Raw genomic sequence first — 144179 nt, 5'->3', positions numbered from 1 at the left:
GGTGGAAAATGCCATTGGTGTTGAGAAAGAGAAAAAGCCGTCCATTTCTTCTTACAAGCAGGCATTGGAAGTGGTGAGAAATGGAGGGATCCCAGGCTGGGGACAGATCATAGGCATTGTGGTAAAGGCGGATATGTTTGGGATTGGTTATCATCCAGGTCAAGACTCGTCTGAGCAGAACAGAGGACGTCGTCCGTCGTTCACCTTTGTCAGTGCCGGAATGCTAGATTCAGATCACGCCTATACAGTGGGTAAAGAAACTGACAGTGACTGGGAGATTGATCAATGGATAAAATCGTGTGTACCAGGAAGCTGGAAGGCCTAAACAAGATCATCACTGACACTCGTCCGGAAGAGTAATATTTCTTGTTTTCAGTTTATATGCATGAAAGCCATACGTGTTGCCCGACACGTAATGGTTCATTGAAAGGGCCACCTCATGTTTAAATTTGCATTTCTGCATCATTAATAAATGGATGTTTTTCAGTCAAAAAGCGGTGTTCCCTGTTTTTCATTTATTTTTGCAGTTTAAAAACAAATAAAAAATGGCAATGTTTATTTTTCATTTTTTTCTCTTTTTGATTTGTCTCGTTCCGAATTCAAAAATAATTCTCCGGATCTCATTGATAACAATTTGGTTACCCCTCATATGACTTCGACAATCCGAGCAATCATGCCGAAGAAGAATGCGAAGAAGATTGTGATCTGCTGGAATTAGCCAGGGTGTTGAAACAAGAGGAGAAGGTGATTCGGCCGCATGATGAGCGGATTGAGGTTGTTATTACAAGCACCGAGGTCAGAAAGGAAGTGAAAATTAGAGCCGCTTCAGAGGCGAGTCGAGAGCAAAATGGTAGCCCTGTTGGCAGAGCATGTGGACATCTTCGCCTAGACATGTCAGAATATGTCAGGGTCGGAAACAATGTCGTTGTGCACAAGCTACCGTGGAAAGGAGACTGTCCTCTAGAGAAGCAAAACGCCAGTGCCTGTATCAGAGAGCCATGGTGACTTTGTTTCATGATATGATTCATCATGAAGTTGAATGCTATGCTATGACATGATAGTAAAGTCCCAAGCAGAAGTGGGGCATCTGGCTGACCGGGGCAGGTCGCTTGACCAGTTGAGATAATTCAAACTGAGGTTGAATTCTAATAAGTGCACTATCAGAGTGCGGTCCGGTAAGATGTTGGGGTTCATTGTAAAGGAGGAATCGAGGTTCATCCTGCTTTTTAAAAAAAAAAAAAAAAAAAAAAAAAATGCCTGAATCGAGAAAAAGTAAAGAAAGAGGTTCGTGGTTTCTTAGAAAGATTGAACTACCCGTCATGGTTCACATCTCATCTAACAGCCACGTGTGAACCCATGTTCAAGATGTTGAAAAAAAGATCAAACGGTCAGGTGAAATAATGATTGCCAAGGGGCATTGAAAAATAAAAGAATAAGTGCAGGAACCTCCGATTCTGTTGCCTCCCATGAAAGGAACAATTGTTAATCTGTACTTGACGGCCCTCGAGGGGTCTACGAGGTGTATTGGGTCAGCATGACAGGTCTTGTCGAAAAGAGCATGCAATTTACCTTAGCAAAAAGTTTACCGACTGTGAAACAATACATTCACTGTTCGAGAAAACTTGCTGTACTTTGGCATAGGCTGCTCGCCGATTGAGACTGTATATGCTGATTCATACCACTTTGTGGATTCCCAAGATGGATCCGATCAAGTATGGGTTTGAGAATCTAGCATCGACCGGACAAGTTGTGAAAGAACAAAAGAATGTTGACTGATTTGTGATACTCTCAGAAAGCAATCAAAGGGTGTATTGTCTGATTACATCGCTCCGCAACCCGTGAAGGATTATCAACCGATGAAGTTTGAGTTCCCTGATGAGGACATCTCGAGGTGCTCTAATCGAAAGATTGAGAGTAACCGATCCCGGAGGAGGGGTCTGACCCTGAATCCGAACGGATTCTGATGTCTGATGGGGATGTTAAGGTATGAGCTTTTGTTGCCCGGATAACTTTTGAATGCACCGACGGTGTGATTGTGCAGAAAATGGTGGTAACCTACAGAGACTGGCATGAGATGTTGCCGTTTGCATTGCATGGGTATCGAACGTCGGTACGCACATCTACTGGGGCAACTCCTTTCTCATTGGTATATGGAATGGAGGCTGTGTTACCCGTTGAGGTTCAGATTCCCTCGTTAAGAGTCCTGATGGACGTGAAGTTGCAAGAGGCTGAATGGGTAAGGACCCGGTATGAAGAGTTGAGCCTAATTGAAGAAAAGAGGCTAGCAGCCATCTGTCATGGGCAGTTGTATCAGCAGAGGATGAAGCGTGCTTTTGACAAGAAGGTGCGACCTCGGGTATATCACGTAGGTGATATGGTGCTGATAAGGATCCTTCCTCCTCAAAACGATCGTAGGGGCAAATGGACACCGAATTATGAAGGTCCATTCGTGGTCAAGAAGGTTTTCTCTGGTGGAGCCTTGTTGTTAACAACCATGGATGGCGAGGATTTTCCATCCCCTGTGAATGCGGACGCAGTTAAAAAATACTTCGTATAATTGACCCGCTGGACGAAAAGAACAAAATAGTCCAGGCAAAAATGGGCATCCCGGCGAACCAAAAACAGAAAGAAAGGTTCGGGCAAAAATTAGGGATAAAATGAAAAATGTACACCCGGCAAGTCGAAAACCTGGAATGGCGACTTGGGCAAAAAAGGGTATCCCGGTGGACTGAAAACCCGAAAGGGCGGTCCAGGCAAAAGAGGGATTGAAACGAACAACTACGTCTAGCATGATCGTTTGCGCTTTGGTTAAAGCATCCTGAACAATACCCGGTGGGGATCAGTCAGAAACGTCTTGTTCAGAAGGCAGAAAGCGTGGAGAGTCTGAGGACATATGGGGTGTAACCGAGTTGGAACTCGATGAGATCACGAGTTCACATTGCCATTAGGATAGATTTTTCCTTTTGTGCAGTTACCTCTTTTCAGGAATTGCTTCCTTTGTATTGCTCGTTTGAGCCACACTTTTTCCAATCAATAAAATGCATGTTCAGTCAAATAATTTTGGTTTTTGTTTTTCATTACCGCTTTGATTGCAAAAACATCCGATATTTTTGATAAAGAATCTTGCATTTTAAGACATACAGGTCCCTTCCAATGCATGTTTATAAGATTGAAAGCTTGAAATCTTATTCGGAAGGTTGAGTGACCCAAGTGTTGAAATCTTGACACGCCTGGGGCACGGTTTTATCTGACGATCTGTTTTGCAGGGACTGTTAGATATTGTCACTCATTTGCAGGTTGTGATGTGGAAGCTTTGTAACAAATCCCCAGAGAGTTCGCTCAGAAACGAATGAATGGGTAGAGAAGCAGTGAGAGACGTCGAGATGTCCGACGACCCTTGAAATTAACCAAGAAGACTCTTCAAAGTCGGAAAATTGAGATTTCTATATAATTCCCAGGAGTACGCTTTCCGTCGATCGCGGCGCGACTTGGGAATACAAGATGATGGAGCAGAAAAGGTCCAGACGAGTCTGGGAATTCTCAAAAGTGGAAGGCCGATACGAGATTGGGAGGTAGATACCATGGTTCGACGAGTCGACGGGTGTCCTGTACCAACTTTTCTCATTTCCCAGCTAGGTCCCCAAGCAGAATTAGAGGGCCAAATCCCCAGCAGATCCGAAGTCTATGGATCCCAGCCGAGTCGAGATGGTTATCCCCGGCAGGTAAACGGTGTCTCTTCAGCGGTCAGGTCTGAAGGTTGTTATTTCCTCGAGTGGAGCGAGTTTCAATGAAATATATCTCCAGCAGTGTTCATCCTACCAGTGGATTGGACAAGTTCCCGTGGCGGACGGATTTTTGCATCTCCAGCTGAGGATTCTACCTATGGATTGCATGGGTTGTCCCCAGCGGAGTAGTATTCGTTTCCCTAGCAGGGTCAGGATGGTCATCCCCAGCGGGTGTCAAATTGATGCTTTCCCCAGTTGCCAGACCTGGAGGTTGCTGTTTTCCCAGCAGAGTATCTGTGAGCATTTTCCCCAGTAAAGTCGTCAGGTATCTGTGAGGGTTTCCCGAAGCAGAGTAGGGATCAATATCCTCAGCAAGTCAAAGACTGGTGTGTCCCCACAGAGCGTCGGTGGTGTTTATCCCCAGCAGGTTCTCGAGTGGATTTGGTGCAAAGGAGGTTCTTCCCCAGCAAGAGTTACCTTTTCCCAGCAGCAGTGCTATTCCCCAGCAGGGTGGAATCGGAGTATTGACGAGTTCCTCAGCAGAGTGTCTCGTGCTCCTCAGGAGAGTCCCTCGAGGGGGATACCTTTTTATGCATTCATCATGTAAATAAGCATAGCATATTGCATAAAAAAATAATAATAAATCGCGTAGCATTTCCATAATTATGGAGCATTACGCAGAAAAAGATCATGCATCATTGTTGCAAGCATAGAGCTAGTCTCAAGCCGTGGTTACCGTTTGAGAGGTGGTTGTGCCAGAAAGTGAAGGTGTTACTCTGAGGAGTTTAGCATCAAGACGTCAGATCAGTGATGTTCTCCAGTAGTGCGATACTAGAGGAAATGTTTCCGTCGGACAGAGATGGAAATAAAATCAGAGGACGTTACGCGATCAGCGCGATTCGAGCCGTGGTTACCGCTTGAGGATTGGTTTTGCCGGACAATGAAGACGATACTCCGAGGAGTTCAGCATTGTGAGTTTGGAACAACAGTATTTCCCAGTCATCAGTAAGTGTCTGGTCGAGCTTTCTTTGGTGTCAGTAAACATCATCATTCGATGTCCAGTAAACGTCGAGTTATTTCCCAGTCATTGTTTAATGTCTGGTCGGTCATTGTTTGATGTCCTGTCAACATCATTGTTTGATGTCCTGTCAACATCATTGTTTGATGTCCTGTCAACATCCTTGTTTGATGTCCTGTCAACATCATTGTTTGATGTCCTGTCAACATCCTTGTTTGATATCCTGTCAACATCATTGTTTGATGTTCTGTCAACATCCTTGTTTGATGTCCTGTCAACATCATTGTTCGATGTCCTGTCAACATCATTGTTCGATGTCCTGTAAACATCATTGTTCGATGTCCTGTCAACATCATTGTTCGATGTCCAGTAAACGTCGAGTTTTCTCCCAGTCATCAGTCAGTGTCTGGTTGAAAGTGTTACTCTGAGGAGTGTGGTACCATGACGTCAGATCAGCAGTGTTCCCCAGTAGTGCGATATTGGAGGAAATGTTTCCGTCGGACAGAGATGGAAATGATATCAGAAGACGTTACGCGATCAGCGCGATTCCGGGGTTTAAATGGAGAAAAGGAGATGTTGCGACATTTTCTGGAGATCGGGGTTCAATCAGAGAGGAGTATATGCTGAGGCATTTTCTGGGGTTCAAATGGAGATAGAGTTGAAGATTATATCCAGGATGAGGTCCTTGGGATTATCTTCTGTTCATGTGTCACCTTAGACTTTGGCGGATGCCAGTGGAGGTCGTTACGGGTGTCTTCGGAAGAAGAGATGCACATGTTACCTTCCTTTTGTGAAGGTGTACCCTCTGATATGTCGCCCTCAGAGTGGTGTTTGGTGTTATTTTCGGCGTTGCCAGCGGAATTATCACGAGAGATTGGAGAACGGGGTTCAAATGGAGAAAAGGAAATGTGGAGACATTTTCTGGAGATGGGGTTCAAATGGAGAAAGGGAGATGTTGCGGCATTTTCTGGAGAACGGGGTTCATATTGGCGATCGCGGGTTATCGTCAGGCGACTGGGGTCCAAATCGGAGAATGGGGTCCATTTATTTTGGCAAACAGGAGAATGGGGTTCAAATGCAGAGATCCGAGGGTCGTTTGCGCAGAGAAAATTTCGGGGTTCAAGAAAAAGAAAAAAAAAGCAGAGAAAAATTTCGGGGTTCAAGAAAAAGGAAAAAAAGAAGAGAGAATAATGATCCCGAGCGGATGTGTGGTGATCAGGCCATGGTTATCCCTGCGTTACCATTTATTTTGGTATCCAGGTCGACGTTTTTCAAGTTGGTTTCTTCGCCGATGCTGACGGGCGTTGTTAATTATTATCCCATCAGAGTGCAAATTGTTCGTCTGTTCTTGGTATTCAATCACTCTTCATCCTGATCATCCGAAAGCCGAGGCTATTCGTATCGACAGGTTCACAGTGGATTGAATAGGGGCAGCTGTAACACCTCAAAATTTGCCCTCCTTTCTTGGGACTAGCATTATCATTGTACATATCATTTTAGGTCATTAGGCATTTCATATTGTATATCATGTGGTTACATTGTGCAAGCTATCCTCCCAAGTTTTGATCAGAGGATGAAGAAGTCAAAAGTGCAAGCCTAGGGTTTACTGACTGATCATTGGCCATCTGAGGATTGGGCTGTGAATTAGGGTTTTGTGATTCTCAATGGATAGTGGTCTTCATCTTGATTGCAATGATACATCATCATCATCATGGTTGGTTATCATCAAGTGTTGAAGCAGGATTTCTTGAGATTAGGGTTTTGACCACTGGTCAACCCTAATCAGTTGCATTGGGCCAATCAGGGATGGATCAGGAGATGGGGTCTATGATGGATATGGGGTTCATTCTTTGGTTATTTTGAGCTTATTGAGGCTAGGGTTTCACCCTTGAGCCATTTCAGTTGAAGATTGGGGCTCAGATTGATCTATGCTATGCCAAATTCATCTATTAGATGAAAAAGTCAATTGTGGTCAACTGTACATGATTTGATGGATTTGGAGGTGGAAATGAGTTGGATACACTTCATTCATGTTGGAACAAGTGTTATTTGACATCTCAAAGCTTAAAAATGAAGAAAATCAAGTCAGGACAAAAACTGCCAAAAATAGAAAGTGACTTGTAATGGAAGTTTCCAAAAATGGAAAGTTTTTGACCTCAAAGCCACGTGTCCAAGGAAGCTTCAAATGAAAAATTGTTCAACATGAAAGTTGTAGATCTTGTTCTCACCTTTCCAAAAAGTCCAAGAACTTGAAAATCCCATGTATGGTTGGAAAATTAGGGCTCAGTGAATTTCAGAAATGACCCATAATCAGGAGGCCATAATTTCCACATGGTTTGTCCAAATTGCAAGTTCTTTATATGCACAAACTCCATTTGACATGTACTTTCATGGTGCATAATTGTATTTTCTCAAAAGTGGTCAATGCAAAAAGTCAATTTTCAACTGGACAGTTAAAATGGACCAGGGGCAAAATTGTCCAACTTGTGAAATAATTGGAATTTTTGAGTGGGGATTTTTGCAACACCTCACAAATGGCATTTGAAACTTGTTGGAATCATCATTACATGCCTAGGCCTTGTGGTTTGGAATTTGACTTGTAAAATGAAATTGCAAAATTGGACACATAACCATTCACATGTGATTTTTCAAAATACACATCCAATGAGAGTGGAACAAGTTGCAACAGCTCACACATGTCATTTAGAGAGTGTGTGAGCTGTCCATGAGGTGGCAATGAGCTGGCATGGGAAGTTCCAATTTTGCCCTTACTTGAAATTAACCATTTTCACTAATCATTCCATTTGGTTAATTAACATGTTTAAGCTTGGATTAAGGTGGCATATATATTCTTAATCACATTCTAATCATAACAGAAAAAACACATTTCCCAAAATCAGATCTCAAAAACTCTTCATTCTCTCAAAATTTCCAAGAACACAAAACCAAAAATTGACAAGATCTTCCTCAATTCTTGATCAATTTTCGAAGTTCTTTTTGCATTGATCTTGAATCATCTTCTACTCCATCTGTTTTGGGAGTTTGGATCAAAAGGATCTTCCATTCGTGGTTGTTCAAGTTTGCATCATTCATGGCATTTGAAGATTTCGTGTGCTAGGAGCTACTACAATTGAATATAGCTCTTCTGTTCATCTTCCTCATCGTCCTTCTTCAACTGTTTGAGGTGGAATCACGCAAAGAACATCAAGAACTCCACTGCCGTTCCAGGTAATCGAAAACTCGAGTTTCATGATTTCTCAATTGTTTATGTGTGTTTGGTAGAGTATTCATCATAGATCGTTGTGATGCTTATGGTTTTGAAAATAGTGGACTGTAGCTCGTGTTATCTTGATTGAAAGTTGGAACACCAAACCCTAATTCACTCGATTTGCAAAATTTAGGAATAATTAGGTTGAATTAGGTGGATATTTGGATTCTAGGTTAGAAGACCTTTCCAACGGATGCTCGTTTGTGGATTTTGGTGGTGATTTCGTGTTCTTGGTGTTCTATGGATTCTGGAGAAAACGCGTGAGGGAGAAGATGAAGTTCTGGAAACTTGACTTGTTTGATCCACAATTCCGTTTGAAAATTCGAATAGAGTGTTTCCCGCTCCCGCGCCTCATAATTACGGATATGCCATTAGTCATTTTAATTAATTTATATTAATTCTACAAATTGTTAAAAAATCATAAACACTTTAAAAAAAATCATAAAAAATCAATAAAAAATCAGAAAAATGTGAGAATTTTTGTGTTGACTTCCTTGTTGACTGTAGAATTTTTTTGACCTATTGGTTGAAGTTGTGCATGGTAATATTTGTGTTTGACTTAGGTTTGTTTCACATGTGCTATATTTGATACATTCTACCATTTTGATTGTGAAATGCTCATAGTATAAAAGAAATTCTTGAAAATTTTTGTGGTAATTGTAGACTGGTTGATGATGATTTACATGTACATTTTGTGAATTTTTGATTCCTGGTGATTGAGTTATGAATTTTGGAACTTAGGTGTGACAATTGGTGTCACACCTCATTATGTCAATTTGCTGGATTTATTTGAATGACCTAGGCTTGTTAGAATGATGTGAAATTTTGCATGGATGTTCATTAACATGTTAAGATGCTATGTGAATTTTTGTGGAATTTTATGTGGCATTTTCAATTTGATTGCTATTTTTCATCTCTGTTGGTCAAATGTGCAAGTTCATGTGATACATGTTGGTAGATCTTTTGTGAAATGCTCATATGGTATTGAATGATCATGAAATTTGGTAGGAATGTTATAGACACATTGTATGACATCCCTGTTTTGGTCTCATCCATTTCTTTATTGTCTTCATGGATTTATGAATTTTTGAAGTGGCTGCATGTGTTGATGTTGTGATTTGGAGCATATAATTGTGTCTGTTTTTGTTGATTTTCATTGACATGGTTCCATCTGTCCAATTAAGCTAAAATTTGACATGCTAGACCTTGAACATGTGCTGTTTAGGTATAATTTATTTGGGGATTTTTGGAACTGTTTTGATATGGAATTGAATGCAATAGTTCTGTTTGGATGTTTGGTGCTTCATTTGAACTAGTTTGAATTGTTTTGTGCATAAAATGAACATGATGAATGATATGGACATGGGATTAATTGTGTTGGCTTTTGTTTGACATTAATTTGACTTTGGTTGGATATCCCTTGCTGTTTAGGAATTTTTCTTACCTTTGGACCCTAGGCTTGGCCTAGTGGTCTAGTTTCTAACATTTGATTGATTTTTCAGGATGAAAAGGTGCAATGTGTGTGGAGAATGATCCAAGTCAATTCAATTGATGTTGTTTGATGTTTGTACACTAACATAACTTTGTTTTGTAGGTTGTGAAGTTTGGGCTTGAGCTCATAGCTTGCCTTTGTTGTGCATTAGTTTGTATAGTCTGACTGATTAATATTTGCTGTTTATTTTTGTCTGTCTGAGTACTAACTGTGTTTGACTGTTTCCAGGTACTTTTAGTTGCTCAGTTCCTTGTGAACTTTTGCTTTGCTTTGCTTAAGCAACTTGCATTGAGGTATAACTTCCTAACTTCATGTAGTCTGGAGACCCGGTCTGTTATTTGACCGGGCAAACTGTCTGAAGTCCTCCTTAAGAGGCAATGTTTGCGATTGTTTAATATTGTGCCTAAGCAGGTAAAGTCCTTAATCAAGGCAATTGGTGGAAGGTAGGGATATGCAATCTATCCCCCACTATTCAGTTGAGTCTTCTCCTTGCTCCCATTACATGGTTGTAGCATTGAGATCACAAGCCCAAGATCTTGTGCAGTGCACATTGTGTCAGAGTCTCTGAGTATAGAAGGGTTCCCCCATTCTGGACCCATGCTCATTTGTCAGAAGCTCTCCCTGGTCAGGGATAAGAGCTGTGAGGTCTGATCCTCACTTCACCCTTCATCTGCTTCACCTTAGCCTCGTAATGGCAAGGTTAAGAGCAAACATAGCTTGTACAGATGACTTGCCGAGGCAGTCGAACCTATTGATTGAGCCCCCTTGTTTGGTTATAGTGGGTGCTATGTGGATATCTGATTGACATGCTTGTTTGAGATGCTTGTTCTCATTTGATGTATGCTTATATTTTGTATGCTTGTATGCTTGCTTCTTTCCTGGATAGGAGTAGTTTGCTTATGCAAGTAGGGTAGAAAACCGAACTTAGGGCAACGATGCATGACAACACTAGGCTCGAGTCCAGCTCCCTAGTAGTGTGTCTTCCCCTGGTTTCTGGCTAGTAATTCAGTCCCTTTCGGGGGAACTACATCGCCCTGATCCTCGTTCCAGACGAGGTATGTAGGCAGGTGGTCGTGCGAGACCATTCCGGGCAATTTTTTTTCTTTTGTGTGTGTTTGTTTGTTATCTGATTGTGTGTTTGGTTCGGATGCCGACGTAAGCCCAGTGATTGGCTGTCGGGCTCCACGTTTGCCCTTTTGAGTGTGTTTTGGTTCGGATGCCGACGAAATTCCATCCAGTGGTTGTCGGGCTCCATGTTTGCCACCCTTGCTTGTTTGTATGTTTTGTGTTGTTTGGCGTGCGTAAGCCGAACTACAGTGGCTCTGATTCTTGTTCCAGACAAGATATTTAGGCATAAGGTGCGATACCTTATCGAGCTCGTTCCTCTTAACCCCACCTGCGTTCCCTGTGTGTGTGTGTGATGTCTAGCAACCTTTTCTTTTCTTAGAACGTGGATCCCGTCGAGTACGACGGACGTGAGGGGTGCTAATACCTTCCCCTTGTGTAACCGACTCCCTTACCCTTTCTCTCTGGTCGCGAGACCATTTCCTTTCCAGGTTTCTCTGAGCGTTTCCTTTCCCTATCTTGGGATAAATAACGCGCAGTGGCGGCTCTGTGTGTGTTTTGTTTTTAGCTCGCCGGTTGTTTTTTCGCAGGATGCGACACACGTGAAAATAACTCTTTTTACCAAATGGAACCTTTTTACTGATTTCTACTTTTATTCCAATAATAACAAAATAATCCAATAATAATAATCCCAATAATATTCCAATAATTATTATTCCAATAATAATAATAATTCCAATTATTTAATTAAATTAATAAATATGTTATTAACTCAATTTAAATAATTATCTTATTTTATCGGGGTGTTACAACTCTCCCCCACTAAAAGAGTTTTCGTCCTCGAAAACATACCTCAAGCGAATAACTCTGGATAAGATTCCTTCATCTGACTCTCTAGTTCCCAAGTCACATTGCCACCTGCTGGTCCTCCCCAAGCTACCTTTACCAAAGCAATCTCTTTACCCCGCAACTGCTTCAACTCTCGATCCTCAATCCTCATAGGTGATGTTTCAACAGTCAGGTTATCTCTCACCTGGACATCATCTACTTGGACCACATGCGACGGATCATGGATGTACCTCCTCAACTGAGACACATGAAAAACCTCATGCAAATTCGCAAGTGACGGCGGTAAAGCGATACGATAGGCTACCTCCCCTATCCTCTCCAAAATCTGGTAAGGACCAATAAATCGAGGTGTCAACTTCTTCGACTTCAAAGCTCGACCAACCCCAGTTATCGGAGTAACACGAAGAAACACATGATCTCCCTCTTGAAACTCAAGTGACTTCCTCCTCTTGTCGTGATAACTCTTCTGACGACTCTGAGCAATTCTCATCTTCTCCTGAATCATCTTAATCTTTTCCGTAGTCTGTTGAACAATCTCCGGTCCAACCACAGCACTCTCACCGGACTCATACCAACATAAAGGCGTCCGACATCTCCTACCATACAAAGCTTCAAATGGTGCCATACCAATGCTCGAATGAAAACTATTGTTGTAGGTAAACTCAATCAAAGGTAAGTAACAATACCAAGTACCTCCTTTTTCCAAAACACAAGCTCTCAAAAGATCCTCTAGTGACTGAATCGTCCTCTCAGCCTGACCATCAGTCTGCGGATGATATGCAGAACTCAATCTCAGCTTAGTTCCCAAAGCCTTCTGCAAACCTTCCCAGAACTTCGATGTAAATCTAGGATCTCTGTCTGAAACAATACTCGACGGAATACCATGCAAACTTACAATCTTCTCAATATACAACTCAGCTAATCTCTCTAACGGATAATCCATTCTGATCGGAATGAAATGAGCCGATTTCGTCAATCTATCAACAATCACCCAAATGGCTTCAAAATTCTTATTTGTCCTTGGTAACCCAGAAACAAAATCCATACTGATACTATCCCACTTCCACTCTGGAATAACCAACGGTTGCATTAGCCCAGACGGCTTCTGATGCTCAATCTTCGACTTCTGACAAGTCAAACAAGAATAAACAAAACTCGCAATTTCTCTTTTCATTCCCGGCCACCAAAATAACTTTTTCAAATCATGATACATCTTCGTAGCTCCAGGATGAATACTTAAGCCACTACGATGTCCTTCCTCCAGGATACTCTTCTTCAGTTCGGTAACATCCGGAATACACACCCGATTACCAAATTTCAAAACACCATTCTCATCAACTCTGAATTCACCACCTTGACCTTGATTCACTAAAGTCAACTTATCAACCAAAAGCACATCGGATTTCTGACTCTCTCTAATCTCATCCAGAATACCACTCGTTAACTTCAACATTCCCAATTTAACACTATTGTGGGTACTCTCACACCCCAAACTCAAGTCTCTAAACTGCTCAATTAAATCCAATTCCTTAACCATTAACATAGACATATGCAATGATTTCCGACTCAATGCATCAACCACTACGTTTGCTTTACCCGGATGGTAATTCAAACCAAAGTCATAATCCTTCAAAAACTCTAACCATCTCCTCTGTCTCATATTCAGCTCTTTCTGATCAAACAAATACTTTAAACTCTTATGGTCGCTGAAAACCTCAAATCTTGACCCGTACAAGTAATGTCTCCATAACTTCAGAACAAATACCACGGCTGCCAACTCTAAATCGTGCGTCGGATAGTTCCTCTCATGAACCCTCAGTTGTCTCGAAGCATAAGCTATAACCTGCTTATTCTGCATCAACACACCACCCAAACCCAACAATGAAGCATCACAGAAAACCTCAAATAGTTCTGACGGACTTGGTAATATCAAAATAGGAGTAGTAGTTAACCTTCTCTTTAACTCTTGGAAACCTTCTTCACATTTCGAGTTCCAAACAAACGCTTGCCCCTTTCTAGTCAACATCGTCAACGGTAACGCCAACTTAGAAAATCCTTCAATGAATTTCCTATAATAACCTGCAAGTCCAAGAAAACTTCTTATCTCAGAAACCGACTTCGGAGCTTCCCACTTAGATACCGCTTCTATCTTAAAAGGATCAACAGCAACACCACCTCTGGAAATCACATGTCCAAGAAAACTAACCTCTTCTAACCAAAATTCACACTTGGATAGTTTAGCAAATAACTTCTTTTCTCGTAGAACTCCTAAAACCACTCTCAAATGTTCAGCATGCTCTTCTTCAGATTTCGAATACACCAAAATGTCATCAATAAACACCACAACAAACTGATCTAGGTACGGATGGAAAATCCTATTCATATACTCCATAAATACTCCAGGCGCATTAGTCACACCAAAAGGCATTACAGAATATTCATAATGTCCATACCTTGTTCTGAAAGCAGTCTTCTGAATATCCTCAGCTTTCACACGTATCTGATGATACCCAGATCTCAAATCTATTTTGCTGAACACACTCGCACCAACCAACTGATCCATCAAATCATCAATCCTCGGCAAAGGATACCGATTCTTGATCGTCACTTTATTCAGTTGCCTGTAGTCCACACACAACCTCATAGTACCTTCTTTCTTCTTAACTAATAACACTGGTGCACCCCACGGCGACACACTCGGACGAATAAATCTCTTATCCAACAGATCTTCCAACTGACTCTTCAATTCAGTTAACTCAACAGCAGACATACGGTACGGAGCCATCGATATCGGCCTAGTACCAGGTACCAAATCAATCGAGAACTCAACTTCACGCTCTGGTGGTAATTCATTCACTTCTTCAGGAAACACATCAGGAAAATCACACACCACAGCTAGATCGCAAATCGCCAGTTTATCTTTAGCCTCCAAAGTCGCTAACAGCAGAAATAACTCTGCCCCATCTGCTACTGCCTCATTCACCTGCCTCGCTGATAGAAACAAACTCTTTCCTTCCTCAATCTCAGGAAAGATCACAGTCTTATCAAAACAGTTGATAGAAACTCGGTTAAACACCAACCAGTTCATACCCAAGATAACATCGATCTGCACTAGTGGAAGACACACTAGGTCCATCCCAAAGTCTCTACCAAAAATACTCAAAGGGCAATTTAAACAAACTGAAGTAGTAGTCACTGAACCCTTCGCAGGAGTATCAATCACCATACTTCCAAGCATCTCAGATATCTCTAATTTAAGTCTCACAGCACAATCCAAAGATATAAAGGAATGAGTCGCACCTGTGTCAATAATAGCTACAAGAGGAAAGCCATTAATATAACACGTACCTCGGATCAAACGATCGTCTGCAGAAGTCTCAGAACCCGATAAAGCAAAGACCTTGCCTCCCGACTGGTTCTCTCTCTTCGGCTTAGGACACTGTGGACTGATATGACCCACCTCTCCACAGTTGAAACAAGTCACAGTCTTCAACCGGCACTCTGCAGCCAAGTGACCACCTTTGCCACACTTAAAACACTTCTTCTCAGCACTGGTACACTCATGGAAACGATGTCCAGCCTGACCACATCTGTAACACTTAGCAGGGGCACTAGAGTCTCCCCCACTAGGCCTCTTCATCCCACTCTGTCTCTGGAAACCCTTGTCAGCTGCATACGGTTTCCCACGATCATTCTGATTCTTGCCTTTCCTATCAACCCTTTGCTGATAGCTCTCTGCTCTAGCCTTGGAATCCTGTTCAAAAATCCTGCAACAGTCAACCAAATCGGAAAACACTCTAATCCGCTGATACCCAATAGCCTGCTTAATCTCGGGACGTAACCCGTTCTCAAACTTCACACACTTTGAAAATTCCCCAGTAGCCTCGTTATAGGGAGTATAATACTTTGACAGCTCTGTGAACTTAGCAGCATACTCAGTAACAGACCTGTTACCCTGTTTCAATTCCAAGAATTCTATCTCTTTCTTTCCTCTGACATCCTCTGGAAAGTACTTCCTCAGAAATCTCTCTCTGAATACAGCCCAAGTGATCTCAGCATTCCCAGCAGATTCCAACTCAGTACGGGTAGCAACCCACCAGTCATCTGCTTCTTCTGACAGCATATGCGTACCGAACCTGACCTTCTGGTTATCGGCACACTCAGTCACTCGGAAGATCCTCTCGATCTCCTTCAACCACTTCTGAGCGCCATCTGGATCGTATGCTCCCTTGAACATTGGAGGATTGTTCTTCTGGAACTCACTCAGTTGACGAGCAGCTCCCATTCCCACAACATTCGGATTTCCTCCAAGTACTCCAGCTAGCATACCCAGAGCCTCAGCAATCGCAGCATCATCTCTACCTCTTCCAGCCATCTCTATTCTGAAACCCAACAAGCTAAAACAATAAGTACTGATAGGGTTACACAACACCTATCCCGTACAGGGGAAACAGAATAATTACGACTCGACTCGACCGACTATGCTCTGATACCACTAATGTAACACCCTTCTAAAATACCCCCAAATATTTAATTAAAATAATAAATATCTCAATCAGAGTAAATATGCAATTAAGGGTGTCACACAATATTTCACACCATTCAACAATATAACTGTCATGCTCTTTTGTTAATTCAAAACATAAGCATTTTTGCATAAAACGCAGCGGATATAAATCTCATCAATCATGTAAAACATGTAACATGTTGCATGTAAAATTATTCAATAAGGTAAAACATCACATCCCGATGTTACATCTATCAGAGCACGACCCACTAAGGAGACTACACTAGACTCCAAGCACTAGCTTCTACTCAATCACTGCTCGTTACCTGAAAAATAGTTGTAAGGGTGAGTTTCTCAATCGATGTAATAAGCATTATAAAATATCATGTAATGCTAAGTAATTTAACACATATCATCACCCTAATCAGATCACACATATTCAGCGACGGCAATATCAACTCATAATCATCATCATCATCATACTCAAACTCAACACAATCATAAAACACACGTATAATATTGGAATACATCCATTCATATTATACGTCATACATACATACATTATGCAATGAGACTCCATGCATGCGGTACCGACTATTCGTGAACATATAGTTCAACCTCACCGATCAAATCCAGATACGGCTACCAAGCTCACTAGTCCCACTCATTTGAGACCTAGTGACTCACATCACTAATTCCTCACCATGGGAATTAGCTACCACCCCAAGGGCCATGCTATGCACGCTAAATCACCTAGCATGCAAACATCAACAACAATTCACACTAACTCATCACTAATTCCTCACCATGGGAATTAGCTACCACCATAAAGGCCACAACATGCATGCTAATCACCTAGCAATGCTACATCATCAACAACAATTCAAGAATAGATATATGCTCACACTCTAAGCCATAAAACAGTCTATTCACAAATGCACACATAACTGATACATTCACAGCATCATGCATACCATCACACATCATCAGTATTTTATCACATAAGCATATCATATCATGCCAAATAACAACCACAGTATTAGCACACTCTACTAATACCTATACTACTCACAACAACGGGGAATGTTCCCTAATATATCATACATCAGCTAAATCACATTACTCGGCTGAACAGCTAAAACTGCACAACAACAACTCAGGAAAATCACAAGTCTGCCCATACGCGTACTGCCTAGTCCCATACGCGTATGGCCCATTCCTCAGCCAAATCCCATACGAGTAACACCATCTCATACGCGTATGCTACGCGTACCACTTCCCCATACGCGTACCAACAGAGACCAAACCACGTTCAAAACATCATCTTCCTCATCCATACGCGTATTGCCCAGTGCCATACGCGTACCATGCCATCTCATACGCGTATTGCCTAGTGCCATACGCGTATGACCAGAAACCAGACTTCCAGATCTGCTATGGCTTTCTCTGCTACGAGATCTATCCAATTCAACCTTCCACAGTCCAATTTTTCACAATAATCGTTCATATCATCTAACACGAATCATAACCTATTCGATCTCACAATTTCTAACACTATTGCATCCAATTCCTACGAATTTCCTTCAATTTTAATCCAGATTCGTTCATCCCAAAAGTTCACAATTTTCAGCATAATTATTCCAATCAGAGGTAAATCAATGGTTTATCACTACCCATGACATATTATCCCATAATACCCATTAATCGACGATAAACCCCCTTTACCTGAGTTAATCCGGCAAATCTCTGAGCTTCAAGCTTTTCCTTCCTTCAACCCTTGTTCTCTGGCTTTCTTTGCCCTTTTCCACTTTTCTGCCTCTTTTCCCTTTTCACGTGAAAATAACTCTTTTTACCAAATTGAACCTTTTTACTGATTTCTACTTTTATTCCAATAATAACAAAATAATCCAATAATAATAATCCCAATAATATTCCAATAATTATTATTCCAATAATAATAATAATTCCAATTATTTAATTAAATTAATAAATATGTTATTAACTCAATTTAAATAATTATCTTATTTTATCGGGGTGTTACACATGTCACGTTACTTACCACTGATAGAATGAAAAGTTGTTTAAACTATACTAAGAATAAAAAAGAGGAAAATAATGTTCTTAATGCTTAGAATCGGTTTCCAATGCTTAACTTTAAAGACCTCAAATCTTCAATTGTAAGCACATCGGTCAAATACATATTGAATTAAAAACCAATTTATTCCGTTATATTCCCTTTACATAGATTTGACCCATTCACCTTCAATTATATTAATTAATAGTCATCTTAAAAATGATTTAAAGAAAAGAAAAGGCATTATTTCATGCTCACTCAACATAGACAAAGTCCAAATACTTTCCTCTCTCAGAACCTTAACCGAAGGCTCATCTCCTCTCGTTACTTTATTCTTTCAAAACAAACAATAAAAGACCATTTCAAAAGTAAAAGGAAAGGAAAACAGAAGACTCAACGTTAAATAGCCCAAAATGAACACCATATGGTGTTCACCAACAGAAACCAACCAGATCTGAACAAAATCCCCCAAATTCGTGAGCAAACCAAATTTGAATTTTAAGCAAAAACACAAAAAAGAATCACGCCAGAAACAAACAACACAAATGAGTTTATACCAAAGTTATGAACCTAAATCTGTCATATATTTACAACCACGACATAGTTCTTACAAATCTAAAAAAAAAAAAACTCCAGATCTAGCTCAAAAATCATGGATAAAAAAACAAATCATCAAATCATACATGCAATCAGAAAATACATGGAGCTACAATGCCTTGAAAATGTTGAATAAAGGGGTGAAAGATCTCGCCGGAACTTTGCAACTCCGGCGAGACTCCGACGACTATATTTACCTCAAGTAAGTGCTTTTTCGGTTCTATGTGTGAGCTTTTCTCCTGTTTTTTCGCTTAGCTTTTGGTCTCTCCTCTTTATACTGTGTGATTGCTTTTATGTGTCTGTTAATATATGTTTGAAGTTTAGCTCAACTACTTTAGAGTTTCAGTAAGAAACTCTAAATAGTTTTTAGGACTGTGAGCTTTTGGTAAGGGTTTTGTTGAGTACATTTCAGCAGAATAACAACGCTCTCCTCCCTTTCAGTGATGGAGTGAGCTCTTATTTATAGATCAATGAGGGAAGAGAACCCAGCTGGAAATTTTGGATCAGAATGGAATCAATTTGTTAGAAGGATCCCCGATTTTGTGCAAGTGAGTGGGATTGAGGAGGGTGATCAAGAAATCATTGAGGAGCTGATGCAGATATTTTTTGTGTTTCTTGTCTTCTTCTGCACTGTGAATTTTTCTTCCTGCTTTTACTGATGTAAAACTTTATTTTAAACACGATGTTACTGTTATTGCAAGATACAAATCATGATGTGTGTAGGCCTCATGGACTTGTAATCTAATCAATGTAAATGAGAAAACTTGTAATTTGGTATGAAATGGACTTAATTATTAGCTACAGTAAAAATAAAGATCTATTGTTACATGTGATGAACTTAGTCATTTGATGGAGTGAAAGGAAAATCTATTGTTATGCTACATGTGCATTTTGATTAATATGATCTTATTATGCTAATAATTTTTTGTGCAAGCTAATGGTGACGAATTCGATTTAAATTTAATTTGATACCTCTTATTGAATTAACTATTAACCTATATAAAAATCAAAATAAAATAAATATAATTGGTTTATCAAAAATGGGCATAAGATGATAAGTGGGGTTATTTATAAAAAGGAGATGGTTTTTTTTATAAAAAAATGAAATAAATGGTTATTATTAATAAGAGAAAATTAAAATGAGAAAATGATCGTTAAAAATGAAACCAACACTAAATAATATATTTATTAATACAATAACATGATTATTTTAAAGTGAAATGATAAATCAAAATAACAAGGAAAGAGAGAAAAAAAGAGTAGCGTGGTTACTTACAACAATGAAATAATGCAGTTTAAGAGATGCAATCGAAATACAAAAAAAAAGGTCAAATCTAAGCAGATATATGATTTTCTGTAGATTGATGAAAAGATATGACTAGATGAACATGTCATACTGATGCATATAGAGATGAATTAAAAAATAAATAGGCAGAGTAAAATGAAGGTATGACAAAATTGGGGTATGACACAATATACTGAAATCAACTTGGAAGCTCATGCAAGTGTGAATGGAAATTGGACTTTGAAAATATCCAAATGGTGCTTCAACTTTCACCCATGTGCAAGTACCTCATACTTTGTTCAAATGAGATGATTTTGGACTTTTTGAAAAGGTGGGATTAAGGGGAACAACTTTCATGTTGGACATTTTTTAATTTGAAGCTTGTATCATGATGAATGTTGAGGTGGAAGTTTGGGAAATCAAACATATTAAAAAAAAATCTAAGTACCAAGCCATATGTTCACTTCTTCCACCTTAAATAACTTTTTCTATGGATTTCAAATGAGAAACGTTCCTTCATAAAAGTTGTATCTATTTCAAACCTATTCAATTTGGTCACAAATTTGTACCCATTTGGATTTGGCATGAAGGAGTTATGCATTTTAGAAGTTAAGGAAAATCACATGTTCAATGGTATTGGTCCAAAATGACCTATAATGTTTCCTCTTGGCATATGCATTTTCAAGTTGAATTTGCACTTCCTCCAAACATCAAAGTTTAATTATACATATTGAAATTGATTATGAAATTTTAATGGCTTTCATCTCATAAAAATTGAGCAAGTTATGATCTTGGGAAGTTGACCTCCAAATTAGGGGTTAAACAAAATGACCTATAATCTTTCACCATAAAAAATGACTTTCCAAGAAAAATTAGCTCTAGACCTCAACATGAAAGTTGTTTGTAATGTTATTTAGAGTAAATTTTATATTAGAATAATTTTCATATTGTAGCACCTCAAATTTGCACCTATCATCATGCATACATTTTCACATTAGGTCATGGCATATCATGATCCATTGCATAAGCATTTGCATTATCCCTCAGTTGCCTCAAGAGCAAGCAATCAAGAATTAGGTCAAACTAATCTCCTGATCAGTCAACCCAGGCAAGCAAAGGAATTTCTCATTGAACCAAGGCCTTGGGGTTTGTCCAACAAGTTCACATGGCTTGGAGGTCTATTTGAAGTATTTTGGTCAAGGATTGAAGGCTTGGAGATCATCAGTTCATACACAGACAGTCAAAAACCCTAAAAAAGTCAACTGTCAGTCAAAGCAATGGTTGGTGGTCATTCTTGTGGAATTTGGGCACCATGGTCAATAATCAAGAGTTCATACAACTTGGGACATCATTTGAAGTCAAGTTCTCAAGGAATTAGGGTTTGGAAGTCATCAGTCAATGCATAATCAGTCAGAAACCCTAAAAGTCAACTGTTGGTCAACTGTCCATTTAATCAGTGATTTGATGATTGGAATTGGTTTGTGAGAGTTCATTCATGTCCAAGTAGTCATCATATATCATGCCAAACACCATCATGGAAGAATTTGAAGCCAGATCATAAATTTCCCAAAATGGAAACTGGGCCTGTAACTGAAACCTGCCATAAATGGAAAGTCTTGATCCTCAAACTTACATCATGATACAAGCCTCAAATGAATTTTTGCCCAACATGAAAGTTGAAGATCTTGTTCTCCCATTTCCAAAAAGTCCTAGAACTCTCAATTCCCATGTGTGGTTGGCAAGTTATGATCGAATCGATTTCAGAAAATCTTGAACTTCAAAGGGCCATATCTCCCAAACCGTTTGGCCAATTTTGGTGGGGTTTTTTCCTACAAGTCACATTTGATCCCCTCTTTCCAAAAATATAAATTTCATGAGCCAAAACTTTACCAATCAAAATGGCAAATTTTGACCTTTTTCATTTAAATGCAAGTTTGACCAAGAGTTGACTTTTTGACTCAAACATTTTTTCAGCATTTGGCCAATTGGAACAGCTCATAAATATCATTTTGAGTGTGTTTGCAAAGTCAAATTATGCAGCACATGTGAATATTGCTTGGTTGCTTGAATTGTAAGAAAAGTACCATTTAACCATGCTTGCACCATACTTGTTTATGCATCCACCATACCATGATTTGTACTCTCAAAACAGAAGATTAGAAGGCCATTTTACTGTCAATTATGAATACATTCTGCAGCCAAAACCAATGGTACATATGGCCATGCTTGCTTGCTTAAAATTGGGAAGGAAAGGACCAACTAGCCATGCTTGGAGCTGCACCTAGCAGCCCTGCCACTTTTGCTGTCATGCCACAAACCAATGGCAGCCTCACACCAACTGATACAGAAAATACTCTCTCTCATTTTGGACATGCTGAGCCAACAATACAAGACAGCAGGATGTGATATTTTTTTCTTCTGTCATGTTAAAACATAACAGCAGCACAAACCACAAAAACGACTTGGCCAAGGCAAATGAGGGGAGGACAGGCTGATTCACCAAAAGACTTTGCAACAAAAGAACAAAACTAACTATTGGCATCTGGTTTTTCTGCTGTCAAGAAAAAAAACCATTAGCAGACAAAGACTTTCCATTCATTCTCAAAAAGATCTCCTTGCCATTTTACAAAACCTGTCCCAAAAAACTCAATGAGCAAAAAGCTTGGCCATGCCTAGTTTCACATCCCACTTGCATTTACCAAAACCAACAACCAACCAACACCTTCTCTAAAAAGACCTAACCTGGCTGCTTGCATCTCACAAATTCCCTGTCCAAACTCAAGAAGCAAGGGATCCTGCTATGGCCATTGGTATTTTCCTGTCATCCCAAACAGTAGAACAAGCTTCCAACCAAAACCTCACCTTGCTTGTGCATTTTTCTGCCAAAACCTTGTCCACCACAACCAACAGAGGACTTAAGCATTGTTTTTCTGTCATAACAAAACAGAAGTAGCAGCCACATAGAACCAACCACCTCACTTGCATTTGCCAAGAAAAACCTGTCAAAACTCCCATTAAACAAAACCAGTAGCAGCATAAAACACAGGACAGCAGGAGGCATTGGTCCTCTCACCCTCCCAAATCACCTTTGGCTATTTGCATTTAGAATTTTGCTTGGCCAAACTCCAAAGAACCTGTCAAACACAAACCAACTGCCAGCAGCACCTACTCCCTCATTTTTAACCTTGGCTTTGGCATGTCACTCTTTCTGTCCAAAACAAGTGGACCAAAAAACCTAACTTGCTTGCATTGCATTCCCATTTTTTCCTGTCCAAACTTCTAAAACCCCACCTTGCCATTTGCATTTGGCTGTCATCAAACAAAAGAACAAGTCATGGCAGCAGAAAAATCATGATTCCTCCTTGCCCTCACCTTGCTTCTTCTGCCATAAACAAAAGCACCTAAGCCAAAACCTTTGCCCTGCATCCCACAAGACCTGTCACAACCCTGCAGCAGCCTACACATCACTCAAGCTTCATTTTGAGGCATTGACCAAAATCATTCCCAAAACCTGCCATGAACCAACCTTGCCTTTGCCTTACCACCACAAAGCAACCTAGCAGCAAACTGGACTCCTCTTTTTCTGTCAAGACCAAGCATTAATTGTAGCCACATGTGACAGCAGAAAAAATTGGTTAACACACTGCACTGCATTCAGGCTGCCTTTGGCATTTCAAAATTTGCTGTCAAGTCCAAAGGAGCCAAACCCAGCCATGCCACTAGCAACACCAAAATAGCAGACTTCCACCCTCAATTTTCCTGCCATGAACAGCAACAACTAGCCACCTCCAATTGCGGCAAAAAGACTGGCCCTGTTATTGGCATCTCATTCACTCTATCCAAACATCAACTAAGCTTGAGGCACACCTGTTTTGAGCCCAAATCATCAAATGACAACTGTATCACCATTGCCCTGCTGATTTGGTGAGTTTTTCAAGTTCCACCATTCCTGAAACTTTTGCATACTTTAGTTAGATCACACCATGCTAATCATTTTGAAATTTGAATCACATAAAATGGTTGAGTATGCTGGGAGATTTCTTGATTTGAAAACTGATGTATGAATGTATTTGTCTTCGATTCATGATGGTTATTGTGTTTTAAGGAAAACAATGCTTGGATTATTAATGTATGTTGCATGCTGATGAGATTGCAATGCTTACTTTTTATTTTTGGACATTTTGAAAATTCGAGCTCATGGTGATGATGAATATGCTTACTGCAGTCTAGGAAACCCTGTCCAGAAGTTCCCTTGTTTGTCTTGGTTTTGTTGCTCATGATGTGTTTGCATGAAGAGTACTCTTAATTGCCCTGCTGTGTGATTGATGCAATTCTATTTTTGTTTTGATGAGGAACTTGGTTGATACACATGAATACCCTGCTGCTGTTTGAAACCTCCTGACCATTGCCCTGAGATTCATATGTTGATGTTTGTTATGTCATAGGTGCTGGTTTATTGTTTGATTGTGTGTTTATGAACCTTACACAATGCCATGTTGTTGCTGCTGTTCGTTTTGGTTGGTGCTGCATGATGAAGTTTTTGCTATGCTGTTGTGTGATGTGGTCGAATCATGTTTTGTTTGATGTGGATTGAACAATGAACATGCCCTGCTATTAAACCATGAACATTGTCCAAAAAATCTATGTGAATGATGAATGCTGCTGTTATGATGATGCTGTTTGAAAATGAATGCTGTTATGCTATCAACCATGCTGCAAATTGATGATGAAATGCCCTGCTATTAAACCTCAGGACCTTGCCTAGAAAATCCATGTGAATCATGTTTGAATGCTTTTTGATTGTTTGTTTATTTGTTGGAATTTCAATTGACAATGATTGATGAACATATGAATGCCATGCTGCTTGCTTGATGCTTGTTTTAATTGAGTTCATGATGATGAACATGGATGATGAATATGAAGATGCTGCATATACCCTGCTGTTGTGATTGCTTGGATGAACTAGTTTTGAATATTGTTGATGAACATGTGCTGCCATGCTGATTAAACCCTGCTGTTGTTTTGAACCTTATAACCATGCCTAGAAAATCCATGAAAGCTATGTGGTATGCTGGTGACTGCTTGTTGAATACCATGCTGTTATTATTTGGTCGAAATTTGTTACATGATGAGGGTGAATTCATGCTACTGCTGTTCAAACTTATGCCCTGTCCAGAATTTTCTCAAGAGTCTGTTTGGTCTGTTGTTAATGATGCATAATGATGTTGTCTAGCTACAATGATGAATGTTGCTGTTGTTTGGTTGTTGTTTGAATGATGATGATGGTTGTATGCTATTGTTTCCAAAACCATAGAACCCTGCTGTTCATGAGCTTTACATTTGAATTTCCTGCTGTCTATGTGAATGTTGTTGCTTGAATTGATGATTACATGATGTTGATTGTGTGCTGCTGTTGTTGCCAATGCCATGTGGTTGCTAAAACCCTAAGGGTTTATGTGAAAACCAAAAATTTGACTTGTTTGGCCATGCTACTGTTCCATTGGCTGGGAGCCAATAGGAACATTTCATTCCTTTCCCCAAAACGCAGTAGTTTCGATTAGTGACTGCAATATTACAAGTATGCCATCCGTTGACTCATTGTTTGACCAATTGCCATGCCATTTTGTTCATATTGCATTCAAATTTCATCCAACTTCCACGATTTATTTCTCCTTCACATTTATTCCAAAAATTGTGAAATTTTTTCCTCATATTCATGAATGTGTCCTCTATTTTATCATGATTTTTAATTAATTTTCCATTGGCTGGATTTTAATTGATAATTATTTTCCTGACATGTATGCCAAAATGATACATTGTGCCATTCCTTTTGTGAAATTGTCATATTGCATCCAATGAGCTTGAAATTTTTTGTGCTTAAACTAGACACATTCATGGTGATTTTGGTATAAAGTTTGTGGATTTATCATTTGTGGTTTGTGAGATGTGATTTTTTGAATTAGGGTGTGACAACTTGTGTCACACCATTGATGTCCAACTTCATGATTTTCATTACCATGCTTCCTTACATCCAAATGACCCCAAATTTTGCATGAACCTACTCTTGTATGTCTAGTTCACATGTGAATTTTCTTGGATTTATTTGAGCTATTTTCCTAATTGTTTGAGATTTTCTCCCCTGCCTAGTCAATAGTTGACTTTGTGTGACACATGTTCCCATTTCATTTGTGAAATTCTCATACTTTATTAGATGGACATGAAATTTGATATGTGATAACTAGACATCTCAAGCTTGGCATTGGTGTTAATCTCATTCATTTCTCATCTGTTTTCAATTTGATATGCTTTTTGAAGTTGACCCATGCTTGTTGACTTTCTTTGTGCATGCTTGAATTTGGTTTGACTTCATGATTTTCATTGACTGCCTTCCTCTCATCCAAATGGGATGAAATTTGACATGCTTACCATGCCATGAGTTAGGAATGATTATGATTTATTTGGTGATTTTTGGAAAATGTTTAGATTGCTTTTGATGCAAGTCTTGCTGTTGACTTCTATGAGCTTCTGTTTGCCATGTTTTGACCTAAATGGTTCATGAAATGATGATGATGATTGATATGAGTGTGAATCCAATTGTTTGTGTTTCCTAGTGGTTTGGACATGATTTTGGACACTTGACCCTTGCTGTCTTGATTTTCTCATTCACTCTTGACCCTAGGTGTGCCCTAGTGGTCCTGCTACTCACCTTTGAGTTTGTGATTTCAGGTTGACCATCAAATGGCCATTGAGACCAATTCTTTTGACTGAGCTTGCTTGAATATTGTGTCTAACCTCTTTGTTTTGTAGGTGGCTTGGCTCACATGCCTTAAGCCTTGTGCCTTGCACGTCCATGTGCCTCTAATGGACTGTGGGTGTCTGTTTCTGTCTGTCTTGTTTGAAGTTGCATACTAACATCTGCTTGACTGTTTCAGGTGCTTTAGTTGCTTAGTTCCTTGTGAACTTTTTGCTTTGCTTTGCTTGTATAAGCAATTTGCATTGAGGTATGTCTCTTTTACTTCATGTAGTCTGGAAGACCTGGCCTGTTACTTGGCCAGGCAGCTGTCTGAAGTCCTCCTTAAGAGGCAATGTTTGTGATTGTTTACTTTTGTCCTTGCATAGAGTCAAAGTCCTCCTAAGTGAAGAGGCAATTGGTGGAAGGTAGGGATATGCAATCTATCCCCCACTATTCAGTGTGTCATCTGCTTTGCTCACACCACTGTGTTGATGCATTGCAGATACAAACCCAAGATCTTGTGCAACTGTACAGTTGAGTCAGTTTCAAATGTGTAGAAGGGTTCCCGCTTTCTGAACCCACACATTCTTGTCTTGAGCTCTCCCAGGCCAGGGATAAGAGCTGTGAGGTCTCATCCTCACTTCATCCTTTCATCTGCTTCACCTTAGCCCCTCAATGGCAAGGTTAAGAGCACATTCACCCCATTCCAGAGGTTTGTTTGTTGAGGTTGATATGACCCCTTGACTAAAACCCAACCCTTGTTTGAGCCCCTTGTTTGTGTATAGCGTGTGCTATCTGTGCTTGTAGGATTGTTTGACTTGCTTCCTGTGCAAGATAGGATTGTTTGACTTGCTTCCTGTGCAAGATAGGATTGTTTGACTTGCTTCCTGTGCAAGGTAGGATTAGTTTAGACTTGCTTCCTGTGCAAGTTAGGTTTTGCTTGACTTGCTTCCTGTGCAAGTTAAGTGCGTGTGTGGCTTGCTCCCTGTGTGAGCCATACTTAGGATAGGTTGGCCCTTGTGCCATTTAGCTAGAAACCATAACTTAGGGTTGATTTTGCATGACAACATCTAGGCTCGAGTCGTAGTCTCCCTAGTTGTGTCTCCCTCTGTTATCTGGATAGGCTAGAACCTTCACCCCTCTGTAGGGGAACTACATCGCCCTGATCTTCATACCAGATGAAGTATGTAGGCAGGAGATTGAGCTGATCTCTCCGGGCGCCCTTTTTCTTTTTGAGTGTGTGCTTGACAGTTATAGGCTCGAGTCCCCGACTCCCTATCAACCTGTTGTGTTGTTGTGTGCTTGGAAGCTGATGTAAGACCATCGAGTGGCATTTGGGTTCCAGTGTGGGTGTGTTTTTGGTTCGGATGCCGATATAAGTCCAGTGATTGGCATTCAGGCTCCACGTTTGCCTTTGCCTGTGTTTGTTTGTGTGCGTGTCAGCCGAGCTACGAATGCTCTGATTCTTCTCTCGTCCGAGAAGATACGTATGCATAGGATGCGACATCCTAACGAGCATGTGTTGTTTCCCCAGTCCGAACTACTTCGACTCTGATGTCTATGCCTGATAGACTAAGTAGGCCCAGGATGCGATATCCTGCCGAGTCAGTTTCAGTCTGTTTTCTTGTGTCTCTTTCAGCCAGTGTGTGTGAGTATTTGAGCAGTGTTTAGCAACCATTTTCCTTTCTAGTGTGCGTGGATCCCGTAGAGTACTACGGATGCGTAGGGGTGCTAATACCTTCCCTTCGCATAACCGACTCCCGAACCCATTCTCTTTGGTCGCGAGACCATGTTCTTTCCAGGTTTACTCTGAGCGTTTCCTTTCCCTCTTTTGGGATAAATAACGCACGGTGGCGGCTCTGTTGTTCTTTCTTTTCCCGCCGGTTTTTCGCGTGATGCGACAGCTGGCGACTCTGCTGGGGATATATAGAGAAGTTGACCTGTGCTGGTCCATCTTCCCTAAGCGAGTCTCTCCTAGCGCTCTCTAGGTTAGGGTTTTGGTTGCTTTGTGCTGTGTTTATTATTGCATTCATTTGTATATATTTGCATTTACTGTTTGCATTTATTATGTGCATTGATGTTTGCATTTATTCATATTCATCTGCTGGTTGTCTGTTTCTCTCTGTTGGGGTGGGAGTTACTTGAGGTAAAAGGGCCCAATACCCAGGCTATGAGTGAAATCTAGGAAACCTAGGAATAGAGTGATTCATGGGAAGCGGGTGGTATGGCGCCACTTAGCGGAACATTGATATCACGAGCAGTTCAGACCCTGGTGGGATATTATCGGTGCATACATCGGGTGTGCACAGGATGATATTCTGCGAAAGGTTATTTATGCTGCGTTTCTCTCGACCTTGCCCTGGCCTAGATGACACCCGTGAGTGGGGGGGATTGATCATTTTAACAGGTACAGTTGGTGACTCTCGGTACTGATGGTGACTGTGAATTATGGGGCATTTATTTCTGGGACGCCAGAGTTCTGTCCATGGTTTATCAGCGGGTTCCGTTTATTTCGGATCCCCGGGCTGAGTTGAGAGTACTTGTTCAGAGGATCCGTTCGTCACCCGTTCAGTGGTTGTTCCTGTGAAGATAGTGATATAATCTCCGGTTCCGTTTATTTCGGAACCCCCCCGAGTTGGATTTATGGTGACTTGATCCCACAGATATGACTGGTTCAGAGAAGTGTTGGGCTTTCAGATGACTTGGTGGCACAAGGGCCTGCATTCATGCATTTGCATCATATCATCTCGCATTCATCTGCATTCAACTCATGTCTGTCCGTACTCAGGATCCATTATTTTTAAATTAAAAACCCCGGTTGAGAGACATCCAGATGTCAAAATGTTGTTGATGAAATTTTATCTGTCTCGATGAAACCAGAAAAAAAGAGGACTGAACATTCCTGGTACGGACAAACATTGCATGTGTGAGTCATACTAACCCATTTGCTGTTTTGTAGGTTTCAGTATTCAACCGGTACGCATAGCTCGTCTGTTCAGATAACCTGCTGGGGGTCAACAAATCCAAGCTGATGGATCTTCTCAACGCCGATACCCTTGAACTGAAAGAGATGATGAGGGAGTTGTTCAGTGTTGTGCAAGGACTTGCCTTGGGGCAGAAAGCCATGTCTGAAAGACTGGAAAGGATTGAGAAACGGTTGATAATGGAGAAAGTTCAGGAGAAGGCTCTGTCCTCCGAGGTGAACAAACCTTCTGGTACTGTAGCAGAGAAACCCTCCGACAGTGGTCCATTCAAGAAGAAAGTTGAGCCAGTTGGTGTGCCTGCAAAGAAAGAACGTAGCAAGGATCGTTATCATCCTTATGCTGCCACTATAACCACTCCTGTCAGCAATCCACCTGCTCAACAGCAACAACTGCCACCTCAGCAGAAGACACCAGGAGCTAAGAGCCAGGTGAAGAAGAAGAATGAGGATCGTCAGTTTGAGGAACCACCCGTGACTTACGCCCATCTGTTCCAAAGGTTGATGGATCTTGCTTTAGTTCGGCCGAGGATTTTGATTCCTATAGAACAGCAGCGGAGGCCTGCCAACTATGATGAGAGTGCCAAGTGCGAATTCCACTCTGGGGCACCCGGACACAACATTGAGGGCTGTAGAGCTTTTAAGCATGTCGTCCAGGACATGGTGGACTCCGAGACCATTAACTTGGCCCAGATTATGAAGGGGGATGTCAACCCTGCGCCCAGAAGGGGTCCTGTAAAAGTCAAGATGGTGAAGAAGGCCAAGAGAGGAATGGAAGTGGCTGAGAAGGGTCAGCTAAAAGGTCCAATGGCTGTGTTTCCAAAACTTCTGCTCCAGGATGGAGCCTTACCTGTTGCTGATAATACTTGTGCAACTGTCACTACAGAGGAGTGTATGTTGATAAAGGACCCGACCCAGAGGATGAAGAAGGTAGAAGTGGGTAATGCAAGACGCAAAGCATCCAGTCTGGCAGCTGAAACCGTCCAGGTAGAGAAGGCCCTTGTTGCTGAGAAAGAGAAGAAGTTGTCCATTTCTTCTTATAAACAAGCTCTGGAGGTGGTGAAGAACCAAGAAACCCAAGGCTGGGGAAGGATCATTGACATCGTGGCAAAAGCAGACATGTTTGGAGTCGGTTATCATCCGGATTTAGAGTCGTCTAGACCAGACAGAGGATGTTGTCCACTGTACGCCTTCGTCAGTGCAGGAATGTTGGATCCTGGTCATGCCCGTTCGGTGGGTGAAGATGTTGACAACGACCGCGAGCTTGAGGCGTGGATAAAGTCATGCGTACCAGGCAGCTGGAAGGCCTCCAAAAGCATCATTGTCACTCATTCTGAAGAGTAGTATTTCTGTTTTTCAATTTTTGTTTGCATGAAAGCCATACGTTTTGCCCGAAACGTAATGGTCCATTGTAAGGGCCATCTCATGTGTTTCATTATGCAACATTTTGCATCAGTAATGAATGGATGTTTTTGTAGTTAAAAGCGGTGTTCCCTGTTTTTCATTTAATTTTGCAATTTTAAAAAGAAAAAAAACAAATAAAAATGGCAACGTTTTTTTCATTCTCTTTCCTTTTGGTTCTGTTTCGTTCCGAAATGATTACTCTCCTGATCTCACCGATAACGATTTGGTTACACCTCTATATGACTTCGACAATTCGACCTATCATGCCAGAGAAAAAAGGCGAAGAAGATGGTGTTTTGTTGGAATTAGCCAGGTCATTGAAACAAGAGGAGAAGGTGATTCAACCACACGAGGAGCGATTCAAGATTGTTACTCCAAGCTCCGCCGAGGTTAGAAAGCAAAAGCTGAAGCCGACAAAGGATGAGAAAGAGAGAAGGTGTGAATAGACTATCAAGACGCGAGCAGAGCTAATCAGAAAGATGGATTCCCGGTACATCACAATGAGGTACTGGTTGATTATATGGCTCAGGTCCCAGTGTTTATCTTCATGGATGGCTTCTTGGCCAAGACCAGATTAAATTGTTGCCAGAAGATATGAAGTAAACCAGATCCATCACGCAAGGGGCACCTTCTTGTTCTAAGTTAATGTTGTCCCGTCACATGAGGCCGGTGCCACGCATCAGAGGTCTACGGTGACTTTGTTTCATGAGACGATTCATCGTGAAAGCAAATACCATGTTGATGACGATGACAAAATCCCAAGCAGAACAGGGGCATCCGGTAGACTTGGGGCAAGTTGTTCGACCGTTTAAGATAACTCATACTGTTGAGTCTGAAGCAGTGCCCTTATGGAGTGTTGTCCATCAAGCTACCAAGGATTGTTGTGGGCAAATCAGAGGAATCGAGGTCGATCCTGCTAAACAAAAAAAAAAAAAAAAAAAAAAAAAAAAAAAAAGGGGTAAGTTGTAGGAACCTCTGATTCTGATACCTCAGTAAAAGAAATAACTGTTAATCCGGTACTTGATAATCCACGAGGGGTCTGCGAGGTGCGTATTGAGTCAGCATGACTAGTCTCGTCGAAAAGAGTATGCAATTTACCTAAGCAAAAAGTTTATCGACTGTGAAACAATACACTCACTGTTCGAAAAAACTTGATGTACTTTGGCATAGGCTGCTCGCCGACTGAGACAGTATATGCTGATTCATACCATTTTGTGAATGTCCATAATGGATCTGATCAGATATGTGTTTGAGAAGCTAGTAACAATCCATGGAAGGTTATCAACCAAGGAGGTTTGAGGTCCCTGATGAGGACATCTCAAGGTACTCAAATCAAAAGATTGAGAGTGACCGATCCCGGAGGAGGGGCCTGACCCTGAATCCGAACGGATTCCGATGTCTGAGGGGGAATGAGATGAGGTGAATAAGTTAGTGCTTCCCGGATCACAGTTGGTTACACCAACAATGGTGGCTGAGCATAAAGTCTGTATCCTGGATATTGAACCTAGGGATGTGCATCTACCTGGGACAGTGTCTTCCTCACGGATGTATGAGAAACCGGAGAAGGCTAAATGGATAAAGACTCAGAATGACACGTTGAGTCCAACCGAGGGAAGGGCTGACAGTTACTTGTCATGGGGCAGTTGTACCCAGTGAACGAAGCATGTTGTTAACCAAGAAGTGTGACCTCGCGCGTACCACGTGGAAGAATTGGTTGAAAAGGATCCTTCCTCCTCAAGACGATTGTGGGGCAAATGGACAAACAGTTATGAATGTCCATTCGTGGTCAAGACGGTTTCCTCTGATAAAACCTTGTTACAGACGACCACGGATGATGACGATTTTCCATCCCTTGTGAATGCGGACGCAGTTAGAAAATACTTCGTGAAAGAAACCCGCTGGACAAAAAGAATAAAAGAGTCCAGGCAAAAAAAGGCATCCCGGCGAACCAAAAAACAGAAAGAAAAGGTTCGGGCAAAAATTAGGGATAAAAATAAAAGAAAAGAACTGTACACCCGGCAAGTTGAAAACCCGCAAGGGCGACTTGGGCAAGAAAGGGTATCCCGGTGGACTGAAACCCGAAAGGGCGGTCCAGGCAAAAGAGGGATTGAAACGAACAACTGCGTCCAGCGTGATCATTTGTGCTCATGATGACTTGGATAATCTCCGACAGAGACCGATCGGAAGCGTCTGGTTCAGAAGACAGAAGGTGCGGAAAGTCCTGAGGACATATGAGGTGTAACCGAGTTGGAACCCGATGAGATCGCATTTTCACGTTGCCACTAGGATAGATTTTTCTTTTATGTGCAATCACCTCTTTCCAGGGTTTGCTTCCTGTGTGTTGCTCAAATTGTGAGCCATCTTTTATTCCAGTCAAATAAAGCGTGTGTTCGGTCAAATAAATTTTGTTTTTTGTGTCATTACTGTTTTGGTTACGAAAACATCTATTCATTTTGATAAGAATATTTGCCTTTTGAAACATAGAGGTCCCTTCTGATGCATGCTTGTGAGATTGAAATCTGGAAATCTTACCTGGAAGTCTGAGTGACCTAAGTGTTGAAATATCAGAACACCTGGGGCATACCTGGGGCACGTTTTTATCTAACGATCTCTTGTGCAGGTGATGTTAGACATCTTCATTCACTTGCCAGTTGTAACATGAACCCTTTTGACAAAGAGATCCCCTCAGAGTCCAACCAGGGGCAAGGGATAGATGAACCGTGAAAAGACGGTGAAGGATTACGATGACGATCCTGGAAAGTTAATCAAGAAGACTCTTCAAAGTCTGATGATTGGAAAGTATGTATGAATCCCAAGAGTTCAGCCTCCGTGAAGTACGAACGAGTTGGGAATACAAGATGATGAAGCAGAAAAGTCCAGAAGAGTCTGGGAGATCTTAAAAGTGGAAAGTCAACACTATGGGTGGATGATGAGTCGACCGACATCCCCGTCCAACAAGCTGTATCTCCCCAGAGGATTGAGAGTGTAATCTCCCTGGTAGATTCAAGATCGTTGTCTCCTCAGCAAGCCTGAAGGTTATCACGTCCCCAGCCCAAGCCAGTGTTGAAGCTATCAGAGTTATTTCCCCTGCAGAGATACCTATGGACAGTACCTCCTTTCCCAAACAGATCTAAGGATTGCTTCTCCCCAGCAGTCCTGTGATTGCAGATTTCCCCAGTTGAGAATCCCCGCTGAGCGCCTGGCAGTTATTTTCCCCGGGAGCACCCCAGTGGAGTTTATCAGTAGACTGTTGGTGTGTTCCCCAACAATTGGTTTTGTGATGCTATTATCTCCAGTATGGCCGTAAGTGCTTATCCCAAGCAGGTTTGTGGGAATTCATCTCCAGTATGACATGACGTGTCATCATCCTCAACAGAGTTGTTACTCTCACCACTATGGTTTTTCTCTCCAGCAGAATGGTGTGGTTTTTTCCTCAGCAAGTTCCCCGAGTGGAGCGGGTCCCATGAAATACATCTCCAGCAGTGATTCTCCTACATATGGATTGGTTGGGTCGTCCCTAATGGAATAGCATTTATTTCTCCAGCAGAGTTCATCCTACCAGTGGATTGGACGGGTTTCTGTAGTAGACTGATATCTGTATCCTCAGCGGAGTTTACCTTTTCCCAGCAGCAGTGCTATTCTTCAACATGAGTGTGAAGTTGCTTTACCATTCCTCAAGCAGAGCTCCCCGCAGAATATTTCCCCAAGAGGAGTCTCCCCACGGAGTCAGAGTATCTGATCATTTTGGCTCCCTGGCCAGGGTTCATTTGCATTTTGCATGTAGTAATCATTGCATCTTCAAAAATCGCGTAGCATTTCCATTCCTAAATGGGGCATTACGCCATAGAAAAAATTCAAACATATGCATTCATGTGTTCGAAACCCCATCAAACCGTATTCCCTGCAGAGACGGATTTTTGTTCAACCTGTACAACGCATTGGCTACAGTTACTCCAGTCAACATTTGGTGTTTATAATCCCCACAGAGGTTTATTTCCTCACCTGTTGGTGACAGAAAGTTTGTTTCTCCCTAGTGAGGTCCCCTGCAAGTGTTCAGCCTAGCCCTGTCATCTTGAGAATGTCAGTATACCCTGTCAGCACCCGTGTCTGGTATTCTTTGGTGTCGGTAAATACCATCCTTCGGTGATTTCCAGTCATGCGTAAGTGTCTGGTCTTCTTTGGTGTCGGTAAACACCATCTTTCGGTGATTTCCAGTCATGCGTAAGTGTCTGGTCTTCTTTTGATGTCGGTAAACATCCTCTTTCGATGTTCATAACGTCGCTATCCCTTCCCTAGTGAAGATTACTCCTCTCCGTTGGTTTCGATAAACGTCGAGTTTTTCCTAGTTATCCGATGATGTCTAGTTGTACCCCTCTCCATGCAGAGTTACCTCTCCGTTGGTTTCGATAAACGACGAGTTTTTCCCAGTCGTCCGTTGACGTCTGGTTGTGTTTCTCTCATTCCCATTCATCTGTAAATGTCTGGTCGATCTTTTTGGTGTCTGTAAACATCATCTTTCGATGTCTGTAAACGTCGAGTATTCCCATTCATCTGTAAATGTCTGGTCGATCTTTTTGGTGTCTGTAAACATCATCCTTCGATGTCTGTAAACGTCGAGTCTTCCCACTCATCTGTAAATGTCTGGTCGATCCTTTTGGTGTCTGTAAACATCATCTTCCGATGTCTGTAAACGTCGAGTTTTCTCCCATTCATCCGTTGATGTCTGGTCGAGTCTCCCCAGTCATTCATTAATGTCTGGTTACCTCTCCGTTGGTTTCGATAAACGTCGAGTTTTTCCTGGTCGTCCCCAGTTGGTTACCTCTCCGTTGGTCTTGGTAAACGTTGAGTTTTTCCCATTTCGTCCGTTGACGTATGGTTGTATCCCTCCCAGTCATTCATTAATGTCTGGTTACCTCTCCGTTGGTCTTGGTAAACGTCGAGTTTTTCCTAGTTGTCCGTTGGCATCTAGTTGTGATTTCTTCCCCCCATTCATCGTCGTTGCGATGTCTGGATGTGGCTGTACCCTTTGAAAACAAAACCAAAAAAAAACAAATATATACCCAGCAATAAATCAAATCCCAGTGGACGTTTCCATTGGTGGATCCCTGTGTTGTGCAAATTCTACGGTTCTTGGTATTCAATCCCTGTTTACCCTGAAAGTCTGACAGCCGTTGCTCTCATCCATTCGGGTTCCCAGCTGATTGAATAGGGGCAGCTGTAGCACCTCAAATTTGCACCTATCATCATGCATACATTTTCACATTAGGTCATGGCATATCATGATCCATTGCATAAGCATTTGCATTATCCCTCAGTTGCCTCAAGAGCAAGCAATCAAGAATTAGGTCAAACTAATCTCCTGATCAGTCAACCCAGGCAAGCAAAGGAATTTCTCATTGAACCAAGGCCTTGGGGTTTGTCCAACAAGTTCACATGGCTTGGAGGTCTATTTGAAGTATTTTGGTCAAGGATTGAAGGCTTGGAGATCATCAGTTCATACACAGACAGTCAAAAACCCTAAAAAAGTCAACTGTCAGTCAAAGCAATGGTTGGTGGTCATTCTTGTGGAATTTGGGCACCATGGTCAATAATCAAGAGTTCATACAACTTGGGACATCATTTGAAGTCAAGTTCTCAAGGAATTAGGGTTTGGAAGTCATCAGTCAATGCATAATCAGTCAGAAACCCTAAAAGTCAACTGTTGGTCAACTGTCCATTTAATCAGTGATTTGATGATTGGAATTGGTTTGTGAGAGTTCATTCATGTCCAAGTAGTCATCATATATCATGCCAAACACCATCATGGAAGAATTTGAAGCCAGATCATAAATTTCCCAAAATGGAAACTGGGCCTGTAACTGAAACCTGCCATAAATGGAAAGTCTTGATCCTCAAACTTACATCATGATACAAGCCTCAAATGAATTTTTGCCCAACATGAAAGTTGAAGATCTTGTTCTCCCATTTCCAAAAAGTCCTAGAACTCTCAATTCCCATGTGTGGTTGGCAAGTTATGATCGAATCGATTTCAGAAAATCTTGAACTTCAAAGGGCCATATCTCCCAAACCGTTTGGCCAATTTTGGTGGGGTTTTTTCCTACAAGTCACATTTGATCCCCTCTTTCCAAAAATATAAATTTCATGAGCCAAAACTTCACCAATCAAAATGGCAAATTTTGACCTTTTTCATTTAAATGCAAGTTTGACCAAGAGTTGACTTTTTGACTCAAACATTTTTTCAGCATTTGGCCAATTGGAACAGCTCATAAATATCATTTTGAGTGTGTTTGCAAAGTCAAATTATGCAGCACATGTGAATATTGCTTGGTTGCTTGAATTGTAAGAAAAGTACCATTTAACCATGCTTGCACCATACTTGTTTATGCATCCACCATACCATGATTTGTACTCTCAAAACAGAAGATTAGAAGGCCATTTTACTGTCAATTATGAATACATTCTGCAGCCAAAACCAATGGTACATATGGCCATGCTTGCTTGCTTAAAATTGGGAAGGAAAGGACCAACTAGCCATGCTTGGAGCTGCACCTAGCAGCCCTGCCACTTTTGCTGTCATGCCACAAACCAATGGCAGCCTCACACCAACTGATACAGAAAATACTCTCTCTCATTTTGGACATGCTGAGCCAACAATACAAGACAGCAGGATGTGATATTTTTTTCTTCTGTCATGTTAAAACATAACAGCAGCACAAACCACAAAAACGACTTGGCCAAGGCAAATGAGGGGAGGACAGGCTGATTCACCAAAAGACTTTGCAACAAAAGAACAAAACTAACTATTGGCATCTGGTTTTTCTGCTGTCAAGAAAAAAAACCATTAGCAGACAAAGACTTTCCATTCATTCTCAAAAAGATCTCCTTGCCATTTTACAAAACCTGTCCCAAAAAACTCAATGAGCAAAAAGCTTGGCCATGCCTAGTTTCACATCCCACTTGCATTTACCAAAACCAACAACCAACCAACACCTTCTCTAAAAAGACCTAACCTGGCTGCTTGCATCTCACAAATTCCCTGTCCAAACTCAAGAAGCAAGGGATCCTGCTATGGCCATTGGTATTTTCCTGTCATCCCAAACAGTAGAACAAGCTTCCAACCAAAACCTCACCTTGCTTGTGCATTTTTCTGCCAAAACCTTGTCCACCACAACCAACAGAGGACTTAAGCATTGTTTTTCTGTCATAACAAAACAGAAGTAGCAGCCACATAGAACCAACCACCTCACTTGCATTTGCCAAGAAAAACCTGTCAAAACTCCCATTAAACAAAACCAGTAGCAGCATAAAACACAGGACAGCAGGAGGCATTGGTCCTCTCACCCTCCCAAATCACCTTTGGCTATTTGCATTTAGAATTTTGCTTGGCCAAACTCCAAAGAACCTGTCAAACACAAACCAACTGCCAGCAGCACCTACTCCCTCATTTTTAACCTTGGCTTTGGCATGTCACTCTTTCTGTCCAAAACAAGTGGACCAAAAAACCTAACTTGCTTGCATTGCATTCCCATTTTTTCCTGTCCAAACTTCTAAAACCCCACCTTGCCATTTGCATTTGGCTGTCATCAAACAAAAGAACAAGTCATGGCAGCAGAAAAATCATGATTCCTCCTTGCCCTCACCTTGCTTCTTCTGCCATAAACAAAAGCACCTAAGCCAAAACCTTTGCCCTGCATCCCACAAGACCTGTCACAACCCTGCAGCAGCCTACACATCACTCAAGCTTCATTTTGAGGCATTGACCAAAATCATTCCCAAAACCTGCCATGAACCAACCTTGCCTTTGCCTTACCACCACAAAGCAACCTAGCAGCAAACTGGACTCCTCTTTTTCTGTCAAGACCAAGCATTAATTGTAGCCACATGTGACAGCAGAAAAAATTGGTTAACACACTGCACTGCATTCAGGCTGCCTTTGGCATTTCAAAATTTGCTGTCAAGTCCAAAGGAGCCAAACCCAGCCATGCCACTAGCAACACCAAAATAGCAGACTTCCACCCTCAATTTTCCTGCCATGAACAGCAACAACTAGCCACCTCCAATTGCGGCAAAAAGACTGGCCCTGTTATTGGCATCTCATTCACTCTATCCAAACATCAACTAAGCTTGAGGCACACCTGTTTTGAGCCCAAATCATCAAATGACAACTGTATCACCATTGCCCTGCTGATTTGGTGAGTTTTTCAAGTTCCACCATTCCTGAAACTTTTGCATACTTTAGTTAGATCACACCATGCTAATCATTTTGAAATTTGAATCACATAAAATGGTTGAGTATGCTGGGAGATTTCTTGATTTGAAAACTGATGTATGAATGTATTTGTCTTCGATTCATGATGGTTATTGTGTTTTAAGGAAAACAATGCTTGGATTATTAATGTATGTTGCATGCTGATGAGATTGCAATGCTTACTTTTTATTTTTGGACATTTTGAAAATTCGAGCTCATGGTGATGATGAATATGCTTACTGCAGTCTAGGAAACCCTGTCCAGAAGTTCCCTTGTTTGTCTTGGTTTTGTTGCTCATGATGTGTTTGCATGAAGAGTACTCTTAATTGCCCTGCTGTGTGATTGATGCAATTCTATTTTTGTTTTGATGAGGAACTTGGTTGATACACATGAATACCCTGCTGCTGTTTGAAACCTCCTGACCATTGCCCTGAGATTCATATGTTGATGTTTGTTATGTCATAGGTGCTGGTTTATTGTTTGATTGTGTGTTTATGAACCTTACACAATGCCATGTTGTTGCTGCTGTTCGTTTTGGTTGGTGCTGCATGATGAAGTTTTTGCTATGCTGTTGTGTGATGTGGTCGAATCATGTTTTGTTTGATGTGGATTGAACAATGAACATGCCCTGCTATTAAACCATGAACATTGTCCAAAAAATCTATGTGAATGATGAATGCTGCTGTTATGATGATGCTGTTTGAAAATGAATGCTGTTATGCTATCAACCATGCTGCAAATTGATGATGAAATGCCCTGCTATTAAACCTCAGGACCTTGCCTAGAAAATCCATGTGAATCATGTTTGAATGCTTTTTGATTGTTTGTTTATTTGTTGGAATTTCAATTGACAATGATTGATGAACATATGAATGCCATGCTGCTTGCTTGATGCTTGTTTTAATTGAGTTCATGATGATGAACATGGATGATGAATATGAAGATGCTGCATATACCCTGCTGTTGTGATTGCTTGGATGAACTAGTTTTGAATATTGTTGACGAACATGTGCTGCCATGCTGATTAAACCCTGCTGTTGTTTTGAACCTTATAACCATGCCTAGAAAATCCATGAAAGCTATGTGGTATGCTGGTGACTGCTTGTTGAATACCATGCTGTTATTATTTGGTCGAAATTTGTTACATGATGAGGGTGAATTCATGCTACTGCTGTTCAAACTTATGCCCTGTCCAGAATTTTCTCAAGAGTCTGTTTGGTCTGTTGTTAATGATGCATAATGATGTTGTCTAGCTACAATGATGAATGTTGCTGTTGTTTGGTTGCTGTTTGAATGATGATGATGGTTGTATGCTATTGTTTCCAAAACCATAGAACCCTGCTGTTCATGAGCTTTACATTTGAATTTCCTGCTGTCTATGTGAATGTTGTTGCTTGAATTGATGATTACATGATGTTGATTGTGTGCTGCTGTTGTTGCCAATGCCATGTGGTTGCTAAAACCCTAAGGGTTTATGTGAAAACCAAAAATTTGACTTGTTTGGCCATGCTACTGTTCCATTGGCTGGGAGCCAATAGGAACATTTCATTCCTTTCCCCAAAACGCAGTAGTTTCGATTAGTGACTGCAATATTACAAGTATGCCATCCGTTGACTCATTGTTTGACCAATTGCCATGCCATTTTGTTCATATTGCATTCAAATTTCATCCAACTTCCACGATTTATTTCTCCTTCACATTTATTCCAAAAATTGTGAAATTTTTTCCTCATATTCATGAATGTGTCCTCTATTTTATCATGATTTTTAATTAATTTTCCATTGGCTGGATTTTAATTGATAATTATTTTCCTGACATGTATGCCAAAATGATACATTGTGCCATTCCTTTTGTGAAATTGTCATATTGCATCCAATGAGCTTGAAATTTTTTGTGCTTAAACTAGACACATTCATGGTGATTTTGGTATAAAGTTTGTGGATTTATCATTTGTGGTTTGTGAGATGTGATTTTTTGAATTAGGGTGTGACAACTTGTGTCACACCATTGATGTCCAACTTCATGATTTTCATTACCATGCTTCCTTACATCCAAATGACCCCAAATTTTGCATGAACCTACTCTTGTATGTCTAGTTCACATGTGAATTTTCTTGGATTTATTTGAGCTATTTTCCTAATTGTTTGAGATTTTCTCCCCTGCCTAGTCAATAGTTGACTTTGTGTGACACATGTTCCCATTTCATTTGTGAAATTCTCATACTTTATTAGATGGACATGAAATTTGATATGTGATAACTAGACATCTCAAGCTTGGCATTGGTGTTAATCTCATTCATTTCTCATCTGTTTTCAATTTGATATGCTTTTTGAAGTTGACCCATGCTTGTTGACTTTCTTTGTGCATGCTTGAATTTGGTTTGACTTCATGATTTTCATTGACTGCCTTCCTCTCATCCAAATGGGATGAAATTTGACATGCTTACCATGCCATGAGTTAGGAATGATTATGATTTATTTGGTGATTTTTGGAAAATGTTTAGATTGCTTTTGATGCAAGTCTTGCTGTTGACTTCTATGAGCTTCTGTTTGCCATGTTTTGACCTAAATGGTTCATGAAATGATGATGATGATTGATATGAGTGTGAATCCAATTGTTTGTGTTTCCTAGTGGTTTGGACATGATTTTGGACACTTGACCCTTGCTGTCTTGATTTTCTCATTCACTCTTGACCCTAGGTGTGCCCTAGTGGTCCTGCTACTCACCTTTGAGTTTGTGATTTCAGGTTGACCATCAAATGGCCATTGAGACCAATTCTTTTGACTGAGCTTGCTTGAATATTGTGTCTAACCTCTTTGTTTTGTAGGTGGCTTGGCTCACATGCCTTAAGCCTTGTGCCTTGCACGTCCATGTGCCTCTAATGGACTGTGGGTGTCTGTTTCTGTCTGTCTTGTTTGAAGTTGCATACTAACATCTGCTTGACTGTTTCAGGTGCTTTAGTTGCTTAGTTCCTTGTGAACTTTTTGCTTTGCTTTGCTTGTATAAGCAATTTGCATTGAGGTATGTCTCTTTTACTTCATGTAGTCTGGAAGACCTGGCCTGTTACTTGGCCAGGCAGCTGTCTGAAGTCCTCCTTAAGAGGCAATGTTTGTGATTGTTTACTTTTGTCCTTGCATAGAGTCAAAGTCCTCCTAAGTGAAGAGGCAATTGGTGGAAGGTAGGGATATGCAATCTATCCCCCACTATTCAGTGTGTCATCTGCTTTGCTCACACCACTGTGTTGATGCATTGCAGATACAAACCCAAGATCTTGTGCAACTGTACAGTTGAGTCAGTTTCAAATGTGTAGAAGGGTTCCCGCTTTCTGAACCCACACATTCTTGTCTTGAGCTCTCCCAGGCCAGGGATAAGAGCTGTGAGGTCTCATCCTCACTTCATCCTTTCATCTGCTTCACCTTAGCCCCTCAATGGCAAGGTTAAGAGCACATTCACCCCATTCCAGAGGTTTGTTTGTTGAGGTTGATATGACCCCTTGACTAAAACCCAACCCTTGTTTGAGCCCCTTGTTTGTGTATAGCGTGTGCTATCTGTGCTTGTAGGATTGTTTGACTTGCTTCCTGTGCAAGATAGGATTGTTTGACTTGCTTCCTGTGCAAGATAGGATTGTTTGACTTGCTTCCTGTGCAAGGTAGGATTAGTTTAGACTTGCTTCCTGTGCAAGTTAGGTTTTGCTTGACTTGCTTCCTGTGCAAGTTAAGTGCGTGTGTGGCTTGCTCCCTGTGTGAGCCATACTTAGGATAGGTTGGCCCTTGTGCCATTTAGCTAGAAACCATAACTTAGGGTTGATTTTGCATGACAACATCTAGGCTCGAGTCGTAGTCTCCCTAGTTGTGTCTCCCTCTGTTATCTGGATAGGCTAGAACCTTCACCCCTCTGTAGGGGAACTACATCGCCCTGATCTTCATACCAGATGAAGTATGTAGGCAGGAGATTGAGCTGATCTCTCCGGGCGCCCTTTTTCTTTTTGAGTGTGTGCTTGACAGTTATAGGCTCGAGTCCCCGACTCCCTATCAACCTGTTGTGTTGTTGTGTGCTTGGAAGCTGATGTAAGACCATCGAGTGGCATTTGGGTTCCAGTGTGGGTGTGTTTTTGGTTCGGATGCCGATATAAGTCCAGTGATTGGCATTCAGGCTCCACGTTTGCCTTTGCCTGTGTTTGTTTGTGTGCGTGTCAGCCGAGCTACGAATGCTCTGATTCTTCTCTCGTCCGAGAAGATACGTATGCATAGGATGCGACATCCTAACGAGCATGTGTTGTTTCCCCAGTCCGAACTACTTCGACTCTGATGTCTATGCCTGATAGACTAAGTAGGCCCAGGATGCGATATCCTGCCGAGTCAGTTTCAGTCTGTTTTCTTGTGTCTCTTTCAGCCAGTGTGTGTGAGTATTTGAGCAGTGTTTAGCAACCATTTTCCTTTCTAGTGTGCGTGGATCCCGTAGAGTACTACGGATGCGTAGGGGTGCTAATACCTTCCCTTCGCATAACCGACTCCCGAACCCATTCTCTTTGGTCGCGAGACCATGTTCTTTCCAGGTTTACTCTGAGCGTTTCCTTTCCCTCTTTTGGGATAAATAACGCACGGTGGCGGCTCTGTTGTTCTTTCTTTTCCCGCCGGTTTTTCGCGTGATGCGACACATATGACAAATATTGTATGAGATAGGGTCTAGGGAACACCAGTTTTGACCAGTTGACTTTCCTTGGTCAACCACCATGAACCAACTTGCTAGCCTGACATTCTCTTGACTTTTGGAACTCATGGAGGATCATATATGCATAAGATGATGTAATGTGAAGTGTACCTTAAAATATTTGATCAATTGTTGAAGAAACTTGTTGAAGAAGTCACATAAGATACCCAGATGAATTAGGGTTTCCAAGGCAAACCAACTTCAAAATCTTGATGATTTCTTGATCAAAATAACATGTGAAGAACATGGGGATCCATATATGACACTTAGAGCCAAATTAAACCAATTCTTGATTGAGCTCCTTGCATTGAGGGTCTTAAACCCTAGATATGAGCTTGATAGAGCATGGGTGAACATGCACACTACCTGCAAAAGAGTTAAACTATACAATGATATATATTTTTGTATAGTTTAACTCTTTTGTGCCTCTATTGTGGCTCTCCTGTGGCAAGTTTGACCATTATATATGTGGATGCTATAATAAAAAGACTCCTCGGACTGAAGTTAAAGGGAATATGGGCATATAAGAAAAACCTCAGGGCGATAATGGGTAAACTGTGGATAAGACCATAGGACCTTAGATGGTAGTCCAGAAAACCAGAAGAATGTGAAACCAAAAACTTGAGCTTGGAAAGGAGGTTAAAGAGAAATTTGTGGCAGGCACGACCTTGAAGCCCATAGGAAAAAAGAGTGGAATAGGATCTAGATTCATGCCCTTAGTGGAAGTTTGAGTGAGCCTTTAGAGGATAAGAAGCCAGAAGAACAAATTACCACTCAAGTAGAGGCTCCCACAAGAGAAGAAAAAGTCTTTAAGGATGCTGAGAGACAACAAACAAGTCAAAATCACGGGGATGCTGGTAAGGTTAAGAGATCAATATTAAGGGAACATAAGAAAGTAAAAAAACTCTTAATAGTGGCATCTCGAGGAATTCAAAAAGTTAACTTCAATGGAGCTTCAAGGGGTAAGAGGTTGTAGTAAATGGATAACTTATTTACATATGAGGAAGTGATTGATATTGTTATTGGTTTAAAAATAAGAGAAGACACAACATTAGTGAAAGAATAAGTTGTTAATGTTGAATGGGGGCCAAGAAATGTGCCTTATTCCAAGATAGATTAAATGCATGCAAATTATTGGACCTTGGTTCCACAAGCCATAAATTTACATGGCATTGTGGGCTACGTGTTTATGAAAGATTGGACATGGCTCTTAGTAAGGATGAGTGGAGGCTGCAATACCCTGATGCTCAAGTTAGAGTGTTGACGGGGCTTGACTATTCTAACCATCACCCTATCCTTTTTTTCTCTTAAGGATAACACTATAAGAGATATGATTAAAGCATTCAAGTTTGAGTGGGCTTGGATCCTGGAAGAGTCTTATAAAGACATGATCATATCTGCTTGTAATGATGATAAAGGTATCCTACATAATCTGAAGGGTATCAGAATTAAAGCTAAGAGTTGGAATATGCATACTGTTAAAAGTTTGCTCATAGCCAAAAACTCTATTATGTGAATACTTTAAGGTATTCAAAGAAAAGCTCATGAAGGTTGCAGTCATGATAGGATTAGGACGTTGGCACTAGGTAAAGGGTAAAAATAGCTTCTTTGCAATAAAGGTTGACTTAGCTAAAGCTTTTGACCATGTCAGCTGGAAGTTTGTGGAGAATATGCTTTTGGAGTTAGGCTTACCCCGAAAGTTGAGAGATATTCTCATGCAATCTATCACTATTGTCCAAATGCATGTTAACTGGAATGGGAATAAAGGTGGTTACTTGTACACTAATAAAGGGTTAAGACAAGGTAACCTCATCTCTCTCTATCTCTTTGTTTTGTGTATGGATAAATTATCGCATTTGATTCTGGATGCGGTGGAGAATAAACATTGGATTGGTCTGAAAGCTGGTATGTTCATGGATGATCTCTTGTTGTTCGGCCAAGCTATTGAAAGAAAAATCACTAGCATAATGGAAGTTTGGAATGTGTTTTGTGCTGCTTTAGGTCAACAAATAAGTAAGGAGAAAAATAGAATCATGTTCTCTAAAAAAACACCCATTTGTTAAGTACTAGAAGAAGAATAACTTCCATTTCAGCATTCAAAGAAGTTTAGGAACTGGGATTGTACCTTGGGGTACCTTTGACGTGTAAGAGTCTGAGGCAAAGGAATTATCAATACCTGGTGGATAAAGTCAGAACTAAGCTTAGCAACTGGAAATGTAATCAACTGTCCTTTGTTGGTCGTGTAACTCTTGCAAAATCTATCATTGGATGAGCAATATGGTGCCTAAAGAGTGATTGAAGAAGATCCAAAGGATGAAAAGAGATTTTATTTGGGGCCATATTAGTGACATTAAGAACATTCATACCATTAGATGGTAGGACATTTACAAACTAAAGAATTTTGGTGGATTGGGCTTAAGATATCTTAATCGAATGAATGAGGTATACATAACCAAGATAGGTTGGAAGCTTAAGTGTGGAGAAACGGATTTGTGGTGTCAAATATTGAAGAATAAATACAAAAGGAAATAGCTTGTTGGGAATGTGACTAAAGTTAAAAACTACGATTCGATTCAAGTCCATGGAAATATATTGCTAAAAATTGGTCTACTCTTGATAATTATACTTTATGGGAAAAGGATAAATTCTTGGGATGAATGTTGGATGGAGAAAGGCCTCAAGCTTAGAGAGGTTACACTTAACAGTTCCTCTATCCAAGATAACATTATGTTTAGTAACCTTCTCGATATCCAAGGAGATTGGAATTGGAGCTTCATTAAGTCTAAGGTTCCTACTGATATTGTTGACAAGATTCGTGCTATTGAGCATCCCCTAAGGGATAGCAACCAACAAGACATTTGCATTTGGAGTGGAACTACAAATGGAGAATTCTCTATTGCTAGTTCCTATGAGAATATTACTCAACCTATTTAGGATATCAAGTATACGAATTAGACAAAAATTTGGAAGCTGAGAGTTCCTAAAAGAATTAGGAATTTGGTGTGGCTGATGTATCATAAGGGTTTAAAATCCAATTTGTTTCTTCAAAGCTTAAGCTCAGAGACCCGTTATGTGGGGACTATCCAGGTGAAACTAAGTCCACCATTCATGTTTTGCAGGACTGCACAGTGGCTAAGGAAACCTAGCAAGGCTTACTTCATCCTAAGTTTCGAGCTATCTTCTTTAGTTTATCTCATGATGATTGGCTTGAGATTAATAAGAATCAAAATTGGGTAGGAAATGAACATATTAGAAAGCCCTTTCGACTATTGCGTGCCACAAGCTTTGGTACTGGAGAAATTAAAAGCTCCATTATCAAGACTTTGTGATGCCTCCTCTTCTGGTTTAAGACATCTATATTGATTTAGTTCACTATATACGCGTTACGGATATGCAGTAGCCTGTTGTGCACCAGACTAAGTACATAGCTCATTCTAGGTGGGTGCCTGCTGTTGAAGGTTAGATAATTGTCAATACTGATGGAGATGTTAGCAATAAGTCCATAGCTGGCTATAGAGGCATCATACGGAATGACAAAGGTGATTGGATTGGTGGTTTTGCTAGGAATGTGATCAAAGGCATTTTTATGGTCCAAATTTGTAGATTCAATAAAGTTGAGTTTCAGGTTGATAACATGGAAGTTGTTAAAGTCGTTTCTAGTTCTAAGCCCATCAAGAAACCTGGTCTGAGTATGGTTCATAAAATTCATTATCTTGTCAAGGTTTATGCATATGGGAAAATAGATGAAATTAATTGGAAATGGGATTCCAACTTTATGTCTTATATGGAGATAAAGTAGTCAACAATTTGGGTTATTTACACATTAAGTGCATTTGGTATTGTCATCTGAAATTTTCTTTTGAGCATGGACTTAGAGCTTTAAGAAATTATATAAATGTACTAAAGTATGGGTAATAGATGTTTGACAATGATGTTATTGATATCTATGTTGAGCATAATGTAGATAAACCAATTGTTGTAATATAAGATGAATTAATGGAGTATGTTCAACCCAAACCTATACATATAGATTCAGATGATGAGATGGAAGTTGAGAATGTGCATGATGAGCATATGGAAAATGTGGATGTTGGGCGGAGTGAAAATGTGTAAGCTCGACATAGTGAAAATGAGCAGGCTGAGCAAATGGGATAAATTCATGTTGAAATGTGCAAGCTCGGCATAGTGAAAATGACCAGGCTTAGCAAATGGGACATACTCATTTTTACTTTTTTCATTTACTCTTTTTTCATACACCCCATACACTCATTTTCTCTAAATACATTTCATTAATAACTCATTTTATAAATTCTCTTCATAACATTATCGGCCATTTTATCTCATCATCAATCATTTAGAGCCCCATTCTCTCCAACCTTGATCATCATCAACAAAGTATCATGTCTTCTCAATTTCCACAAAAGAAGCTCACTGACAAACAAAGAGGGAAAAGACAAGTTTCTACTTCAAATTCATATCCTCCTCCAGTTCCAAAAAGGCTATAAACAAAAGTTCAAGCAAGCAAGGATTCATCTGATGCAAGGGTTCATAAAAAGTCAAAAACATGGTACTTCTCATCAAGTCTTCAACAAGGATTCTTATTTGATCAATAAGAAAATTCACAAGTTAATTTTTGAAGAAAAGTTACAAAGGTATGTCAATAAGTTATCGAACAAACCTGTTGACTATGGGTATTTTGTTGAAAAATCTGATGAGACAAAATTAGGAGTTAAGTTTTTGGGTCCATTTGAGGGACATGGATTGTTGAATATTTTTAGTACGAATAAGAAGCATGATCCTGAGCTTGTTAAAGTATTTTAATGCAATTTCAAAATCACCGATGAAAGACTAGCGTGTCATTTTAAGGACAAGTTAATTAAGTTCTCTTTAGATGATTTTGGTACTCATTTTGGTGTATTGGCTAGAGGTGATGAAATTTGTACCACTAATTCTCCAAAATTCTCAAAGCTTGATTTTGTTACGAGGATCTCTAAGTCTGTATTTGGTGATCATTTGGATATGGAAATTTTTAATATCAGTTAGATTAAGTTTGAAATGTGTATTTTACACTAGATTATGGTTACAATGATGTACAAGAACCCTCACAATTGAGCGAAAGACGATTACTTTTACCTCTATCGGATGCGGGTGTTGTTGAGCGACACACATCACAATTAGGTCAAGTTCATTTCCCAAAGGATGGAGCACTGCAGATCTATAATGATTAGTGTTCCAACTCAATGGCTAAGTGGCAAGCCTTGGCATAAACTAGCCTATAAGAAGACATTCCTAAAAGGGCTTTATAAGCAGTCTTATAAGCTTACAAGGCATCATCGAGATGTTTGGACCAGTCCTTCTTTGAAGATTTAACTACCTTTTCCAATATTCTTTTTATCTGCTTATTAGATAACCTGGCATGCCCGCAACTTTATGGATGACAGACTATAGAAACCTTGTGTTTGACCCCATACTTTTCCATTAAATTTTCAAACATTTTGTTGCAAAAATGGGTTGCCTTAACCCTAATGATAGCCCTAGGTGTGCCATGTCTAGAAAATATGTTTTTAATTAAAAAATTGGTCATAACTTTGACATCATTGGTGGGGGTTATTATCGCCTCTATCCATTTTGATACATAGTCCACAACAACAAGGATGTAAAGATTTCCAAAGGATTGTGGAAATGTTCCCATGAAATCTATGCATCACACATCAAAAATTTAAATTTCCAAAATGTTTGTGAGTGGCATTTCTTGCCTCATAGAAATATTTTCTACCCTTTGGCACATACCGCATGCCTTGACTAATGCATCAACATCATTGAACGTAGATGGCCAGAAATAACCTGGCTGCAGCACCTTTGTAACAATTATGGTTCCTCAGAAGTATCTCCGACAACAAAGCCAAAAACTTGTTGGGTGAAAACTATGTAACGCATGAGTATACACGTTTAATAGTAGCAAATGATTAAAAATAAGAATATAATTCCCATATGGAGTATAATAACTTACTGATTTGATAATCTACCTTTTTGGGAATGGGAATGAGCAAAGATAACAATAATTCATGGTTGTCACAGGTTCAGTGTTTAGATAAACAATTATAGAATTGAGTTTTAGCGAATAAGTGAAATCACTAATGGAGTATATGTTGGGAAATGATCCATTAATATAGTTTATCTAATGTGTGTATATGATAAGATATGTCGTGTAAAATGAGGTTGGGACATGATCTTATGGTGTATTCCTATAACAATAGAACATATGCAAGAAAGCAATGGGATAAATTCCTAAGTCTCGCATTTAACTTTAATGCATGTCTGGTTTCCTTCCATATTTCTCCTATGATTGTATCTCTTTATACCTAAAGTAATTATTCTAGCAAATATGTCCATCATACTATTTTTAATCATATTTATCATGAGTTCCACTTGTTGAGGGATTCCTCGCATCAACAAGCATGTATCTTTTCCTAAGATGATAAGCCAAAGAATCATATTTATAACAATATAATGAATGATAAAATCAATCACTAACACCACATCAAATGAACAAAAGATTAATTCATATTAACTTCACATTGCTCAACATAAGATAGTTTAGCTTATGATGAGCTCAGTACATACATCAATATTGGTTCCTAGGATAAAAATTCTTAAACACATAATGAAAAAGAAATGAAAACCAAGAGTAATTGCTCTGTCTTCTTGCAATCTTCAATCAACAAGAAATGTGTTATCTCACGCCAGATATTGTTGCTTTCTACTCAAGGAAAAGATAAGAGAAGTCTTCCACACTTGATGTAGGTTACTTTCACATAATTTTCTCTCAAATGTTTCTCTCTCTGAGTCTGAACCACTTTTCATTTCCTCCAAGGGGTCCTTTTATAGACAACCTCTTCTATATTTTTATGAGGTACTAAATCATGGGATTTTTTCTATTATCCATCAACTTTGGGCCATGAGAATTAGCATATTCCCTCCATTCCTTTTATTTCATACCAGTACCAGGTGATGTACATAGTGCCTGCAGGGGACAAAGCATTCGGTGACAGACCTATTTTGCAAAGGGGATGAGTTGCGCTCTGCAACGGTTGTACTATGTTTCAGTCGTTTGTCTTGTAGCATTTTGATCTTATCCCTTTACTTGCTGGCTCAGCTTCCTGCTTTCACGCTAGTCTCCTTCCATTTTCGCCTTCCTCTTAATGTTCTCTACTTCTTTCAACATCTTCTGACCCTAAAGTCTATTGAACATGTAGTGTATTCCTGGTGTGACATAACTCATCACCAGAGTGCCTCTTGCACAAGCACACAAAAAATATAATCCACAAAATATAGCATCTACTGTGCTATCTACTAATCTAGCTAAAAACAAAAAAACTCAGCTGAATACTCAAATTAAAATCAAATAAAGCAATTCAGATTCAAATGTTAAGGGCTTAAATATCTCACAATATATGAGTTATCAGCATCAATGTTTTGTTCGGGAACTAGAAATCATGCTCTAGCTCTGCGAAGGAACTAGAAATGATGAGAGTTGGATAACTATTGATCTTCAGCAGTGGCTCCGATCTCCTTTACGGTGGGGCGGGGTAGACCTGCATGGTTAGCACTTCAACGCTCAAGTTAGTTTAAGATTCAAAATGAGTAAAGTGAAATTGGAAATTAGAGATTGTGTATCTTCTCATAGTATGTGAATCGTTATTTATATTGCGTCAAACAAAATGGGTTTGAGATGCATTGAGTCTTGGTCGATTGGGTCTTATGATAGGTCTAGAACATTTTTCAAGGGCCAATCAATACTCATTTTCTACTTCCATATATGTCTTTCAAAACTTATCTCAGGCTTAGACAATTGAAGTTGTTTCTAGAGTATACCAGGTGTAGCTTTTCTCTAATACACTATATTTGGTGTCAAAGGTGTTGGTTCTTGCAAAACACAAGATAAAGGAGGAACAAAAAATAGGACTAGAAGTAGATTTAGAATGATGATTAGGAGTAGGTTCACTCACAATAGACAACAACTTAAGTTCGGAAGTAGACTCGAAACTAGGAGTAGACTCACCTAAAATAGGAATTAACACAAGTCTTTTAGGAAAGATATGACTTAGGATCGGAAACTCCAACTCAGGTTTGGAGTCACTCATGATGCCATATGAGGTTGAGACCAATGAAGTAATACACATTTTTATGAAAGGTTACGTCTCTAGAAACAAAGTACTTACGAATAGGAGGTAACCCACAAAGACACATCTAACTGCACAATAGTTCAACTTATTACAGTGTTTCTTATGGGCATGGATAAAAGCTACATAGCCAAACACTCAAGATTCTAGACCATGCAACATAGAAATTAAAAAAATGTAAAATCATAAACTAAACAAGACTACATTACCTATAATATGAGATGACACACGATTAATTAGATAAGAAACAGTCAAAATTGTTTCAACCCAATATAATTTTGAAAGTTACATTTGGAAGAAAATAGCTCGAGCGCCTTCAAGTAAGTATTAATTTTTCTTAATAGCATTTTGTTGTGGAGTGTCAACACATGTGAATTCAGGGGTGATGCTCTATTTACTAATAATGTTGGAAAAACTATGATTAGTGCATTCTATACCATTGTGAGAATGTATTCCTTTAATACCTTTCCCAAATTACCTTTTGTATCATATTATAAAATTGAATAAATAACCGTGGTACTTCTATTTATTAGTCATCCAGAAAATTCAAGTTATTTGAGAATAATCATCAATAAAAGAAATAAATCATCTCACATTTAAAATAGAAATAAAGGCTAGTCTCAAACATCAAAATAAATAAGATCAAATGGTTCAACATTTTTAGAAAGACTCGAAGGAAAAATAGTTCAATTATGGTTGGCAAATAGACAAATATAACATTTAAAAGACTCGGTTGATTGTTTTGAAAACAAAGATTGAAAAATACACTTAATAGATGAAAAAAAAGAATGATCACAATGCTTGTGTAGAAGCCATATTAAAAAAGCAGAAAAAGACTCTAATTGAGATTAAAGTGATAAAAGACAATGTCTTCTTATCCATTTGTGCATCACATCTATCTGTCTTAACAACTCAAATAGTCTACCTCGTTCCAAGATCTTGAAAATTATTATGAGAATAAAAAAAATATAAATTACACAATTATTATCCTTTGTAAGCTTATGAATAAAGATAAGGTTGTTTGATAAAATGCGAACATGAAACACATCTTTCAATTTTAAAAATTGAAGATCAATGTCTCCACAACCATCAATCTGAGTATGAGCATCATCTACAATAATATAAGAAATATCAAAAGAAGAAATATTCTTGAAAAAATATTAAGAATCAAATATCATGTGATATGTGATGAGTGACATCATAATCAAGAATCCATACACCTTTAGATCTAATATCACCAACATTAAAAACATAAATCACAATAATTTATTTTCAATCATATTAGTTGATACATTCAATCATATTAGTTGATACATGCGAGCTCCCTTCCATTTTTTTTAATGGTAATTGTTTTAAAAAGAGTTTTAATGAACAATATTGATGTGTGAAGAATGAACAATACTTTGAGATGAACAATACCTTTAAAATGAATAGTAAGTGGGAGATGAATAATACACGTGGAATGAAGAGTGTTCAAAGTAAACAATATTCCTTAATTTCAAAGAGCATGTGATTAAGATGAAAAAAATCACAATGATGACGACTATGGCTTAATAAGCAAGAACCCCAAAATTGGGTTCTCTAATACCATGTCAGAAAAATATTTTAATTAATTTCAAATTTGTAATTTACAATACTAAAATAACCTTGCTTAAATAAAGAAAAACTAAAACCTAATGAACTTAGCCTCATACTAATAAAGGAAAATAACTATAATAATTATTATTTACCGTCTAATAGTTTACATAATTTTCTAATATTTGTTTAAAAGAAGGTTTTAAGACCTTAAAACCCCACTGTAAAAGATCGATTGTGTATCAAACTTAAATGCACACTATTCTAAAATCCTAAACCTCACCGTTTCGATCGTCACCAATTTAATCATAAAGTATTTGTAGTCATACCTCTCACCATCAGATCAGAACAGACGCGTTATAAAAATTGTTGTGCTGAAATTTGTTATCAAATTTATCGCCACCAAATAAAGATTCTACTAATTCAGATAACAACAAAGATAACTTTGATATAGAAAAAAAAGATTAAAACTGAATGTTATATCTTCTATTTAGTTCAATGAATTTATGAATAGATACCTCTATGATGAATAACATGCAACTAAAATAGTTACAAACAAATTTCAACACATCAATACTTCAACAAGAAGCTTAAAATGCCACATTTTCCCCCCAAATTAAGTTCTCATCAAATTTCACCAAACCTAATATATGTTAACTTTTCTTTATAGATACATTTATTTCAAATTCTATGACTCACTCTAAAGGACAAATATCAGTCATTTATAATTTACCTAACTTCAATCACATACTCAAACTCTATACAAGTTATACATGATTATGAAGAAACTTATATCCTCTAAATAGAGTGTGAAAGAAGTGAGGTAACAATTATTGAATTCAAATTCATGGAAACAAACGTGGGGAGGAGGTGTTTGAATTTGGGTGGGCTCCATATATATTTTTCATTTCATTCAGCAACTCAAAGCTGGAAAAGTGTACATCTATTGTCTTGGTCTTGTTTGTCCATATTGCAACTTTTTCTTTTTCTTCCTAATCATATATATAGGAAACTTCAACATGAATGAGCTTCTTGCAGAAAGTCAAAAAGACAAGACAAAAAATACAATATTATACATATGGCATGGCATGGCATGGCATGGCATGAGGGAGCATCATGGTATCATGCATATGGACACCAACAAAATGGTTTACATGAATCTAATATATATTTAACACAAGTTGCAATATATATTATTATTATGCAATCTGTTTCTTCAGATAGGAGTGTTTTGTTTTCAAAGAGTGCACTCTTAAGCATAATAAGGTGAAAAGGAACAACATAACTTCATTTCTATTCACTGCAAAATAAAGCTATACAAAGATCAATGTTGTAACTGTGATGTTTGATTGGAGAATGAGTGCATCTGAGGGAGCAGTACATGTTATTCATTTTACTGATAGGACTTTGCAAGAAGTAAACAAGGTTGATTATGCAGTAGAAAGAAGGAAATCACTTCATGCTCGTTATTATTTTGGCATTCTATTCTTCATAATGAATCTTGTTGCATGGTTTTTTCGCGATTATGGACAAAATGTTCTTCCTTGGATTCATTGTAAGTCAGTTTTCAATCTTTCCTCAATTTTAAGTCACTAGTGTTGAAGTTATATTCTTGTTAAAGTCGTGTTAGAGTCTCACATTGCTTAGGTTTCCGAACTGTTTGGATGTATAAATGTTTTTGGACAATTTGATATCGTTAATTGTTATTGATATTTATCAACCTTGTACAGATATCAAAGCTTGTGGAAATGAAGGAGATGATTGTTTTCATTCACTGGGGGTTCTTCGAGTGAGTTTAGGATGCTTTGTATCTTTCAGTTATGTCACAATCTCTTGCTAGACATGTCTTGAATGTAATCACATGCATCGTGTCAGTGTCAGATACTGAACATATTGAACATGTCTTTAATCTGATATAATTTTGTTAACAAAATCATTCTTATTCTTAAACTTATATTCTAATAATTTTATCATGAGAATGTGATCCTTAACAATGAAGTCAGATATTTTTCTTGGTCATGTTTGTGACCACAGTAAAAACAAGGAAATTATGTGAAGGTAGAAACTCATGGCATTCTAGATGGTGGGAATTGAAGGCTGTTTTATTGCTTCTATCAATGGCATTACCATTCTTCATCCCTTCACAATTTGTTCAAATATATGGTTGGTCTCTATTTTTTTCTCTAAACTTTTATCAAACATCATTGTATAAGAATCATAATACAGCTATGTTTTTGCAGGTGAAATAGCTCGTATTGGCGCAGGGTATATATTTTTCTTCTCGTTCGAATCTCATTCATCTCATCAAGTTAAAGTTGAAGATAACTAACAACTATTGATGTTTCCACAGGATTTTTCTTCTATTACAACTTGTGAGTGTGATCCATTTTATCATGTGGTGGAATAACTACTGGACCGCAGATGAAGAAACCAAAGAGAGGTTAATATTATTACTGCTGCAACAGTTATTTTCTGAAGACTTAGCTTCATATGTTTACATCTTATTTGACATGGCACAGGTGCTCCCTTGGACTTGTTATGTCAACACTGTTCTATGTCTGTGCTATATGTGGAATTGTGTATATGTATGCATCATATGCCTCAAAATCTTCATGTTCTCTCAACATATTTTTCATCACATGGACATCAATTCTTCTTGCTGTAATGATGGTTATATCATTAAACTCAAAGGTACCCTAAAATACAAAATATCCTAAAATAATGATTTAGATTAAATGTCTGATGCGGTCGAAATTGCGGTTGCAGGTTAATAGAGGCCTTTTATCCTCAGGAATTATGGCTTCTTATATTGTTTTTCTATGTTGGTGTGCAATCAGAAGGTATGGTGTCTCATTTTAAAATTTTAACTTCCTTTTAGGCCTATATTAGTTCTAATTAATAACCTTGAAACTTGGACTTCTGTTTGCTAATTTGATTCATTGTCAACTTCAAATAATAATGGAATTTCAGTGAACCTGCCACCATAAGATGTGACACAAAGAACCAAGAAACTCGAAACGGTAGCTGGATTACTATACTTGTAAGTTTCTCAATGTAACCATATGTGTTGGTGTCTGACGCCAGACAGACATATGTCTGACGCCACGCCAGACACTCCTTGTGTCAGTGTTAAAGAGCATAGTATAGATGTTTCTTTACATGAGTATGTTCTCTTCTTCACAGGGCTTCCTTATTGCTATATTTGCCATTGTTTTGGCTGCCTTTTCAACAGGCATTGATTCAAAATGCTTTCAGGTGAATCCCTCTTCTGAGTAAACCCTTAATTTAATATAAGCAACTTCATTACTGTGCCAACATCTTATAAATATTTTTCTTTTTGTCTTTGACAGTTTTCCAAAAACAAAGTTGAAAATGAAGATGACATTCCTTACAACTATGGATTTTTCCACATGGTGTTCTCCTTGGGAGCAATGTACTTTGCAATGTTGTTCATAAGTTGGGATCTGAATAACTCAGCCAGGAAGTAAGAAACTTTAATGTGAGGAATTTTTGATGTACTTGTCTTGTATAATGCATGTTTCATATGTACTAGGTGGAGCATTGATGTTGGTTGGATAAGTACATGGGTGAAGGTTCTCAATGAGTGGTTTGCAGCAACTATTTACAGTAAGAGAATAATAATTTATGCTTATATAGATATCAACATTCAACATATGTTGCAACCTTCAGTAACTAACTTTCATTGCTTTGTTTATGTTTGATTTAAACAGTATGGATGTTGATTTCACCAGTTGTGAGACAGAATAAAGTTATGGATAATGGTACAACTGCCTCAATTGATGCATGATGGACAATGGAAGAGTCATCAATATTTTTTCTTCTTTTAATTTGTTTTTGTATGCTTCAAATGCATTTAATCTTTAGTGGTTCAAAGGAAAAACTAGCTATTAATAAAATAAAATGATGATTTTTTTTTTCTTTGGCTGAAATATATTTTCAAATATAGCACTGGTTTGATAATTAACCTGCTACTTAATTGAAATAACACTCGTTGAGAATTAACCACCTAAAATCAATAAACCTCGTAGAAGAAAAAGGTTTGATAAAGATGTCAGCTTTTTAATAATCTCCAGGAATGTAGACAAAAGAGTATTTTGATCTAATTAACCTTAATAAAGGCTCAAACATAAATTATTAATAATACTAAAAATAACAATAATATAATTAATTATTTGTAACACTCTCCTTCAAACTAATATGTATCTATCATTTTCAGTTTAAACACAATTCTTTTAAAGTTATTGTTATTCAGCCCTTTTGTTAGAAGATATGCAAGGTTGTTTTGGGGACAACACATATGGAGTGAAAATAAGATTATTATCTGATTTTTTTTATTGAAATGTTTGTCAACTTCAATGTATTTGGTTTTATCATGTTGTACTGAATTATGGGTTACACTAATAGAATACTTATTATGACAATAATGTTTCATTGGCTCATCACACTTTATACTCAAGTCTTATAAAATAAATTATATCTATAGTAATTCACATATCCCTTATGTCATTGTCTTGAACTCTACTTGAGCACTACATCTTGATACTACAATTTCTCTTTTACTCTTCCAAGTCATTGTCCTAAGAAAGTATAATAATTTGTAGTTGATCTCCTATATAAAATTGACCCTGCATAGTTGTCATCGGTATATGCTTCAAGACTCACACTCTCATTTTCAAATAAAATTCCTTTACCAGGTGTTCTTTTAAATATTGTACAATTCGGAGTGTAACTTTTAAATGAATCTCCTTTGACCAATGCATGAATTGACTGACTAAGCTAACAGCAAAAGCAACATCAGGTCTAGTATGTGAGAGTTATATACTATTTTCAACTAATCTCTGATACATTTTCTTATCAACTGCAATATCTTCTTTTATGCTTCCCAACTTTACACTTGGATTAATTGGTGTATTTGCAGACTTGCATGTTGTCTTGTCAGTCTCTTGCAAAAGATCAGTTATATTTTTTTTTAGATATGAAAATTTCTTTCTTAGAGTGGGCAACTTCAATTCCCATAAAGTATTTCAATTTTTCCAAAGTCTTAATCTTAAATTTCTTGGCTAAGTGTATGTTCAACAATTGATGTCATTTCTCATCATTACCTGTGACTATAATGTCATCTAGATACACCAATAACATAGTTACTCTCCATGTTTCAGAATGTTTGATAAATAGGATATGATTTATTTGACTTTATTTGAAGCTCAAACTTATCATAACTTTAGTGAATCTTCCAAACCATGTTAGTGGCGATTGCTTTAACTCATATAAAAAATTGCTTAACTTGCACACAATGTTGGTGGCAGTATGTTCACGGAATCCAAGAGGTGCATCCGTGTAGATTTCTTCTTCAAGTACACCATGAAGGAATGTATTTTTCACATTAAATTAGTTTAAGTTCTAATTGTAATTATCTGCTAGAGATAATATCACCATAAGAATATTCATTTTTGCAGCTAGAGAAAATGTCCCTGAATAATCTGCTCTATAGGTTTGAATGAATTATTTGGCTACCAATTTTGCCTTGTACCTCTCAATAGACTCATTTTCCTTGTATTTATCAGTGAGCACATTTGCACCCTACATGTTTCTTTCCATTTGGTAAAGAATAATTCCCAAGTATTGTTCTTATTCACTGCCTTCATTTCTAAATCCATGGCTTGTTTGTTTTTTTTACTGTCAGACAATGCCTCAGATAGAGAGGTAGGTATTGTTATAGTTTTCAGATTTGTGAGGAAGGCTTTATGGGTAGGTGAAATGTGTTCAAAGGTTAGGTAGTTGGATAGAGGGTAAAGTGACTTTTTGATATAGTTTCTAGTATCTTTCCTAAGAGAAATTAGAAGATGTAAATCTTTATAGTGTGATGGTAGTGGTGGTGGATTTGAACTGGATTCTGGATTTTGTTCATGAGAAAATTCATAAATGGAATCACTAGAGGTTGAAGGGCTAACGGAATTTACCTCATGTAAAGTCGGATCAGACTCATGCATATGAGTATATTCATGAATGGTGTTTCTTCTTGTATATACTAAATTCTTCCAATATCTAACATTGGTTTCAACATTTTAATCTTTTTGAGAATCAAGTTCAATTCCAACATTGCCAATACTAGTTTCAACCTCAACTTCTAGTCTAAGAGTAAGGTCAGAAAGTAGGAGAAACTCATCTTCCTTATTTACGTTCTCTTTCTGAACATGAGATTCAACGTAATAACTTTCTTTTTCATGGAAAGTGACATCTATAGTGACAAAGAATTTATAAGATGGTGGATGATAACATTTATAACCCTTTTGGGTGGAAGAATAACCTATGAAGACATGCATTAAGGCTCTAAGATCAAGTTTCCCTCTACCATCACTATGAATATGGACAAATGATGTACACCCAAATATTATAGGTGTGAGGTTACTAGAGGTGGCCACATTAATATAGAACGGGGATAAGACTTATATAAGAGTTTTGGAGGAAAAGACGGTAATAGGCAAAGTATTTATGAGATATGATGCAATTACAACTACTTTGCCCCAATATTTCTTGGGAACTTTAATTTGAAATGTCATGGCACGTATTTGGTCTAACAAATGCCCATTTTTTCTCTCAGCAAGGTCATTTTACTGGGGTGTTTTAACACACAAAGACTCGTGGATGATACCTTTATTTTGACACAAAGAATTAAGATTATGACTAAAGTAATCATTGGCATTATCATATTGGATCATCTTATTACTCATACCAAATTGATTCTTAATCATGGAGAGAAATTGAGAAAACACACGACTAACTTCAGATTTTTGTTTAAGTAAGTAGATCCAAGTAGGCATGGCAACGGGGCGGGTCGGGGACGGTTTTTACCTCCCCCAAACCCAAACCCGAATCCCCAAACAATCCCCATTCCCCGTCCCAAATCCAAACTGGGATGGAGAATTAAAACCCAAACCCGTCTCAAACTCGTCCCAAACGGGTTCGGGTTGGGTTCGGGTATCCCCGTCCCGCCACCATCCACTTAGTGAAATCAATTTTTTTAATAGAGATATTTATTTTTTAAAAAATCAAATTACATTACAAATAAAATAAAATAAAAATATCATACATACATTTAGAATATTTTAAATAATTAAGACAAATCAAAATATTAAAACATTGGTCACTTATTTAATATTCTAAATCATCAAAAATAAATAATAATGTACATAATAAAATAAACGGGGCGGGTTCAGGGTGGGTATTAGTGTCCCCATTGCCCGACTCGTCCCCATATTTTATAATCGGGGAAAACCCATATCCAAATCCAAACATAGTCAAAAGCGGGTTTTCCCCGTCAATTTCGGGGCGGGTTCGGATGGGTACCCACGGGTATAGAATATGTTGCCATACCTAGACCCAAGTAACCCGAGTACAATCATCAATAATGGTTACAAAGCAACAGCCATCCAAAATATTTGGAATATCAGATTGACCATACACATTTGTATGAACTAAATAAAATGGAAAAGTACTCATTTTATTACTAACGAAAAAAGGTACATGTTTGTGTTTAGCAAGCTCACACACCTCATAATGAAGACTCTCAACATCTAATGTTTTAAATAAAATAGGAAATAATTGTTTAATGACTCTAAACGAATGATGACCCAGACGACAATGGTATAAGTGAGTGTAAATCTGGCATGAGCACCTCTGGTGTCTTCCAGATCCTTTAGGGCATATGCTAAGTCAACTCTTAAATATATCACCATCATCTTCAATGCTTCAGGTCTAACCATCCTGAAGTGGTCTAATAATCTTCCCTTGATCGAAAGATGTAGCAGGGATGATATATCATCCAGTGTGATGGACATATCACGATGTGGAAGATGAAAAGATGGCGTTTTAGAATGTCATCTCGCAAAAAATGTTGACAGTGTGTCATGGTTAATAGTAGTATAACCGATCATGCATAAATCTCGCAGCCTAGATAGTTGCATCACGATACTTCAAAAAAAACATCATTGTCAGAAAGTTCGAATATTATAACACATGTGTTTCAAAGAACAAATAGAAATAAAATTTTAATTTTCGTCTCATACATGCCTAGCAGCATGGTCTGCATATAGAGGTAGCAGTGATGTGTCAAAGAGACCTCCTCTAAATTCCCCATGAACGACAACATCGACAGCAAGTGCATCAACCTAGACTGGTGGAGCTTTCGGGGCAGTAGTAGGTGACACCTGCCTCTATGAAGACAAATTCGGAGACACATGAAACCTGGAAGTTGACGCATATTCATCAAATGAACTGGAATCGACTGGTGGTAGGGAGGGTCAGACTCTTTCCTTACGAGTAGATGCATGTTGGGACACTCTATGTTCCTCAATCATTCTTGGTTGTTAGTCATGTTACCTATGATTAAACTAGGCAAAGTAGGAAAAAATCAAAATCATATTATAGATATTCAAAATTAAACCAAACAATGAAGATAGACATAATACAAAAACGCACTTGTGTATTCCTTGAATATTAAATTTTGAACAAATACGAAATTGCACTTCTGTAGTTACCTGTAACTTAGAAAACACGAAAAATGAAAGAAACGCGATGAAACAAAAAAGGGACAAAATGCATTGCTCAGTTATGCTACCTAATAATGATTGTAACTACCTATATAATAGTGTGGATTACACAACCTAATGGTCTTATTTCTTAATGCATGTATAAAAAATCATATGTGAAAAAAAATTGATTGAAAATCTTACCAAATATATAGTTTATGTTGAGCACTTCGATTGAGTGGACGTTGAGAGTAGAAATTAACAAACCACTTGGATTGAATGGAGTAGAAATGAAACTTGGATTGACAAAAAAAATTGGAAGTGGGGAATGGAAGTGAGAAGAGTTTGTGTGTTTTTGTTGGAAATGAAAAATGGGAAAGGTATGGCGTAGGCGTGGCAAATGGGCATGCCCACCCCGTTTAGACCTGCCCCACAAAAGCCCGTAAAAAACAAGGCGGGGCTGGACAGTCATAATTGAGAGTGCGGGCCTAAAACCTTGGTCTGCCCCATATTAAAAGTGAGGGACGGGGTAGACCCACGGACACTACATATTTTAAACCTAAAAATACAAAATTTATGCTAATGTTTGTGCCCGCAATAAAAAGAACGGACAGGACGGGGACATTAGAAGGTAAGGGTCTAAATCTTTGGACAGTCCAGACTAAAATGCGAAAAAAACGGGCATGCCCGACGGGTTAGGCTTGTTTTGCCATCCCCGCTGACGCGTATTTAATTAAAAACTCGTTTGAAGGTATACTCCACATTTTTTTACAGAGATGCATTTATGTATTATTTTTTGTCAAAAATGAGGGTGTGACTCACTTACAAATGAATGGTGTGGAATGAAATGCGTCATAAAATACATTTGTGAATATCAATTTTAGTTTTTCACACGGATGTATAAGCACCCTAAGGGATGGAAAAGTAATGTCCAGACAAAACTTCAAATTAGAATATTTAAATTAGAGCATTCGTACAAGATTCAGTTGGAACCGGTACCTAACATGTTTCCAAAAACATGCTAATTTATTTTATATGTCTGTAATGTAATTTAACTGACAAAAATTGATATTGATAGCTTAAAAATCATCTCTGAGAATTTGACTCCTAAACTTCAAGTTTATGTATATATGTTTCTAATAATTATTATTTTACCTATAAAATAAAATATTTATATTAAAGTCTTTAGTAATTTAATTCATATTAAATAAATTAACAAACTACTAATAATAGAACATTAATCTTTAATTGTTTTTATTCTTCTGTTCAGATAATCCAATGGAAGAAAGGGAAACATATGTTTGAAATACAAAAGATAAAACATTTTGCTTTGAATGAGAGATTGTTTGAATTTTTACATCATCTATTGAATGATAGAGTAGCATTGATCATCATTCGACTCTTTTTCCTCTAACAAATAGCACCATATACAATTCAATCTAATGTAAACTGAAAAACACAACCATTCAATCAAGTTTTACATAATTCAAATCTAACTTTTGGAGGAAGTATATGTTTGCATTACATAATTCTGAAACAAGTCAGCTAGTATATTAATTTCTCAAATGTAAATAAATAATTAACAATATCCTTTATCCAAATAATTTGATGAATCAAAAGCAAACTCTGCATGGTACCTATGGAATTTCTTGTAGTTAATATATTTTTCCTATTAAATGTTATGGCTAATGTTTCTAATAACATTAATTATTGTTGTTCCTTGTGCTACCCCAAGATTAAAGAGTATGGTTTGTGAAACCAACCTCACCTTATGACTTAAGAAAGAATATTATTATCATTGTTTCTTCTTTAGTTTACTTGAGATAATAATGGTATAGTATAGTATTATAAATAGTAATTTGCACAAGTGCATAATCAAAGGGGATACATTTTACTAGCCTTTGAAAAATAAATAAATTATGCTACTTGAAACAATAAGATGAAAATTATAATTAAATAAAGCTCAAATATTTCTTTTATAATTTTCTTTGACAAATGAGACTTGAATTGAAAATCCTCAAATAGTTTAACAAAGAAAGGACAATGATAATGTGGAATAACAATATCACCCAATTGACTTGAGATTTTGGTTTAGTTGTACTTACACCACCACTCATGTTTTGACTTGTCATAACTAAAGCATTTAGAAAAAAAGAAATAAAGATAATAAAACTGATCCATGCTTCAACTACTCCAACAGACTCTTCATTCCCTCTTATATAACCCCAAAACTGATTCCATTGCACTCATCCAAACAGAGATTAATCATCTACATTTAAAAAACTTGGAAGCAAGATGGCTATGGGATTGTTAGCTATAGCTCCATTGGCATTGTTGGTAACCTTTTCTCATTTGACAATTTCTATAACAGCAGTTGACCCTATTGCAGCCACAGGGAAAGAACCCATTATTGAGCTATTCATGCATGACATTCTTGGTGGAAGTAATCCAACGGCCCGACCCGTAACCGGTTTGCTAGGTAATATATACAGTGGTCAAGTGCCCTTTGCAACTCCGATCGGATTCAACACTCCGGCAGGTGGGACTCTCATCCCTAATGCCAATGGTGCTATTCCCACCGTCAATGGCGTTACCGGTATCCCGTTAGGAACTGGTTTGGCTGGTACTTCCTTTGCACCAAACAACAACAACCAAAACAATGTTCAAATGCAGTTAGGACCTGATGGACTTGGACTAGGATTTGGTACAATCACTGTTATTGATGATATACTTACATCTCAACCTGAATTAGGTTCCCAGATAGTTGGAAAAGCACAAGGTGTGTATGTGGCAAGTTCAGCAGATGGGAGTAGACAGATGATGGTATTCACAGCTTTGTTTGAAGGAGGGGAATATGGAGATAGCTTGAACTTTTATGGTTTGTATAAAATAGGAAGCACCATGTCACGATTATCGGTAATAGGGGGCACGGGAAAGTTCAAGAATGCAAGGGGGTTTGCTGAACTGAGACCTCTTATCCCACCAGGACAGATTGCCACTGATGGTGCTGAGACATTGCTGAGGATCAGTGTCCATTTGACCTACTAGAACAGTGCTGTAAAAGATGGAAAAAGGACTGGGTGGTTTTTACTTTTCAATTACAGATGAAAATGAGATTGGTTTTGTATGTTTTCAACTTTGATCGTATAATTGTATGTGAAATCTTATTTGTAATCCCATGAATCGAACAAGTCTGACGATATCATAAATGGTGAAACATTAGCTATTATACAACACATAAACAAGAACGATAAAAGGGAAAAAGCATGATAGAACAAAATCACAAATGCATATGAAAACAAAAAACCCAAACAAATAATAATTACCAAATGTGCAAGTACTGCATGAAGATCTTCAGACTTCAACACAAGCTTGTGATATTAACATGAGATTGTAAAGTAGCTTCGTCAAGCCCATAGAGAGCATCAATCAAGTGCATTCGTAACGATGCAGGACCTTTAGCCATCTTCATTCCTAACTCGCCGGCAACACCAAACACAGCTAGTGCCGATACTGCCGCATCAAAAGCATGGCTTTTGTCAACTGCAACAAAGGCAGCAATGAGTGCAGTGACAGAACACCCCGTTGCTGTAATTTTTTGCATCATCGCCACCCCATTGTGAGCGCCAACAACTTGATAACCATCTGTGACAATGTCAGTAGCTCCTGACACTGCAACTACGGAACCACTTTTCTGAGCCAACAACTTTGCTGCTTCAACCGCATCCATTGAATCATGAGTACTATCTGCACCCTTTACAACAATAGAGCTAAATTACTGATAATAACGTGCTTATATTTCAGAGTTCAGACCATATTTCAACAAAAATGTTAGATTTTAGAAATACCTTGGAGGTGGAGGATTCATAGGAGGAAGAAAGAGCGATGATTTCAGAAGCATTTCCTCTGATAACAGTGGGTTTGAGTATAACAAGCTGGACGCAAGCATCGAATCGGAACGACGAGGCAGAAACAGCGACGGGATCAAGAACCCAAGGGATGTCCAACTGAGAGCAGAGCTTAGCGGCAGTAATCATGGCGGGAAGAGACTCGGGAGAGAGTGTACCTACGTTGATGCACAGAGCACTGACGCGCGGGGTGAAGTCGGGAATCTCTTGGATGGAATGAACCATTGCTGGAGACGCGCCGGCGGATAAGAGAGTGTTGGCCATTAGATCCATTGAAACGAAGTTGGTTATGCATTGAATTAGCGGTGATTGAGTTCGAATTTCTGAAAGTAGTTTCCATGTTCTTTTTCCCCATTCCAACCTCTTGTTGCTGTCCTCCATCAAAGCGTAACGAAAAAGGATAACACGGTGACTTTGATCTCTGGAGATTCTTCTCAATTTCCAATGACTGAAATCAGTCAAATGAATTGTTACGTTTATCTTTTATTTTTTTAAATATGATTTTCTTTTTATTATTGTCTCTATAATTCTTTATTTGGAAGAATATACTAACCATACAAAATCATAATCAATTTTTATAGTATTATTTTTTTTAAGTTAAGGAGGATTTTTGTTTTCCTAACGCGAGATCATGCGTAGAGTATAACTGACGACCATTGTTGGACCCCGGTAAAACTGACATGAGTTACATTCACCACATCTAACTAGAATATTGTTTTTACGCTCATCCCACCTTGTGGTGAACAACAAGAGGGTCACTCCGACCAACAAAGAGTCTAATGGCGAGGAAAGTGTCATAGTGGAGATGTGTGTCGCTATGGACGACCTTCGTCGCCATAACCAAACCTTGAAAGATAATGTTCTTCATATCCGGTAGTGTTAGCAAGAAGCAGGCGTGGTGAATGAATTGAGAGTGTTTGGCCATCAGCCTCTATCAGACGAGATATGGGAGGCGCTAAGGGTGGGGACATAAATAATGATGCGAGTTGAGTGTTATGCCAAGTGCAAAGGCAGAAATGTTGAGAATAAGGCTCGTGATGTAAAAGAGCACATCACTGTCGCAGTCATCTCACAGAAGAACCAATATATGTCGCTTATGAAAGACAAAGTTGTCTTCAAGTGCATGGTGTGAAGTAGAAAGCATGTGGAGAGCTTTACGCCTCTGAACACTCGCCAAGAGAAGATATGGTGTGAAGTCATTCACGTGCATAACATCCATCAACCGCCTACACCAAAGGTGAACACCATGGGACCAAAGCATAGCAGTTAGTGTAAGTTCCATAAGATCAAAGGGAGTAATACAAAAGATTGCCTATAGCTCAAGAAGGAGATACAATGTCTAATCCAGGAAAGACATTTGAAAAAATATGTTAAGCGCAATCCTATTTGAGGAGAAAGAAGATCTAGTTCTAGAGGCGAGATTCTCCCTAGAGTCCCAGATCCATCCAGGGGAAAGATACAAATGGGAACAATGGGAACGGGATTGTCCCCCATACGATCAACACCATTTCAGGAGGATTCGCTGGAGATGGAGAAACTAGTTCGACCCAAAAAAGATATGCACGCCAAGACCTGACTACCAACGGTCTTCCTGTTGGTTTCAGAGAAAACTAATTGGCCGCTCCAGGGCCAAGATTACCTTTTCTAAGGAGGATGTAGTTGAAATTCATCCACACAACTATGACCCCATGGTGATTTTTGTTCAATGTGACGAATGAGAAATCAAGAGATTTTTTATTAAACAAGGGAGTTTCGTGGACATCCTTTACTAGGATGAATTTGATAGGTTCCACCTAGATTTGGATGATCTCAAACCCTTTTAGGGATCTTTAGTAGGTTTCTCGGGTGAGTCGGTGCAGTTGAAGGCATACATAATATTGAAGACTATTTTTGGGACGAAGGAAAATGCCAAGCAGGTTAAGGTACGATATTTGTTCATTGATGTGTCTTCATCATATAATATGATCATAGGGCGACCTTCCTTTAACCAACTGGGGTCATCCTATCCACCATGTACTTACTTATGTATGAAATACCCTCTCCCAGATGATCGAGTGAGCGTTATACAGAGGTCAGGATATCGCTAGAAAATGTTATGTGGAGATCTTAAAGCTGAAGAAAGTCAGAACAGTAAGTGTGAACATCATGGACACGAAGGCAAAGCCGCTATGAGAAACTCCCGCAGAAGAAGGCCTCGTCGTTCCAGAAGAGGAGAACGTGAAAGTTGGTAAGGAAAATTCCCCACCTAGAAGAGATGACCAGAACAATGGATATATATATATATATATATATATATATATATATATATATATATATATATATATATATATATATATATATATATATATATATATGAGATTAATTGAAATACACTGTCAGTGTAAAAGGGTTTTACACCATCATTTAATTGTAGCCGTTGGATATTAAAAGAAGTTTGACTTTTATTTTAAAAATCTATAAAGTAATACAAACGGGTGATGGTGATGAACCGACGGTGTAAAACTTTTTACACTGACAGTGTATAGTAATTAATCTCTCTCTCTCTATCTATCTATCTATCTATCTATCTATCTATCTATCTATCTATCTATATATATATATATATATATATATATATATATATATATATATATATATATATATATATATATATATATATATATATATATATATATATGCGCATGCTTTAAGCGAGTTATATTCTCGATTGTTTTTATGAGCAATTATGTTTCCGTGAGTGTACTCTTTCATTTGCTATTAGGGTGGCACATGGTTTTTAATAAGACTTTCACTTGATTTATGTAACCATTTGGACTTCAAGATAGTTTTTGTGTGGAAGTTGGTGACCAAATTGTCAATGAAATTGTTGATGACATAATTAACCAAATAGAACAAGCTGAACTAAATTAAGAAATAGGGAAAACAAAAAAAAATAGTGAAAGGGTAAAAAAAGGACCCATACTAAAACCTGAAATGTGGCATTCCATTATTTCAAGGGGATTGTAAAAAAAAAAATTGTTAAGAAAACAAAAAACAAATTACACTTTTATCTAAACACTTTAAGCACATTAAGATAAAACTTTGACACACATAATTGCATGATGAGATTAAGAATCTCATCCAGTGTGTGTTTTACAACTTTTCAGAGCAAATATAACTTTAAACCAGTATGGACAACCACAATCCCACATTAAATTATAAAACATCAATCAGAATTAGCAAAACTTCAATTGTGCTAATACATTTAATAATCATACCTAACTTGCTAGATTTCTGCTAAATACACCAAACACAGAGCAATTGATTCTTATATTTCTTACATTTCCTTTTGAGTTTCTTTTCCTATTCTGTTACATTGTGTGACATGACATCATGCTAGAGAAAGATCATTCCTATATACACTGCCGAGATCGGAAAGTGCCATTTGACAACAGTTCAACAATTGCTTTCTCGAGCCGTTGAGAACCTATACCAGGTCTCAAGATACTAGCATCACCCCAAGTTAAACATGTGTTGTTCCCAGGCTCACCTAAACACCAACCACCAGGAACAACCGATCCAGGACTTCGGTCCAATACTTTTTGGTCGATGAGATCAAGCATGGGATCATCTGGATGGAATTTTTTAGCAAAGGCGGCTCCACTACGAATCATGTCATCAAAATCCGTTGAGTTCAATGGTCGAAGATCATTTTTATGACTGTCATAAATACCATATAACAAGTCCTGATTTATGACAGTTTTGTTGAACTGGCGAGAATTGCAGAGAACGGTAGGGAAATAGTTGGACAGCGATGATGGTGTGTTTGAGAAATACATCAATAGAATCCTTGGGAGGTTGTCTACACCCCAAATGCAAAACTCCATAAAATTACGACTTAAAATAGAAAAAGATGAACCTGTACAAGAAAAGAATAAGTCAGCTAAAATAACTCCTCAACAACCATCTTCAAAAAAAAAAAGATAGAATCATGCAATAACTAAATAAATATTTTCAATAAGAGCTTCTTTTGTAAGTTAAAACTAGATTCTGCATTTCAATTTTTCAGAAGTTTTCTTTAAAAGTCGACTAGCAATGCCTGATTGTGATAAGTGAATTTAAAAACCATTCCAAACTATAATTGCAAGTGAAAAGTGAATTTTTTTATCATATAATGATTAACCACTTTCTTGTTTATAGATAGTGCAAAAAAGTTGGTGTCCATTTGCCACAGAAAAACCAGAATATTTATGATAATTATCGCTGTTTTTATTAGCTGCCCAATCAACAGGAAATCTCAGGGAATTGGTTACTATACTGGAGGGAAAGACATTGTTACGAACCATGTTTTGGCCTAAGCCCGATATGGTTACATTTTGCTGATGTGGCTAGTTTGTTAAGGGGAGGGTGTTATGATAGAAGGCCAGAGGAATATTCCTATCACTAATGCACATGTGGAAAAAGGACACTTGTCACATGATCCAAATTATCAGGAACCAAGACGTGGCACAAGAGAGAGAATTCCTAACAGAAAATACAGTACAGACTGTTAAATAGTGGCAGGATTGGGAATGATAGTGTGTGGAATTTAGTGGATGAAAACCTAGTCCTTTCTCTCTCTGAATTTAGCAGCTTTTCCATGGTTGTTAGATTTTCTTGTATCTTCCTTTCCAATTGTTAATTCTAAAATTTCAGAAGATAAAAATTGTACTAGATACTTGTTTGAGAATATAGTACAATTTAGCACAAATTATTTTGTTTACCTTTTACTGTTATTTGAACCATAACAACTGGTGCTTTCATTCTCTTCCACCATGGCTGAAAACACTCGCATGAAGAGTATGGAGAATGCCATAGCAGAAATGCACAAAACCTTACAAAAATTTATGGAGGATTCAGATCGGCGTCACAATGAGTATATGCAGCAACGCCATTTGGATCATGCTCGCTTGGAAAGGGTTGAGAATCAGTTGAGTTCTCTTCATACGACGTCATCCACTGGTGGAAAGAACTCCACGCCGACACCGGCGACACAACCATTTCAGGTGCGTAATATCAAGCTTGATTTTCCAAGATTCGATGGATATGAGGTCTTAAACTGGATTTTTAAGGCGGAACAATTTTTTGATTATTATGCCACACCGGACAACCACCGCCTTACCATTGCCGCCGTGCATATGGAGAAGGATGTTGTTCCCTGGTTTCAAATGATTTCCCGAAATCAGCCGTTTCAGTCATGGAATATGTTTACGCGTGCCCTTGAGATGGAATTTGGGCCGTCACCGTATGAATCACCCAGACCGGCACTGTTCAAATTGGCCCAAACCACTACTGTAGCAGATTATTACTCTGCTTTCACGGTTTTAGCTAACAGGGCCCAAGGTCTAAGCCCAGATGCCACACTAGACTGTTTCATCAGTGGACTCAAAACGGAAATCAAACGAGACGTCATTGCTCAGACCCCCACTTCTCTATCACGTGCCTTTGCCCTTGCCAAACTCTTTGAAGACAAATACTTCATACCACCACCTAAACCACCACCGGCGACCACCCATAAACCTTATCACTATCCAACCCGAAACCCTAACCCTCGAAATGGCCCACAACCACCACTTCTGCCGTCACCCACACCAAAAGCCACCACCAACCCACCAAAATCCAACCCAGTTCGCAACATCACACGCGCCGAAATGCAATTGCGCCGCGAAAAAGGTTTATGCTATTACTGTGACGACAAGTTCTCTATCACACATAAATGCCCCGATCGCCATTATTTGCTACTTCAGATTGATGATGATGACGACCCCCCTCAGCCATCCGAACCTTTTGATTCACCCACCCCACCTCCCAGCTCTGTTGACGAGTCTGAGCATCACTTATCCATGAACGCGTTAAATGGTTCTCACGGTGCTGTTACCTTACGATTTCAGGGCCACGTGCAGGGCATTAGTATCAGTGTGTTATTGGACAGTGGCAGCTCTGACAACTTTATTCAGCCCCGCATTGCTCATTGTCTCAAACTACCCATTCAATCTGACAGAGATAATTTTTCTTATTATTGATTAGAGCAGCCTGTGCTCTTAAATAGAATACAATATATTTAGGAAAGGAAATTCCTAATAAATGCTTATCATTTCCCTCAATCAATTCTATAAGTAAGGACCAATAATTTCTATAAATACATACACAGCTAATCAAATCCTATTTATGGGATTTTAATCCTATTTAACTATAAAATATACCACTAATTAACACATGTACAGCTCGTTCTGACACTCCCCCTCAAGTTGGAGAGTGGATGTTACTCATTCCCAACTTGCCGATAATAGATTGCAATGTAGAACCACTTAATCCTTTTGTAAGAACATCTGCCAGCTGATTTCCAGTTGATACAAATGGTATACATATTGTCCCACTATCCAATTTTTCCTTGATGAAATGTCTGTCTACTTCGACATGCTTCGTTCTATCATGTTGCACTGGATTATGTGCAATGTTTATTGCTGACTTGTTGTCACAATATAGTTTCATGGGTCCATTCCATTCAATCTTTAGGTCTTGTAGAATTATTTTCAGCCATAGGAGTTCACAAATACCTAAAGCCATAGCCCGAAATTCTGCTTCTGCACTTGACCTCGCAACAACGTTTTGTTTTTTGCTCCTCCAAGTCACCAAGTTTCCTTCAAGAAAAGTACAATATCCGGATGTGGATCTTCTGTCATCTACTGATCCAGCATAATCAGCATCTGTATAGGCTTCCAAAGTAATTCCTTGACCCTTTGTAAATAGAATTCCTTTTCCAGGAGTGCCCTTCAAGTATTGCAAAATTCGGTAAACAGCTCTAAGATGATTTTCTTTGGGATTATGCATGAATTGACTCACCACTCCCACTGCATAAGCTATGTCTGGCCTAGTGTGAGATAAATAGATTAACTTTCCAACCAACTTTTGATAGGATTCTCTGTCCACAGTTGCATCTTCAACAAATTCACTAAGTCTGTGATTTTGTTCAATTGGAGTTTCTACTGGTTTGCATCCCAATTTACCAGTTTCAGATAATAAATCCAGCACATACTTCTGTTGAGAGATGAAAATACCGTGACGAGAGTGTGCCACTTCAAGGCCCAAAAAATATTTTAATCTGCCCAACTCTTTTACTTCAAACTCTTTTAGCAAACACACCTTTAGGCTATCCATTTCTGCTTGATGATTTCCTGTTACAATTATATCATCCACATAAACAATTAGTGCAGTAACTCCCCCTAAGGCTGAATGCTTAGTAAACAAAGTGTGATCTCCCTGACTTTGTTTATATCCCATATCTTTCATCACAGTGGTAAACCTGCCAAACCAGGCCCTAGGGGACTGTTTCAGTCCATAAAGGGCCTTCCTTAGCTTACAAACTTTGTCTTTCTCAAAGTTAAACCCAGGTGGGACCTCCATGTAAATTTCCTCTTCAAGGTTGCCATGTAGGAAAGCATTCTTGACATCGAATTGCTGCAAATTCCATCCATAGTTAGCTGCTAGAGATAACAAAATTCTGACAGTGCTCATTTTTGCGACAGGAGAGAAAGTCTCATGATAGTCAATCCCATATGTTTGTGTGTACCCCTTAGCTACTAGTCTTGCTTTATACCTTTCTAGTGTTCCATCGGACTTGTATTTAAGGGTGAATACCCATTTACAGCCAACAAGTTTTTTGTCATTAGGAAGCTCTACTAACTTCCAAGTTCCATTTTTCTCAAGTGCATCCATTTCAACTTTCATAGCTTCTCTCCACTCTTTGCTATCTAGTGCTTCGGTAACATTTTTTGGAATAGCGGTAGTGTTTAAATGAGCAAGAAAACTTCTATGATTGTTGGACAAATTATCATAGGATATAAAGTGAGACATTGGATACCTTGGCCTTTTTGTACATGCTCTAACATCCTTCCTTATTGCAATTGGAAGATCTCTAGCATCCATGGATATATTCTGCTCCTCTAAATCAGTCCCAACAACTTCAGTTTCAGGGGGCACAATTTGCTCCTCTAAAACAGTCTCATTGATTACAGTTTCAAGAATTGGGTCAGATTCTGGGACTTGCACAGGTTGGATAATAGGTGCTGCCCTTCTTGTGTAAACTTGTAGTGGACGAGTAGCATTAGAAGTCTGTAATGAAGTGGTTATAGGACTTGACTCGGGAGTCTTGGGCATAAAAGAAAGGTCTTTGAACAAATCATCCTTATCTTCGATGCATCCCTTCTCCCCCTGAAGATAAGGTTTGGAAAAAAAGGATTCGGTTTCGACAAAAGTGACATCAATAGACACAAAATTCTTTTTTGTTGTAGGTTGATAACACTTGTAACCTTTTTGGGTAGGCGAGTAACCAAGAAATATGCATTTAATAGCTCGGGGATCAAGTTTTCCTCGATGTGGAGAATGAACATGGACAAATGACACACACCCAAAGATCCTAGGAACTAGGTGGTTTGAAGTTTTGAAATTTGGGTAGAATTTGGAGAGGAGCTGAATGGGGCTGTTATTCTGAAGAATTTGAGAGGGTAAGCGATTAATCAAGTAGGCTGCAGTAAGAGCAGCCTCCCCCCAATATTGTTTTGGAACATTTGTGTGGAATAAAGATGCTCGGGTAACATTGAGAATATGCCCAATTTTTCTTTCAGCCATCCCATTTTGTTGTGGGGTGTGGACACATGATGATTCATGAATAATACCATGTTCAGTGAAAAAGGAAGACAATGTTTGATTAAAATAGTCTTTGGCATTGTCAGAACGAAACCGTTTAATGGTAGTCTCAAATTGGGTTTTTATCATTTGGAAAAACAATTTAAATATTTGAGTGACTTCACTTTTTTGTTTTAAGAGATACATCCATGACACTCTAGTACAATCATCAATAAAAATGACAAACCAACGGGCCCCCGATATATTTGGGATATTGGATGGCCCCCAAACATCACTATGGATTAAGGAAAAAGGAGTAGACATTCTTTTATTATTATTAGGAAAGCTGACACGTTTGTGTTTAGCAAGTTCACAATCATCACAGTGAAAATTTTCTAAGTTTATACCTTGAAACAAGGTGGGAAACATATTTTTGAGAGTGCTAAATGAAGGATGACCCAACCGGAAGTGACGCAACCAGATTTCTTTATTGAGGGAAGGAATAGATTCTGACAACAAAGACAGTGGAAGTTGACTCTTAATGCTACTTGTCTCACGCGCTTCCATAAGAAGGTAGAGCCCATTGTCCTCTCTAGCAAGTCCAATCATCTTCCCCGTTTCTTGATCCTGAAATTTGCAAAGTGTAGGAGTGAATGTTACCAAGCATTGTAAATCTGTTGTAAGTTTGTGAATAGATAACAGTTTGGCAGATAATTTGGGCACATGCAAGACATCTCTCAACATTAAATTTTGACTTAGTGGAATATCTCCCTTTCCTGCAACAGTAATAAAAGTGTCATCTGCAGTGACAATCTTTTTATTACTTGGACACGGTGTGTAAGAGATAAACTCTGTAGAGGAATGGGTCATGTGATTCGTAGCCCCAGAATCAACAATCCATGTCCCTTTTCCTGTAGATTGTAAAACACTAAGAGCATAGGGATGAGAACTACCTGATAATGCCATGGAAGAACTACCTGTGTTTGTGGGTTTGACTAAAGAGTCTAGTAGTTCCCTTAGTCTTGTAATTTCTTCTGAATTGAAATCAGCAGTAGGTTTGGAATGACTTTCCTTGACAACACTTGATTGGACCAAGTGGACATGTGCTGGTCCTCCTCGTTGAATGCCTTTGGTGTTCCAATTTCGGTTCTGATTTGGCGGTTTTCCATGAAGTTTCCAGCATCTGTCTTCGGTGTGCCTTGGCTTCTTGCAGAAGGTACACCATAGAGAATCCTTGTTATCCCCTCTTTCAATCTCCATTTTGGGAGCTCCTCCGGTTTGCCCGTTCTTCCATTGGTCAATGTTCTTCTCTCGACTTTGTGCTACTAAGGCTGAACTTTCAGTTGATTGAGGCTCCATCATCACTCCTCTTCGTGATTCTTCTGTTCGAAAGGCAGCCATGGTTTCATTTAGTGAGGGTAACTCTTTTCCGAGTACTTGAATCCTTATTGGATCAAACTCATTGTTCAGACCGGTTAAGAACTTATAGATTCTATCCTTCTCCTTATAATTTTTTAGTAAAGTAGCATCTGCAGTGCATTTTGCTTCAAAATGTTCATAGTGATCCAACTCCAACCATAGATTTTGTAGAGTTTGGGCATACTCACTAATGGACTGATCTCCTTGCTTGGTAGTTGCAATCTTCATCTTAATTTCGTAAATTTGTGCAGCATCACCAACCTTGGAATAGTTTTCTTTACAGCTGTCCCACACCTCTTTGGCAGTCTTCATGAATATGCATGCATCACTAATCTCAGGCACCATGGAATTCCATAGCCATGATATTACAACAGCATCTTCTTCATCCCATGCAGCAAATTTCCCGTCTGTAGCTTCTGGAGTATCCTTTCCAGTAAGATGATTCAATTTGCCCTTCCCCTTTAAAAAGGTTTGGACAAAATGAGACCATTTGAGGTAGTTTTTACCATTGAGACGAAGGCTAGGTTGAACATTTTTCAGCTCAACAGAGCCGGTGTTTGGGGCAGGGGTATTAACTGGTTCAGACATTCTGAATTTTGTTGGGAAAAACGGCAAGATAGACCGTAAAATAAAATCGGCAATGCAGGCCGCACAGCGGAAACAATGGCAATGCAGGCCACAATTTTTAACAGGCTCCTATGGATTTTGGAGCTCTGATGCCATGACAGAGATAATTTTTCTTATTATTGATTAGAGCAGCCTGTGCTCTTAAATAGAATACAATATATTTAGGAAAGGAAATTCCTAATAAATGCTTATCATTTCCCTCAATCAATTCTATAAGTAAGGACCAATAATTTCTATAAATACATACACAGCTAATCAAATCCTATTTATGGGATTTTAATCCTATTTAACTATAAAATATACCACTAATTAACACATGTACAGCTCGTTCTGACACAATCCACTGAACAATTCAAAGTCATGGTGGGCAATGGCAATTCTCTGACTACTTTGGGACTCATAGCTGAGCTTCCTGTCAATATTCAAGGACATATCCTGCATATCCCAGTGTATCTCTTACCTATCACAGGAGCAGATTTGGTTCTAGGCGCCCCTTGGTTAAAGACCCTCGGTCCTCACATAGCGGACTATAATGCTTTGTCTATCAAATTTTATGTCAAAGACACTTTTGTGACTCTATTTGGTGAGAAACACAAAGGTCCAATCCCTGCTCAGTTCCACCACATCAAGAGACTTCACAATACGAAGGCAATTGAAGCTTCATTTACTCTGCAGTTCCAAGAAATACATCCTGCCACCGGTTTTGATCCAACAGGGTTACACCCTGACTTGACTGCTATTCTGCATAGTTTCCATGATGTTTTTGCTGAGCCTCAAGGTCTACCACCTGCCCGATTTCATGATCATGCTATTCCATTGGTTCAAGGCAGCAATCCGGTCAAGGTAAGGCCCTATAGATACCCTCATAGTCAAAAGTCTCAAATTGAATCCATGGTTTTGGAGATGTTGACCCAAGGCATTATCCAACCTAGCAATAGCCCTTTTTCCTCTCCTGTCCTCTTAGTTAAAAAGAAGGATGGATCTTGGAGATTTTGTACGGATTATAGGGCTTTAAACACTATTACTGTGAAAGATAGTTTTCCTATCCCTACAGTAGATGAGCTATTAGATGAATTATATGGGGCACAATACTTTTCCAAGCTGGATTTAAGGTCAGGGTATCACCAAATTTTAGTCAAGCCTGAGGATAGATTCAAAACTGCTTTTAGGACTCATCAAGGCCTTTACGAGTGGCTTGTGATGCCTTTCGGCCTGTCCAATGCACCTGCCACCTTTCAGAGCTTAATGAACCACGTCTTTCAAGCTCAGTTAAGAAAATCAGTTTTGGTCTTCTTTGACGATATACTAATCTACAGCCCTTCATGGTCTGCACACTTGAGTCACTTGGAGGAAGTGCTGCAACTCATGAGATCCCATTCCCTCTTTGCTAAAATGTCAAAATGCTGCTTTGGCTTCACTGAGGTTGACTATTTGGGCCACACCATCTCTAACAAGGGTGTTCAAATGGACAAATCTAAGATTCAAGCAGTCCTTGATTGGCTCCCTCCCACAAATCTGAAACAATTGCGTGGTTTTTTGGGTCTGTCCGGTTATTACAGAAGGTTTGTCCGCCATTATGCCACCATTGCTGCCCCATTGACTGAACTCTTAAAGAAAGATGCCTTCCAATGGACTTCTCAGGCCACAGATGCATTTCAAGCCTTGAAACATGCCATTACGGTTGCGCCTGTGTTAGCACTACCAGACTTCACCAAACCCTTCATTCTTGAAACAGATGCCTCGGGTACCGGTATTGGTGCAGTCCTCAGTCAAGACAAACACCCTATAGCTTATTTCTCCAAGAAGCTTAATCCTTTGATGCAGAAGAAATCAGCTTATGTTAGAGAACTTTATGCTGTTACTGAAGCAATGGCGAAGTTTCGTCATTATTTGTTGGGTAATCACTTCATCATTCGCACTGATCAGAAAAGTTTGAAAGCCTTAACTGATCAGACCATCCAGACTCCGGAGCAACAGAAGTGGCTGCACAAATTCTTGGGTTTCGATTTTTCCATTGAGTATAAACCCGGCAAGGATAACATTGCAGCTGATGCGTTATCTCGATCATTTTTTGCCTTATCCGGACCAATCAACCCCCTGCTACCATTAATTACAGTGGCTGTGAATGAAGATCCTCACTTTTCAACCATCAAACAACAATGTATGCAGGGCACCTGTACAGAGCCCTTCTTCCATGTGCAGCAAGGCATCTTATTTTGGAAAAATCGTGTCATGGTTCCCCCTAGACCACACTTGATTCAAGCTATCTTAGAGGAATTCCACTCGTCTATGTTGGGAGGACATGCCGGTATAGCACGCATCAAAGCTAGAATCACTTCTCAATTCACTTGGCCTTCTATGACTAAAGATATTCGACGATTTGTCTCACAATGTTTGGTGTGTCAACAAGCAAAGTCGTCTACTTCCGCTCCTGCTGGACTACTGCAGCCACTACCCATACCGGCTCAAGTGTGGGAGGATTTATCCATGGACTTTATCACTGGTCTTCCCCGTTCGAATGGGTTTACTGTCATTATGGTTGTCGTGGACAGGTTATCCAAATACAGTCATTTCGCTCCTCTGAAAGCTGACTTTACTAGTCTCAAAGTCGCTGAATCCTTCCTACATAATGTGGTGAAATTACATGGATTTCCTCGTAGCTTGGTATCGGACAGAGATAAAGTATTTACAAGTGCATTTTGGCAGCAGCTATTTAAATTGAGTGGCACAACCTTGGCTATGAGCACAGCTTACCATCCCCAGTCCGATGGTCAGACAGAGGCAGTTAACAAATGTCTGGAGCTGTATTTGCGGTGTTTCACAGGGCAAGAACCTCAGAAATGGTCCAAGTTGCTTGACTGGGCCGAATTTTGGTATAATTCTTCGTTTCAGTGCAGCATCGGCATGACACCATTCAAAGCGGTTTATGGCAGAGACCCTCCTAACTTAGTCAAGTATGATACTGCAGAATCAGCACTTATACCATTACAAACATTGCTTGTTGAAAGGGACCTCACCCTTCAACTCCTCAAAGCAAATTTACACCGTGCTCAGCAAGTCATGAAGAAGTATGCCGACGCCAAACGCAAGTTTGTGGAGTATCAATTGGGTGATATGGTATTGATCAAGTTACAACCATATAGGCAACACTCTGTAGCTTTACATCGTAATCAAAAGCTTGGTATGCGTTATTTTGGGCCTTTTCCTATCATTGAGAAAATAGGTACTGTTGCTTATAAGGTGCTGCTGCCACCGTCAGCCAAAATACATCCTGTCTTCCATGTGGTTAACTTGAAACTGTGCAAAGGAGAGCATCACACTCAATATTTTCCACTTCCACTGCTGACTTCGGAGACTGGACCCTTGTTGGTTCCGGAGGAGATCATGGACACCAGAGTGTTGCTGCAAAAAGGGCGCAAACTGTCCCAAGTCTTGGTTAAATGGGCAGGCTTACCTCACACTGAAGCAACATGGGAAAATCAAGAAGAGCTGCAAGGCAATTTTCCCAACTTTAACCTTGAGGACAAGGTTAATTTTAATGGAGGGGGTAATGTTATGATAGAAGGCCAGAGGAATATTCCTATCACTAATGCACATGTGGAAAAAGGACACTTGTCACATGATCCAAATTATCAGGAACCAAGACGTGGCACAAGAGAGAGAATTCCTAACAGAAAATACAGTACAGACTGTTAAATAGTGGCGGGATTGGGAATGATAGTGTGTGGAATTTAGTGGATGAAAACCTAGTCCTTTCTCTCTCTGAATTTAGCAGCTTTTCCATGGTTGTTAGATTTTCTTGTATCTTCCTTTCCAATTGTTAATTCTAAAATTTCAGAAGATAAAAATTGTACTAGATACTTGTTTGAGAATATAGTACAATTTAGCACAAATTATTTTGTTTACCTTTTACTGTTATTTGAACCATAACAGAGGGGCGGTTATATAAAGAGGGGGATCGCAAGAGAGAAGATATTAGGTATCTTTTCAATTAGAAGCCATAGGGTTGGGCAGAGAGAGAATCATCTTTTCTATGAGGAGCTTTGGTGTGGGATTTCAGGGGTCTCTTCTGTGATATTTCTTGCCTTCTATCAATAACACAGTTTCTGTTTCCTTCTAATTTCGGGTTCCTAACATTGATTTGACCTGCCAGATTATCGTGGAGGACCCGGCATTTGTATCTTATTTGTGTCATTCAAGATGATTGAGGAAGAAGTGTTGGAAGCAGAAAGGGATGAGAGATTTGGAACGTTAATAGGAAGAATTGAAAGATTGGAGGAATATGTCAAATTGTTAGTGGCGGAGTTTCAGCAATCTCTAATGGCAGAGATGAAGAAGCAAGGAGTGAATCAAGAAACCTAAGTGGTCTTGCTTTTGAGGATTGAACTAACAAGACCATTTCTCAGCAAATGGAACAGTCCAGAAAGATGCAGGAATAACTCGAGAGTGGAGACATCTCTACATCTGGATCTCGCAAGAAAAGAGAGGGTGAAAGGTCTGATCTGTTCGTCATGGCACGACAAGTGGAAGAACAAGTGAGTCGTGTGATGAAGGCCCCAAGTCGAGCAACAAAGATGCCACAGAAGGTGAGAGAACTCAATGTAAAAAAAGAGAGGCAGATCAAGCGTAGATGGCGCAACCTGCTGCCGCCACCTGCGCCCTGGTTCATGCGCCACCTACCATCAACTTCACCATTGGTCTCTACTCCAACGGAAAAAATTCTGTCCGAGTCTGAGCTGCCAGACATTGGCATATGTGTTGTGGCGGCAGACTGCAAGAGAGAACCATGGCGTGGGAGGCCTGGTCATGCTTCAATTCAACCGGCACCAAATACCACGGAGCGCTCATTCAATTGCAGGGTAAAATAGATGATTTGTGAGTTGGGTCACAATCTAACCCTAAAACTTACTTTTAGTCTAATTCAAAGGCTATGCCCTCTGTGGCAACAGTCTACTACATCCATATCCTTAACTACCCGAGTTCCTCTGGTGAGTCTGTCCCTTCTGCAAGTCTCACCGCCTATAACGATGCTAGCCCCTCCGGCACGGCTGTGTGCTGAGGCAGTGTAAATTCAACTGATTCAAATTCTGATTGCTCCTGTACAACCACCGGAACCGCCAGACACACTTAATCCTCTAGACCGTCAATGGACCTCATCGTGAAGCCATCCACTGTGCACATCGTTTGTTCTGCAAACCCTTCTAGTGTGCGCACTGTCCTACTTGTGATTTCATCCTACTAGCAACCATGCATATTTTTATCTCAACACCAATTCTCATGATAAATGGAGGGGGTGAATTGTATGGAAACCCAAGCAAGTGGTGTGTGCCTTCATATGGTGAGCAGCGAAGACTGTCTTCGCTGCTCACCTCTACAATTTGTGTGGTACTGTCTTTCCCGGGAAGGGCTTGCAAATTTACACGGATGTTAAGAGACATACAAGAGCTAGCTAGGGCTTATAAGGAATCTTCTTCATCGTGTCATTTACAGTCCAAGGAGGACAGATCTTCACATAACATGAATCTTTCTACTGTTGATATTGCTGCAGTCTGCAGAAGCAAGATATGCAACAGAAAATGTGGGGACAATGGGTGTTGTTGAAAGTGTGTGTACACCTCATGATATAGTTTTGGCAGATTGTTTGGGGAACAAGAAGATGAAACTAAGCCTTAGAATTCGCAAGGAACTTGGTGCAACTATGGCTGAAGGACAACATGAAGATATGATGGTTACTCGTGTTCTGAAGCAGATATTTTCCAGGTAAGCAAACTAAATTGTGGGAGAAACATGGATTAACCGTTGGAGTATGTAGGGGTCATACATGACTTCTCTTGACATGGAAGCTTTCTAGACTTCTATCATGAAGGCTGACTCGTCTATTGTTCAATGTTTTGAGGATGAAACTAAAACTTCTTATTGGCCTGTTGGCTGCTGGAAAATTCATCCCTTAATCTACAGGTTTCTTTATTTTGTATATGATAGAGGAAATATTTGGGAAACTCAAATTGAAGTTAGAAACCACAAGAGGGGCGCTACTTACTTACAACAGGGTCATTGCAAGAGTACAAGCCGAGGTTGCTTTTGAAAATAATGAAACAAGGCCAAATCTATCAGCACAGCAGGAACTTTAATTGGAATATAGATAATGATGTCTGGTACTTAAACAATGGGATATGGTTGCTATCAATAAATAACATCTTCTATAACATTTCTTGCCTTTTTCTATCAATAACACAGTTTCTGTTAACTTCTAATTTTGGGTTCCTAACAGACAAGGCCACAATTTACCATTCAAGCACAGTTGAAAATACTAAAGGACCCGGGAAATCCTTTATCATTATATAACTATCCTATCAATTCCTGCATGTGGCCAAATAGCTACAAGGAAACTGCCATTTAGTCAACTATTTAATGGCTGGCACAAATAAGCTATAGCAATCTATCTCATAGTAGTAGCAGCAACGACACCCTACAATATCTAGTTTGTTGCCCACAGTTTTAAAAGAATCTATTGAATTTTCTTAGAATATGGGGATTGGGCCTAACTGATTCCTACAAAACCGGCTTGTAAGGTGAGGGCTGCCCAAGTTCTATAAACACTACACAGACCATATCTCTAAGCAATGAGGGACTAAATTCACCCCGTCAAACCCAACACAATGAAGGTGTTGGAGGCTGCAATGAAGGCAGGCCAAATGCCGCAATTAGGCGACTAGGGGCAGGACCGCAATGAAGGCAGAATCTCCAACACACCCTCACGCTCAGGTCTCAATGAGTCTGAAGCGTGGACGATGTGGGAAGCCTAACAACAGATCTAAGATAGCCTCTGATACCATCTTAGAATGTGTGAGTTGGGCTTACTCATCCCTACAAAACCAGCCTATAAGATGAGGGATGTCAAAGCTTTATAAACACTACACACGTCATATCTCTAAGCAATGTCAGACTAAATCTACCCCTTCAAACCCAACACAATGAAGGTGTTGGAGGCTGCAAAGAAGGCAAGGCAAATGCCGCAATTAGGCGAATAGGAGCCGACCACAATGAAGGCGGAATTTCCAACAAATTTACTTTTTGTTGATAAATAAACGCTCAATACATGGTCCTGTATTTGTTTTCCACCTACTAAGCTTCTACAAGTAATCTCTTCCTTTCCTCTACCTCCAAAAGAATAAGATGAAATTTAAGCCATAAAAATCTGATTATTATCATTGCTGTGATTCGTGAACATTTCAAGATCCAGCATAGATTTCACCTTGATCAACAAACAAGTTTGATAACAGCAAGGAACTTCAAATATTTCTAAAAGGGGAAAACAGGAAGAGGCAAGTTTATCGCTTTCAACAGCATACTTAGTCAATACCTTAACCATTCACCTAAAGATGTTAAGTACACTTTTTGAACAACTGTGTGCCTTACCCAGCAACAAGTCAAATAGTGTTTAATCTTAGACATTACTATTCTGGTATAATTTATTCTATTATAAACATGGGTTTCATTTTAGTACATTAATTAACAAAAAAAAAGATTTATTTCTAACTAATCCATGATATTTTGGGGGATTAAGGAATTATATGAACGAATAATCAATACATTTTCCCGCAAAGGCTACTTGCTAATATCCGTTGGACACCATGAGATGACCACTAAGTGGCATTATAGACCAAGAAGGAATTTTAATCCATTGATTTGGATGCTCTGCTCTTCATTAAGACGTAATTTCATCTTCACCGAAAGGGAGAGAGATGATTTCCAGTGCAGGACTCATTATATCCTATATAGGGGCCTAAGAATCCTAAGTATAGGAATTGTATATTCCTCTCTCACACACACACACTACTTAAATTTTTACACTCATGCATCAAATACAAACTTTTGAGTCATGCACCACAACAGAATTTATGTAATATGTGGCTTGCAATGTTACTCTGATCAGATGGGACACTCTATAATCAAATACAAGTGGGAAACAAAAAGTTTTCCGGATAAACACACCTGTAAACAAGTGGTAAGCACTAGGGAGTTCCCTTTTCTGAGTAGCGTAAAACATTTCAGTCCCTTCAGAAAGATACAAACCAGGATCAACAATAATGGGTTTCAACTTCTTCAACCTAGAGCATCAAAATAAATACAAATTGTGTCACCATACTCAATAAATAGTTATGCATTTACATGTTACATTAACCACTAATGCAAATTACTCATTTTAGATGAGCTAAATATGAATCACGAACACAGACACCGCACCAGATACTAAACAAACATTGTACACATAAGAACATTGAACTTACTCTTTCCACCCAATATAGCTTGAATGATTCACAAAGTTCATATCTTTAGGCAGAAAAGACAGGATGTGGAGAAGATCTGAAAAACCCAGAAAAGATTTTCATCATCAAATCAAGAACACATAATTTTGCAAAAGTAAATAAACAAAATAAAAAATAAAAAATAAAAAATAAAAACTATAAAATAAAACCGCCATACCATACCATCTTGAGTAACAAGAGGGTAAGTATCAGCACTGAGGCTAACAAACCAATCCCAATTAAGAGACAAACGAATCAAAATGGAAGCAGCATGAAGAGTAAAGGAAACCGGAGAAGACCCTTTTGCATAAGCAAAATCAGGTTTTCCCATAACATGAACATTCTGTGCAGCTTTGAAAATGGGATTAGACTGAAGAACAAGAGCCAAATTTTCACGATCTGAATGAGGGGCAGAAGGGTCAAGGTGAAGAAGGTAGTGATTGAGTGGGTGATAGGTTGCAGATAGTAACCGTAAGATCCGACCCGAATCACCTTTTGACCCGGAGATGAGGTATGCTATGGAAGGAGGTGGAGGGGCGGTTTTATCTTGGTCGAAGATGATGCGGTGGGTTTGGTGAGTCGGGTAGAGAAATGGGTCGGGTCGGGTGTGGGTTTGGGAAGGGGAGGAAGAGGAAAGATAGAGGATTAGGAGGATGGAGAAGAGAGAGATGACAAGGAAAGTGTAGATGATTGGTTTTGGTTTACGGTCTCTGAATAAGGTTGATGAGAGAAATGAGAGTGAAGAAGAAGACCATGGAGGTTGTGTTGTTCCTGGGCTTTGCATTTTGAGGATGTTTTTGTTTTGTTTTAGTTTATGGTTGGTTGGTTCTAAAGCTTCAAGTGTGATCTCATCGTATAGACTGTGTTGTGTTGCGTATCCATCGGTGTTTCTTCTTTCTCTCTCTCCAGCTTTCCGGCGGTTAGTAAAGATGTTTTCGTGTTAATTAATTGTCAAAAAGCACTCTGTGCACCGGTCTTTTAAAATGTTATATATAATAATATACATTAACTTGCAAATAAAAATTAAAAGCAATCTCATTAATAGAACAAGAAGTTATCTTGAATGAAATAACACCATAAATTAAAATAGAAAAGTTTTAAATATTATAAAAAAAAAATTATATAATTTTATATAAATAATTTATTAGTTAATTATGATATGTTTTCAATTGCATTTGAATCATCACCTTCACGGTATTAGTATCTTTAAGTCTTTTTTTTTAAGTAACATTTGATATTGTAACATATAATTGTCCATGAAAGAAAAATAATTGGGAAAGATACACTCCTAATGTTTGTGGCGGCCTTAACTCTGGTTGATAGTAATGAAACAATCAATGAAAATGGTTAAAGCTGAAATTTAAAAGGAAGTCTTTTATTTGAAGGAGTTAGTGATAACATGGGAATAAAAACTTTCTTACCAATATTGCTACATGATATAATTTTTCCTTCAAGCACATACATTCCCATTTTTTTAATTATCAATCGGGTGTCATTGCACAATCTTAAAGATGGGTCTATATTTCTCAATAGTATGACCAAGGCTTAAACTTTCAATCTTAATTTGTAATTTGGAATCCAAAATAAACAATCGTGTTTAGAAATTCAGGAGTGTGCACATCATTTGACATGTCAACATCCGATCAGGCATTACATGGAGAATCATAACTCAAACAAGTTTATTCTTCTTCGGGTATTATATCCAACATGTAGTCATTTATGGCATCCCAATTGCATTCTTAAGAGTCAATATAGCTATATTATAAAAAATATATGTATCACTCATGTTATGCAATAGATATGTATACGTGTTTTGAACAATAGATGGAAGTGGATCACCAAAGCTAGTAATCAATAAATCTTATGGTATTTGGACTCTGATATCTTCATCGTTAGCGTCTTTGATACTTTCATCACCAATCTCAAAATTCACTCTAAAAAATTATTTCTCTCTTCAACATCAGAATTTGTACCTTCGATTAGAAGTCTCATGTTAGTGGTCAGTGTAATTACTTCACAAAAACTCCACAAAGGAGAAGAATTTATAATAGAATGAACAACTTCTTGTCTTACTCTTTTAGGTATAACAGAAAGAATCTGACAAAAATCTTCACCCAACGCAATTACTTTTTCACCAAATGGAATATTTTTTGCTCTCACTATATCCTTCAAAGTTTGATCAAAAACTTCAAAATAATGTATGTGCATCATAGGTGTTTCATCCTATATGATTAGCTTTGCACGACGTATTAAATCAAATAAAGGGTTTTTTGGAGTTATTTCACATGTCGAGTATTCATTAATATTTAATGGGATTCTGAACCTCAAGTGTGCGGTTCTTCCGCCAGAAATTAGCAATGCAATTATCCCACTTAATGTTATTGTTAGAACAATCTCATGTTTCGACCTTAATGTTGCAGACATTGCACTCCAAATGTAAGTCTTTTCAGTTCCTCCATAACCATAAAAAAAACACTCAGTTTATTTTCTTCGACCCTTGTCATGATCCTATCATATATTCCCCTATGTTCAATTGTCATTCTTGACATCAATTTACGATGCTCATCAGCTAAAGATTGTATGTCATAGTTCAACTCATCTTAAATCAATTTATTATGTCTCTATGGTAACAATGTCATATCCGACGAAGACATGTCTGGATAATTTGCCAAACTCTTATTATTATTTTGCAACAAAATTTTAATTCTTCTATTGATTCGGAGTCAAAAATCAAATCTGAAAAATTTAGAATAACTTATAATTAGAATTTATAACTAAAACAAGATAATTAAAGTATATATATATATATATATATATATATATATATATATATATATATATATATATATATATATATATATATATATATATATATATATATATATATATATATATATATATATATATATATATATATATATATATATATATATATATATATATATGGTCGGGCCCTGTGGGTGTGCAAGGAGTGTCACCGCACAGGGCCTCCAAATTTTAAGACCTCAAAATTTGATATATGGCCCCAATATAAATATAAATATAATATTTCCTAATATATAGCATTAGTTGCAAAAATGATCATGAAATGTAATGTAGTTGGGTGGTATTTGTTAAGTATTGATGGTACAAATTTATGGGTTCAATTCCTTCTAACAACATTTTATGTATATTATTCATTTTAATTAAAAAAATAAACTCTTTAAATTATTATTATAGTTTTTTATTTAAATTAGTATTAAATAGATAGTAAATTAAATTATTATATTTAAAAGAACTCTTTAACTTATTTTAGCCTAACTTTTTTTTTTAAAGAAGATTCACTAATTTAGATTTTTATCTTACTATATCAACTCTATATATTTATAGATATGTGTATATAACCGTCTGTCTTGTTCAAGTATAATTGAATCTATAATATAATATCTTAAAATTTTAAAAGTTTATAAATGCATAACAATTTTTAAAATGTAAATTTGAAAATATTTATATTTCTCTATCATTGTTAATAAACACATTAATAAATTTGTAATATTGTGAGATCTCGAAAATTTGTAATTTCACATTGTTTACTTTTTATTAATTAAAACACTTTGGTATTAATATTTTCAAAATTGTTCCATAAATTATTTTATTTCATCAAATAGTATGAATTTTTCTTGTAATGGTAGAAAAATGAGAAAAAATAAATTTCAATGAGTCAAACTTCTAGACAGGGGCGACCCTGTGCATGTGCAGCATGTGCTAAAGCACCGGGCCCCAAATATTAGAGGGCCCAAATTTTTGAAAACTTCAATTTTTTTTTATAAATATTAATAAAAATAAATAAAATGTTATTAAAAAAATTCAATAATCGAAAAATATATTATGATAAAAACTCAATACATACAAAAGTCAAGAATGATCAAAACTCAAAATAATTATAATTAAATTTATTTTTAATTTATATATAAATGTATTTTTAATATTTATTTTTTTAATTATTATAATTATGTTTTAAAAAAAATGGATCCATTTTTGTAATCCGATATAATTGGACCGGCCTTGCTTCTAGATAATATATATATATATATATATATATATATATATATATATATATATATATATATATATATATATATATATATATATATATATATATATATATAGAGAGAGAGAGAGAGAGAGAGAGAGAGAGAGAGAGAGAGAGAGAGAGAGAGAGAGAGAGAGAGAGAGAGAGAGAGAGAGAGAGAGAGAGAGAGAGAGAGAGAGAGAGAGAGAGAGAGAGAGAGAGAGAGAGAGAGAGAGAGAGAGAGAGAGAGAGAGAGAGAGAGAGAGAGAGAGAGAGAGAGAGAGAGAGAGAGAGAGATTAATTGAAATACACTGACAGTGTAAAAGGATTTTACACCGTCAGTTAATCATAACCGTTGGATATTGAAACAAGTTTGACTTTTATTTTAAAAATCTATAAAGTAATACAAACGAGTGATGGTGATGAATCGATTGTGTAAAACTTTTTACACTGACAGTGCATAATAATTAACCTCATATATATATATATATATATAATATATATATATATATATATATATATATATTAATATATATATATATATATATATATATATATATATATATATATATATATATATATATATATATATATATATCGTCAAAATGTAAACTACCATCAAAATGTAAAAGTTATCTTTGTTTGTGTAGAATATCGTCACTCAAATGCTCTCATTTGTTATTCCAAACAAAATATGGTTGACACAATTGATTAGAAATCAACGAGCATTTAACTTGTCACCCCTATTGAATCTGGAACGCCCACCCCACCCCACCCCACCCCCCCCCCCCTCTCCCCCCTGCCAAACTCAATGAATTGACTATATTAACCTTATAAAATTTTAAATCATTTTTAAAATCCATTCAAAATTTATGCAAATTCCAAAAAATCCAAAGCAATTCCAGAAATTCCCAAGTCTATCGGAAATTTTGAAAACAATAAATTTTTTTCGGAAAGTTCAAAATTTATGTGAGAATCCTTTAGTTTTGTATCGGAAATTTCTAAAATTCCTATATTTTTATAAGCAGATTTCCCTAAAATTCTGAATTTCTGGCCGTTCAAAAAATTTGACCTATTTAATTTAATCAAACAAATAAATCCTTCAAGTAGGATTCTGCTCATGCATCGACAAAACAAACATGAACCACATAATTGAAAATTAAATTATTTGATAGGCAGCGGAATTTATAAAATACTTGGCATAAAAAAACACAGTGACATTATTGGTTTTAAATGTGGTTCACATCAAATTAATGAAAAGATATACAACAAAAACAATTAAAAGAACAACATGTTCACCGCGTGTTATATATTAGAGTGACTCAAACTATAAGACTCAATCGACAAACAACTAAAGAGGTGCAACACCATCCTCTACATCAAGTTCATATTGAGGTATCTGATTGTCTGTTCTCCAGAGGAGCACACACACAATATCAAATAGAAATGGGTGGAAATAAATTCAAATAATAAACGGTGCACAAAACATCAAATTAGATTCACATAGTACAAAATCATACAGTTATCAATTATGCACCACAATATCATGTATTCGCATTTCACTCACATCACAATCAAACTCGTACAAATCCATCCACACAACGGTATTCGACAACACTCAAACATCTCATTTGCAAAACCTTTATGTAATGCAATGCGACATCGACTCAACTCATGCATGCGGTACCGACTCAATATTTGGTTCTTCATGCAAATCGGATCCTCTATTTGAACCTTGAGCCCCCACTCTGAGCTTAGGATAAGTTATTAGTCTCCTCTTTGAACTTGTGACTCGCCTATTTCACAACAACGACTACATATGATGCATGTCATATAACAATGCAATTACAACAACACAATAATGAATACAACATCACTCTGACTGTAAACAATTATAAACAACACCAATATAGTAATTAATATAATTTCACTCTTAATGTAAACAAATATGGATTCAATGTATCACTAGTAGTTCTCACTCTGAACTACTCATCGCATTAATTCATCAACAAGCATGTACAATAATTTACACAATATTATACTACCATTTTCATCAACTATATTTATACATTGAACATATATATAGATATATATCAATTAACAATAATCGATTAATTGCAAAATTCAATTAACCAACTAACATTCGTTAAAATACACCAAACAACAACCAATCAATGACTGCATGACAAAACCACACCAAATATTCAACTCAGTAGGTTAAAACACACTCACTAGCATGATGACGGGTAGCCCGTCCCCAGGGTGACGCTCGTCAACATCCATTTCCCTCAATTGTCACTCATCTGACAACCGACAAGGTTTCACGCTTGCCTGGAGACCAGGTCATTATGCAGGTGACGCCCGTCACCCTGTTAACATAAGCAGAATACTTGTTATGCCATTGCAGAACCTTCAAAACCTTAAATTCAATTCCAAGAATCCCCAAACCGTCCATAATTAATATATACATATTTACCACATACTAGCATCTTATTTCCCATTAATTTAACATGTTATTTCATTGATTAATCACCAAAATTCATAATTAGATTCATGCTTTTAAACCCTCAATTTCATACCAAATAACATGTTTTATGAACAGTTTAACATAAACAATAATCACCATATTCACAAAGCACGAATTTCAATTGAACCATTACATAAAAACAAAATCACATTCATATAACTCAGCAAATAACCAATCAAAAAAGAAAAAAAAAGCCTATTGCAGGTTAAGGAAAACTTCTCTACCCTTTCATGATTAAGGCACCCTTAGATGAACAACCCCTCATACCTTATAAAATTAACAAAAGCACAAGCAAGCACTCCTAAGGTCCCTTTACCTTCTATTATTTTCACTGTTTACCCCCAACAATTACTATTCTCTCAATTTTTATTAATTTAATTAATTAAATCACACCGAAAACCAATTAATTAAGCATATTTCACCACAAATGCAAACACCGGGCAAACACGTCATAAATCACATAAAATAATTATTTAAATAAATTAATCAATTATATCAAATAAAAAAATAAATAAAAGGCCAATTAAGTCGGAGTGTTACAACTCTCCCCCACTTAAAGAATTTTCGCCCTCGAAATTTACCCGACGAGAAAAGATTTGAATAAGAGTCTCTCATCCTACTCTCGAGCTCCCACGTCACATTGCCACCAGCAGGTCCTCCCCAAACAAATTTCACTGAAGCGATCTCCTTGCCTCGCAAGTGCTTCACTACACGACCATCAATCTTCAACGGTAAAGAATCAATTGTCAAGTTCTCTCTAACTTGCACATCATCCAACCGGATCACATGAGATGGATCATGAATGTAGTTTCTCAATTGAGACACGTGAAACACATTATGAATATTTGAAATATATGGCGGTAAAAAACTCGGTAGGTCACCTCTCATAGTCGCTGGAGAATCTAAAACAGACCAATGAAATGCGATGTAAGCTTTTTAGACTTCAACGTACTACCAACACTAGTTATCAGAGTAACTCTCAAGAATACATGATCCCCCTCTTGGAACTCAAGTTTTTTCCTCCTCTTGTCATGATAATTCTTCAGACGACTTTGTAAAGCTTTCATCTTCTCTTGGATCATCTTGATATTCTCAATAGTCTGTTGAACTATCTCAGGTCCAAGCACAACACTCTCACTAGAATCATACCAACACAAAGGTGTCCTACACCTCCTACCATACAAAGCTTCAAAAGGTTCCATTCCAAGACTAAAATGGAAATGGTTGTTGTGAGTGAACTCAACCAACGGTGAGTATTTGTCCCAGTTATTTCCCTACTCCAAAACATAAGCTCTTAGCAAATCCTCCAAAGACTGAATAGTCCTCTCTGTCTGACCATATGTGTGTGTATGATAAGTAGAACTCAACTTTAGTTTAGTACCCAACGTTTCCTGCAAACTCTGTCAAAAGATTGATGTAAATCTCGGATCTCTATCTAACATAATACTCGAAGGAATATCATGCAAGTTAATAACCTTCTCAATATACAAATCAGCCAACTTCCACAAAGGGTAACTAATCTTAATCAGAATGAAATGAGCCAATTTGTCCAGTCTTTCAACAATAACCCAGATGTAATCACATCCTTTTGTCGTCCTCGATAAACTTATCACAAAATCCATGTAAATGATATCCCATTTCCACTTGGGAATACTCAACGGTTGCATCAGACCCGACAACTTCTGATGTTCAATCTTTGACTTCTGACAAGTCAAACACACATAAACGAACTCGGCTATATCTTTCTTCATTCCTGACCACCAAAACATTTTCTTCAAGTCTTGATACATTTTAGCAGCATCAGGACGAATACTAAGATCACTCTTATGACCTTTCTCAAGAATATTCTTCTTAAGCTATGCCACATTAGGTATGCAAACTTTGTCTCTGAATCTCATCACACCATTCTCACTTATCCTAAACTCACCTTATTTACCTTGATTGATTAAAACTAGTCGGTCAACCAATTCCAAGTTGACTTTTTTGACCTTCTATGATCTCTTCAAGAATACCACTAGTCATCCTCAACATACCGAAATTCACATTGTTATGAGTCCTTTCACACAACATACTCAAATTTATGAATTTCTCGATTAACTCAAATTCTCGAACCATCAACATTGACATATGCAACAACCTCCTGCTTAAGGCATCAACTACGACATTGGCTTTACCATGATGGTAAGTCAAGCCAAAATCATAATCCTTCAGAAATTTGAGCCACCTCTCATGCCTCATATTTAACTCTTTGATCAAATAGATACTTCAAACTCTTGTGATCACTTAAAACTTCAAATCTAGAACCAAAAATATAATGCCTCCAAATTTTCAACACGAACACTATGGCTGACAACTCTAGATCATGTGTAGGATAATTCCTCTCATGAACTTTCAACTGTTTGGAAGCATAAGCCACAACATGACCATTTAGTATTAGCACACCACCTAGTCTTATCTTCAAAGCATTTCAATACACAACAAAGGATTCACTTGGACATGGCAAAATCAACATTGGAGTTAATGTCAGCTTCTTCTTGACTTCTTGACTTCTTGAAAACTCTCTTCATAGTGAACACTTCACACATAGACTTGACCCTTTTGAGTTAACTGAGTCAAAGGCAATGCCAACTTCAAAAATCCTTTGATGAACCTTTTGCAGTAACTAACCAACCAAACCAAGAAAACTTCTGGTCCCAGTAACAAACTTCAGATTCTTTCACTACAACACTGCATCTATCTTCGATGGATCCACCGTGATACCACCACTAGATATCACATGACCAAGGAAAATTACTTCCTTCAACCAGAACTCACACTTATACAACTTCATATACAACTTCTTTACTTTCAAGGTTAACAACAGAACCATTAGATGCTTTGCATGCACTTCATCGAACTTAGAATATATCAAAATATTATCGATGAACACAACCATAAATTGATCTAAGTACGGATGAAATATTCTATTCATGTACGCCATGAATACTCCAAGCACATTAGACACACCAAAGGGCATCATAGAATACCCATGATGACCAAACCTCGTCTTGAATGCAGTCTTCGGGATATCATATGGCTTCACAGGAATCTGATGATAACCCTAACATAAATCAATCTTGCTAAACACGCAAACACCAACCAACTTAACCATCAAATCATCAATTTTCGGAATTGGATACTTATTCTTAATATTAACCTTATTCAACTGTCGATAGTCAACACACAACATCATGATACCATCTTTCTTCTTAGCAAACAATATTCCCACGATGAAACACTCGGCCAAACAAACTTTTTCTCAAGTAGATCCTCTTACTGTTTCTTTAGCTCACTTAGCTTTGAAGTAGACATCCTATATGAATCCATCGACACAGAACTAGTAGCAGGTACTAAGTCTATGGCGAACTCAATTTTGCGCTCTGACGGCAAATCACTAATGTTATTTAGGAACACCTTAAGAAACTCACACACAACATGTAGATCTGTAATCATTCTTTCGCTTCACCCTCCCAATGACACAAACACCATGAACACTTGAGCACACATTATCTCAATGACATCTCTACCTGTCCCGCGGTCATGAAACTCGACTCCGTACTCTCTTCGGATTTAAGAAATTTCACCGATTTATCAAAATAATTGATAAACACATGGTTGAATTGAAGGTGGCAAGAAACACAAAAAATGGAGGGTTTGAATTGGGTTTCTAAAAACATAAGTTTTTTCAAAACCAACTCAATAAATCAATAACACGAACAAGAAAAATAACAAAGTTATTTTTATACTGGTTCGTTGTTAATGAAGCTACCTTCAATCCACTCTATCAAGGTGATTTCGCCTTTTCAAGAAGGACTTAATCCAGTATAATCTAAATACTTATTATTATTATTATCATTATTATTATTATTATTACTTTGTTGAATATAGTATAATTATTTGATAAAAGAAGAAAAAAATGAATGTGGTTTAGTTTTTTTTTTTTTGTTAAATTTGAATTTTTGTTTTTAAAAGGATAAAAAAATTAATTAATTATATATATTTTAAAAATATTTAAATAATAGTATCCGTGGATATTCGTAAGTACTTATGGGTATCTCAAAATTCAGAGATACACATCTGATAAATACACTCACGAGTATGGGGCAGGTACAAGTATTATATACTAAATGGGGCGGGTAGAAAGACTAGTACTCGTCCCCATGGTTACCCACTTCCATCCCTAGTGGCATCTATATGTTGGTAGGGGTGATCAGATGCTTAGGAATTTTGGTGGTGTTAGACTAGCTCACGGTGGTGAGAAATCCTATTTGAGGTGATTACGGTGAGGAGAAAGCAAACTCACGTAAGGTGATAAACTGTATCTTTTGAGTATTTTGTGTTTATCTGAGTTGTCTCCTCAACCTTAGAGTTTAAGTATTTATATATACATGTGCGCCAAAATTTAGGGGAGTCCTAAGACACAGTAAGCATTCCATTTTGACTGGTAAAGTTGTTGACCATAATTTATTGTCTTTTTTGTGGATAGATGCATTGAGAGGCGTCGTCATTTCTCCCGACCGGCGAGATGTTCATCATACTTAATAATTGCATGACACTCTGAAACAATGGCTAATTAGGTTGCGTCACCTTTGCAACCTATCCATCGTGGCTGATATATTACAATTAAATATTATTAGACAGTTCAAATATTATACTCAAATATTTAAAAGAGTAATTAAATATTTATGTTGCTTCTCCCTCCCACGCGTGTCTAGCAACATGATTTGGATGTAGAGAAAGAAATGACAGGTCCGAGGGGCTTCCTGAAAAACCCTCTGAGGCATCTGAGACAACAAGGAACACATGAATCCGAGAACGAAAGCATGTTGAGTCACTCTACCATGTCTCAATCTTTCCTGGTTGTTAGACATTTTTTCTACAATCAAATAAGCACATAAACAAACAAACCAACAAACACATAACAGGTAATTCCGAATTCCAATCTTCAAATTAAGGGTCCAGAATTCAAAATCCATACTACATTAAACCAAAAACACAAACCATAAAATAGAGCATGCAGGAACCCTAAACTCTAGTGTTCAAAATCTCGATGCAAAATAATTCATGACAAACACAATGGCATATATATATATTACTTCTAAGCCTAGAGTATCATACCTATAAATGCATGTATGTGAAATAAAAAAAGAAAAGGAAGTGAATAACTTACTAATGCAATTGAGTGGACCTTGTTGATATGTATATATGTATATATAGAAAGAGAATATTCCTTAATGTATTCTAGAATAGAATATGATAACTATGTAATTAATAATATGAGCTCTAATTTTTTTACTATATAATACATCTTCTGTAGTGCTATTCAGACACACGGTTTAACTTAAATGTCTCTTAATCTCTCCTAATTCAATATGGTATCAGAGCCTCGTTTTAACATTCGGTGGACCACCTACTATGGTTTCTATTATCGAACCACCCATTATCGAACCACCCACCATTTATTTTCATGTTCCAAATGTCCATGAACGTGAGGGGGGTGTTAAGAATCTCACCTCGAACAATATATAACCTGAACATATGTTTACAAGTGAGGACAATCCTCATTCTACCAACCGGTTTTGTAGGGTTGAATTAGACACAACCATATTTGACATACCTCATATATGTGCAATACAACGCAAAAAATGAAAAATGGAAAGAGAGGGAAAAGACATGAGTTTACTTAAATAGCAACGTCCATATTACAATCTCCATATGCAATCCAAATTATTTAGAAAACGTGTAGTTCTGAGATGAGGTTAAACATAAAGTCCGGAGTTTTCAACTCTAGCATTAGCATGTTTCAAAGATTTCGTATTGTGTATTAAATGTGTCCAGATTTTAGAATCCGGATTGAAGATTATTTTTAAAATTTAGCCGGTGTCTGAGTAAGTAGTCTCTGAATGTATTGAACAATCCCCCTAAACAAAATGGATGTATCCTTTGATATAGTTTCATTAATACAATACACACACATTACAAAAGCTAGTCCGAGGAGAAACAATTACACAACATTCTACTCAAAGTTTATAACTCTAATGACAGATGTCATGTTTCTTATTATCTACCATGCGAATAATTGGCTCCTAATGTTAAACTAAAGGAAATCAACAAACTTGAAGTATGCTTTTTTTTTTTCTCTGTTCTGTCATTATTGGTTCTGCATTTGAGTATGTATCCTTATTATTTCCACAAGTAATATATTGCACACAAAAAAATAGAGTAGGACTTGGCAGAAATCAGAAAACCCCAAAAAAGAGTAGGACTTGGCAGAAATCAGAAAACCCCAAAAAAGGTGGCTACAGCAAAAATTAGAAACAGCCCTCCACCCAAGTAACCAACCTGATGCAAAATAAAGTGAGTTAAATAGGTATCAGATTAAAATGCAAAGGTTTAATCACAGGTAATAATGAGTTATACCAGTTTTTCAGAAATGTAGTTAGCAAGGAGTGACCCTCCAACAATGGCAATACATGTTGCTAGTAAGTGTCCGGCAATGGCTCCACTTGCCACACCCCAAGGAGACTGTCAAGAATAACATATTACTAAGATTAATATATATTAAGCAAAAGATGCTAACATGTTGTGTCGTAATCTATTTTTCAATAATCATGTTATTAGTGTGATTTATCCACGACTTAGTCGATGACTAATCTCCGCCAGAGAACATGATTGGACACCTTTAGTGGAGTCTCCCCTCCCAACCATGTTTTTTCCATCGACAAGGTTCAAACTCGAGACCTTGCTTAAAGAATCTGAGTACTGATTGTATCATAATATAAATTTAAAAGTGCACCTGAGCAGCCGCGAGCGCGATTGTTGCAAGCATTGACCGATCTCCCCATTCCTAGGCAAATCCAGACAGCAAATTAAAAATTTATGCCTGATAACATAAACCAATACAAATGCTTGATGCTGTATATGATGTGTTGATTAAAATGGAAACAACATTTGTAGTAAAATGTTGATGAGCACATTTTAAGCAAATGCAAGAAATTATAAGATTTTCACAATGCATACTATGCTTAACTTTGTTGTGTTGTTATAGTGATGATTTTACAATATAAAAAAAGATCAGAGAAAAAAGGATCCTTACAGCGAAAAATACAAGACTGAATGATTTCCAAATGATCTCAAGTGGATTTGTAAGCCGTGGGGATGCCTGAAGAATTTTGGAAAGAAATAGTTAAAGGTATAAATGCCGTTTGAATTGCCTAGGTCAAAGTAAACTAATTCAACCATATACGCCATCCATATATCACTGAGTTGTTGCATTATATAGGACTTGACAAAAAAAAAACTAGACATTGTCAAAAATGGGATTCAAACCTTTTCTTTCACAAGCTCCTCAGCTTCAGCAAGTTCATCAAGTTCAGGACTGTTGTTATCACCATTTTTAACAGCAGCTGAAGGAAGATCCCATGCGTCTTTTATTGATTTTAGGCCAAAAAATAAAAGAAGAGTTACTGCCGCATATTCTCCAATCGGTAAGGCTGTATGTAGATCAGACAAACCAGAAGACATCAGCTATAGCCATCATAGCAAATGATTAAGATAGATCAATTACGAGAATTCGATACTACAAATTACCTGTAAACATGAATTCAAGAAAATTGAACAAATACAATCGGGAAAAATCTGAGTCCCATATTAAATAAACAGAAGGCTTAATTAAAGTTTATAAAAAGAGGCACCCTTCACCTTTCACCTTACAGACTGGTTTTGTAAAGTTGAGTTAGGTCTAATCTAAATTCTGGTATGGTATTAAAGTTTGTTGATCGGATCACCCACTATTTATATCCCCACACTAAGCTCGATAGTATTGGGCGAGAGAGTGTATTGAGAAAAATCTAAGTCTATCATTAAATATAAAGATAAGGCCTAACTAGACTTGATAAAAAGAGGCACCCCTCATCTTACAAGCCGGTTTTGTAAGGTATAGTTAGACCCAACTTACACTCTAATAGACACTAAATGAAAATTATGGCATACAATTTCAGATATTGCCTTCTATTGTGAAAAGTATAGTGAATAGTGAAGAAAGATTGATAGCCTGTAAACCAAAAATTGTTTATTGAAGATGGACTGATTTTAAGCTCACATGAAGTGGAACCTCAGAAATGATAAAATAAGAGGTGAGTTTAAAAAAAATGTTGAACAGGGCAACTGTAACTTGCATTCAACTGTGAAATGCTAAACTCAACTTCCAAATGGATAGTGATCCTGTATTTCACTTTCAATAGAGGGAAAGGTGTAGATGATCTGTGTAGGCACTTACATTACATGGAAAAAAAATTCAAGAGATTTCATTGAGTTGTTGAAATAAATAGGATAGGATCGCATATTCCCAACTCCACGAAGGAATTTTCCTATGACAGTGAAAATGAATGCTTAATTTGTTATAAGACATGTGTATTTGGTGAAGCAAACCGGCAAAGATGGATGAAAAGGTAATACCAGTAGCGGGATAGATGCTGGAATCACAATAATAGACGATGAAGTATTCACCGGATAATAGAGATAAAGGAACTTTGGGTGGAAAACATAACTCAGACGTGTAGGCCTCGGCATGGGTGATCAGGGTGGAGAAGGAGAGGAGTGACATTGAAGTCGATGAGATAGGATTGCTCAAGTTCAATATACTATGATAGTTGTTAAGAGTCTCACATCGGATGATATATGACCTGAACATGTGGTTATAAATGGGGGCAATCCTCCCCCTACAAGCCGGTTTTTAGGGATGGTTAGGTCTAACCACATTTTTTAACATGATATCAGAGTCAGGTTCCAAACCTAGGACTTGTCGTTATGGGCCCACCACGCTTCCGCTGCCCATGTTTTATTTGTGTTTACTAAACAGATTGCAATAAATGAGTACTTAAGAACTGTGCATCATCAATAACTTTGTGAATTGAATTCCTGGACCATAAAGACATAGGAATTTTTTAGAACGGAAGATATGGCCTATTACAACTTACTTGTCTGGAACTGAGCAGGCACTGATTGAAAAATACGGCCTATTATAACAGATAGGATTGACATGAGTGCAAGAGCACCCATTGAACCCAACAAAACCTGGTCAACATATAAAATAGAAGTTAAAATATATAAAATTATGTCTCAAAATATAAATTACATTGAAACATGATAATCTCTAAGTAAAAACTATGAGCGCTGAGTGAGTTTGTATGTCTAAGTCTACGCATGGATCTCTAATTAATAGTATAGGTACATATCACATGGATCTCAAATTAATGTCTACCTATTAATATTTTGGTTATTGTGTCGACACCTTGGTAACTTAAGTGGCGGCGTTCTTGCCAAGTTTTGCATTATGTCTTTACTACATAGCATAGTAGAGAAACTCACATGCCAGTATACAGCAAACAGAGGAATTCACTAGTCTATAAACCTAAATGAACTGTAGCGAAGACTAATTTCGATCATGAAAAGTAGGAAGTACATAATCAACAGATTAAAACAATAAAATATAGACATCATTATAATAATAATGGAATTGTACTGCAGTAACAGCCAGGAAATGGGAAGGAAAAAACTGTTGAAAAAATATATCAGAAGACATACCAATCCCTTCTCATATTGCATTGCCAGGAGTGCAGCTATAAAGAATGTCTGGTCAAAAGATAAAAGGCTAACTTTAGCTCCATGTAAACAATTCTAATGAATATTCATTTAATAATAAACCTTACCGATTCTACCCCTTTTGTATTCTTTAGGTACAAGTTTGTAGTATGAAGGGAAAAATAAAACTCAAATTACAATCTCACAAAGAGGGATTAAAAATAAATAAAAATGTACATGTATTCAAAAATTATAATCCCTGTAGGACTTTAGTGACTAAGTTCACATTCTTTCGGAGTGTGAAAAGTTCGGCGGATCTAGATTCTTGGTAATTAAAAACATGACTTTCTTTTAGTTGCTTACTTGCTTGTTAAGTTTTCATTTGTTACTGCTGAATCTGCAATCCCCTTTTTTGGAGACATATCATAGCCAGATAATTTGTTGGAGAGCAATTGTTCATGTCCCTCACCAAGCGTGGTCTAGAGGATTAGCATCTATGGACGACCTCAGTAGTATTTTACCATCAGAATATTTTATTCCAAAAGACCCACTCCCCGCTACATGAAATAATATTTTATCCCTTGAAACTGATCTTTACAAACGCGTTAATTATAAATGTTGACTAGCGTCAAGCCAATGCCAATTTGTTAGGACCATAGATGATGTCATGAGCTTAGATGATGAGGTAGCTGTTAGCAGAGTACCTATTATAAAAATGGGTATGTGAGGCAAAGGCCTCGGGTCCAATAAATAAGGCTCATAAATAGTTTACTTAAATAGAATAAGGATGGCATCATTCTAGTCATTTGGTTATTTTATGTGGTTTAGGTTGGGAGAGACTAGGCTCTCTAATTCCTAGAGGTTGTTTTGGTTTTCTCAGTTCCTCATTCTCTTTATTTGTGATGGTTTTCTGCAGTTGATTATGGATTTTGGAACAGTTTGCATTTCCCTGTTAGAAACTACCAGTAGCTTATCGGCCAAATAGGCCCAAAGTGTGGAGAGTATACATAGGAGGAACAAGAGGCGGGAAATGAATGATAGGTGGTAGATAGATAGTAATGTGAAATGGTGTGAGGAGAATTTTGTTATTTAAGAAATCGAGTAAAGAGGAGGGGATCATTATGAGATAATCATTTCTCTCTTCTTCATTTTCTGTTGCATCATCAATAACACAATCATTCCCAACTTATTCTAATCCATTTTAAAATCCTTTTCTCAGTTATAATGTGGTTTGGTTTGCAACAAGTGATCCGACCTGCTGGATCTCACAAAGAGGGGATTTCTTTTTCGTAGTGAGGGGTCAACATTTTAGCATAAGCGAATACCACCTAAGATGATAGAGGCCGAAGTATAAGATCTGGAAAATGAAATGGAGGTTCTTAAACTGGCCCTTGCTGATATACAAACGAAAGCAACAGAAAACTAGGAGCGATTGAAATTGCTTATCACACAGAACAAGTTGACTGAGAGCAGTGAGTTAACGGTGGAGAAGAAGGATTCGGGCAAGAAGACTTTGGGCAGTCTCCGGGGCAACGTGTTTGTCAAGTTCCGCCGGTCGATTTGAAGAGAGTCAAACATCCAATGTTCGCTGAGAATACCCAGTGGGATGGGATGGGATGGATCACTCACGCCAAGGTTTATTTCAAATTCCAAGACACAATGTCAAAGGTACCCGTCAATTTGGCTAGGCTATGCATGTAGGGCATAGCATCCACTTTTTCGAGGACATGTTGAATGAAGAAGCTGAGTTGACTTGGGAAAAGCTCAAAGAAGAGTTGTTGGAGCAAGATGAGGGAAATATTGACGGAAATCTGTTCAGGCAACTATCAGCATAGTGCCAAGACCACAGTGTGGAGGAATACATCCAAGAGTTTGAGGGCCTCACTAAACAGACGACCGTATTACTAGATAATCAGTACTTTGGTTATTTCACCCACAGCCTCAAGGATTGAACAACCAAGTGGGTTGAGCCTCAAAAAAGGTACCAAGCAAGAGTGCAAGGGCACAAAACCACGAGATAGAGGAGTGAGACATTTGTCTCCGGGCTAGTATCTTGGCTGCTAAAATAGAGGAAGCGGGACAGGAGTAAGGAGAGATGAGTGTTACGACCCTTAACTTAACTTCCAATTCAAAGGTAGCAATAGTCAGTCACAAACGGTGGAGCTCAAAGTGGTGTGTGCATGCCGCCCTTTCTCGTGTTAGTTGACAGGACAGGAACTCACAACTTCATCTCCAAGAGGTTGATGTGACTATGGGTTGGACTGCATAGGAGACAGCACCCTTACGGATTAAAATGGAAGTTGGCTACACAGTATTTGCCCAAGGAGCATGCAAGAGTGTGGTCATTGAACAAGTCATAGTGCACTTTCCAGACCGTTATTTTGATAGAGGAAAGATGGAACTTGGGTGATGTATGTGGAGTGGACTACCAGGCATTAAATAAGGTTAACCATTCCAGATAAACTACCAATTCCTACGAAAGATGAGATATTGGATGAGCTGTATAGATCACAATTATTATCTAAGCTTGATCCCACGAAGTGTGGGTAAGGAAAAATGATATTCCCAAAATGACATTTAGTACTCAAGAGGGGCACTACTAATATTTAGTGATTCCGTTTGGATTGATGAACACACCATCCACTTTTCAAGCACTCATGAATGAAGTCTTAAAACCCATCTTGAGAAATTTCATTATGGTTTCTTTTGATGATATTTAGGGGTATGGGAGACCGACATTCAACACTTGCATATGGTGCTTCAAGTACTATGTGCCGAGCACTTAGTGGCTAACAAAAAGAAAAGTTGGGGTACTTGAGCCACATTATTTCAAAGGAAGGGGTAACAATGGATTGTAGCAAAATTACTAGTTTGCTCCGACGGATCATCTCGAAACATGTAACAGGAGTAAGATTGTTTCTTGGTCTCGCATGTTACAAAAGAAAATTCATAAGGGATAATGGCAAGTTGGCAAGGCCCTTTACAGACCTCACATATAAAAATGGGCATTAAAATAATGATGACATAGAAAATGGGAAATAGAGTTTGAGGAGAATTCTGATGCATAGACCGTCAAGTAAGGAGAGAGAACGGATCATGATGAAAGAATCATTTCTATTATAGGCAGAAACCTCTCCCTTATGCATTTTCCTTTTCATCATCAAAAATACACTACCATTCCCTCATTCAAATCCATTTTATTACCTTTTCTTTGCAATTGCAATTTCGTTTACAAACATAAATTAATTGAAGCTAACTGACAATGAGATATTTTAAGATGATAATAGTCTCGATAATAATAGAAAATTACCTTGTCCCCGATTTCAGAAACAAATATTAATGTAAACGCAGCAGTGAATCCTGATTTTGCAATTGCTGCTAGAACTGATGAAGGCCCTCCTTTCACAAAGGCTATTAGTGAAAACACAAGAGCACATCCAAACAGCACAGAAGCTATAGATACAGGATAAGGAATCCGAATAGGTTTCACGCTGCCAACCATAAAATATACTTGTATTAGAATTGTATTAGGGCCATGACCGATGTCCGATCATACTCACATCACACAAAAAAGTAATTTGAAAAGAGCTTAAGGACATGTTAAATCACTCGAGAAAACTAACCTACAGACATAATCTTTAACATCAATATCAATAGTTCTACAATGCATATGCTACAAGTTTCAAGTTTACACCACGACTTCGCAATATAAATTCAGGGTTTCCAGGGAAATTACAATCATAAAAGCACACATTATGCCAAACAAAACATCGTAAAAACCAAAAGTCAAATCCTGGCAAGTTCCTAAAGCCACATGGTCATCTCGCTAGCACCTGTAAAGATCTGAATGGCAATCACTGACACAAACAAACAAAACCAATTAAATGAAACTCACATTTTAGACGAATTGTCGTCAACAGAATTTCTTTCAGAGACATCCTGGATGTCTTTCTCATGATTGTTTCCATAATCCCCCGGTCCAACACTAGCATTTGAAGCTTGGGCTCGAATTTCGCCACGCACCAGGCTCAACTTCAATTTCTGTCTGCATCTTACTATACATAATTTAGGCATATGGTCACTCCTTTAGACAAGAGACACAAGTACTAATAACATACTTTATATAAAACCCAATAGCTAACCATTTCTAAATAAATTTAAGAGAGCATATAACTCAAGGATCAAATTTGAATCATATAATTAGGATCTAAAACAGCTTTAAAACATATGATCAACACAATTTTTTCCCCAAAATTGTATCCATCCCATATTACCTATCAATAAGAACTACATTGAGCTCCAGAATTAGGTTATAATTTTTTCCTTATAAAAAGGTATCTGATTTAATTTAACTTTTAACAAACTTTTTTTTCTTATCAACCACCAAAAAGGTTCAAATTTTGGGTTTGACCCACTTGAATTGGAAATCCAGCTGAACAGAAATTTCGCTACAAAAATAAAAAAAGAGATACATTGAACTAGTACTTTCCAGAACAGAAAAAAAAATTATATGTGAGCTTTAAACTATAGGATAAGAAGAGAAAAAAAAACTTAAAAGCTTGAAACTTTAATCCAATCCAAGTCAAACCAGTGTATCAAAACAAGAGAATTTGGAAGAACTTACATGGGGATAAAGTGGTGGTTTTAGAGAAATAAGTACAACAAGGTAATGCATCAAGTATTGCAAATGAAAGAGGAGGCTTTGCCTTTGGAATCAAGAGTGTATGAGAACCTAACCCTTTCATGTTTTGTGATGAAACTTGTTCTACAAATTCATTTTTCTGGTTGGTTAGGATTTTGGGTAGTGTAAAAATCCAATTTTTATGACAAAAATTGAAACTTTGAGTGTAACTAGACGATGGTTTGAGGTAAGGTTGTAGCTTTGGTGACTGGTGTGTGGGTAGATAGATACTCCAAGTAAGTGAGAGAGTGTTCTTGAAGATGACACGTGTGAAATGTATTAGAGAGATAAATCAAAATCACCAAAAGTTGATAGAAAATATGTTAAAATATTTTGGCTATATATATAAAAAAAATTACCCATTTGCTCTCATTACAATTTTATCAAGTCATATATCAAAATATTTTATTTTTAAAAAAAATGGTTAAACCTCCTACCTACATATTTTAGAGACTTACTACAAAATTAATTTTGATTTTTTTTAAAATCATCTCAAATGTTTTTTTAACTATGAGTATTTTTCTTTTTATAGTAAGAGAAAAAAGAATATAAATATTGTATAAAATATTTTTATTATATCAATCACGTATATTATATTAAATCATATTTTTATTTTTAAAATATTAATATAATATAACAAATAATTTTTTATTAATAACATATGTAATATTGTTTTACATTAATTTACACTCTTTTAAACTAATATAACAAAACGTCTTTTCTTTCTTTCTTTTTCGCATAGCATTCTCATATTTTTAAAGTATAAAATACTTTAAAATTCTCAATATTAGACATACGGGATTTTGATTACGTTGAACAATAAAGATTGTTAAAATAAATTTTACTTTTAAGGAATAAACTCGTTTGATTTTAAATTTTTTAAGATATAATTTTTTAGTTAAATCGTTGAAAATTGAATTAGTAAACACATATTAAGCTCTTCAAAATCAAATATGTTTTTAATTGACTGATGGCCCGTAAAAATCGACATATTTCATAAGTTCAATTTAATAATAGCATGTCAATGTGCATATAGTACATTGCACATGAATAATCATTTCTTTCATCAGAACCGTTGATAATATGCATTCACGGTCGCATGTGCTCCACTTCTAATAATAGAGGTGTAGTATAATATGTACCAACAAAAATTATAAGTGATGAGTAATTTTTATAATGTTTGCACAAGAATTGTTTTTCTTTCAACAAGATTGTGGGAACTACATTTGCTATCAGGATTTAAAAGACATAATGTAAATGGGGTGTGCTTAGCACGATTAAGTTGGTTAATAACTATAAAACCTAGTTAAACTAAACTAAGGATTGAGACTATGAGAAAAACAATTAAGCCCCCTAACAAATTATTTTCTCTTTTCAAGTAGTCAATCTCAACTTGAACTTATAATGAGTCTTCATATATCACAATTATTTTACAAAAATAATTGTGCATAATTTCTCGTCGCATAATCCACCTTATTTTGTTACAATCCCTCATTGTCTTAGATGAATTAGAAACCAAAAACTATTTGATTAAATATAAAATACTTATGTCACGTCAGAGTATGCCATATGTCTAATATTCATAAATAGCCTCCAAATAATATTTAGATCCAATATCAAAATCTACTGTTAATTCTCATTTGGTATCTATTTCGGTTTCCCAATTCCTTATAAGGGAAATAAGCATTAAGCATAAAATAAAATTGAATATCTATAAGAAATTCATAATTACATAGGGGAATATAAGCGAATCACGTGCTTCACACTATTGAGGATAAATTCATCAAAGGGAGACTTAACCTAAGGGGACTAGCCCATCATCCTTAAAGAATTCATGGTCAATACAATTGAAATGGAGAAATAAAGACTTGTAAACTATTAGAGATGATTTCCTAATGATGTCACATCTTCTCCTTTACTCCAATTATTCAAAATATGTCTTTTTGATCATAAAATTTTAAATTTTAATGACTAAATATGTTTTACAATCTATAGAGAAAATTGTGATTGCAAAATCGTGCGACTATATCTTATAGCGGCGTGATTTTTATAATATGTCTGACATTGGAGTATGTTATCATATTAAACATGTTGCTATTGCTTTGTGAGAGTGATATGATATTTCAATTGGCTAAATATTGTGCGTGTTTCCATTAGAGTGGTGTTATTTCTTTATATATTGATTTTGTTCTTTTCATGCTCCAATCATGTCGTTTTACTGGATGGGTGCAACGTTTTCTTCCTCTGTTAACAATTTGTCTTCTTTTTATTTGGTTTCTTGTATGTGAACCCTTTACTTATTTTATCATAGAAATTTCACACTAAAATACCATAAAAATATGTCTAGTTAGGATGATTATGGCTTGAATTGTTCTTTTTCATGATTCATCGTAATCTTTATTAAATCTTACAAAAAGGTAAATAATTTACAAGAAAAAGGAACTTAAATTGAATAGAAATTATACAAAAAAAGCATGCAATGAGGATTAATCATCAAACTCCAAACTTGAACTTTTCCTTGTCCTCAAAGAAAAGGCTTGAGAATTGATACTTCAAAAAAAATATGAGTTTACATGCTTCGATGGTAATGTCTAAGTTTGACGTTATTTGTTAAAATACTTTCATGTTTTTGCTTAAGTCAACTTACGATGTTTGAAAAAAAAAATAGTTTTTCAAATCAAAACTATTACACACATTTTTGAGGTCTTGAAGGTTGTAACATGGTTTGAGTTAAAGTAATATAAATTTGGGCAAATAGGCTAAATTCTTTGAGTTAGACACTAAATTTCTTCATTTGTCCATTCCTTAGATGTTTGGTTCTTTACCATAATCAACTATTCAAAGGATGGTCATAAGTTATTATAAATTATACTAAAACACGTAATAAGGAATTATAATCACAATCTCAAACTTGAACATTTCATTGTTATCAAGGAAAAGGCTTGAAAACTAAGATTTAAAAAAATACGAGTTTACCTACTTCGATGGTAATGACTAAGTTTGACGCTAGTTACTAGAATACTTTCATGTTCCTGCTTAAGCTCAACTTACCATAAGTTTGAAAATTTTCTAAGTAGCATATAAAATCAAAGTTATTACACACATTTTTAGGTCTTCAAGATTGTAATTATGAATCTATGTAATTGTAGGCATAATCAGTAAGTAATCTAAGATGTTAAAATTTATGGATAGCAAGACTCGATAAGAAACTACTTAGCCTTGACGATGATATGGTTTTGACGATGATAACACTTGAATTGATTTTGATGATAACAACTCTTGAAGTCGCTGTCATACCCCAAAATTTACCATATCTTTCACAAGTTCATCTAGGTCACTAACCCTGAGCATTCACATATCCTGATAAGCATTCATCTCATCTACATATCCATTGTATCATAACACATTCCACTTGCATTTGAAAGGACATAAAATCATGGGTTCAAGGGTGTTATCACACGTGGCATTGAATATGGGGCCTATAAGGTTGAGATCCATCTGGTCATTCATGGAGTTTCATTGGCTTGTTCAATAATTCATCAGAGTTTCACTTGTTCTTGATCTTCATGCTTTGATTAAGGGATATTCGTTCAAGGTGTTACAACCCACCGCTTGGTTAAGTAATCATTTGGTTGATTTTGCTTCGTTGGATTTCAAGTCTAGTTTCATGGCATACTTCAGCCGGTTTAAAGGTGCTGTGTTGTTCAGTCAAATCAATTTTCATCGAGTCATTATTCAAGTCCATTCCATATAAGTCATCACCTATCATTTCACCCAAAAATAAACATTTTTACCAGTTGACCAAAGTCAACCTTCTAACCAAAAACCATTTCTTAATCATTTTCATCATTTCCATATTTTAAATCCAATTCTTAAAACCAATTTCTATTCTTAAAACCAATTCCTAAATCCATTACCCAATACAAAAATCCATATTTCAATCCATAATCCATATCCAATTATAAACCAAAGTCCATTTTAAAACTTGATTCATTTTCAAATTTTAAACCACTTTGAACCATATTCACCTTTCACCTTTTAAATCATGTTCATGTTAACCGATTTTGACCGTGAATCCTTTTCCATTTAGAAACTCTTTTAAACCAATTCGACCATTTTACCAAACTAATCTTCAATACAATTCCTGCCATTACGCTTTCAAGTTCAAAATTCCACTTCCAAATAATCAAACTCCATGCATTACATACACGTTTCAATTCAACCTTTGGATTCAATCCAAAGACATTTTACCATCATAAACCATTATTTCTAATTGACAATTCAAATGCACTACAAACATTTCAACCATTAGTTGCAAAACTACACTTTCATTACATAAGCCAATTTCCAAAATCACATGTAATCAATTCCAATTTAAACATTACATTGATGCCTCACATTATTAATTCAATTACCTACATTACATGCATAAAAATTACAACAAAAGCCCAAAAAACACACCAATTCATACATTTCAAATCCAATTATTTCCATACATAAAAACATGCGTTCCATGCAGGCCATGCATTCCAAATAACAGCATAAAAAAGGAACATCGGCCTGCAGCAAGGTTTTGAGAGCTAGTGTGGCAAGTGTACCCAATGAATAATATCCATAAAAAAGGAACATCGGCCAGCAGCAAGGTTTTGAGAGCTAGTGTGGCAAGTGTACCTAATGAATAATCTCCTCAAGATTTGCTTAACTTGGGTGAACCAACTGTCATTGTCGCACCTCCCATTGTGGACTCATTCATGCAGTTGGAAGGATCGTACGCTTAAAACAAACCCATTTGACCTGCAAATTTCATGAAAAATAATAATAACAATTTCAAAACTGCTTCTAACTTCCCTCGCCATAACTCAATTCAAACTTATGCTTTCATCACCTCCAACATAATCTAATCCAATGCAAGCCTTACAACATGCCGACCATAGCTCCGTAACAAAGACCGTTATTGTAATTGTATCTCTGTGTGTCTAATATGATCACACATGGTGTATATTTATATGCAAATAGGGAATATACAATAGAAAATAATATCAATTACAGTTATGACTAATTGAATATCAATCAATACTAATTGATTGATAACATATTCTTAACACTCCCCCTCAAGCCGGATCGTATATATTGTATGATCCGAGCTTGTTACAAATATAATTCACTCGAGAACCCTTGAGAGACTTGGTAAACATATCAGCCAATTGATCTTCAGATTTGACAAATTCCGTGGTTATTTCTCCCGACAGTACCTTGTCTCTTACATAGTGACAATCTATTTCTATGTGCTTGGTCCGTTCATGGAAAACCGGATTGGACGCAATGTGGAGTGTCGCCTGATTGTCGCATATGAGTTTTGTGTTCTGAAGCTCACCGAACCTAAGTTCTGAGAGCAAATTCTTAAGCCAAGCAAGTTCTTTTGAGGCTGCTGCCATAGCCCGATATTCAGCTTCAGCACTAGATAATGCAACTGTGTTTTGTTTCTTGCTTCTCCATGAGATAATATTTCCTCCAATAAGAACACAATATCCAGAAGTGGATCTCCTATTCGACGGTGATCCTGCCCAATCTGCATCTGAGTAACAAGTGATTTTAGCATCACCCTTATCTTCATATAATATGCCTTTTCCTGGTGCATTCTTTATATATCTGAGAATCCGAATAACGGCATTCCAATGAGTATCACAAGGAGCATTAAGGAATTGACTCACAATACTCACTGCAAAAGTAATATCCGGTCTGGTGACGGTAAGATAATTGAGTCTACCCACTAGACGTCGATATCTTCCCGGGTCTTTCAACAACTCCCCCTGACCCGGAAGAAGCTTGACATTGGGATCCATAGGAGTATCAATCGGACGACAGTCAAGCATACCAGTTTCAGTTAGGATGTCTAATGCATACTTACGTTGGTTAATTGCAATGCTTGATGAGGATTGTGCAACCTCAATACCTAAGAAGTATCTGAGTGGACCCAAATCTTTTGTCTGAAAGTTTTTGAAAAGATGAGTTTTGAGTCGTTGAATACCGTCTGTATCGTCTCCAGTGATAACAATGTCATCAACATAAACCACAAGAAAGATGTGTTGTCCGTTGGAAGAGTGAAGGAAGAAAACAGAATGATCTGCTTCACATCTAGTCATACCAAATTGTATCAAGGCAGAGCTGAAGCGACCAAACCAAGCACGTGGAGATTGTTTTAGCCCATAAAGAGATCGATTGAGCCGACAAACAAATCTTGAATTACCAGGAATAGTAAAACCTGGAGGTTGATCCATATACACTTCCTCCTCCAATTCTCCGTGTAAGAATGCATTTTTAATATCCAACTGATGAAGCGACCAATGATTAATAGCAGCCAATGCAAGGAAGAGACGGACTGAACTAATCTTGGCCACTGGAGAAAAGGTGTCACCATAATCAAGGCCAAATATTTGTGTGTATCCCTTGGCTACCAAACGAGCTTTAAAACGATCGATCTGACCATCTGGTCCAATTTTCACTGTATAAACCCATCGACAGCCCACTGTAGTTTTGTCTGGAGGTAAAGGAACAATGTCCCAACTGTTATTTGAATGCAATGCAGTCATTTCTTCCACCATCGCCTGACGCCAATTAGGATCAGTCATAGCTTCACCTGTAGACTTAGGAATAGACACAGAATCCAAAGCAGACACAAAAGAAACATAGGAAGTAGATAGACGGTCATAATTTAAAGCACATACATATTTAGGATTTGGATTATGAGATCGAATACCTTTTCGTAATGCTATTGGAAGGTCAATTTCAGGTGACGTAGCTGGAGGAACAATTGGAGTAGGAGATGGTGCTGGTGGATCAATATCATCTCTAACTGCCGATGGACGCGTTGTGCGTCGCTGATATACCTGCAAAGGAGGTTTAATGGGTGTGGGGATGAAAAAAGGGATATCTTGATCATCTAAATTACAAATCTCCTGGGAGGACGAAGAGGCAGAGAAAAAAGGAGAACCTTCAAAAAATGTTACATCGGAAGAGACAATATACCGTTGAAGTTGAGGACAAAAACAACGATATCCCTTTTGTATACGTGAGTAGCCTAGAAAAATACATTTGAGAGATTTAGCGGAAAATTTGTCTTTACCTGGATTAAGATCATGAACAAAGCATGTGCAACCAAACACACGAAGGGGAATGGGGTAGAGATCGTGTTCCGGATTCAAGATAGAGTATGGAATCTGATCTTGAAGGACCGAGGAAGGCATTTGGTTGATAAGGTGACATGCGGTGAGGAGAGCTTCACCCCAAAAACGAGAGGGTACATTATGGTGAAGAAGAAGAGTCTGTGCAGTTTCAACTAAATGACGATTCTTCCGTTCAGCAACACCGTTCTGTTGTGGTGTATGAGCACATGATGATTGGTGAATAATTCCCTGTAATGTCAAAAAAGATTGAAACTGGGATGACATATATTCACGAGCATTATCTGTGCGTAAAATTTTAATGGTAGTATTAAACTGGTTTTTAATTTCAGCATAAAACTCTTGGAATATACGGAAAACATCTGAACGATTTTTCATTAGAAATAACCAAGTGCATCGTGAGTAATCGTCGATGAACGTTACAAAGTAATAGTATCCTAAAGTAGACTTCACACGACTAGGACCCCAAATATCAGAGTGAACTAAAGCAAAAGGTGATGCAACACTTTTATTTACTCGTTGACAATAAGTATTACGAGTATGTTTGCCTAATTGACAGGACTGACACTCAAAAGAAGAAAGCTTAGAAAGACTAGGAACTAAAAGACGCATTTTATTTTGACTAGGGTGACCCAAACGTTGATGTGTGAGTTCTTGAGAAGCAATAGAAGCACAGGCCACCGGTGGAGAAAGATGATATAATCCTCCAACTTCACTCCCTGCTCCAATCGTCCGTCCTGTACGTCGATCCTGGATATGAACAGAATTAGCATTAAAAAGAACTGAACAATCAAGAGTACGAATAAGCTTGTGAACAGATATTAGATTAAAGGGACAACCAGGAATGTAAAGGAAAGACTCTAAAGACAAGTTTGGAAGTGGATGTGCCTGACCAAGGCCTTGAACTTTGGCTTTAGAACCATCCGCCACAGTGACAGAAGGCAAAGAATCAGAATAAGACAAATGAGATAAAAGAGATTTATTACCAGTCATATGATCAGATGCACCAGAGTCAAGGACCCAAGGACCAAGTGAAGATGTAGAGACAAAAGCTACAGGATTACCCGACTGAGCAACAGCGGCAGATGATTCAGTGGGAGAGGAAGTAGGGACCGGTCCAAAAGCATGAGGTTTAGCCAACCGTAACAATTGTTCACTAACTGCTTCATAGTTAGGAACGTTGGTACCTGATAAAATCTGATTCCGAACGGAATCAAGTTCAGATGGCAGTCCAGCAAGTGCCATGACCATGAAATACTTACTTTGTTGTTCAGCATAAGTTGTTGCATCTTTTGTAAAGGGCATTAAGGTTGTGAAATTTGCCTTTAACGCGTCAAGCTGAGTCAGATAGCCTTGCATATCCATATTCTCCAATTTCAAAGAGTGGAGTTTGGTGATGACACTGTAAAGATTATGGACATCATTTGAGAAGACTTTCTTGGCCTTTTCCCAAACCTCGTAGCAAGTGGTATAGGCTTGGTACTGTGCTTGGAGATTAGTTGCTATGGAAAACCATAACACAGTGCATAGAAAAGCATCGGTTTGTTTCCACTTATCGCGTTTGGCGGCGAGAATAGTATCGACTTTTGTAGTTAAGTGATCCTCATATCCCTGACCGTGAAACCACATCTTGACAGCACCAGCCCATATGTTGTAGTTGGCTGTTCCGGTCAGTTTCTCACACGAAATAAGTGGAATTTTAGTGAACATGATGGAATCGGTATCTCCCATGATATTTGATGGCTCGGAACGAAAAACCGAGAGCAGATCTAGAAAAACGGCGACGGTTGGGGGCAGCGGATGCGCGGTTGATTGTCCGGCGCGTGAGATTCACGTGTGATGAAGGAGAGACGTGTGCGGACGCGTGCGGCGGCAGAAGGCAGTGAATCTGGCCGATCTGTAGGAGACGATTCCGGCGTATAGGAATCTCGCCGAAAAGTCGACAGGAGCGGCGGAGACGGCGGCGGCGCTGTGGGTGGCCGGAAAGAAAAAGAGAGAAAAAAAAAATTTATTTTGTGGAAGACAGTAGGTCAACCAGCTCTAGATACCATATTGTAATTGTATCTCTGTGTGTCTAATATGAGCACACATGGTGTATATTTATATGCAAATAGGGAATATACAATAGAAAATAATATCAATTACAGTTATGACTAATTGAGTATCAATCAATACTAATTGATTGATAACATATTCTTAACAACCGTAAACCGTTAGCCTGCAAAAACACAAATATACATCAACCTTTTCCAACATTAAGCCATTTGAATCCACAATATAACAGTGGAAAGAAGGAGGCAAAACAAAAGTATAGCATAATAGAGAACTGGAAACACTCACTGAAACCATGACTAACTTCATATGAGAACTGACTCGGTAACTAACCTGCCAAGTGCCATAACTGCCCACGATTAACAGCAACTATCAAAACCAACTCGAACCGAATTCCAACTGTCTCCAACTGTCCTAACCGCCTAATCAATTCCAACTGTCGCCAACTGTCGCACCAACTGTTGCCAACTGTCATTGAATCTAACTAAACCATAACCTCCACAACTTCAACAACCTCCATATAACTGATAATTGATTCTTCACCCAGGGGCTTCTTCTTCCATCTCCATCATCTTTCCCATAATTCAACAATTCATAAATTCTTCAACCTCTCTCACTTTCTCAACCACGAGCCATCTTCCTCACCATTCGTATCCACCCACCATCACAGTTAACAGAACCCTTCATTAACCTTCAACCATACTTCTCCATCTTCAACACTTCACTCTCTAACCCTCCATCACCATTCAACCAATACTTCTTCTCTAACACAACCTGCAAAATTCAGAAAAGGAACTTTTCAATCCCTAACACAACTTCACTCCTCTTCTCACACGGCTTCACCCTCCCCAACGCAACTACAATTCAAATGAAACGCGAGCGAAACACAAAGAACTCTGTTTCTCTCTCTTTTTGCCGCTAACAGACTCTAACAAACCTGAGTAACTAATTCCGGATCGTAACAGAAATCACCGCCATCGGCCATCAAAGATCTGGCGCTCACCACCGTCACCTCCAACATTCTTCTGATTCCTCCACGAACCAACCACACTCGCAGTCCGGGACGATTATCGTAATCCGTTCTCGCCGAAATCTATATCGAACCACCGCGTTTCCGTTGATCTGGCGATTCAACCTCCCATCGCACCAGCTTCAATACCTGCAGGTCATTCTCCGCACGGAACCGCAACAACTCCGACGCGTCAAGTAGCAAGACATCACGAGGTCGAAAGACGAAACGAACAAATCATGCGAGCATCGGAGGAGAAGGTCTCAAACCGGAGGGACGCATCTTCATCTCTAAGTACCACGCACGAATACGGTACGAATATTCTTACTCCTTGCTTCTGTGACGGAGAGATTGAACTGTAGGTTGAGAGTTTGGCCTTGAGTCCGAGATCTCAACGAGCTTCCATTGTAGTTCAGGTTCGGAGCTTGAGACACGTTTAGCTCCGGCGAGATTAGGTAGATGTTGTCATTTGGCCGTGTAAGCGAGGCGACGCCTCCGTTCTACGTTTTAGATTGGAGATGGTGTTCATGTCTTCACCGTCCTATTGGTTTGGCATTTTGTGGACGGTGGAGGATCATCAGACCAAGGCCTCGTAAGGCCTAAGAGCAGGCCCGATCCTTTGTTTTTGCTCCTTTTTGGTTGTGTTTGGGCCTTAGGCTTAAAGATAAGCCCAAGAAAAATTTGGAAACCATACACTCCACAGCCAGTGCACCCCCTGGCGTTTGGGCCTGGAGCAATCCCAAATCCAAGGCCCATTCTGGAGGATATTAGATGTAATCCTATGATTAATTAGATTGATTTAGTGATTAGGTATAGTCTAGAATTTAATTGTGATCATTGCTTTAGGATTAATTAGATAATCACCTTTGATATTGTTGACTTTAGGAAGTTTATCTTGATTTAGATGTCGATATTTGTTTCGAATTATATAATTCCATTTGATCTGGACTTTTGATAATTGTTTGATCATGTTGGAATATAGTTTAGAATATTATTTTGGGTCATTGTTAATGATTTTGTTTAGAATTAGTTGTTGATTGTCATAATTGATAATAAGATCCATTTAATTGTCCATTTTTTTCATGTTAGGAATTTAAGTAGATTTAGATTTTAACATGATTAGGATTTGTTTGTTTGTTAATCCATTTGTTAACCATGAAAAAACTCCCTAAAAAAATATACTCGATTAGTCATATTAATTTTTTATTAGAATTTTCCCATAATTCTTGACTCTTAATTCATGCTTAGGAACAAAAATTGATTAATTCTTCCACATTCATGTCTTGACTTTAATTCCATTTTAATTGTGCAATTTCCGTGATTGTGGTTATTAGATCCAAATTGAAAATGATATTTCAATTTGGTATGATGTGTTAGCATGTCTAGTATATTCACCATGATCACTATATCATATCATTCCATCATCATACCATCTCATTCACTTGAATTAGCATTTTAATTCCATTTTATTAATGCATACTAACCATTTGTTGTTTTTTTGTGGTGACATGTGAATGGGAGATCCAAACATCCTTCAAGTTATTCCTTTTATTTTATTCAATAATTTGTAAAGTGTAGTTTTCTTTTCATGTCTTTGTGTTGTATTGTGTGGGTTCCCCTCATTGTGGGTTAAATGTTCCCCCTCCCCTTAATCATGTAATAACTTAGATTTATTGCTTTCTAACTAGTTTACTATGCATGTTAATAATCAAAGATAAAACACAAAACGATAAACAAAGCATTTTTCAAAAGAAACAAAAGAAACTTGATTCAACGTCAAGTAGTTTTCCAAATAAAACTCACACCATTGAAACGTAAATGCTTTATCCAACGTCAAGCATTCTCCATTCACTCCAAGATCCATCATTTACATCTCTTCTCCATTCTCTTCTCAACCTCATTTTATCTTACCTCCATTCCTCACTCACTATTTTCATAATAAATTCAAACACTTGATTCAACGTCAAGTTTCTTTTTCAAAACATTTTCATAACAAATTGGAATGCAAATGGGATGTACGTGTTTGTACACAACATTCAAGTAATTGGGTTGTCGGCCGTACCTAGCCTGAGGACCCGATACTTGACTTTCCCCCTTAAAACATCTAATCATTCAAACAAGTTAAATCTAGGCGCTATGAGGAAGAAAAAGAATAGTTAGGACTCCATTGTCCTCTCGATTCCCAAGTACTTTGATTGTTGACTGTACTTAGTCAAGGGTTAGAGACTTGTCTCCCTCTAAGTTCCAACGATTAAACTTGCCAAACTCCTTTCATAATCAAATCTCTTTTGGACGAAAAAGAGTGGTTAGGATAACTTATCCTCTCAACTCCCGAGTTATTGGACCGTTGATTGTATCTAGCCAAGGGTTTAATGCTTGTCTCCATGCATAAAATCAACCCTAACAAATCAAATCATCTTTTGCCTTAGTGCACTCTCTTCAAAACCTTTCAATAAGAACGTGTTACTTCCGTTCTACCGTGAACGAAGCTTATGAAGGAGAAGGGCGATCCAAAACGCAGCGGAATTTAAAATTTCTCCTTCAATGATCCTTACGAATGGGCATGATCAGTGATAGAATTGTTACCTCTTGTGGCGATTGTAATCTTTGATTCAGATCTACGGAGCGATCACGAACGTTGAACGATGACAACGCCTCTACTCAGCCCACACGAATGGATTCCTTCAATCTCAGTGCTAGCTGCTATGAATGAAGGCTTTGAGAGAGAGAGAGAGAGAGAGAGAAAGAGAGAGAGAGAGAGAGAGAGAGAGAGAGAGAGAACGAAATTGCAACTGCTCAAATGCTTCTACACAAGGGTTCTATTTATAGAACCACTTGTGTGGGATGCAAGCTAAAAAGCCCACTCAAGTGTATGTGGCCCATATCTTATAATATGCCAATATCACTTAAGCGTGTGGTACCTTACCATATTTCGTATTCTACTTAAGTACATCGTACCTTACGATGTTCTATAATTCACTTAAGTGTATTGTACCTTACGGTGTTCCTTAGTTACTCTATCTTTCATCAATTTGTCCTTTGTGTGTGACCCTGTAGGTTTTCGCGGCATTGTCAATTATATTAAATCATGCATTTAACATGATAAACAGTGAGCGGTATCTAGCAACACATCACTGCTACCCAAGACACGAAAATGTCATGTGATCTGACAAATCCTTCTGTGATAATACTTATGTGTATAATTACCCTTTTGCTCTTATGTCTATATTGAACACAAGGCATAAACCGTGTCATCCTTGTCCAGTTCAATATTTGTGCCCATAGACATTTATCCTGTTACACAGGATGGGCAAATTCAATCTAGGTCACTCATGTCCCTTAGCATGCTTCGTGGAGTACCCATCAACTGTCTTTATGGTCATCCAGTTATGAATAATGTTTGATCAGCAATAAGGCACTCGACTCTACATCTAGGGTCCACAGTGGTTTCAGGTCGAAGGGTGATATACACCATTATCACCATGAGAATAACTTATGACACTTTGCATAACATTCTATATAGTATTCTCATAACGGGTCAATCCAGTATAAATATTACTCTTAATATTCATACCTATGTTTAAGACTTGATAACTCCTTATCCATGATCCATGAGATGTGATCATCAGTCTATAAACATAATAGTCTTCATGCTTTAATGTTATCCCACTTTACAATAAAGCTCGACTACAGATACTTTAAAAATAATGTCCTTATGTTTAATGTGATCTCATGATTAAGTCATACTTGATACATTAAACGGACTAGCTATTCTAGGGACTTTATTAAACAAACATAATAAAGAAAAAGCCTTTTATTATTAATAAATAATTCGATACAAGTACCAAAAGTATTGGCCTCTAGGGCTTACACCAATAGCTTAAGCCTCCATGTGTGAGCAAGTAATGTTTAACTGCTATAGTGCGAACCAAGCGTATCCACTTTACCGCAAACAAGCAAATACTTTTCGCTCCCATGACAGAGTATACAAGCAAGTGAACAGTAGCGCGCGAACGTCAATACTGTTCAGTAAAAACAACCAAACAAATACGTCATTTTTTAGCCGAACTACGAAGCTCTGACTTCCCTATTGCACGTATGGGGATACGTAGGCACGAGGGCCCAAATCCTTGGCGAGCACACTAAATTAAAACTTATTTTCTCTCCCATCTTACCCTTTCATTTCACTCCCAATAGCAAGCAACTTACAAATAAGTAAACATCCATACACATTTAATACGAGCAAGTGGTTCCCATGGAGTACCATGGATGTGAGGGGTGCTAATACCTTCCCCTTGCATAACCGACTTCCGAATCCGCTCTTGGTTGCGAGACCATTTCTCTCCTTTAGGGTTTTATCTCTATTTTCCCTTTCCTTTGGAATAAATAAAATCCGGTGGCGACTCTGTATTTTTCGCGACGCTTCAGTCGAGCAACTACTATAATTAGTTCAAGCGATCAAAGATGCACAAGATGGTTAATCAAGTTATCCTTTTGAATCGAGCTAGAGATTCATGCTTAAAAGACTTATGGTTTATGATCACTAGTAATCTTAGATGATGGTAACTAATACATAAATATCTAAAGATCCATCAAGAAGACTCAAGGTTCTTGTGTCATAATAAAGTCAAAGATAATATCAAGACTTGAAGTTTCATAGTGTGAAAGAGAGAAAATGTGAAAGCTCTCATGATCGTGTTTGTCTGAGTGATCAATATATTGTAAACACATAAAGGCATTTCTGGAAGTAGTATGACCAAATCACGCACACATTTAAAATGTTGTCTCTCACTTTTTAATTAAAACAACCAAAAATATATTTGAAGTCTAGCTAGTTGATTAAGAAGTTGTTAAATTGATTAGTATACTTTTTGCAACTATCTAATGGATTAAATATATGCCATATTTGATTATATGGTGGATAATTAAGTGTATAATCAATTTTGACAGTCTTTTAATGATTTATAACAACTCTATATAAAAACCTTCTATTTTGGGCACAAACAGTCGATTATTTACAATACTTAATCGATAAGGTCAATTAATTAGCACATGGATTATTTCCAAATTTACACTATTTCTTTCCCTATAAATAAATAGTTTCTCTGTCATTTCAAATCATCCAGAAAACGTGAAAAACTTCATTTTTTCTTTCTCCCCGAATCTCTCTAAATCATTTCTACTTTTCTCATATGTTTTAGCGATAGTTCTTTGAGAGTATTTTGAGTTTAGTGAGGAATGTGTTTTGGGTTAGGGTTTTATTGTAAATTTACCAAGAGTATCTTTTTTCTTTTTCTCTTGAACAAATCATTCTTCCTTAGAAAGTGATTATTTTGTTCGGGAGTTAAACCATTTAAAAGCTCTTTGTTTGTCTTTGGAGGATTAGTATAAGTCTGCATTTGGTTCGTGTGCTCCGACATTGAATAAACGCTCTTTTTTGGGTTTGTGAAGAATAACCAGTGAAAAGCTTTCACAACAGTTCTTGAGCTTGGTTAGGTAAAAATATCTATTGGTCCAAGATTATCTTGGTATAAAATCTCATTCAGTTTCTAAATTCAACCTAATTAAAAGCTCGGTATGTTCAAGATCACCCCGCTAAAAATCCCAGTTTGGTTCGTGGTCAATTTGTATAAAACGTAGGATCAATTCGGGCGATAGACAACTCAAAACTCTACCTTGGTTCGAGATTAACCTGTGCAAAATCTATGTTTGACTTGGAGACTAACTGCTTGAAGCTCAGTTTGTTGTTTGGTTTAGACATTAACCGCTTCAAGCCTCAATTCGTTGTTTAATTAGAAGTTAGCCTGAAACTTCATTTTCTTGTACAATGGAGTTTGTGGGCTTAACCTTCTAAAAGCTCTCAAGCAAATATGGGATACTCTCAAAATGAATTATTAGGATAAGAGTATGTAACTTCATTAGACCTAACCTCTATAATTATTTGGTGTCATTCTCTTTTCCCTTAACTCTTTTATTTTCCACTTAATTTCCTTGCTTTGAATTTTAGTTGCATATTTATTCAAATATTTTGATAAAATATTTGTAAACTCTTATTTAGAAAATAATTTTATTTTAAACCAACGATTTTCAAACCTACATAACTCCCCCCCCCCCCCCCCCCCTTATGTATGGAGTTACATGTTCAACAAGTGGTACCATTGCCTAACTAATGTTTAAAGACTAATTGTCTCAAGAGAAAGAAGTCTTCCAACACTTATTTTAACAAGAGGACTTTTCTAAACACGCCTCTACCATTTAATGGTGATATATTTGAATTATGGAATGCTAGATTTTAAATATTCATTCAAATATTTAATCTAGAGTTGTGGGGAATAATATCCAATGGTTTATTTATCCCTACCCATTGCATAAATGGTGAAGTGGTAAATAAACCATATTTTCTTGGGATCGTAGAGGAAAAGAGAAAATTTTGAAATTAATTTTAAAACTAAAAACTTTTTAGTTATGTCCTTACATGAAAATCAAATTTTCTATGTCAATAATTGTAATTTTTCAAAGGAAATGTGAGACCCTCTTGAAATGATCTATGACGTATCTCTAAGCACCGAACAAGAGAGATAGAATACTCGCGGCAAAAAATATGAATACTTTATACATAAATACTTTTCAACTCTTAGAAATTTTGGAAATAATATTAGAACTTATCTTACTAACAAATATCCAATAATTAAGAATTGAAATCAAAAACTTGATCCAATACTTAAATTGAGAGATGGAAATGTTCATGATTTTTAGGAAGAATTTAAGAAGGAAGAAATTGTTGATAAATTGAATAAGTTGATTCAGTTGTGTTGCGTTGCAAAAAATTCTTGAGCATATCGAACGCTCGAAGATACAACAGAGTCGCCACCAAACTTTATTTATTCCAAAATAAAGGAAAAATATCCATAAAACCCAAGGAGAAGATAAACATGGTAAGGAAGTCGGTTGTGCAAGGGGAAGGTATTAACATCCCTCACATATGTTGTACTAAACGAAAACCATTTTGATTGTTCTTTGCATGAATGTGTGTTACTATCTAAAGGTTACTTGCAAATGTTCAAAATGGGAAATAAGTTTATTAATTAATGTGTTCGCCAAGGATTCGAACCCTCGTGTCTATGTATTCTCATAGTGCAATGAGAAAATCAGAGCTTCATAGTTCATGGTAGAAAATATGGATGTGTTGGTTGATTTTAGGGAATAATTATAATCATATCCTATAAGTGTGTAGACGTTAGTTAATTCTGATCCTTGTTCAGATGCTCTAAGATTTTAGTCTGACTGCTAAGGAACAAATTATAACAGTTCTTTTTAAAGGAAATTGCGATCCAAAATGCAATAGAAATTTAAAAAATTTCCTTTAGTAATCCTTACGAATGGGCATGATCAGTGATAGAAGTCGTTACCTCTTGTGGCTATTGAAACCTTTGATGCAGATATAAGGAGTGATCACGAGCATTGAATGGTGCCAACGCCTCTACTCAGTCCACACGAACAGATTCCTTCAGTCTTAGTGCTATCTGCTACCAATGAAGGCTTTGAGTGTGTGCGTGTGTGTGTGTGTGTGTGTGAGAAAGAGAGATAGATAGAGAGAGAGAGAGAGAAACGAAATTTCATCAAGTAAAATGCTTTTGCATAAGGGTTCTATTTATAGAACCACTTGTGTGGGCTGCAAGCTAAAAATCCCACTTAAGTGTATGTGGCCCATATCTTATGGTATACCGAAAACCACTTAAGCGTGTGATATCTTACCACATTTCGTATTCTACTTAAGTGCATCGTACCTTACGATGTTCTATAATTCATTAAGTGCATCGTACCTTACGGTGTTCCTTATTTACTTTATCTCTCATTAATCTGTCCTTTTGTGTGTGACCCTGTAGGTTTTCGCGACATTGATAATTATATTAAATTACATATTTAACATAATAAACAGTAAGTGATATCTAGCAACACATCACTGCTACCCAAGATACGAAAATTTCATGTGATATGACAAATCCTTTTTTGTGATAATACTTGTTGTACAATTTACCCTTTTACCCTTATGTCTATATTGAACACAAGGCATAAACTGTGTCATCCTTGCCTTGTTCAATATTGGACCCTTAGACATTTATCCTGTTACGCAGGATGGGTCCATTTAGGCCACTCATGTCCCTCAGCATGCTTCGTGGAGTACTCATCAACTGTCTTTATGGTCATCCAGTTACGGACAATGTTTGATCAGTAATAAAACACTCGACTCTACATCTAGGGTCCATAGTGGTTTCAGGTCGAAGGGTGGTATACACCATTATCACCATGAGAATAACTTATGAGACTTTGCATAAAATTCTATGTAGTATTCTCATAGTGGTTCAATCCAGTATAAATATTACTCCTAATATTCATACCTATGTTTAAGACTTAATAACTCCTTATCCATGATCCATGAGATGTGATCATCAGTCTATATACATAATAGTCTTAATTATTTAATGTTATCCCACTTCACAACAAAGCTCGACTACAAATACTTTAAGAATAATGTCCTTATGTTTAATGGGATCTCATGATCAAGTCACACTTGATACATTAAATAGACTAGTTATTCTAGAGAGTTTATTAAACAAATATAATAAAGAAAAATCCTTTTATTATTAATAAATAATTCAATACAAGTACCAAAAGTATTGGCCTCTAGGGCTTACCCCAATAATCTCCCACTAGCATTAGAGCCAATCAGGCATACCCTTAATACCCATAGATCTAGTATGGTCATCATGCTTCTGTTGTGCAAGAGGCTTTGTAAGTGGGTCAGCAATATTATAAAGTGTAGGTATTGTGCATATTTTCATATCTCCTATATTTATTATCTCTCGAATGAGGTGATAACGCCTAAGTATGTGTTTGAATCGTTGGAGAATCTAGCTCTTTAGCTTGTGCGATAACACCATTGTCATCATAATAGAGATCAATGGGATCCACAATGCTAGGAACTATGCCAAGTTCACTAATGAAATTTTTGATCCAAACAGCTTCCTTTGCTGCACTTGAGGCAGCAATATACTCGGCCTCGGTTGTAGAATCAACAATTGTATCTTACTTTGAACTTTTCCAACTCACAGCGCCACCGTTTAAACAAAACACATAACCAGACTATGATCTAAAGTCATCCTTATCTGTCTGGAAGCTAGCATCGGTGTATCCAATTACAACAAGCTCTTCCTGACCTCCATATATCAAGAATGGGTCCTTATTCATTCTCAAGTACTTAAGGATATTCTTGACAGCTACCCAATAAGCATCACCGGGATCAGATTGGTACCTACTCGTTGCACTTAATCGTACGAGACATCTGGTCGAGTACATAACATGTCATACATGATAGATCCTATTGCAGATGCATATGGGATCTTATTCATGTGATCCCTTTCTTCCTTAGTTGAAGGGGATTGTGTTTTTGATAGACACGAACCATGTTGCATAGGTATGAATCCTTTCTTGGAATCATGCATATTAAAGAGTCTTAGCACTTTGTCTATGTATGTACTCTGACTTAGGCCAAGCAGTTTTTGTGATCTATCTATATAGATCTTGATTCCTAATATATAGGTTGCTTCACCTAGTTCCTTCATAGAAAATCATTTCCCCAACCAAGTATTTACTTGTTTCAGGGTAGGGACATCGTTTCCAACGAGTAATATGTCATCTACATATAATACTAGGAAGACGATTATGCTCCCACTAACCTTCTTATAGACACAAGGCTCATCTTCATTCTTGATGAATCCATATTATTTTACTGTTTCATCAAAATGAAGATTCTAGCTTCTAGAAGCTTGCTTCAATCCATAGATTGATCTCTGTAACTTGCATGTCTTTTGGGCTTCTTCTGGTATGTCGAATCCTTCAGGCTATGTCATATACACATCCTCTAGAAGATTACCATTAAGGAAAGCAGTTTTGACATCCATCTGCCATATTTCATAATCATGATATGCAACGATAGCAAGTAAAATCCGAACAGATTTAAGCATTGCAACCGATGAAAAAGTTTCATCATAGTCAACCCCGTGAATTTGTTTATATCCTTTTGTAACCAGTATTGCCTTATATGTATGTACCTTGTCATCCATGTCAGTCTTCTTTTTGAAGACCCACTTGCATCCTATAGGGTTAACTCCTACAGGAGGCTCTACCAAGGTCCAAACCTGGTTTGTCTACATAGAATCCATTTCAGATTTCATGGCTTTTGGCCACTTCTCAAACTCAGGACCAGTTATGGACTCTTGGTAGGTCACAGGATCATCTTGATCCATGAGTAATATATCACCTTGATCAGTTATAAGATATCCATATCTCTCAAGTAGGTGACATATCCTACTTGACCTACGTTGGTCTTTTTCTACTTGAGTAGGTTGCTCTTCCACAACTACTTGTGTTTCCTGCTCTAATTCCTCCATAAGTGTATCAATGCTTTGTGATTCTTGAATTTCTTCAAGCTCCACTTTTATCCTACTGATTCCTTTGGAAATAAAATCTGTTTCTAGGAAGACTCCAGTTTGAGAGACAAACAATTTGCCCTCAGAAAGATTGTAGAAGTAATTGTAAGACCCCAATTTTGACCCTAAGATCCCTCATGATATCTCATCATATGCATTAGCATTGGGATCAAACCTTGGCATCCTCCTTACCCCTCATTCATTGGGTTTGCATTGGGAGAGGTCACCGAGCACTTTAGATTGTATCATACTTTGTTTTTTCTTTATTCACTAACTAAAATACCCAAAATGTGTCAATGTATAGTTTATTGCTTTTGTAGGTAGTGTACATGCTCACATATGCTCTATCAAGCTCATATATAGGGTTTGAGACCCTCAATGCAAGGAGCTCAATCAAGAAATGGTTTACTATGGCTCTAAGTATCATATATGGATTCCCATGATCTTCACATGTTATTTTGATCAAGAAATCATCAAGAGTTTGGAGTTGGTTTGCTTTGAAAACCCTAATTCATCTTGGTATCTTGTGTGACTTCTTCAACAAATTTCTTCAACAATTGATCAAATATCTCAAGGGATAATTCACATTACATCATATTATGCATATATGATCCTACATGAGTCCCAAAAGTCAAGAGAATGTCAAGCTAGCAAGTTGGTTCATGGTGGTTGACCAGAGAAAGTCAATTGGTCATAACTGGGGTTCCCTGGACCTTATCTCCTACAATTTGTGTCATATGAAAATTATTCCAAGATTAACGTTACTCTAAATGACATTCCAAACAACTTTCATGTTGAAGTCAGGATCTTTTTTTTTCTTGGAAAGTCATTTTTTATGGTGAAAGATTATAGGTCATTTTGCCTAAACCCTAGTTTGGAGGTCAACTTCTCAAGACCATAACATGCTCAATTTTTATGATATGAAACCCATTAAAATTGCATGATCAAATTCAAGATGTCTACTTTAACTTTTATGTTTTTAGGAAGTGCAAATTCAACTTACAAATGCATGTGCCAAGAGGAAACATTATAGGTCATTTTGGGCCAATACTATTGAACAAGTGATTTTCCTCAACTTCTAAAATGCATAACTCCCTCATGCCAAATCGAAATGAGGTCAAATTTGTGACAAGATTGAAGAGGTTTGAAATGTCTACAACTTTGATGAAGTAAATTTTCTCATTTGAAGTCCATAGAAAAAGTTATTCAAGGTGGAAGAAGTGAACATTTGACTTGAGACTTAGAAAATTTTCAAATATGTTTGATTTCCCAAACTTCCACCTCAAAGTTCATCATGATACAAGCTTCAAATGAAAAAGTGTTCAACATGAAAGTTGTCCCCATTGGTCTCACCTTTCCAAAACATCCAATATCATCTAATTTGGATTTAAATTGAAGGACTTGAGCCTAGGTGTAAGTTAAAGCACCATTTCGATAGTTTCAAGTTCCAATGTTCACACACACTTGCATGACCTTCTAACATGATTTCATCATGAAGTACATTGAACTTTGGATCAAATTGCATCATCTCATGGGCCTAATGCACGCCCATGCATCCATGCAAGGGAGAATTTAAAATTTTGCCAAATTTGGAAGTGTGCAAATATCATTCACATTGGCTATAAATAAGACCCTTCATGATCAGAAATAGGATCCCTCTGGCCCAAGATTCGACCCCCTTCTTCCCTAAACACCATTGAAAGGATAATCTTGAAGGTTTCTTGAGAAACCGATTTTCAATTCTCTTTCTGTTTTATGATTGAAACTCCAAGAGTCCAAGCTTTTTAACCATCAAAATCATCTTCTGCAAGCTTCTAGAGTCAAGTCAAGCCAAATTAGAAGCAAGATCAAGCTAATATGAAGCTCCTCGAATGTGAGATTTCAGAAACTTTTCTTCTTTGATTCTCCCTCATTTCTCATCCATTTTGACTGATTGTTGGTTTGCTGAAGTCCTACCAATGTAAGTAACAAGATTAAGTTGCTTTGAGGTCAAATCGAAGCAACTTACTTCATGATCCTCAAAATTCAAATCCCTGTATCTTTTCATATACTTGGAATTGGACAAAATTAAGGCCAGATTCCAGCTCCTAAGCATTTTTTCTTTAAATCCATGTCTTGCTCTTTCATTTGGGTGATGGTTGATGGTGGACCAGTCCAGTGAGGTCCACCGTGTGAGCAAATTCTTTACTTTGAATAAGTTTTGAATGATAGCAAATTGTGTGATCATTGTCTAATTGTTGGTTGTGCATTATTTTACATGTTTCATTTGTGTTTTTAGCCTATACTATTATTTCGTGTCTATACATAAAGATCCACATTGATACATTTCTTAAAAGAACTCATAAAAACTATTTTGTGTCAGTATGTATCGATACATGTCCATCTACATCGATACATAAATTTGTTTTAAATCACAAAAAGTTTTTGCTTCAGTATGTATCGATACATACGAGCTTTGTATCGATACATGCTTAGTTAAAATGTTTTATGTATCGATACATACGAGCTTTGTATCGATACATGCTTAGTTAAAATGTTCTATGTATCGATACATACGAGCTTTGTATCGATACATGCTTAGTTAAAATGTTCTCTGTATCGATACATACGAGCTTTGTATCGATACATGCTTGTATTAATTCTCTAAAATTAATCAAAGCTACAGTATGTATCGATGCATAATCTTTTGTATCAATACATAATTCTGTTTTGTCTACTAACAACTTCTGTCTTTCACATATAAGAAGTATTTTGACAGCTCAGTTAAAAAGAACGAATTCAAAAGTGAAAAACAGTTGTAACACAAATCAAAGGAGTGTGTAGCAACAATTTTTTTGAGCAGTTAGAAACCTGAAAGAGACTTCATCTTCTTCATCTTCTCAATCTCTTTTCTTCTAGAACATCAACACATAATCATTCTTGTTCTTTGGATTAAAGGATCAACGAGATAACGTTCAGTGGAACGATCAAGGATCTAGCTGAGGTGTTTAGTGGAACGATCTAGGATCTAGCTGAGTTGAAGGTTGAAGGGGGTTTCGAGGAAAAACCAAATGGTTTGTCCTTCAAGAACTAGAGTGTTCTTGCGGGTTTGTTAGTCACGTTTGCATAACAGATTCAGCCGTAGCGTAGGGTTTGGAAATTGGGTAATTTCGCAAACAGGTCGTGGAACCGGTGAATTGTTTGCAATTTCTTGCAGGAAATTCTTGATCGAGCTCAGATCAAGTGGAGGTTTTATACAAGAAGAAGATCTTGGGATTTAGATTTCTGTCTTTGTATTGTAACCTTGTATCAACGAATTCGGCATTATTGATAACAACAGTTCTCAATTTCATTTGAAATTGAGAGGGAGACGTACCCACACGCGAGGACGACAGTGGGGAACTTCCTTACCAAATCTCTGCGTATCGTATTCTTTCCTTATCTATCTTTACGTTTTCAACAGTTTTGTGATTTTAGTTGGTGTATTGTGGCTGTACATTTCGTGATACAATAGTGGCAAGAAAACTTCTTTATCTAAACTCCACCATTGTTCATCATTGATCACATACACACCAAATGTTTGACAAAACTGTCAACTTAGTTTTATTCATTGGAATTAGAATTTAGTGATAAGTGCATTTGATTTGATAATATTCTGGTGTTAATATTCTCTATCGTTCCTATTCAAATCCAGCAATAAATTCGCGTATCCGGTTTTCTAGTAGCGGTTCAGATTAGACGGAAGTCGATTCGGGACTGTAATTTTCCGCTAAGTTTCAATAACTCTGATAAGATTTTTTAAATCTGTTTATTTAAAAGAGGTGATCTATTCACCCCCCTCTTGATCACTAGCCACACCGTCTAACAAGTGGTATCAGAGTGCCGGTTCGCTGGTGTTCTGTGGATGCCTGTAACGATATGGATTCTGAACCAAAGGGGGCGTATAATAGAGCGCCGATTTTCAATGGTGAAAATTACGGCTACTGGAAAGACTGCATGCGAGTTCATATAAATTCTGTTGATAGGCTAGTATGGGTTGCCATTGAAAATGGTCCTTTTCAAATTACTATGACAAATGCGGCTGGCGCCATAGTTCCTAAACCAGAAGGTGATTGGAATGAGAAAGATGAGAAAAAGTGGTCGAGTGATTGGAGAGCTCGAAATATGCTAATTTCAGCACTTGGTGTTGATGAGTATTATCGGGTATCCCATTGCACGACAGCTAAAGAAATGTGGGATGCTTTAGAAGTTGCCCATGAGGGTACTACTGAAGTAAAACAGTCCCGTATTAACACACTCAATCAAGAGTTTGAGCTCTTTCGCATGAAACAAGGAGAATCTATCTCCGACATGCAAAAGAGATTTACTCATCTCACTAATCGTTTGAATGCACTTGGAAAACCTGTTTCCAATGAAATAGCTACTAATAAAATTCTGAGATGTCTTAGCAGGGAATGGCAACCTAAAGTAACAACTATTAAGGAAGCCAACGATCTAACGACACTTACGATTACAACTCTGTTTGGAAAGCTGGAAGAACATCAGCAAGCATTAGAAAGTCTTGAAAAGTTTGAGAACAAAAGTAAGAAGGAAAAGGAGAAGAAGAGAGACAAAGAGGGAGAGAAGAAGCCAATAGTTCTTGTGGCCTCTAGCTCTAAGTCCTCACGAAAAGAGCAAAGTGACAATGATTCTAGTAGTGACAAAGATTCGGATGATGAGGAAATGGGACATTTTGTAAGGAGATATAATAGATTCATTCGAAAGAATGGAGTCAAGCATTCCGACAAAAACCTCATGAAGTTTCGAAGACAATCTACAGATTCAAAACAGGAAGAGAATAAGAAGAGTAGAGGAAAAGGATCTTGTTTTAATTGTGGTAAATCTGGACATTATAAAATAGACTGTCCTATGAAGTATAAGGATCAAGGAAAAGCTCCACCAAAAGGGTACAACAAACAAAGAAGAGCTTACATTGCATGGGAAAGTGATAGTGATTCATCAAGCACACAAAGTTCAAGTGATAGTGATGAAACCGCAAATCTGTGCCTTATGGCTCACACCAAAAATCTGTCCTACCACAAGAAGAAAATCAATGATAAAAAGGTAAAACAAGCCTATTATAATAATTTCTCTTCTATGTCTTTTTCTGAACTGAAAATAGCTTTTGAAAAACTGCATAACGAAGCTGTAGATGCTTTTAAAAGATTATCTTCCGATAAACAAATTTTTTCATTTCTGGAAGGTAAAGTATACAAAGCTGAAAAAGATTTAGAATGGTTAAAAGCTAGTATTGCAGAAAATTCAAAAAATATTGACATTGATGGATGTAGTAAAGTTGGGTATTGTGAAGCTTGTCATATTTGGCAACAAGAGGTAAACACTCTCAAGGTCAAATTGGAAAAAGCTTTACAACCTAAGGTTACTTATGCCGTTGACTCTAGGTTGTTTAAGAAGTCATTAAATCCACCATATGCAAAATACTCTTTTATTCCAAAGGATTTAATTAACAAGAATAAACAAACACATCATCATGGTTTATGTCATTATTGTTGTCGTGCTGGCCATACCATTGAGAAATGCAAGCTTAGGAGATTTCTTGTTTCTAAAGGTATTTATCGATGGAAGCCAAAAGGCAACCATGTTAGCACTTACCCACTTGAATCCAATGAAAATTGGGTACCAACTTCTCTCTTTTTATATTGTAGGATGAGTGCCTTGCTTCCGTAGATAGGAGATGGTTTCTTGACAGCGGTTGCTCAAGGCACATGACCGGTGACATATCGCTTTTTATAGAATTCAAAGCAAAGAAGAAGGGATATGTTACTTATGGAGACAATAACAAAGGAGCTATACTTGGCAAAGGTAGTGTAGGTAATCCCTCTACCACTACTATTTCTGATGTCCATTTAGTAGAGGGGCTTAAACACAATTTGTTAAGCATAAGTCAATTGTGTGACAAGGGTTATAAAGTTTCTTTCACAAAAACTTGCTGCATAATTGAACATGTTGAATAGAACGTTGTGTTTAAGGGTGTAAGAGTAAACAATATATATATGCTTGACCTTTTTGATGTATCTTTAACAAGTACTAAATGTCTAGTTACCTTGAACGATGATTCTTGGCTTTGGCATAGACGTTTAACGCATGTTAATTTCGATTTGCTTAATAAGGTTGTATCTAAGGATCTAGTAGTCGGTCTTCCAAAAATAAAATTTTCAAAAGACCACCTATGTGACGCGTGCCAAATGGGAAAACAAACGAGGGTCTCTTTTAAATCTAAAAATGTAATTTCAACTTCACGACCCCTTGAGCTTCTCCATATGGATCTCTTTGGACCTTCTAGGACAAAGAGCTTAGGTGGAAATTATTATGGTTTTGTAATCGTTGATGACTATTCTAGATTTACTTGGACTATATTCCTTCATAGCAAAGATGAAACTTTTTCTGCTTTTAAGAATTTTGCAAATCTGTCCCAAAACAAAATGAATTCCAAAATAGTTACAATTCGTAGCGATCATGGTGGTGAATTTCAAAACTATCACTTTGATAAGTATTGTGACAAGTATGGTATTGAGCATAACTTTTCAGCTCTTCGAACTCCACAACAAAATGGCGTTGTGGAGCGTAAAAATCGTGTTTTAGAGGAGTTGGCAAGAACAATGCTAAATGAGGGTGGATTACCAAAATATTTTTGGGCTGATGCAGTTAGCACAACTTGTTATGTTTTAAACAGGATCTTAATTCGTCCTATTTTAAATAAAACTCCTTATGAGCTTTTAAAAGGAAGAAAGCCAAACTTGTCACATCTTCACGTATTCGGTTGTAAGTGTTTTGTTTTGAATAATGGTAAGGAAAATATTGGGAAGTTTGATGCAAAAGCGGATGAAGGTATCTTTCTTGGATACTCACAATCAAGTAAAGCATATAGAGTATATAATAAGCGTTTACTTACTGTTGAAGAATCTGTCCATGTTTCTTTTGATGAGTCTTATCCGAAAAGTGTCGGAAAAGGTATTTCTTTTGATGACGCAGGTGTATCTACAGAAGACATACTCAAGGAAGCTGTTACGGAAACTGATCAGTCCAGAACAGTTGCCCATGAGAAGGAGGAAGATACTAGTCATGAAGAAGATGAGGAAGAAAGGACAGCTGAAGTGAATGACCTTCCACCAACTTAGAAATCTTCAAAAGACCATCCTATTGACAACATCTTGGGAGATATTTCAAAGGGAGTAATGACTCGTTCTAAGATAAGTAATTTTTGTTCTCACTTCGCTTTTGTTTCACAAGTAGAACTTAAAAATGCCAAAGAGGCCTTGATTGATGAATGTTGGCTAATGGCCATGCAAGAAGAGCTTAATCAATTTAAAAGAAATTATGTTTGGGAACTTGTCCCTCGTCCGCGAGATCATCATATCATAGGTACTAAATGGGTTTTTAGAAATAAGCTTGATGAAAATGGAGTGATAACTAGGAACAAGGCACGTTTAGTAGCACAAGGGTATAACCAAGAGGAGGGCATAGACTATGAGGAAACTTATGCTCCAGTTGCTCGCCTTGAAGCTATACGTCTCTTGCTTGCCTATGCGTGTTCTAATAATTTTAAGCTTTACCAAATGGACGTAAAGAGTGCGTTTCTAAATGGTGTCATAAATGAAGAGGTATATGTCTCACAACCTCCTGGTTTTGAGAATGCTGAAAATCCAGATTATGTTTACAAATTAAAACGAGCTTTGTATGGTCTTAAACAAGCCCCTCGGGTTTGGTATGAAAGGCTTAGCGAATTTCTAATTGATCATGGATATTCAAGAGGTAAAGTGGATAATACTCTCTTTATTAAACACAAGGGAAAGCACATTCTTTTAGTTCAAGTTTATGTAGACGATATAATTTTTGATTCAACTAACACACACTTGGTCGAAGAATTTTCTAAGGTTATGCAGGGTGAATTTGAGATGAGTCTTATGAGGGAGCTGAATTACTTCCTAGGTCTTCAGATAAAGCAACTTGATGAGGGTACAGCAGTATGTCAAACAAAGTACTGCAGAGAACTACTCAAGCGCTTTAGAATGAACGACTCAAAATCAATTGACACCCCTATGCCTACCAACGGAAATCTAGATAAAGATGAGCATGGTAAGAGTGTAGATGTCAAAAAGTTTAGAGGTATGATTGGGTCTCTTCTGTATCTTTCTGCTTCTAGACCTGACATCATGTTTAGTGTTTGTATGTGTGCACGATATCAATCAAATCCTAAGGAATCACACCTGAAAGCTATTAAGCGTATATTTAGATATCTTCATGGAACATCTAAATATGGGCTTTGGTATTCCAAAGGAAGTGATTGTAGCTTAGTAGGTTACTCCGATTCTGATTTTGCTGGCTGCAAATCAGATAGGAAAAGCACGAGTGGTACATGTCACTTGTTTTCAAACTCCTTGGTAAGTTGGCATAGCAAAAAGCAGGTATCTGTGGCTTTGTCAACTGCAGAGGCTGAGTACGTTGCAGCAGGTAGTTGTTGCGCTCAGATTTTGTGGCTAAAGCAACAACTACAAGACTTTAACATTCAACTCAAACGTATTCCAATAAAATGTGACAACACTAGTGCCATAAACCTTACTAAAAATCCTGTTTTACACTCACACACTAAACACATAGAGATTAGACATCACTTTCTTCGCGATCATGTTGAAAAAGAAGACGTTGTATTTGAGCATGTTGATACTAAAAACCAGCTTGCTGACATTTTCACTAAACCTTTGGCAACGGAACCGTTCTTCAACATTCGTCGTGAATTAGGGATCTTAGATCTCTCTCCATTGTTGTCTTAAGCATGTTTGTTCTTATTTATATTATGCCTCACCTTGGTTGATGAGATTTGTTTTAGAGTTCATTTATACCTCACAAGGTTACATCAACAGAGGTAATATCACTCCTTTCTATATCTCTTTTAGAACTATGTGTTTGTGTATGTTAGAACAAAATTCCTTATTTTCGTTTATGTGAATTTCTTTGCATATATTGTTTGAACATTAATATCTGATTTGTGAATTATACTTGGGCATCATTATCATGACATACTTCATAATGCATAACCATACTGCAAAAAAAAAATTAAAATTTGGTTTGGCATCAGTATGTAGAAATGCCTGATGTGAACGAAGCAGATGTGCCTGCAGCTGATGACAATGCTGGTTGGGGTGATTGGGTGCCACAAAGGTGGTCTCCAACCAACTATGTACCTGAACCAACGGTTCCTCCGTTCTCCGGCGGTGCTTCATCTTCAACACCTACTGCGCACCTAACTCAAATGCTTCAACAAATGGAGCTTGCCAACCAAGAACGTCATGAAGAGGCACGGTCTTGGCATGTACAACAAAGTGAGTGGCATAAGAAGCATCGTGAGTGGCATGACGATCATACACGGATGTACCATAACCAACACTCTTGGCACACGGACTTGGTTAAGTGGCACCAAGTCTTCTACAATGAAATGTCTGGTTTTATGGATGACTGCCGTGCCAATCCTGGTATTATGGACAGATTCAGAAGTGTTGAAGTTCATGACCGGTTCAGGCACTACACCTTCATGGGCCACAATCCAGATGCAATGACTCCTCCTCCGCCTCCGCCAAGCTTCAGAGATCCTGATAGAGATGACGAGGAGTCCTGTGGTGGATATAATCCACATTAAACCATCATCATTTCATTTCACTGCATTTCATTGCATGTTGCTTGAGTTTTTTTCTTTTCAGATTAGTTGCACCTTATATGTCTTGGCTTATGTAATTTTTAAATACTTTCTACTAGTTAAATGTTTATTTCCTTCTGCTTACTTCTGGTGTTATTGCCCTCATTTGTCATTCTTTGTGAGTGATTCTTTACTTTTTAAGCTTCCTTCTTTGTGATTGTTAGCTTCTTTATCATTTTTGCTGTGTCCTGCTACAACATGTTGCCTTGATAAAACTGTTTTTTTCTTCTTTTTGATGTTGACAAAGGGGGAGAAATGCAGATGTTGACAGATATGCACAAACTCAGGGGGAGTATCACACATCTTGCTAAAAATTTGCCATCATAAAAAAGGGGGAGTTTGTGAGCAAATTCTTTACTTTGAATAAGTTTTGAATGATAGAAAATTGTGTGATCATTGTCTAATTGTTGGTTGTGCATTATTTTACATGTTTCATTTGTGTTTTTAGCCTATACTATTGTTTCGTGTCTATACATAAAGATCCACATTGATACATTTCTTAAAAGAACTCATAAAAACTGTTTTGTGTCAGTATGTATCGATACATGTCCATCTGCATCGATACATAAATTTGTTTTAAATCACAAAAAGTTTTTGCTTCAGTATGTATCGATACATACGAGCTTTGTATCGATACATGCTTAGTTAAAATGTTCTATGTATCGATACATACGAGCTTTGTATCGATACATGCTTAGTTAAAATGTTCTATGTATCGATACATACGAGCTTTGTATCGATACATGCTTGTGTTAATTCTCTAAAATTAATCAAAGCTACAGTATGTATCGATGCATAATCTTTTGTATCAATACATAATTCTGTTTTGTCTACTAACAACTTCTGTCTTTCACATATAAGAAGTATTTTGACAGCTCAGTTAAAAAGAACAAATTCAAAAGTGAAAAACAGTTGTAACACAAATCAAAGGAGTGTGTAGCAGCAATTTTTTTGAGCAGTTAGAAACCTGAAAGAGACTTCATCTTCTTCATCTTCTCAATCTCTTTTCTTCTAGAACATCAACACATAATCATTCTTGTTCTTTGGATTAAAGGATCAACGAGATAACGTTCAGTGGAACGATCAAGGATCTAGCTGAGGTGTTCAGTGGAACGATCTAGGATCTAGCTGAGTTGAAGGTTGAAGGGGGTTTCGAGGAAAAACCAAATGGTTTGTCCTTCAAGAACTAGAGTGTTCTTGCGGGTTTGTTAGTCACGTTTGCATAACAGATTCAGCCGTAGCATAGGGTTTGGAAATTGGGTAATTTCGCAAACAGGTCGTGGAACCGGTGAATTGTTTGCAATTTCTTGCAGGAAATTCTTGATCGAGCTCAGATCAAGTGGAGGTTTTATACAAGAAGAAGATCTTGGGATTTAGATTTCTGTCTTTGTATTGTAACCTTGTATCAACGAATTCGGCATTATTGATAACAACAGTTCTCAATTTCATTTGAAATTGAGAGGGAGACGTACCCACACGCGAGGACGACAGTGGGGAACTTCCTTACCAAATCTCTGCGTATCGTATTCTTTCCTTATCTATCTTTACGTTTTCAATAGTTTTGTGTTTTCAGTTGGTGTATTGTGGCTATGCATTTCGTGATACAATAGTGGCAAGAAAACTTCTTTATCTAAACTCCACCATTGTTCATCATTGATCACATACACACCAAATGTTTGACAAAACTGTAAGCTGAGTTTTATTCATTGGAATTAGAATTTAGTGATAAGTGCATTTGATTTGATAATATTCTGGTGTTAATATTCTCTGTCGTTCCTATTCAAATCCAGCAATAAATTCGCGTGTCCGGTTTTCTAGTAGCGGTTCAGATTAGACGGAAGTCGATTCGGGACTGTAATTTTCCGCTAAGTTTCAATAACTCTGATAAGATTTTTTAAATCCGTTTATTTAAAAGAGGTGATCTATTTACCCCCCCCCCCCCTCTCGATCACTAGCCACACCGTCTAACACACCGGAGAAGAAGACCAGAGCTCTGGCTTCGGTGATGAGTTGTCTTGCATCTCAACGATAGGATCCTTTTAAAATGTTTTAATCTCATGTGTTACTTTTGAATACCAAGCCTATGCTGCGTTGACTACAGTGCACCATGGAACGCGCCCTTTCATCCATCTGATCTGCCACCTCAATTAATGAGGGAGATCACATGGTTCACATTTTTTTGAATTTCTGAATATTTCTTTTAATTGTTTATATTTATTTAATTCATATTAATTTCATTATTGATCAAAAAAATATAAGACTTTCACAAAAAAAAAATCAAATATTTTCCTCTTTCATTTTCAGAATTAAAATCATTTTTTGGATTAATAATGATATTTTTCATGATTTAATTGTTTTTGTGCATATTTTTAATTGTTTAAAAATACTTATGACTTTTCAAAAATAATGAAATTTTTTGTCCAAGGTTCTTTGAACTTGTTTGACCTATGATAAATCTCTTGGCCATTTATTTGGTGTTTTGAAGAGGTTTTAGGTTTTTTATTAAACATAATTTAATTTAAATGCATTTTTATTTGACTTTTAATTGTTTAATGGTGTAGAAATTATGTTGAGCCATTTTTATTGACTTGTGAAGTTTGACTATGTGTTTGGGCTTTAGTCAAGGTTGATTTGACTTTTGTTGGATTAAAATCATTGGATTTAGGGGATTGATAAAATGTACATTCCATCTCCCAAAATGAATGAATGGTTTTAATTTGATAAAATTCCTCCCATGACCAATTTGTGTTTGTCTCATTTCCCCTCCCTCTTCATATTCAATCCTATTCTATCTCATTCCTCTCATTGACCAATGAAGTCTCAATATCCTAAGGCTAATTGGTTCATCAATAACTTTGTGTTAGATGAACCAATACAAGTATGGATGAGATTAGGTCCATCCTTTGATCATTTTCTTTTTGTGTGTGGTATGTTTTAGGAGTATGGTCCATTATACCATATCTCTAACATGCATTAACACCAAAATTTCTATTGCCCGACCTCAGATAGTTGTGATTTCTACATAAGTCCAATTACGATTTCTTAACATAGCGCTAAATTTTGACCCAAAGGCATAACATTCTAGTAAGTGAGATCGTAAGTCTCCCTCCTTTCATGGTATTGTGTGGAAACTTGGTCTCTTTTCCTTCCTTTGGAAGATGTCTTGTTTCAAGGATCCATGCTTGTGAATAAAGGGTTAAGTGTTCTCCAAAGAATGACTTAAACAATTGAAAATCAAAACTCCACTAACATCTAATCAACTAACATTTGACTAACCCTTTAATTACAAGTCATTTACTTTATGCAATTTAAATTTAAGTCATTTACCATTTAATTTGCCATTTTATATACCATTTAACTTGTTTATGTTTATGCCATTTTCACTTTGCTCACTTGAGTCATATATTGTGATTGTATATATTTGTTTGTGTATCTTGCTTGTGTTTGTGGCCTTAGGACCTTAAAATACCTAATAAACAACAAAAACCCTAACAAATGTTTGTGTGGACTATTGGATTTGATATGAGCTTTGGAATTAGAATTAGGTAACATTCCTTATGCAAAGGGACTTGGCCAATGCCAACATCTCTGAAACCAAGTCATTAAGAATTGAGCTTTTATCTGATACAAGTATTGGGATCCACTTAAGTTCATCTGCTACATGGTCTTGATGCAAATGTTACTTTGAACCTGTGTCTAATGCCTTATTTTGAGTAATTTAAGGAGTATGTCATCTGATACATGGGAAGGTTATGAAGAAGACTGTGAAGTTGCTAGCTTGGATGTGGCTATCTTTATTTGATGCCATGTTATTCATTGTGATACTTACTTATTGATATTGCTTGATTTAAAGTCCAAAGGAAAAATGGGTTTCTATATGACATTCTTGTCTATTGGATTGCATCCCATTAGTCAGATCTTTTCAACTCTTAACTTTTAAATTTTTGCTTAGGATTAGTCTTTTCATCTCCTCCCATTTCTTAAATTTCAAATCTCTTCCCCTTTTCAAAATCTTCTTTGATTGTGATTTCTAAACTTAGACTTTATTGCAAATTAGAAACTCTGGCCTTATGCCATTGCATTTTACACTCTTTTCTTAAATCAAACTTGTAAACGTACTTAACCATATTGACTTAAAATTTCAACAAGACAACACTCATTCAAACTCTTTTTGGGCATTTCTGCCTCTTTAAATTTTTTTTTATTAAAAGTAATTCACTAACTTTGAAATTGTTACCACGAACTACGAGGTTTTGATCCCTCATTTTTATGTTGGTACGTAGGCACATATCCGAAGGTCTTGTCAAACACAAAAATATAATTAACAAATTCTTTTCTCACCCCCACACTTTATTTATTGCAAACATCTTTTATACCAAAACACATACACGCATAAAAAAAGGGCTCCTTAGGAGTACCTAGGACATTTTGGGTGCTAACACCTTCCCTCTGTGTAACCAACCCCCTTACATGTAATCTCTGGCATTTTATTAGTTTTGATTTGAAAACTTCTTATCTTTGGGTTTTGTTCGTACTTTTCTTTTTTCCTTTGGAAACAATAAAAGTGTGGTGGCGACTCTGGTTTTATTGATGTTAAGTTTATCCATAGCTTAATGATCATGAATTTACCGCTACAGAAATCAAGTGACGACTCTGCTGGGGAGTAGTCCTCAGTGGGCTTAACCTACTTTTTTATGTGTATATACTTGTGTATTTGACGTTTATATATTTGTTTGGTGTGATATAATCTGCTTGTTGTACTTGGTGATCTCTAAGTGGTGAGATAAGTTCTAACCCAAACTTGAGCGTAATTAAGATAAGAAGATGGTATAGTCATGTTCGACTTGTGTGGAGTAGTCCTTAACAAGTTGGCTTGAGATCCATCTGCTCAGTTAGTTATTGATGTCCCACGAGTTATTTGTGGTTAGGCATTACTTTCTCTGATTTGGGGTCCGATGATAACATGAAATAATATCACATTTTTTGGACTTCATTTAATTAAATTATATTATTATTTGATTCGATTTATTTTATATTATTCGATATTACTTGGTATTTTCCTTCTATTTATTTCAGGTAACATTATTTGAAGCATATGTGAAAAAGAAAGAAAAGGGGGTGCAAAAAGAGGATTCTCTATGAAAAGCATTCCACTAAAGCCCAGCCCACAACTACAAGGAAAAGCGCTGTGACGACCGCCACACATGGTGTGACGAGCATCACGCCCCTCTGCTTAGTGTTACGACCGTAACACATCATTCCAACAAACCACTTCTACACAAATATATTTCATTATCTTTTCCTTCTTTTTACCTACCTATCAATATGGCGGAGAACCAACATCAAGCGCAATTCAGAAATATTATTTTCCGATATGAAGATGATAACTATCAACAGGAGCAGTTAGTTCGGTTCCAACAACACGGTGTCCTATCTACCAGGTATCCAGATCTAAATTGCTTACAAGAATTAGGATTACTTCAAGGTGTGCAATGGATGCTTCGGCTTTCTGATTTAACCTTTCTTTGCACACAAAATCGCCCTACTTACCCATCACTCACCTTAGAGTTTTTAAGTTCTTATTCTTACACCACTCCACCCGGTGAGGACGAATACTTAACCGGTACCGCAAATTTCCGCATGTTCAACACCGAGTACTCACTATCCCAGGACCAGTTGAGTGCCATGCTACACTTTCCTGTAGGAGACCAAGTCCACCCAAGAATCCCTCCAAACTCACAGTGGCACATAAACGCCTTCGACCTCTTTGGAAAATATCCGGTGTGGAAACCAATAACTGGGATGCACTACTTGCTTCGCACATACACAACCCCAATATCCGGTATTTTATCCGTATTCTGCAAAACACCATTTTTGGAAGACCGAACAACAGTAAAGTCAACGCAAAAGAATTATTCTTCCTCCACTGCATCTTCTCAGTCAACACAAAGGTAAACGCTGCCTCTTTCTTACTTCATCATATTCGTACCCTTTGTGCTCGAGGTCGTCAACCTTTTGTGATTGGAGGATTAATAACCACCATCGCACTCGGCTTAAATCTAGGGGGCCGACTTCAAAATTTGCAATCTCTGCCACCTCTATTTATGGATATAAGCTATTGCCGCTCCAGCCGCTTAATCAAAAATAGGGTAGGCAGAAGGTATTATCTTATGGTGAATAACCAAGAAGTCCCAAGCATCGTTATGCCCAATATTGCGCTCACCGATGTCACTAACCCCCTCAGATTCCTCTATGATCTGAATGCTCCCGAAGCCACCGAGCCTATACAAGCAAACCCGCCCCAAGACGATTTTGATGAAATGGAGCAGGGTGATCAGGGTCCTGAACAACAGTCGGCCCCACATAATCCTTCCGATAATGTGGCTGGTCCATCCTCCCGACGTCGTCGAAGAAGAAGGCCTGCAACAAATGATGACATCATGGATGTTATTGAACATCAAGCCCAACGGCTTGATGCTATGCATGCGCAGAATAACGAAGTAATGCAACTGATGCGCCAGATGCAACAACAACAGGAAGAGAGGAATGCACTAACCGATCAGCGGTTCACTGACTTGCTCAACCGATTTGATGACTTGGAAGTACGTCAACGCTCACCGGGTCCGAGAACAAGAGGACGCAAGCAGAATTGAGCATTTTATTTATTTTTTCCTTTCTTTTCGCTTTTCTTTAAACATTGGGGACAATGTTTCATTTAAGTGTGGGGGGGAAACTTTGTTTCAGTTATATTTATTTCCCTTTCAATTTTTCCCTTTCAAGTATGTTATTTCCCTTTCATATATATATATATATATATATATATATATATATATATATATATATAATATATATATATATATTTATTTTAAGTCGAGTCCCTAGTGTGAAATTTTTTTATTTTCTACTCCCCTCAATTTTCTTGAGCCATAACAAAAATTCAACACACTCGACAAGTATAAAGGTTGCTTATTTTATAAAACTTGAGGGAAATTAAGACAAAATTATTACCGCCCCAACACTCTAAAAACCTCAATATGTTAGATCAGGCTAAGTACCTATTATACCAATCCCTTGAACTTTTAGTTTTATAGTAACCCCGAGTAGTTTATACGAGAAGTCGGCACCATCTTAATAGCAAACTACGCGGAGAGCCGATGAATATAAGTGAATGATTCCCAAAACAACATATTAAAAACAAGGAAATGCACTAATTAAGTTAGGTGATCCTTACCCGATCATTTAATCCAAAGGTTGCGGACCCTATAAAAAAAACATTGTATGAACGATCCATTGTGAGTTGGTTCAGCGGTTTCTGGTGCTGAACTTGGTAGGGCGGACTACGATCCGATCCCCCGAAATTTGCAATGGACTAAATAACGAAGTTATCCAACTTATGTACCAGAACTTCTAGCTAAAAGGGGATCAGAATCGTTAACCGATTACTCCACTATGTGCGCGAAAAGATAAAGGGCTTAATGTGATTTCGCTAGAATGAAAACGGGTGAAATAAGAGTAAAAGAACTAGGCTAGCTATAATAGCACGACTCGAACTGGTTTGCATAAGGTGGGGTTATCTGATGTTGTAACGGTAGTTGTTGATGTTAAGACTAAACTCAGGTTATTCCTAAACGAGATTTACTTGCAACCTAGTACGAATTGATGTGTGTTT

At 37.5% G+C, this 144179-nt stretch overlaps 5 protein-coding genes across 7 annotated transcripts; 2 read left to right on the top strand and 3 right to left on the bottom strand.

Moving 5' to 3' along the window:
* Positions 1–54848: 54848 nt before the first annotated feature.
* Positions 54849–57663, top strand: LOC127090997 (uncharacterized). The gene is made up of 12 exons (XM_051029489.1): positions 54849–55268; positions 55444–55520; positions 55717–55876; positions 55954–55978; positions 56064–56153; positions 56233–56404; positions 56480–56553; positions 56684–56753; positions 56897–56968; positions 57064–57197; positions 57267–57340; positions 57445–57663. The coding sequence occupies exons 1-12, from the start codon at positions 55055–55057 to the stop codon at positions 57519–57521; spliced, it is 1239 nt and encodes a 412-aa protein (XP_050885446.1). The 5' UTR covers positions 54849–55054; the 3' UTR covers positions 57522–57663.
* Positions 57664–64197: 6534 nt separating this feature from the next.
* LOC127090995 (hydroxyethylthiazole kinase) lies at positions 64198–66642 on the bottom strand. Of its 2 annotated transcripts, XR_007791842.1 has the most exons (4): positions 66111–66642; positions 65589–66016; positions 64998–65455; positions 64198–64892 (listed from the first exon to the last, which is right to left on the bottom strand). XR_007791842.1 is itself a non-coding variant. In XM_051029486.1 (2 exons), the coding sequence occupies exons 1-2, from the start codon at positions 66549–66551 to the stop codon at positions 65624–65626; spliced, it is 834 nt and encodes a 277-aa protein (XP_050885443.1). In that variant the 5' UTR covers positions 66552–66642; the 3' UTR covers positions 65446–65623. The 2 variants fall into 2 exon arrangements, 1 of the variants encoding a protein (XP_050885443.1); XM_051029486.1 differs by lacking the exon at positions 64198–64892 and having other exon boundaries at positions 65446–66016.
* On the top strand, positions 64558–65462 carry LOC127090996 (dirigent protein 16). Its single transcript, XM_051029487.1, has one exon. It carries the CDS (start codon positions 64558–64560, stop codon positions 65308–65310), a length of 753 nt encoding a protein of 250 aa, XP_050885444.1. The 3' UTR covers positions 65311–65462.
* Positions 66643–69342: 2700 nt separating the features above from the next.
* LOC127090993 (beta-glucuronosyltransferase GlcAT14A) lies at positions 69343–86138 on the bottom strand. Its single transcript, XM_051029485.1, has 4 exons — positions 85352–86138; positions 85151–85226; positions 84855–84970; positions 69343–70068 (listed from the first exon to the last, which is right to left on the bottom strand). Exons 1-4 carry the CDS (start codon positions 85950–85952, stop codon positions 69563–69565), a joined length of 1299 nt encoding a protein of 432 aa, XP_050885442.1. The 5' UTR covers positions 85953–86138; the 3' UTR covers positions 69343–69562.
* Positions 86139–97707: 11569 nt separating this feature from the next.
* LOC127090992 (protein PAM71-homolog, chloroplastic) lies at positions 97708–106330 on the bottom strand. Of its 2 annotated transcripts, XM_051029484.1 has the most exons (11): positions 105992–106330; positions 105263–105422; positions 104678–104858; positions 101371–101418; positions 100764–100860; positions 99115–99278; positions 98882–98947; positions 98582–98632; positions 98206–98310; positions 98081–98127; positions 97708–98043 (listed from the first exon to the last, which is right to left on the bottom strand). In XM_051029484.1, exons 1-11 carry the CDS (start codon positions 106110–106112, stop codon positions 98025–98027), a joined length of 1059 nt encoding a protein of 352 aa, XP_050885441.1. In that variant the 5' UTR covers positions 106113–106330; the 3' UTR covers positions 97708–98024. The 2 variants fall into 2 exon arrangements, with proteins under 2 accessions (XP_050885441.1, XP_050885440.1); XM_051029483.1 differs by having other exon boundaries at positions 97708–98127; positions 105992–106328.
* Between the last annotated feature and the right edge of the window lie 37849 nt (positions 106331–144179).

This window comes from Lathyrus oleraceus, chromosome 6, assembly GCF_024323335.1.
Source record: "Lathyrus oleraceus cultivar Zhongwan6 chromosome 6, CAAS_Psat_ZW6_1.0, whole genome shotgun sequence".
Classification (NCBI taxonomy): Eukaryota; Viridiplantae; Streptophyta; class Magnoliopsida; order Fabales; family Fabaceae; genus Lathyrus; species Lathyrus oleraceus.
This window is presented reverse-complemented; position numbering and strand designations above follow the sequence as displayed.

Bases quoted from the DNA above. Each gene is read 5' to 3' on its own strand.
- LOC127090997 (XM_051029489.1), top strand. From the start codon at position 55,055: ATGTTTGATTGGAGAATGAGTGCATCTGAGGGAGCAGTACATGTTATT. The intron at 56,154-56,232 runs GTTAATATTATT...GACATGGCACAG, and splicing joins GATGAAGAAACCAAAGAGAG to GTGCTCCCTTGGACTTGTTA. The intron at 57,198-57,266 runs GTAAGAAACTTT...CATATGTACTAG, and splicing joins CTGAATAACTCAGCCAGGAA to GTGGAGCATTGATGTTGGTT.
- LOC127090996 (XM_051029487.1), top strand. From the start codon at position 64,558: ATGGCTATGGGATTGTTAGCTATAGCTCCATTGGCATTGTTGGTAACC.
- LOC127090995 (XM_051029486.1), bottom strand. From the start codon at position 66,551: ATGGAGGACAGCAACAAGAGGTTGGAATGGGGAAAAAGAACATGGAAA. The intron at 66,017-66,110 runs GTATTTCTAAAA...ATTGTTGTAAAG, and splicing joins ATGAATCCTCCACCTCCAAG to GGTGCAGATAGTACTCATGA.
- LOC127090993 (XM_051029485.1), bottom strand. From the start codon at position 85,952: ATGCAAAGCCCAGGAACAACACAACCTCCATGGTCTTCTTCTTCACTC. The intron at 85,227-85,351 runs GTATGGTATGGC...TGGGTTTTTCAG, and splicing joins CCCTCTTGTTACTCAAGATG to ATCTTCTCCACATCCTGTCT. The intron at 70,069-84,854 runs GTGTGTTTATCC...TTTCTTGTACAG, and splicing joins TGCTTACCACTTGTTTACAG to GTTCATCTTTTTCTATTTTA.
- LOC127090992 (XM_051029484.1), bottom strand. From the start codon at position 106,112: ATGAAAGGGTTAGGTTCTCATACACTCTTGATTCCAAAGGCAAAGCCT. The intron at 104,859-105,262 runs GTGAGTTTCATT...TATGGTTGGCAG, and splicing joins GACGACAATTCGTCTAAAAT to CGTGAAACCTATTCGGATTC. The intron at 100,861-101,370 runs GTATGTCTTCTG...TATGTTGACCAG, and splicing joins TGCAATATGAGAAGGGATTG to GTTTTGTTGGGTTCAATGGG.